Genomic DNA, 144,179 nt, shown 5'->3' with positions numbered 1-144,179 from the left:
CTGAGGACAGTAAACTGGCCCCTATTTAAAAAATTTGAGGAACACTGATCTATACTGACTCCAAATATATCTTTGATGTCTTGCATGTTCATGGGGCTATATGGAAAGAAAAGGGATTTTTTACAGCCAATCATTTCCCCAATAAATATACAATAAATATTAGGAAATTCTACAATACTGCAAAGTGTCTTCCATGAATCTAGAAAGGTTTCTGTTATGTTTTGTTAGGGACACCAAAATGGGGATTCACTTTAGGCCAAGGGAATCAGGTTTGCAGATTCAGCTGCCCATAATGCTGCCTAGATACCCCTGATGGCACATTTGATTCCCCTGACTCTTATACTCCATCATATAGCTCCCAGGGACAGGCCTTTGCTGAAGAAAGAGAATTCATGCTTTCTTCTTATGGGTAGTTTCAAACACCCTCAGGCCACCTTCTAATCCCAGAGGCCAGACAGTCAAAATTTCTTTTTGACTTACACCAAGCTAGTCACTTGGGAAAGAATGCCCTCCATCCCTTTGGAAACCTATTTTTATTGGTAAAAAAAAAAAATTAGACACCTCTTCCATGTTAACTTCTGCTGCTCACCTCAGCAGGGGTCAACTAGCCTTCACCAGGTCTTAGGACATCATGGCTCCAATTAGCTAAATTGGAGATGGACCTCAAGGGCCTCCCACAGAACACCTGACTCACATGAATATGCGACAACAAGTCTTTATTCTATTACTTCACTTAGAGAGTTCCCTCTCTAAGTTCCTCTAGAATCCTAAAGATCCCCTCCCCTTTCTGCAGCCCCTTTTTCTATTGACCCCAGATCACATGTCAGAGAGTGCCAGAACCAGGTGCATAATCAATCAAGAGTGAGGAGGGCTTCCACCTCGTTACCGAGGCTTAATCAATGCCATCAATGCCCTATTTTGGACTCAGGCAGAATAAGCCTCCAAGTGCCTCTTACTCTACTCTTGAGACTTGCCCTTTATTCTAACACTTCCTCAACCTAGCTTTCTTCTTTGTTGATGGTGTTATCCTCCACTTTTTCCAAGATAATTACTTTCTTCCCTATTACTAATGAGTTTTGTATCTTCTAGACTCCAGACCATGAACTTCCCAACTTCCCAATCCTGAATATCATTGGCCACCTCAACACCTTCTGGATGCTGCTACCACCACCTTCAGGTCTCCCCTCCTTATTCTAGACTCAGCAAGGCAGGGCCAATTCTACATACTTTGTCAGCCTGAAGCAGGTTTATAAAATGAAACCTTCTTTGCCCCAACCAAATTTGGGTTTCTATTGCTTGAGGGGAGAATGATGAGTTGTGAGAAATAGCATTTGCCCAGAAACCCTAAGGCAACCCAGCAACAATAATTCTGCCCAGTACTTTTTGTCATGGGGAGAAACTAGAAATTGAGCACCCATCGATTACAGAATGGCTCAATAAGTTATGGCATATGAATGTTATGGAATAGTATTGTTCTATAAGAAACGATAAGAAGGACAATTTCAGAGAGTCCTGGAGAGACTTACATGAAGTGATGCTAAGTCAAATGAGCAGAACCAGGAGATCAATGTACCCAGCAACAGCAAGACTATATGATGATCGATTCTGATAGACGTGACTCTTCTCAACAATGAGTGTGGATCACAACATAGGAGTAGGATAGTTCCTGTCATTGAGTTCTACAACTAATTGAGTAATAGATTGGGCAGCATTGTTTTTTCTTTTTCTTTTAAACTTGATAAAAATATATATAAATCCAATATAGGCATACATATTTATACAATTATCTTGCTGCACAAGAAAAATCAAATCAAAAAGGAAAAAAAATTAGAAAAAAGATAAAATTCAAGCAAACAACAAAAGAAGTAGAAATACTATGTTGTGATCCACACTCATTTCTCATAGTTCTCTCTTTGGGTGTGGATGGCTCTCATCATCACAAGATCTTTGGAACTGGCCTGAATTATCTCATTGTTGAGAAGAGTCACGTCTATCAGAATATCTACCTGATATTTGTTTCTCTTTATAAATAAAATAAATTATATAAAATAATCTCCTTTGCTAAAATTCCCTTGGAAATTAACTCACTGTCAAGCAGCATAATAAATTTTTGTCCCTTAACATGAAAACTGAGTGTTCGAATTCTTTCACCAAATCCTTGACATCAATTGATAGACTCTAATCTTGCTGGGGTGTCTTCTGTCTCAACACCAGGACATAGCAAAGTCTTTAAGATAGAGTCCTGAAACTTAAAAAAATCTTACTATATAAATTTTGTACATTCAAATACTTGCTAAAGAAATTGACATAAACTCCACAAGTGCAGTTATTTTGTTAAAAAAAAAAAATTTAATCCATCAGAGTGAACTTGATCCCTCTGAAATACCCTGGCACAAAGCTTGTAGACATTGAAATGGGCCATTTTGTAACACAGCTGACTTTCTCCTTGTTCTCTGTTCCTCTTCCACTTCAAATACTTCCTTCAAATAATTAAAACTGCAATTGTGTCTCCCCTAAGACTTTCTAAATATCCCCCAGTGCCTTCAATTGATGCTCATTTGGTATGATCTCTTATTCTTGTCAACCTCCTGAAGGAATCCTTTCTAAAACCTTTTGGCCAGAACTGAACTCAATACTTTAGATATGATCTGATATGGCAGAATTACATCAATTTTATCACCTCTTTTCTTATGGAAACTATCTTTGACTTAATGCAGCATAGGGCCTCATTAGCTTTGGTGGTGGTTATATGAACACTACTGAATCACATTGAGCTTTGGTCTTCTGAAACCACTAGACTTTTTTTGTGAATTGTTCTCTGACCATACTAGAGTTTGCAAGCAGGATACAGAAGTCAAGAATGCAATTATTCTAACATTTTGCAGCTATTGTTATCTTTACTTCAGAGGGAGAGAGAGAGAGAGAGAGAGAGAGAGAGAGAGAGAGAGAGAGAGAGAGAGAGAGAGAGAGAGAGAGAGAGGAGTTAAGTTGTTAAGTTGGTATTTATACCTGTGGCTCAGGTTCTGTCAGACAGGGGAAGGAGGACCTTTCTTAGATAGGGACTATCCAAGAACATAACTTAGGTATTTAGGGATGAGGCAATATAACATAATTCTATTCCCAGGGTAGTTTTGGATAAGGATGGAGTCAGAGTGATGAGCACTTAGGTATTGTTTTTCTTTTCTATCTTTCATTGTGTCACAATGGTATGTGGAGGGGAGTCAGAGCCTCCAGATTTTAAATTTTCTTTATAAACTCAATTTTCGCAAGCCTAATTGCACAAAAATAAGGGGGAAGGTGGTATATGGTCTGCTATCCAGGGTTTAATATCAATCCTAATGGCAAGGAAGGGGAGTGGCTATGGATTATTATTCAGAGTTCAATATATTCCCACTTTCTCTAGGGAATATTCAAATCCTTGAATCATCTTGTCCCAGACAACTGGAGTCTCAGCACCATGATCTTGACTAACTCTACCTGGGAGTGGATAAATTGAATAAGATTAGAAAAGATGCAAGTACTTATGGCTAGAGCAAGGAGAAGAGAACCAATAGTCCCATGAGAGACAAGATAAGGGTAGTTACCACGGGAAGGATATAAACAGAAGTTGGTACCAATTTGTCCCCTGACCCTGCTCCAGCCATCTGTACTCAAGATTCTTATGGACAAGAGCCAGACTCTCCCTGATTACTCCAGAGTTGTTAGCATAAAAACAGCATTCTTTATTTAGGATGGCACAATGACCTCCCTGTTGCATGAATAGCAAGTCAAGCCCCCTGTGGTTTTGGAGTACTATCTCAGCTAGAGAATCAACCTAGTTTTCCAGTTTTGAAATGGATGTTTAATGTGAGCTAGATCTGTATTCATTTGTACATTTAACTCAACATAACCAGAACTGCTTGTTAGGAGAGCAGTGGTGCTGATAGCTGTTATGCTGATCAATCCTAACCCTACTATTAGGGGAAAGAGTTGCACTGCACATCACTGTCAGAGAGACTCCAAGGGGGAGAGGTGAGATCTGAAATGGCTCCATCTGTCCCCGCCTGAAGGAATAGACAGGCTAGGGAACACCACTACTGATAAGGTGGAAAAAAGAGATAGTTCAAGATAAAAATAATTAACAGGAAATTCTTGTCTGAGGAGGGGTAAAAGGAGATAATTTGAGATACAAATGATTAAGAAAAATTCTTGTCTTATTTATAAATATCTCCGGAACCTCTTGGATAACATCTCTGTGCAAACATTGTTTTGATGACCCTAGTTATGCATAAAAGGAAGGTCTAAAAAATGGAATCCTCGCACTTGATTCATACCAGCCTTGTGCCCACCAACTGGCATACCCTTGCTAGGCAGTTTGGCCTTCCTGGAGGCCAAAAGTCTGTCTATCCCTTTACTATCAATAAAGACTTTGTTTTGATACAGCATTGAGTAGGGAATTCCTTCACTACCGAACCTGCCCTTAGGTTACTCTGGGGAAGGAGAGAGGCTAATCAGACACAGGAGGAAAAGAGCTTATCCATCTCAGCTTAGAGCCACAATTTACTCCTCATAAACTACTAGGAAAGAAAGGATTTGGGCAGGGTGTGGGAATGTGTACACTTAGTCAGATCATCATGGCAGGCAAACCATGAACCCTCAGGCGCCTAATCCTGAACTGCAATATCCTTTGAAGATGATGAAATGTTAATTAAGGGACTGGGGTTACAGGACTGGAGGAGGATCAGAAAGATTGATGGAGGCAGTCACAGACAGGTACCTATACCTGGAGATTTCCAATGATGATTTTTGATTGTTCTCAAGAACAATTGAGAAGTAAATTGAGAAGTGGTCCCAGGAACTGAGTCTGTGAAGGCAAGTCCAACAAAATAAGAGGGTTCAAAGCCGAGCCAGCAATCACTGCCCAGCTGGGGATTCATGAAATTTAAATATTAATACACTATTGGTAATAAGCCAAGCATAAAGTGGAGACCAAAGAGTTTGTGGGGGGTGCTTTTAACTGGAACTGGTGGGTCAGGAAGGGCAGTAGGGTCTAGGATCGGAACAAGGGCTGGTGGAGGAAGAACCAGTGGCATTGGCTGAATGAGGTCAGCCAGGACTCATGTCCTGGGTTGGGGAGGGACTAGTAGGTCAGCCAGGGGTTCCATGGGACCCTTTAAAGGATGTGAATCTATGCATTGGACTAAAAAGGATTGGCTGAACTTAAAACTGCTACACATCCAGGAGGAAAGGGTTAGTCTTCAGGCTTTTTCCCACTTTTAGTGGGATAGTTGTTGGATAGTTAGGATGATTGGGGTTGGGGGGGGGGGGGAGGTTTGCAGGATGGTTTGGGTCTGCTGATTGAAAGTTTGACAAACAGTTCCAGTTATGTTGAATTAAGTGCACAAGTACTCCAGTCCTCTACAAGGACTGGGTTTAAAATTGGCTCTTTTTATAATAGAAGTCTTGGCTACAAGCCAAGGCCTGCTCCCGATGGGGGCTGGGGTGGAGTTTGAGATGGAATCAGAATAGACAATCTTGGAATTGAATAGGTGTTTCTTCAATTCAATAGGGTTGGAATTCTCCAGCTCCACACTCAACCAGCCCCACCTAGATAACAGAATGTAGCTGTTTGTCTTGTTTTCCTCTGGTGGGGTCTTTACCAAGGCCAGGATTCAAGGAGACTTTCTCCTTCAAGGATCATCTAAGAGCTTTACCTCATAGTTCATCCCCTAAGTCACCCCCTAGAGAGAAAGAGTTTCGGGGCTCCCTTCATCAGTAGTGGAGAATTTCTTTATCAGTACTGCATCACCAAGCTGGAATGGATGAGCAGGTTCATTAACAGGGACAGGAAGAACCACTTGAACAAGGTACAAAATGTCCTTTTGGGTTTTCTGCAGGGCCTATAGGAACTTGGTAAGAGAGGAGTTAGATATTTCAGCAGTTATGTCCTCTCTGACTAAGGGAAAGATAGATGGTGATCTCCCAAACAGAATTTCAAAGGGAGTTAGATACAATCTATTAGGGGTCATCTAAGCAAGGTTAATGGCAGAAGTAAGACCCAGGAGTTTTGGGTTTCCAAGACAAGCTTTGTAAGGAACTCCTTAAGTGTTTTATTCATCCTTTCCACCTGCCCTGTATGAACAATGAAGTTTCCAGTTTATGGCTAGTGCCTTAGTGATACCTTGTGAAATTTTTGCAACAAAGGCAGGACCATTATCAGATTCTATGGCCACTGGAGGACCAAAATGGGGTATTTATTCAATATTTCTTAAAGTACTGAGAGAGCTGTCTCATTTCACGTGGGGAAGGCCTCTGCCCATCCTGAAAAGGTATCAGAAGGTACTTGAACTGTTAATGATGGCTTCATTTCAGTGTAATCTACTTCTCATCTCTCCCCTGGGATGTTTCCTTTAAGCTTGATTCTGTATAGGTTTTTAAAATTCCTTTTGTATTTACTTGGGCTCAGGTGTTACATCTATAAATATTGCTTTTGATCAATTAGCTGACATCTTTTACATAATTTCTGCTCAATTACTGCTCATTTTCTTTTCGCCCAAATGAGTGAAATCATGTAAATCCTTCACAAGCACTCTGCTTAATGCCTGTGGAATAAAAATTTTGTCCTGTGGGTACCACCAGGGGTCCTTCTTCCTCTCTTTGTGTTGGGGAGCAAAGGAATCCTCCAAGAGTCCAGGGGAAAAGTGGGGAATGGCCAAGGGGCAGGAAAAAGAAGGGGAGGTAGCTGCCTGCTGGAAGCCCAATTTCCCGCTGCTTCCAGATTGGTGACCTGGATAATGGACTATAGCAACAGAGAGGGGTAACCAAATAGTCTACAAGGGAAGTATCTCTCCTTATTCTTAATTTCCTTACCAGCAGAGGTCAGCAGACCTCTTTCTTTATAAAGAGAGACATGAATATGGGCTGTTGTGAAAACATAATGGCTGTTAATGAATATGTTAGCTGATTTCCCTTCTGCAGTACAGAGAGTGAGTCAGGGTAATGAGCTCAACCTTCTGAGTAGAAGACCCAGATGGGAGGGGAGGGAGGAAGGGGGAGAGAGAGAAAGAGAAAGGGGGGGAGAGAGAGAGAGAGAGAGAGAGAGAGAGAGAGAGAGAGAGAGAGAGAGAGAGAGAGAGAGAGAGAGAGAGAGAGAGAGAGAGAGAGAGAGAGAGAGAGAGAGAGAGAGAGAGAGAGAGAGAGAGAGAGAGAGAGAGAGAGAGAGAGAGAGAGAGAGAGAGAGAGAGTCCTATCTATAAAATGAATTAAGTCAGAGTTTTCCAGCGGGGTGTCTAAAAGGTCGGATCTTATTGACTGGGTCTCATCAAGAAGCTGTAAGTTATATAAATTGAGATCTTTTGGGGGGAAGGGTTGAACAGGCCCTGATGTGAATTGTGTCTCTTTTCATCTGTGGGGAAAGGTGATTCAAGGTCTCAAACTCTCCTCTAGGAGGGGCATACCCTTCTGTCCATATAATGGAAACTCCCAAAATAAGTAATTTTATTCAATTTTGAATTGAATTGAAAATCAGTCTCTCAGATTCATCCAGATTGATTAGGCCCCTAGTTCAGGGACAAAGATCAAAGCAGCCCCAATACATCTAGTGCTGTTTGCCCAGACATCTTTGCAGAAATCTTAACAGGATTTTGCCCACTAGTGAAGCTATTTTCTTCACAGTGTTAACCCACCTTTGCAATAGTCCTGACAGGACCTTGCCCACTAAGAAAGCTGACTTTCTAGCAAGCTATCTTCTTAGTGAAAATAAAACCCCTTTTGCCACAGACTTCAGATTTGTGAATTCTTTCACAAGGAATCTGTGACATAAACCAGAGGGGATCTCTAATCCTCAATTCTCAATTCTCGAACCTTATCAAAAGCAGTCATGTATGGTGGCAGGGTCGGAACAAAAATCTGGGAGCAGGATGGCAGGATTCATGGCAGATATTTTGGAAAAAGTGAATCAAGAATGATTGAGAAGCAGAGCCTGATAGTGGGTGATTGTGTGGGTCAGAGAGCCACTGTATAGGGGCAGACTTTAGGAGGGCTTTAACTGAGTGAGGGGGGGAGATAGAGAGGTATTGACACAAGGAAAGCTTGTCAGCCTCCTTTACTAGGAAAATAGTTGCTGCTACAGCCCTTAGACACAGAGGCCACCCAGCTGCCATCAAGTCCAAACACTTGGAGTCCAAGTGAGACAATCAAAGGCAGCTTGTTCAGGGAAGGCCCAGACAGAGAAGGCTGGACCTGGTCCAGCTGTGGCAAAATAAAGCAGTTTTGCTATCTCAGTAAAGGAGGAAATCCAAAGGCGACAATAACCAACTATTCCCAAAAATTCATTAACCTGCTTCTTATTGGAAGGGACAGTAATAGATAAGATAGCTTGGCCACTTTCAGAAGACAGGGAGTGGTGCCTGGATTTGTAATGCAGGAGAAACTGAGGCAAGATAAAGATTAGAGAGCTTTTAATATTTTATTTGAGAGGGAGAGATTGCCCCCAGGGCTGGATTGGACTCATGTCTCAAAGCATCCAATCAGGATTGAAGAATTCCAGGGATTCTTTATAGGGCTCCAGCAATCAGGGGAAAGCAGGGTGAGTTAGAGCTCTGGTGAGTGGGAACTTCTGCAATGGACCATAATTCTGTTCTGAAAGGTTGAGGATAAGGATCATAAATCTTGATAACTTGGAAGGCTAGGAGGGTCCCACCATCTGCATTTTATGGCTCTATAGAATGCTAGAAGTCAGGGCTAGTTATTTCTGTCCTAATTTATAACAGTTTTAATGGCCAGGAAGGGGAGTTGCCATTGAGGCAGAACAATTAAAGGAAACTATGGCATAATAGATTTAAGAACATAACCAGGAGCAGTGAGGTGGCACAGTGGATAGAGCACCAGCCCTGAAGTCAGGAGAACCTGAGTTCAAATCTGATCTCAGACACTTAATGTTTCCTAGCTGTGTGACTCTGGGCAAGTCAATTAACCCCAAATGCCTCAGGAAAAAAAGAGAGAGAGCATAACCCAGATAAGAGAACTCAAGGAGGCAGAACTGAGCCTTTTTAGCAGAGACTGGGTAGCCAAGGGATTGTACAAGTTACAAGAGGACACAGGTGACCTTCAAGCAAAGGGACTCATCAGGGGCTGCAAGGAGGTCATCGACATACTGAACAAGAGAGCAGTAAGACTATTCCCTGCAGAAAGGTTGGAGATTCAAATGGTGGGGAAGTTTTTGAAATCCTATGGCAACCTAGTCCAAGTGAACTTCCCTGAGAATCTCCCCTGGGGATCTACCCACTGGAAAGCAAATAGATACACAAGAGGTATTGAAAAGAAAGTATTCTTAAGGACAAAGAAAGTATATATAGTATGACTAGGAGGCAGCAGGTTGAGAAAGGTATATGGATTAGAGACTGTGAGATGGATAATTTCAATCCATTTGTTAACTTCCCTAAAGAGGCTATCAGAGGAGAAGAAGGAGGTGGTGAAGGGAGAGAGAGAGGTGGAAGGAACTTGAGCAGGGTAGAAGTTTGCATACCTAGTCTTTCTAACTGGAAGAAAGGGAGTGTTCCAAGGGGAGTTACAGGCAACTAGGACACCAGCATCTTTCAAGCAGTTAATGTGGACAGATATGCCCCAGGAGGGCTTCCCGTGACATGGGATTACTGCCTGATGGATACAGGGGAAGCAGTTGCCAGAAGTTGCAGTTGCACAATCACTGTTGCATGATGGGCAGCCAGGTTTAGAGGATTGTTTTCTGCCCATACTTGAGGTTAATCTGCTTATAACTGAGAGAGGAAAGGGGAGTGAGCAAGGAGGAGGAGCACAGGAGAGGCCACCAAAAGATGCTCAAACTAAAGGGTAACAAGAAGACATGGTAGACTGGGAAGATTTAGGGTCAGAGTTGCCCAGTCTTCAGAGAAGAAAACAGTTGCCTGAAGTTTTCAAAGCAAATCCCTACCTAGCAGAGGGTATGAACAGTCCAGCATGATAAGAAGAAATAAGTGACCATACCATGCTCTATATGTACTATATGCTCAGTAGTCCAGGGATAAGAAATCATTTTACCAGTAGCACCTTGTATGGAGGTTGACTTTGAAGATACTGAATTAAGGGGCTTTTTCAGAGAAGAATAAGTGGCTCCAGTGTAAACCAGAAAATCAACATGCTGACCCCCAATGCATAAACAAACCCTAGGTTCCAGGGGGGGTCTAGAGTGAGGGAACCAGGGCCCCTTAATGCCACCCCCTCAAAGGAAAGAACATTGTTGGATTGAGCCTTCATTTTTCCAATGGCCAGTTTCCTTACAATAAGCACACTGGTCTGAGCCTAATGATGGTCAGGGTCCACAGGGACTCTGGGGAGGACCCAGGAAGGAGTTGTTTGATTTTCTCAAGGCTGCTACAACTGCCTGGGCATATTGCTTCCCCTGTTTCTTTAGCCATTATTAAAATTTTTTTAGAGCTATCTCAACTAATTGGGATATATTCATGCCCTCAAATCTCTCCTGTTTCTGTAATTTCCTGCAAATATAGGGTTTAGATTGACTAACAAATGAGCTATTCACAGACCTATAATTCTCAGGGGCCTCAGGATCAATAGTAATATAAGTTTGATAAGTCTCATATAAAAATTCTAGAAAAGCACCAGGAAATTCATCTGAACTCTGAACAACCTCAGAGATCTTTGCCGTGTTAGTAGACTTTCAGGCCGGAAAAGGAATCTATGATAAACAGACAATGCTGGCTACTGATGCAGTTTGTATCTCCTCAATTCCTGGTGGTGATAAAGGAAAAATCCCCTTTCAGTCAGCTGCAGGTTTAAAGTGAAAGAATTCATTAATTCACAAATTATTCATTGCAAAATGAAAGTTTATTGTTGGATAGAAACCAGTTTGCTAAGAGACTGACTTCTATAGTGGCAGAGTCCTATTGGGGAAATGGAATCTTACATTTAGAATGCTCAGCGGGCAGGGCCCTAGTAAATTGCTTGGCCCTCTGCAAGGAATTGAGCTGAAGGAAGCTTGTCATGGGTATCTTGGTGGGGGGGTTAGGACAGCCTGAGCTGATCAGACCAGGATTTCTCAATTGAATGAGAATTTAGAATTTCAAAAAGATCAGTGGGAATTGATTTGTCCTTGAATCATGTAGCTCAGGACCTGTCAAACAGGGTAGAAAGACCATTCTTGGATAGATAGAGGTTATAATGAGGACATAACTTAGGTTTTTAGGCAGGAGGCAAAATAACAGAATTTTATTCCCAGGGTAGTTTTGGACAAGGATGGAGTCAGAGTGGTGTACAATTGGATAATCTTTTTCTTTTCTATCCTTCATTGTGTCACAATGATATGTGGGGGGGGGAGCCATAGCCTCAAGGTTTAAAGTTTTCTTTTTAATCTCAAGTTTCCCAAGTCTAATTGCACAAATAAAAAAGGGAAGGGGGATTTGTGGTCTGTTATCCAGGGTTTAACATCAATCCTAAGGCCAAGGAATTGGGGGGGGGGGAGGCTATCAGGGTTCAAACACTGATGTTTCTAGACTTTTCCCTTATACTGCCATGTGTTAGGGTGAGGGTGTGTTAGATACCAAAATTATACTTGATTTCAGCCCAATGTTGAGGTGTCTGAAAAGAATTTTTAGGATTAGACAGGGGAGGCAGTTGCCAGAAGTTGCACAATCACTGTTGCATGATGGGCAGCCAGGTTTAGAGGATTGTTTTCTGCCCATACTTGAGGTTAATCTGCTTGTAACTGAGAGAGGAGAGGGGAGGGAGCAAAGAGGAGGAGCACAGGAGAGGCCACCAAAAGATGCTCAGACTAGAGGGTGACAAGACGTGGTAGACTGGGAAGATTTAGGGTCAGGGTTACCGGGTCTTCAGAGAAGGAAACAGTTGCAAAAGCAAAGTTTTTATTATACTGCTAACAGTGGGCTAAATTCCATATGGGATTTTAATAAATTAACAAAGGAAAGACACATTTCTTAGTGGAATTAACCAAGGGGAAGTTGTCATTAAGGCATGGCAAGTTTCTAATGGATCCTCCAAGCCATAATGTGTAATGCCAGAGAAACTGAGGTATGATAGAGATTAGAAAGTATTTAATAATTTATTTACAAGGGAGAGATTTACTGGGATCAAATGGATCCATGTGTTGGTCCCAGGACTGAATGAGATTATCCTCTCCAAGAATCCAGCAAACAATGTGAGTTCTCAATGTCATATATACACATAGCTCAGACTCAAGGGGTAGACTGAGGCAGGGGTGGAGTCAGGGTGCCGAGAGTGGGAATGAGACTCTGACAGGGTGAGGTGAGCCTCTGGAGAGGGGGATGACATAATAGGAAGAGGCACCCAAGAGATGGGGAGAGGCATCTGATATTCTAAACATAAGATCTTTTATCCTATCAAATATTTTGATAAAGAGGGTGGGGTGGTTTTGCAGGATTGAGCAGACAATTATAAACTGAAGCAGAACAATTAGGGAAACTGAGTCAGGACAGTAAAAGAGAACTGTGGCATATTAAGGGGGGCTAAATTCCTTTAAAAGGTGTTTAACGGTGTACATTCTTGTATATGGGGAAAAATAACCTGCAGTTGGATCACAACTTGGCTTTCTAATTGGTTTTAGTAACTGTGGAGTTACTGTGATTTGACCAATGCAAAATATTCAACTAGAAATTCAATCAGGGGCCTCAACCTGAGGTGGGATTGTAATAAAAGTCCACTTAAAGATAACAGAAAACCAATTAACATCAAAAGGTCAAGACAATCAGTGTTCCTCCCTACTTGCCTCAGGGAATAGTTTAGAGTCTAGACAATGCTACTCCCTTTGATCTGTCCAGCTCAAGGATCTGTAGTTTTTCTTTACCCTCATCAATACCATCACTCAAAAACTTATCTTTTGAGGTTCATGTTAACCAGATATATTACCTTATAAAGATCTTTCTCTCAACCGAAGACTAGGTCTTTCTCTCTTACTCTTCTCCCTTTCTCAAGGAGTTCTGTATCTAGTTCACAGTATTATTCTCCACTCCAATTTTTGCCTTGGGGAACTTCAGTTTACATAATAACAAAAAGATTTACTTGACCACAGCAAACTAAAGATATGCTATGCTTTGAAGACACTTCTTGTGGATTCCCTAATTAACTTACTTTCCCTAAGTAACCCACAATGGTCAATCAACAAAGAATGATGCCTAGAGCTCTATGGGTGGCTGTTTCATATTTAGATGATTAGGAAGTGATTTCACCCGGTGGAGCATTTATCTTTCTTTTCAAAGATGATTTCATTTCCTTTTAAGGGAAAAACCTGCTTGGAGATAGGAATGAAGTTATTACTCCTATCATACCCATTCACAGACTACCTGCAGTCAATACACCCAGCATCCTTATACCTTATTAGTCCCTATGATTAGGCTCCAGTGAACATCAGTTTGCTACCTGGTGTATTCCCCCAAATAAGCCTCTGATAAGAAAGCAGGATGAGGAATACCTATTGCTACTGTCCAAGCTACAGGAACCTAGATGGTGTTGGTTGTTGTATAGATTAAACAGTGAAGATACTCTCATGGAAATATAGTCTTACACTATGTATTAATTGAGAATTTGAATAACAAATAAACCTATAGCTAAAAAAAAGTTGCTCCATATGAGTTTAAGCACAGCCTCACCGGTGTCAAAGCCAAAAGTTGCACCTTGTAATTCTACCCTAACCCCATCTCCTCCTCCTTCTCAGAGTTTCCATTGAAGGAGACTGTTATGGGCCAGAACACTTATACTTGAAACAAGGATTCTTACAAGGTGTTAACTCAGTGGAATTGATAAGACATGGTTATCTAGTTTAGCATGGAGATTAATAGTGCTCTAAGTGTAGCATGATTGATTTAATCTCACAACAAATAATGGTTTCCTAGTGATATAATGATTGGTTTATACTCAGTGTAGAGCATATAAACTGAGACAAACACTGCCAGAGCCAGAGCCAGATTCATTTATCTTCATCTCACACCACGGTGGTGGCTGGCCTCCTGCACTTTCCCCACTGAGACCAAGGCCAGTCTGAAAGCCTCTCCAGAAAGCTAGCCCTGGCTGCAGGCAAGGAAACTAGATTGTGAAGGAGATAATGAAGGATTTGGAATTTAACACCTGGTTATTCTTGTGGTGATTACTGAAAAGAAGGCTGCCCAAGAGACTTCCAGAAAACCAACCAGAACATTCCAGGAGACTTTTCAGAAGTCTCATATGTCTTGTGGTTCCTGAGTTATTGATGGATTACAAGTCAGGATTTTCTCTAGACTGCATGTCTAGTTGATGACTATGAAGAAATAAAAACTTTTATTTGTTGTTCCTTATCTACTTCCATCAAAAGCCCTATCCTGACTTTGTTTGAATAAGTTCTTTTATAACTACAAAAGATGAAAGGAGTATAGCTTCTAGGGGGAAATATAGCTGTAATCCTAAAGTTCCCTGACCTTAGAGTGCGATTGTTCTAACAATCTGTCTGACAATGATCCTAAAGTCTGGCTTTAGGAATATTATAGTATTCCTAAAATGAAAGAGTCAAAGACAAGGGTTTTGTTTCTTTTCATTCTGAACTTAAGAAATAAAACAGTAATTTCCATAACATGGGGGAATACAGAGAGACAGAGAGAATTGCACATGAAACTACAGCTCTATAATGTCCAAATTGCTATGTGTTCTTAACATTTTTTCTATCATGGCCTTTTGATAAGTTTGGTGAAACCTAAGGGCCCTTGTCAGAACAATATTTTTAAATGAATAAAATCAAAGACATCAGATTAAAAAGGAAACCATTTCTACAAAAATGTAGCTATCAAAATGTTTTAAAAATAAATGTGTACAGCTCCTGAAATTTATCCACAAACTTACAAAGGGTGAGGGAAGAATGGAAGCACAAGAGAACAGGTAAGAGAGAAGAATTAATGGGATCAAAAGAGAAGAGCTATAGGAGAAGAAAGAGTGAGGTTAAATCACCACCTCAGAAGATTAGAGCTATCGTTGTGAACAGGACACTGATGGCTACAATCTTCATAAACAGTAGTCTCAGGCTCAGGACAATGAAGAGTAGCTTATTCCTCTGCATGAGTTCTGTTTTAAGAGACAAAGGTAAGAATCAAAGTCAGGAGTAGAGACAGCAGGCCAAAATACCACTATTATGTTGATCACCATTTCTACCCTGAGTCCAAGAGCCAGGGAATAGCAGTGCCAGTCACATTCCATTAATCTTGCTTTTATTCCTGCCCCTAATACCATCATTTAAGGCACCAACAGGTGCCCATCTATGGAGATGGGATCTTTTATCTGACATCTGACAAGATGCCAGCAATAGCAGATAAGCCCAAGAGCTCCAAGAATGGTAGTTCCTCCCAGATCTCTGACCCTGCTTCTAGCCTATCACTGCATCTTGTGGAAAACAGCCTAGGAAAGATATGAAGAAGGAACCAGACATTGTATCTTACAGGGTAGGAAAGTCAGCCTGATGGGGGAACCCTGATACTGTTCTGACTTTGGGGGAACTCTTGAGAAATTTTCCTTGAACTCTTGCCTCTGCAAAAGACCCACCCTAGGGAATCAAGACAAAGTGGTTTCATTCTGTTATCTTGGTGGGACTAGTTGAGTCCAGGACCATTCCTACTTAGCTTGAACTTAAATGGTCTCATTTAACTGGAGATCTAGATTTCTATTGACCTCTATTGAACTGAAAATTGGCTCAGAATCACTCCCAGTAAACTGTCCCATTCTACTGGAAATCTAGACCTGGGGCAGTAATCTCATTCAATTGAAACTTCGATTTGAAGATCTCAGGTCTGATTTCAACTCTAACTGCCCCCAGCCAAGATAAAATAAGTTTCTGTTTGCTCAATTCTTTACACAGGGCCAAAGCAGGAACATGCCATGCCAAGGAACCTCTCTCTCCTTGGCAGAGCTGCCTGTGAGGACCCCCTGCCCGCTGAGAAGACATTCTCTTTTCAGCATTAACCCTTTATTTCTCTCACCTACTTCTCTGTCAAGGCCTGGCAGAAGGTCCAAAATAGCTTGCTCTGCTTCCAGGACCCTGCCCACTGAGAAGGCATTCTCTTCTCAGCGTCAGCTTCCATTTCCCTAACAGGACCTTGAAGTGGGCCAAAAGCAGGAATCATGCCAGGCCAAGGGACCTCTCCTAGGCATAGCTGCCTGAAAAGACCCCCTGCTCACTGTGAAGAGACTTCCTCTTCTCAGTGTTAACACCCCTCCTTATCTGTCTGCAGGATTTCTCTATACCCCTTGTTTGTCTCAATATGCCAAGATTTTTCTGTTAGGAATTTTATCTCTCTCAGTCAGGACCTTGCCACTGAGGAAGTCAGTCTTCCTAGAAAAGGCTGATATCTCAGGGCCAACAATACACTTCTTTTTACCAGTCTAGCTTTTCAGGTTCATGAATTCCTTCACAAAGAACCTCTGTGCCAACCAGAAGGGTTCCCACAACTCTCTGTCCTGTACCAAAACTCATCAAGCCTAACTGAAGCAATGGGGCACTCCAAGAGAGAAACAGGAGACAACATATACCAGGCAATTTGATCCAGTGTCACCATCACAACCATTAACTCCAACTATTGCTAATGACCCCATTGTGCAAGTACTACAGCACTCAGCTCCTCAGCAGCTACAGCTACTGAAGATGCAGAAAAGGAAATTTTTGACACCAGAGTCTTTATTACTATCAAATGGTTCAGCACCAGAAACAGATATAGTTTTTACCAAAGAAATAATCTTAAAGATGAATTGCTATCTGTTTTGCCACTGGTCCCTGAGCACTCTGGTTCCTAGCTATTTGATTTACAGTAAACTTCCCATATGTGTTGTCTCATCCTACAAGATTGTGAGTGTCTTGAGAGCAGGGATTCTGTTCATTTTTTTACTTGTATTCCTGGTACTTTGCCCATAGTAAGACAATTATTTTTGTTTTTGTGAATTCCTTCATTCTCTGAGCCTACAAAATGTAACAGAAACATTATTCCTATCTTCCTCCTTATTAATCAGTTTAGTTAGTGAAGTGTTAGTGATAGGTCCTTATAGACTAAGCAAACTTTCATTGTTGACTCCCAATTAGAGAAACCACTCATTGGGATCTCAAATGTGCCCTATCACGTTACACACTCTGAGTACTATATTCTTATATATCTTGAGTCTTAAAGCTATCAAACACACTGGATCTTGAGTCTTTTTTATCAAATCTGAACTATAAGAAACCATGTCCTGAGTACACCATTTCCTACAATCTTGGAATATCACCCAATCTTACCACCAGGTTATCATGTCTTTTTTGTCCTGGAATATTAGAAACACTAAACCATGTATCCTAAGCTTTCCTCTATCATATAATCTAAAATTATATTTTTTCAATCCTTAAATTATCATAGACCCTCAGGTTTTTCATTCATTTAACTAAAATTTCTTAAACTTTAATCAGTAATTACACTAGGCAGTAGGCAAGATAAAATGTTTAAATAAGATAAAATCCCTCCCTTTAGAGAGTTTATAATCTTGGGGGGAAAGGAGGTTTGAAGACACCAACTCAGATAATCATAGTTTATTTTAACTTGATAAGTACATTAGGGATGAACTATGTGAATTCACAGGGAGATCTTTTACAAACAAGGGGATCAAGTGTTATGCCAAAATGGCTTTTAAATAGGGCTTAAAAAGATAAGAATCCAAAAAGACAATGGAAGATACTGAGGGATCCATGGTCCCAACTTGAGAAAATGCAAAGAAATGGAGAGGCATGTGGAGTGTTTAGTGGATTATGAGTGGACTAGTTTGCTTAGAACATAATGCAAAGATTAAAATGAGATAAAGATGGTATCAGATGGTGAAGGTTCTCAAATGCCAGAAACAAAAACAAAAATGAGAATGAACATTATATTAGAGAAAAAAAAGCCATTGAAAAATTTTGAGTGAAGAATTGACAGACTAGAGGTTGAAAGATTATTTGGATTGTAGAAGTAGAAGAGAATATAAGTAAAAAGATCTATGAAAATATCACAGTGGTCTTGAGGGTGATAATGAGGACCTGTGCTAGCATGATAATAGTGGAAGGGATAAAGACAAATGTTAGAAAGAAGGAGGAAAAGGAAGAACAGAAATATAAAGTGATATCTGAAGGACAGTGGAGGAGAGGGATTCAATTATACATAATAAACTGTGGCAAAAGTTTCAAATAGATCAAGGAGATAGAAGATTGAAAAAACACAGTGGATTTTGTGCATAGGGGAAGTTTTTGAGAGAATTGGGCAATTGGGATGGAAGCCAGATAGTCAGGCTTGAGGAGACAGTGAGAAGTGAGTTAGCAGAGGCTATGGTTACGCATAACTTCTAGTAGAATTTTAGCACTGAAGAAGTGGAGATGAGTTAGTTGTAAGCTGAATGGACAATAAAAGTAAAGAGGATGTGAAAGACAAGCTTGCTTATAGGCAGAAGGAAGGAGCCAATATTGAGACAGACCTTGAAAATACAAGAGAGAAAGGAGAGGATGGCATCTGGAGCTTGGTTCTGAAGGAGGCAGGAAGAAATAATAGCAAAGACACACACAACCCACATTTGCTGATTTTCTTCACTGAAATTTAGCATCCCAGAACTAGGAGTAGAAAAGGGAAAAGGTCGGGATTACCTATGATAAAGACCTTTAGTCCAGAAATGGAGAAGGGGGAGGGAACCAAAGGATTCTAGAGTAGAAGTCAGGAAAACATTAGGGGATCATTTAATTCGGGGTAGGTGTAGAGAGAGAGATAAGTGAAACCAAAGCAGCTGAAAAGGCCAGGGAGAACAAGAATAAGCTTTGAACTGAATGTTTCCTAAATTTTAGATCTTCACATGTCTGAAAGTCTCATCCTCAGGTCCTGAGTCATCACTCACACTGAGCCGTTCTGCACACACTCTAAATCTAGGCTATTTATACAATATTCTATGTCCTGGGCCATGACCATGGACATAAGGAACCCTGGAGTATCACATTATCACAAAGGGAGTCATAGAAACTATCAGGCTGGCTTGATTGGTCTCATTTCTGATCAAATTGCTCAAAATTAATTTCATTATTTCTACCCTTTTGCCTTTAACTCACCTGTGAACTCCTGATCAGGATGGGATGGTTCCAACTTCACAAAGTCTGAGGATGGAATGATATCATCAGGCATAGTCTTGGGATCCACTGAGCCCAGGACTTCCCTTGCTGAGTTAGAATACTCCTCATTTGCCACCCTTACCACACACACCCCCATTATTCTAGGAATCCCATCTCTAATTGAGAGAGTCCCCTCTCTCAGTAAGAAAACATTAGAATATTTTAATAGTCTAGAATGAAACTTCCTACACAAGAACTCCTTAGTCCAACCCACAACCACTAGCTAGGGCGTCCTTCCTCACTCTATAATATTCCTCCCTCTTTCCTGCTTCTGTCCCTCAGTGATCTGTAAAATACTTCCAAAGCACAAGATGCCCCTTCTTGGTACCACCTCCCATCCCCAGGCAGGGACTTCTCATACCTGATTCATAGGACACAAAGATCTCTTTCCCAAGGTGCTGCACTGAGCAGGTTACTGAGGCATTCTCACCAACCCTGCCAATCTGGATGGCACTGTAGGTGCCATGGGCTGTGGGAGTCACAGTGAGGGCCTGGGCTGAGACTGAGGCCTTAGTGGAGGCCAGGGACACATGAAGTTCCTTGGGATAGAAGTCACTGACCAAGCAGGCCACAGCATCCTGACTCCTCACCAGGAACACATTGGGTGACAGAGGGGCTCGAGGTCCTGCAATCAAACCATGGTTTCCTATCATTCAGGTGGTCTCTACAAGGTAATTCTGCCAGCCTGCAACAGACTCAGTTGTGGGCAGGCACACATGTGACCAAATAAATGTGAAAAGCAAACCTCACCCATTTCCTCGCCCCCTCTCTGTCCTGGACCCTTGTATGGGGCAAAAACTCATGAGTCCAAGTAATTGTGAAAAACAGGTGCCAGCTCTTGCCTCAGTCCAACTTTTATGAATCCAGATCGCCTGCCCATATTGCCCCCCAGACTACAGCTCCTTTTTTCTCCCAAGACTGCCTATTCTTGACTATTACTGGAGGTATCAAGCATGTTAAGATTTCACACATGGATATCCCAACTCCATGGACTTGGTTATGATGAGACTCAAATCTTTTCAGTGACCTACCACCATCCATAACCAGAATTACTTCTCAGAGAAGTATACTAGCTATTTGGTCACACAGCTTTGTAGTCAAAAGAGAGGTCTGAAAAATGGGTGACCCTGGTTCTAGTCTGATCACCAGCACTGACTGACTATAGGACCTGCAGTCAAGCCCAGACTTTCATGAACTATTTTCTTAGGGCTGGGACAGTGGAGGTACTCACCAGGCTCCACAGTCACATCTGTCCCAGGACCAAAGACCAGCTTGTCTGTGTCACTTCCATCACCCACTCTCCTTGCACAGTGATAATGGCCGGAGTCCCCAAGGCCCAGGCCTTTAATCTGAAGGAAAATCTGGCTGCTGTTGTCCTCCTTGGAGGAGATTATACGATGTTCATTGGTTTTTGAGGATGTATGGTCAAGGCTGGATAGCCACTTAGGGGCGTGTCCAGGGTCCCAAAGGTACCAGCCTAATACACTTGTCTTGAATTGGAAGCCAGAGGTTAGGCATTTGAGGCGCAAGGTCAGGCTGCGTGGGTAGGGACCTCCTCCTAATTCCTTCAACTGGATCTTATCCCCTGCACAAACAAAAATGATGTTATTAAAGTAGGGACAATACAACCATTCTGCCTCCTGAGAAAAAAAGATCTTGATTCCTTAAATCTTTTAAATTCCATTCTTGCCTGGATACTTCCTCCCCATGCCCACCCCAATTCTAGACACTTAGTTTAGGACTCATTTCTCTTTAATCATTTACATGACTCCCAGCATTTCAAGAAAATCCAAGTAAGATTTAGGAAATCCTGGAAGTCAAAGTTTTTCCTCAGTTTCAGAGGTAAGGATAGTCTCCCAGATTCTCAGAGATCCTTAGGATTGGAAAGTTTTTACCCTCCCAGGGTCAGGAGGGTAAAAAATACCACAACTTCAAGAATTACAAAATTCTTAGAGAAAGGAAGCATTAGGGGAGCAGGCTGAATATGAGAAGTGATTTACTTAATGAGCTATCAGCCCAGTCCCAGGTTCCCCCAGCAACCCTGCCACCAAGAAGCACATCCAGAATCCCAAAGGTACCAACCTAGTATATTTGCCCTCAGAGGGTCCAATTGAATATTCCCTTGCTCAACAATTCTGACTCCTGATAGGAATATAGAAACTTACGTGGAAACACAGACACTTCTGTTCCTGGCCCAAAATCGTCCCACCTATCTCACTGTGATACAAGAAGCAACCTAAACTCTTCATTCTTTGGTGCAGTATGGGGAGGGAACTTGGAGGTGGCAGGAAGTGGAATAAAGGAGGGGCAGATGAAGGATACAGGAAACTAGTGACAAAGACATGCAGGGTCGGCTTATGGGGTACCTAACAAACTCAGGAGGTTCTAGAGAAATGGAGAATTACCTAGTCAATTCCAACCAAAAGCAAGTCTAACTAATTAAGTCTCAAAAGGTCCTATAAGATCACCCTCTTGAAAAGACTCAGGCAAGTCAGTAATTTTGAAAGGGTTGGTCTTTGCTATATAGGCAGAACAGTTATCCACTTGATTCTAGAAATGTCCACTTAAGTTTCTGTTCTTTGCCTCCTACCAGCCAACAGTGAGAGTTAGAATGCTCCATCCCTATCACATGATAAAATAATAACTAATTAACAACAAATTGTTATATAAAAATTTGAAGCTTGAAAAACATTTTACAAATACTATTTCATTTCATTCTCAGGACAATCTTAGGAAGCAACTGTGTTATTATATCCATTTTACAATTAACATAACTGATACAGAAGAGGTTAAATAACATACCCACAGTTACATAGCTAGTAAGTATTTGAGGCAAAATTTGAACTCAGTCTTCCTGACTCCAGACCCTGCACTCTATCCACTGCCCCATCTAACTGTGTTCCTACATGGAATCACGAAAGAAGAATTAACAATGGAAAGGAAAGTACAGAGAGTTATAACTTAGTGTCTGGTTGTAGAACAAATAAGAACCAGGAGCAGAATTTGGAGTCCCTCAAGATCCAGCTGTGGTTCTCCAAAGAGGACCAGGCTGTATCTACTTTGGACCCTACCTTTTTGAGCAACCTTTCTTGGACCTTGAGGGATATTTAAATTGATGATTCTCATGGGTATTATTTGAGGTGACCAATTCTCTCAAGGAGTTTTTGAGCTGATTAATTTTCCTGATATGTTTCATGGGACTTGAGTGATCAATCACTAAAAAGTCGGACCAAAATGGAGGTCCAGCCACTTTGATTTCTTCTTTGACCTTTCTGACAGCATCTGTTTCTCAGAGATTATGTCATGAAGAGACCCCAGTGACAAAATCTCTGTAACATATATGCTAATCCCTACATTGGCCATTTACAGGAGGAAAAGAAAGAGTGCAGACATTCTGAGTCTGTCAACTTTCTGTCCAGAGATAGGTGACATATTTTATCATCCGTTTTCTTTGATTGGAATTCTTAAGTCTTTCAAAGTTGTTTGTCTTTACAGTGTTGTTATTGTCTAAATCATTCTCCCTTTTGGCCCCCTCACCCTGGAAGTCCACTTTATCCAAGGCCGTCTCACTTTCTCATCTCTATCCTTGAAGTCTCTTCCTCCTATCAGGCAATTCCTCCTAAAATCTCCATTTTGAGAAAATATCCAACCAGCCATATCTCTTTTTCTCTCTGGATTCCACTCCTGAGACTCTCAAATATCTCCACTTGTGTGTGGGCGCACAGGCATTCGCACGCGTGCGCGCGTGCACACATACACACACATACACACACACACACACACACACACACACACACACACACACACACACACACACACATAAAGACACACACTTTTCAGTTTTCGTGCTATTATTCTCCTTTGATGTGCTACCAATATTGTCTTCTCCCATTAGAATACAAGCTCCTTGAGGGGAGGGAATGTTTTGTTGTTGTTGTTTGAACTTTTATTCTTAGTACTTTCCATAGTTCGTGGCATGAAGTAAGTGTTTAATAAGTGTTTGTTGACTTGGTTTGTTGACTCTTGATTCTGCTCATTTCACTTTGCATCAGCTCATATGTCTTCCCTGGTTCCTCTGAAACAGTTCCTTTTATTATTTCTTGTAGCACAGCAGTCTTTCACCACATTCAGACATCATCATTTTTTCCAGCCATTCTCCAGTTGATGGCCATTCGATTTCCAATTTCCTACCAAAAAAAAAAAAAAAAAGAGCTACTATAAATATTTTTGTATATATGGATTCTTTTTTTCTTTTATATTTTTCTATTTTTTTATTATTAAAGCTTTTTGTTTACAAAGCATATGCATGGGTAATTTTTCCAACATTGACCCTTGCAAAACCTTTTGTTCCAAATTTTCCACTCCTTCCCCCAACTCCTCCCCTAGCTGGCAAGTAGTCCAATACATGTTAAATATGTTGAAATACATGTTAAATTCAATATATGTATACATATTTATTTATACAGTTATCTTGCTGCACAAGAAAAATCAGATCAAGAAGGAAGAAAAAGAAAAACTGAGAAAGAAAGCAAAATGCAAGCAGATAACAACAGAGTGAGAATGCTATGTTGTGATCCACACTCAATTCCCACAGTCCTCTCTCTGGGTGTAAATGACTCTCTTCATCACTGAACAAGTGGAACTGATTTGAATCATCTCATTGTTGAAGAGAGTCACGTCCATCAAAATTGATGGTTGCATAGTCTTATTGTTGCTGTGTATAATGATCTCCTGGTTCTGCTCATTTCACTTAGCATCAGTTCCTGTAGATTTCTCCAAGCTTCTTTGAAATCATCCTGCTGGTCATTTCTTACAGAACAATAATATTCCACAACATCCATATACCATAATTTATTCAGCCATTCTCCAATTGATAGGCATCCATTCATTTTCCAGTTTCTTGCTACTATAAAGAGGGCTGCCACAAACATTTTTGCACATATGGGTCTTTCTCCTCCTTCAAGATCACTTTGGGATATAATCCCAATTGAAACACTGCTGGATCAAAGAGTATGCACAATTTGATAACTTTTTGAGCATAGCTTAAAACTGCTCTCCAGAATGGTTCAGTCCATTTACAACTCCACCAACAATGTATCAGTGTCCCAGTTTTCTCACATCCCCTCCAACATTCGTCACTATCATTTCCTGTCATCTTAGCCAATCTGACAGGTGTGTAGTGGTATCTCAGAGTTGTCTTAATTTGCATTTCTCTGATCAATAGTGATTTGGAGCACTTTTTCATGTGGCTACAAATAGTTTGTTTCTTCATCTGAAAATTGTCTGTTCATATCCTTTGACCATTTATCAATTGGAGAATGGTTTGAACTATTATAAATTTGAGTCAGTTCTTTATATATTTTATAAATGAGACCTTTATCAGATCCTTTGGATGTAAAAATGTTATCTCAGTTTATTGTTTCCCTTATAATCTTGTCTGCATTAGTTTTGTTTGTACAAAAACTTTTTAACTTAATATCATCAAAATTATCTATTTTGTGATCAATAATGATCTCTAGTTCTTCTTTGGTCACAAATTCCTTCTTCCTCCACAAATCTGAAACATAAACTATCCTATGTTCTTCTACTTTGTTTATAATATCATTTTTTATGCCTATATCATGAACTCATTTTGACCTGATTTTGATATATGGTGTTAGGTGTGGTTCTATGCCTTCTTTCTGTCATACTAGTTTCCAATTTTCCCAGCAGTTTTTGTCAAATAGTGAATTCTTATCCCAAAAGCTGGTGTCTTTGGGTTTGTCAAATACTAGCTTACTATAGTCACTGATTATTTTGTTCTGTGAACCTGAACTCAACTTCTCTATTTCTTATCCAGTAACAATGGTTTTGCTGCTTTATGATATAGTTTTAGATCTGGTACAGCTAGGCCACCTTCATTTACTTTTCTCTTCATTAATTCCTTTGAAATTCTTGAACTTTTGTTCTTCCAGATGAATTTTGTTGTTTTTTTTTTTCTAGGTCAGTAAATTAGTTTCTTAGGAGTTTGATTGGTATAGCAATAAATAAATAGATTATTTAGGGAGTATTGTCATCTTTCTTATATTCACTTGATCTATCTAAGAGTTTTGTAGTTTTGCTCATATAGTTCCTGATTTTCCCTTGGCAGACAGATTCCCAAATATTTTATATTATCAACGGTTATTTTAAATGGAATTTCTCTTTGTATCTCTTGATGTTGGATTTTGTTAGTGATATGTAAAAATACTGATGATTTATATGGATTTATTTTGTATCCTGCAACTTTGTTAATGTTGTGGATTACTTCTAATAGTTTTTTTTTAGTTGATTCTCTGGGTTTCTTTGGTAGTTTTAAGATACAGATATAGAAGTGATATTGTGAGTCAAAGAATATGCACAATTTAGTAACTCTTTGGACATAGTTCTGAACTGTGTTCCATTATCTCTAGACTTATTAATTCATAGCTTCACCAAACTAATCAGCGTGGCTTTTTTCACAGCCCCTCTAATATTTGTCATTTTCAGATTTTTGGTAATCTTTATCAATCTGATATGTGTGTGTTAGAAATTCATAATTGCTTTAATTTATATTTCATCTTTGTGAGGCTTTGCTCCCTGCTGCCAACTTCAGGGCTCAATTCTCTCAAAACATCTTTCAACTCTAGTATGCTAAATGATAGTGACTACAACCTCACCTCTCTGTGTTGTGCTGACAGAGCTTTAATTATAGCCTCTGTTTTCAACTAATGAAATCCAAGCAAATTGCTTTGGGAAAACATCACTATTCATCAAATAATCAATCAGTCAATAAACATTATTAAATACCTACTTCCTGCCAGGCACTGTGCTAAGCACTGGGAATGCCAATATTAAAAAAAAAAAAAAGACAAACCCTATCCTCAAGGAGCTTACAATCTAATAGGGAAAGACAACATACAAAATAAAGCTGAAAAGGAGAGAGAGAGAAAAAGAAGTGGTGATCAGGAAGGTGTCTGACACAGGCACATGGTGGAGAAATGTCTCAGAGAGGTCATAAAAATAGTATAGTCAGTTGAGAAATGAGGAGATATATGAAATGGGTTCTTTTATATTTGGAAGTTTGGATTATATGGCCCCACCTTCTAATCAGAGGGGCAAGAGGTAATGATGAAATCACCAAGGCTGATGAGATCTTTTAGGATGATAAATTTATCACAATAATGAGCTTCCTATGACATGATTGAGAAATCAGTACAACTTCCCAAGTAGAACATCCAGTTGAGAAATTACATCTCTATGAATTTAAATATAAATTTGTAACTGGTTCCCTTTCATCCAAAGCTGGCCTGAAACCAAAGAAGGATGCAAGAAAGAAAGAAAATAGAGGGTGCATTGTCTCAAGCTCCAGGGGTTTTGTGCAATTGTTTTCAGAGATCCTTGAGGAATCTGACCACAAGCCCTCTTTCCTGCCCTGGAGCTTTTAGAATTGCTCTGCCCCACTGTAGCTGTAAGGTCATGTTCTGAATCATCAGAGCTCTGCTTTGCTGATGTTCAGGCCCTGGGATTGGGTCTAGGACTGCACTGGCGTGTCCTGCACTTGGACTGCACACCAGATTCCCATCCTGTTGTCACAGATCCTCTCCAGTGACTTTCAAAGTCCTCCCTAATGTTCCCAGTGCCAAGAGGTCCAGAAGCCTCTAGCACTATTACTGATTTACCTGTGTGTCTTGGTTTTTGTAATATGATATCCCTAGGATGCACCACTGTGTATCCCAGTTACACCATGATTGATGTTTCAACTAAAACCCCACCTTCCTCAACTCTCTCTGTTCTCTGTTCAATCTCCTCACGATGCCAGTAACTAAGCTTTGTGGTCCTTTGATGTGGAATCCTTAGGTAGAGGAGAGGGGATTTTAAAGAGAACACCTGTGTGCTCCACCTTTACACCATATAAACTACTCTCCAAGGATTCAAGCCTCACTTATAGAGAAAGACCCTCCTCTTATTCTTCCACTGAATTGTCTGTCATCAAAAGTAATTTTTTCTTGTTTTGAGCAGCTTTATAATATGAAGGTTCAAAATCCTCTTAAATTTCTGACCTACTTGCTATTCTCCACACACAACATTCCATTAGCCATCTCTATGCTACTAAATAGCTTGTCTACTATGCCTGTAATGCTCCCTCTTTTAATTCTTCTTCACAGAATCCACAGCTTCCTTCAAAGTTCAGTTCAAGAGCCATTTCTTCCACATAGCCTTTCCAGAGTCTTCCCACCCCAACTAGCAGTTTCTATTATTTTCCCTCTAGATATTTGTATCTGCTTTTTATATATTATGTACAACAGAACATTGATGGATGAGAGGACTGAAATATTTTCTTCTAAGATGTTCAATTCTGCATTCATGAAGACTAGATTCAGTCCCAGGGGAACCTAGACCATACAGAGTAAGGATAAGGCCTCTGTTTGTTTAACTGTAAAATTACAAGTTTGGATTAATTGATGTCTGAGCACCTTTTCAGGTCTAAATCTATAATTATGAATTAGGTTTAATATGTGCATAGCATAGCCATTCATACTTTCTTTCTCTGGGCTATTTTATTCATGTCAATATGCCCTCACATTGGCTAATCTGGGTTCCCAGAAAAAATCCTTCATGATGCAGAATGTGCATTATTCACTCCTATAACTCTCAAGCCTTCACCAGTGTGCTTCCAAGTACAAAAAAATCAGCCTAACACAATGACATCATTAGATCTTCATTTACTTAACAATGAGACATATGCAACAAATGCAATAAAAATCAATATACAATAAACAATTCATATTCCTCAGCTAAATTCTCCCACTAATATACTTAATGTCCATAGAGTAGACAGTGGCAGAAACCTAGTAGGAAAGAATAAGAGTAAAGAAAACCCATGTATTGAGGGCACTTTACCACTTGGAAAACTAGAGGCTTTAACATCCTTGGTTCATTTAGGAATAATATTCACCAAAGTCATTCTTCTACTTTCTGGTCTTTCCCTTTCTCTTGTTTGGCAAATCCTCTCCTCTTCTGGTAATCTCCTGAACTGATGAAATGGTGACAGCTGATTTCTGGGTCATACACACAAGATGGAAGATTGTCTTCTCTGATCCTCATAGCCTTTCAAGTCTCTCTGATATAGAAATTACATACAAGAAATAAATGAGCTCAACAATTTCTATGAGGTTTCAAGACCACAAAGACGGTAAAAAGTTGAACAGCTAACAGAAAAAAAGAATCTCATGAGGACTACTATGTGCCTAGTATCATACAAAATCTCATTGGGAAGGTCTACTCTAAGACTAAACAGAGGACGAGATCCTAGAGCTCCATCTCTCAAAATGCTATTACTCTAAGAATGAAGAATGATTACTGGGGACATGAGGACAGAGATTGCACTTACTCAAAAGGAAGTAACTCTGGTGTGTCTGGTATAATCACCAGTTTCATCCCTCCCCCCTCTTTTGTTCCCCAAAAGAATAAGGAGAGGCAACGAGTATAAGAGTGTATGGCCTTGTTCCTTTTATATGTGAGCAGTGTGTTTGCAGAAAAGGACAGAAAATGAATTTCAGCATGAAGAAAAAGAAACAAATCATTTTGTGAAATAATTATGGTGCTGTCCTTTTCATATGAAAACACATTAGTAAGGGAAAAGGGAAAAAGAATCTTCTATGTGCCAAAACCATAAAATTTGCATGTGAATATAATTTTTGGACAAATATGTAAAATTTCATTTTAGACAGGGTCAGAGAAAGAATTTTTGAATAAAGGAAAAGGAGGGTTCAATTACTTAAAGTGATTTAAAGTGATGTCCCTTTCACATGTGAATTTGGTCATATTAAGGGGCATAAAAATAACTTTTGGGCACTAAAAACTATGAAATCCACATGTGAAAAAATAATTTTAAATATAATAGATGCAAACTATTAGGAATACCCAGTAGGGAACTGAGAGGAGTTTTGTCTGTGAAGACAGAGAAAAGAATGCAGCTTCAGAGGCATTGTGTTCCACAATTTATATGTGATTGTTTTTTAAACATGAGAAATTAAAATTTATAAAGCAATAAGTCAAATAACTCAAGAGTGTGAGATGACTAAATAATGACTGTTAGATTCATAACTAACAAAAATGGATATAATACTAATATCTATCTTCTAGGATTTTTATCAAGATCAAATAAGAGAACTGTTGTACTGCACTTTAGAAACCTTAAAGTGCTATTATTACTAGCTATTATAATTATGCAAGCTATTTTACCTCATAAAGGAAAGATGGATAACTATGTACCAAGAAGCTCTAATTTGGACAATTGAGGGAAGTAAAGAATCAATCAGTCAATAAGCATGTATTAAGCACCTTCATTATGTATCAGGAGCTATGTTAAGTGCTGAGAATATAAAGGAAAGGGGAAAAATGTTGTCTCTGATCTCAGGGAACTCACATTCTAATGGAAGAGAAGACAACATGGAAATAGTTATGCATATGCAAGATATATGCAAAGTGATGCAATTTAATTTTAGAGGGAAAACATGAGTAGTGGAGTAAAGAACATGGAGGAAAACAGGAAGGCCTCCTGTAAAAGATGAGTTTTGAGCTGACTTTTGAAAGAAGTCAGGAAAACAAGAATTGGAGGGTAAGGAGAGCATTAATGCAAACACATGGGGTTGGAAGTTGGAATACCATATGCAAGAAACAAGTAGGTCAGTGGTAGCTGGGTCACAGGGTATGTGGAGGTGAGTAAAGATTATAAAGATTATAAGAAGATTGGAAAGAGTAGAAAGGGACTAAGCAGAGGACTTCATATTTGATACTTGCTGCCTTGTAGGTGGGGTAACATAATCAGAACTTTACTTTAGGAAAATCACACTGGTAGGAAGAGAGCCAGGAAAGTGCAGCATCATGAAAACATGAAAGTATAAAACATGCAGGAATAGATAAATATGTCTATCAAAGGCAATGGATAGGGCAAGAAGAATGAATGAATGATGACAATTAAGTGATTGGTAACTTTGAAGAGTCTTTTTGCCGTTGAATGATAGGTTACAAAAAGATTTAGCCAAAAAAAAAAAAAAATATATATATATATATATATATATATATATATATATATATATATATATATATATATATATATATATATATATATATATATATATGTAGCAGTGAGTGAGAGTAAAGGAACTGAAAGAAACCCAAGAGGAGATGGCTTTTTCAAGGAGTTTGATTCAGAAAGGCAATAGGATGGGAGAGATGGGACAATAGCTACCAAGGATGACTAAATCAAGTAACCTTTTTTTAAAGGATAGGGAAGACCTAGGTGTGTTTGGAGGCATCAGGGAAGCAATCAACCAGTAGAAGAAACTGAAGAATAGGGATAAAGTGGGAATAATAGTAGAAGGCAATCTGCTGGAGAATATGAAAAACACTGGGAGCTACAGTACATGTAAAAGAGGCCCCTCCAAAAAAAGAAGGGTTATGTCTTTTTTAGAAATAGAAGGTAAAGGATGGAAAGGAAACATGATCAAATGATTGAGATGAGGAGGAAGAGAGAAGCAGAATCTTTTGGTAAATGATGCAGCAGAACAGCAGCCAAGAAGAAACCAGCATTCAGCTGCCTACAAGGCTTCAACTATTGTACATGAGAAACTGTAAAGTGAAAGAAAAACATATCTTTGTGCATTTTTGGAAGATGAGGTTTAGTAGCCTGCTGATTGGAAGAGAATTTAATTCCCTTCAGCATTATCTATAAGAATGAGATGAAACTTTTTAGAGATGTTTGTTGATCACTGCTTCCCACCCTACTCTGAAAGGGAAAAGCAGAGGAGGAAATAAAGGCTTTGTGGCTACTTTGTTGTATAATATGAGAATAGAATCTGATTGTAATGGGGTGATGAATAAGGAGACCCGAGGTCACAAGTTCTGAAGCAAAAAAAATTACTAACTCCCAGAGGCTATGGCAAGAAGGATTATTAAAGGATGGTGAGAGGAATTCTCTTGTCAATGGAGAGAAAGATCATCAAATAAGCATTTTTCAAAAACCCCTTTTATGTGTCTGATAATTCTCAATTGAATGTGAAATCTTGCCTGGGATTGTGACTTCCTGACAAGATCAATAGGAGCTTGATTTGCTCTTGAATGGCACAGCTTATTGTACTCTGAGAGCATTTGGAGGTATAGATCAAAGGCAACATGATTTCTGTGATTTTACATAATTTTACAAAGCTCACTCAGATCATACAGAGTTCACCCCATCAATTGGACAATGTAACCTCCTGTAGCATGAAGAGTTGGATGGGCCTATCTGTATTATCTAGAGTCTTTGTGGTTTTGGGGGGGTTTTTTGGCTTAGGTGAATTGCTAGTCAGTATAAAATTATAAATAATAATGCAACATTGGTGGAGTTGTGAAATGACCCAACTATTGTGGAGAGCAATTTGCAACTATGACCAAAGGGCTATAAAACTGTGCATACCCTTTGACCACCAGGGCCATTATTGGGTCTATATCCCAAGGAAATAATAAAGAAGGGAAAAGAATCCACATGCACAAAATGCTTGTAGCAGCTGTTTTTGTAGTAGCAAAGAACTGGAAAATGAATAGATGCTCATCAATTGATTAAGTTGTGATTTATGAAGGGAATGGAATGTTATTGTTCTATAAAAATGATGACCAAGTTGATTTTAGAAAGACCTGGAAAGATTTGCATGAACTGATGCTGAGTGAAACAAACAGAACCAGGAATATATTGTACACAGTAACAGGAAGATTGTGTAATGATCAACTATGAAAGACTTGATTCTTCTCAGTGGTTCAGTTATCCAAAATAATCCCAGTAAACTTTGGATAAAAGCACCATTTGCATCCAAAAAGAACTGTGGAAAATGAATGTAAATCAACACGTGCTATGCTCACTTCTTTTTTCTGGGGTTTTTCTCTTGTGGCATTTCCCTTTTGTCAAATTCAGAAATTGCTAAATGAAAAATGAGAACTTCACAGGGTATATCAGCATAATAGTTCATTCATTTCTAAAAAGGCAGCATTTAATTATATCAAAATAAAGTAAAAGTAAAGCTTAGAGAGATGCAGGATTCTTGTTTTACTAAGACCGCAGATAAAATCCAATTTTATGCTGATATTAACAATCTAAGGTGTCTTTTAATGCCCTAAAGCCTATTGGCTGCCCTGAAGGCTACTTAGATTGCAAAGATTTATGGTGCATCTCAAATACTGAGTGCTGATTGCTTAGTGATAATGACATAATTCTAGAGAGATGGGCTGGAGGGAGGATTGGAAAGATAGAAGAGTAGGTTGCTAAATTTCAAGCTTTCCAAATTTCCCCCACAAATAGAACAACAGGGCAAACATAGACGGTGAAAAATCAACAAGACCTGGGACAGGACAGGGGTCCTCCTGGATCCAAGAAGATTTAAAGAAAGCCCCTGGGCCAGGAATCAACCTGTATGAAGTACAAACACTTTTGGATTAAATCGACAGAAACAGAAATTGGAGAGAGATGGGCTGAACACTTCCATAGTGTTCTCAACAGACCAGCATCAATCAATGTTGAAGCCATTGACCATATATCTCAGATTGAAGTCAATCCTCCCCAAGCTGAAGTGCCAACTGAAGAAGAGGTTCTGAATGCCATTAAGTTACTTAAGTTATGTGACAAAGCACCTGGTGCTTATTTTATTCCAACTGAGATTTAAAATGTGGGGGGTCCATTGCTTCTTCAAAAACTGACTGAAATTTTCTGAGTTATATGGCAAGAGGAGGTTATTCCCCCAGGAGTTTGTGTGCCTTCATATTCCATCTCTATAAAAGTAAGAGCAACAGATTGTGCACTATGACAATAACAGTGTGGGGGACAGGAAGATCTCTATTTTAGTCATAGCTGGCAAAATTGTTGCCAGAGTCTTTCTTAATTCTTCACTTGGAAGATAATCATCTACCTAAGTAAGAGCCAATGAGGCTTCAGAAAGGGCAAAGGAAAAACTGATGTGGTGTTTGCTACCCAGCAACTCCAGAAAAAATTCCAGGAGAACAGTATATATACAACATTTGTAGAACTGACCAATGCTTCTGATATTGTCAGCCATAAGGGCTTACGGTAAATTATGTCAAAATCCGGTTGCCCAGAAAAGTTCATCACTATCATACATCAATTACATGATGGCATGGTTGCCTGGGATCTGGGTAATGAATAATGCTCTCATACTTTCCTAATTACTAACAGAGTGAAAAAAGACTCTGTACTTGTTCCATGTTTTCGGTCATGTTGTCAAACACCTTCAATGAGGAAAAACATAGCATCAAGGTCTGCAACCACTCAGGTAAGAGATCCTTCAACTTGAAAAGGTTATAATCCAAAACTAAAGTGAAATGGGGTCTTGGTGCCTGATTTTTTCGTTTGAGGAAGATTATACATTCAATGCAGCTTCTGAAACTGAGATGCAACAAAGTATTGATTGATTCTCTGCTATTTGTTTTTATTTGGCCCTAATGATTAACACCAAGAAACATAGGAGTTCCATCAGCCAGCACCACACCATATATGTGCAACCATCTTTACAACAAATGGGGAAATTTTGAATATCTTAGCAGCACACTTTCCAGGGATGTACACATTGAAAATGAGGTTAATCCGTGCATAACCAAAACTAACTTGGTGTTTTGGGAGGTTCCAAAAGAAAGTGTGAGATAGAAGTATTACACTGACTACCAAACTACTCTACAGAGCCATTTTGCTAACCTCATTGGTGTATGACTGTGAAACACGAGACAGTGTACCAATGCTGTGCCAGGAAACTAAATTGCATCCATTTGAATTGGCTTAGGAAGATTCTGAACATCACCTGGCAGAATAAGATACCAGACACTCAAGTTAAACTGCCAAGCATTCAAACAATTGCAGAGAGCACAATTCTGTTAGTTGGCCACATTGAGGAATATGATATTCCAGAGAATCACCTACCTAGCAAACCTGAACATAATCCTTCAGGGGAAAAAATGGATATTCATGAAACGAGGATTTTCATGCATTTGTATGAAATGAAGCTAAATGGAAAATTTGATTTTCAAATACAGAACTTTGGATAAGCATAAGGAGATAATCAGGAAAATGATAGCAAAAAGGACTTAATAAAGTTTATCTATTTATATTCCTACATAGGAGGATGATACTTTTAATTTATTAGAATTTCCTCATTATTATGGCAGTTAGGAGTATATAGATAAAAGGCACAAGTGTGAGTTGAATATGAAGGGGTTATTTTTTTTTTGAAAAATGATTAAATTAAGGGGTAAAAGAGGAATGTATTGGGAGAAAGGGAAAGGGAGAAGTGGAATATTGCAAATTATCTGCCATTTAAAAAAGAAGCAATTTTTTGTGGTGGCCAGAAACTAGAAATTATGTGGATACCCATCAATTGGAGATTGGCTGAATAAATTGTGCTATATGAATGTTATGGGATATTATTGTTCTGTAAGAAATAACCAACAGGATGATTTCAGAAAGGCCTGGAGAGACTTACATGAACTGATGCTGAGTGAAATGAGCAGGACTAGGAGATCATTATATAATTCAACAACAATACTAAATGATGATCAATTTTGATGAATGTGGCCATTTTCAACAATGAGATGAACCAAATCAGTTTCAATAGAGCAGTAATGAACTGAACCAGCTACACCCAAGCAAAAGAACTCTGGGAGATGATTATGAACCACTGCATAGAATATCCAAATCCCTCTAATTTTTTCCACCTGCATTTTGGTTCACAGGCTAAATGTACACTATTTCAAAGTCCTATTCTTTTTGTATAGCAAAACAACTGTTTGGTCATGTATACATATATTGTATTTAATTTATACTCTATCATATTTAACATGTATTGGTCAACCTGCCATCTAGGGTGGGGGGGGAAGGAGGGGGAAAATTAGAACAAAAGGTTTGACAGTTGTCAATGTTGTAAAATTTACCCATGCATATATCTAATAAATAAAAACTATTAAAATAAAAAAAAATTTAAAGAGGCAAGAAAAAGCTTTTATAGTGGACAAGGAGGACAGGATAAGAGAGGATAAGTATAAGAATTTTATTCTCATCAGAACTGGTTCAAAGAAGAAATAACATGCACATTTAATAGGGGTTTAAAAATCTATCTTATCCTGCAGGAAAATAGGAGAGGAATGGGATATGGGAGGAGATAGGATGATAAAAAAGAAGGTATTTGGGGGAAGGCAGTGGTCAGTACCAAAACACTTCTGAGAGGTGATAAGGTGAAAGGGGAGAGAGAATAAATGGTGTGGGGGTGGGGGGAATATTGATAGCAATAGTAAGTGTAAAAAAAATTTCAAAACAAGTATCTCTGCTAAGGCCTCATTTCTCAAATATAGAGGGAAATGAGTCAAATTTATTAAAAAGTAAAAGTAAAAGCCATGCCCCAATTGATCAATGATCAATGCTCTGTGCTCAAAGAGCTATAAATTCATGTACATCCTTTGACCTAACAATACCACCACTTGGCATGAATATCAAAAGAGATTTAGGGGGAAAAAAGGAAAAAAATGACATATATACAAAAAATATTCATAGCAACTCTCTTTTCAGGACAAAAAAAAAAAGGAAATTTAGGGGATGTCCATCAACTGGGCAATGGCTCAATAAACTGTGATGTATGTTTGTGATATAATATTATTTTTCAGAGAATGATGAGCAAGATGCTCTCAGAAAAAAAAAAATCTGAAAAGTCTTCCATGAAATCAAGCAAAGTAAAATGTATTACTTATAAAGTAATAGCAATGTTCTGGGATGACCAGCTGTAAATGACTTTGCTATTCTCTGTTGTATAATCATAATATAACTATTCTCAAGGAATTATGATGAACAATTCTATACATACCCAGAGAAGGAACTGATTGTGTCTGAATACAGATTGAAGCTTTCTTCTCTTCCTCTCTCTGTCTCTCTCTTTTTAACTTAATTTTTCTTGAGGGTTATTTTCATTAGGGTGGGATATCTATGTTTTCCTTCAAAACTTGACTTTTATGAAACTTTTGTATAACTTCACACATGATTTCTTAATTGTAGATGGAGATAAGGGAGAGAACCTAAAACTCAAAAATTTTAAAAACAAATTTAAATTTTTTTTATTTTGAATGTAACTGGGAAAAATATTAAATAAATAAAATTTAAAAGTTCCAAATGTCTCTTTTTATTTAATGTCAAGCTTTTTTCTTTTCACTTATGGATAAATTTGAATTTGCAAAGTAAATCACCTTGGGTGGTGTTCTCAGTTCCATCACACTTTAGAACACATTATTCCATTCCCTTCTGCAATTTCTAGTGAATGAGGAATAGTCTTTTGTTATTTGAATTTTCTTTCCTTTATATTTGAAGGCTTTTCTTTTGGTCATTGAAAATTTGTTACTTTTCAGTTAAATTATAAAATATCTGTTTTGCAATTTGGACCATATAGTTTTGATGTGATTTTTTTGTTTTAATTTCCTGGAGGCAATATGTGCTTTCTTTCATTTGACACTTTATTTTCTATGGCGGATAGGTGGAGCAATAAAAAGAATAATGAAGACGAGTTCAAATCATAATTTAATACTTATTGTCTGACCCATAGCAAGATACTTAGCTACTTTTGTAGTCCTCAATTTCCTCAATCATAAAATGGAGATAATAATAGCACCTATCTCTCAGCTTTGTTGCAAAGATCAAATAAGATGTTTGTAAGGGCTTAATATAGCACAAATGCATGTTTCCTTTCTTTACAGAGAAGATCTGGGAAGTTTTATTTTTTCTTGCATTTTTGTCATATTCTTTTGGCAGCATTACAATCCTTAATCTTTAATTTATTTCTATACATCTAATCTTTAAGAGTAAAATGTTTTCCTTGTGTGAAAATTAGGCTTTCTTTTCATGTTATTACTTTTTGCTTCTCTTCTTCCAGTTGTCCTTCACTTCTTTGGATTTGTGTTTCCATTCTGTTATTCTCATTTTAGTTTTCTTGACTAGATTTGCCAGTATGGATTTTCTATTCTGCCAACTATTTCTGCTGTGCTATTCATAAATTCTACTTTCACAATTCATATTTCTCTTTTAAACCATTCAGGAACATCCTACCATGGCTCCATGCTTTTCAGGAAATATATAAGGTTCTCTGCCACATCAGATATTGATTCATTCCTTTGTCTTTCATTATTTATTATTTACAGATAACTAAAATCTTCTACTTGATCTGAAGTTCATTTTTTTTAGTATTAATATCTTTTAGTTTATCTGCTTATGCACAAGGTCTTTAACTGCATTTTTTTTATTCTTGAGATCTTTAATATTTCAGTCTTTTTTTCCTTTTATTCCCCTGTTGCTCACTTTCTGACTTCATCCCTTTTGATTGTAGTTTCTCTGGGGATTGGTTCTCAAGATGTCTCAGACCCTTCCTTGTTGGGCACTTAATGGTTCACTAGCCTTGGTCCATGTCCCAAGTAACTTTGGTGAGGAGAGGGGTAACAGAACTGCCTTCAACTGAATATTGAACATTATCCTTAAGGCTTAATAGAATGCTGCACAGCTACACACATATGGCCTACCTTGCTCCTTTTGTTCCTCAATTCTCTGGCCTAGTTCAGTGAAGGCAGCATCAATGTTTCCATATTGCTATTGCAGTCCAAGCAAATTTTTGTGGTTTGGATTTCCATAGCACTGGAAAGAGAACTACTATATACAACTGAGTTCAGTCATGAAAGAGGGGTTTATCTTCTGCAACCCACTTTCCAAGATCGTGATGAGCAAATGGGGAAGGATGATGAATGAGCCCACTATGAAGTAGGTTAGAGAGCTCAGACAAACTTTGGCAAATCACTTTTATAGTTTTGGATCCCATCTCTAATATTTTACTTTTATTTTTTATTTCTTTTATTTGATAAAAGCTTTTTATTTTCAATATACATGCAAAGATAGTTTCATTCACCCCTGCAAAACCTTGTGTTCCAAATTTTTCTCCCTTCCTTATCCCCTAGATAGCAAGTAATCCACCATATGTTAAATATGTTCAATTTTTCTATACATATTTCCACATATATCATGCTACACAAGAAAAAACAGATGAAAAAGGAAAAAATGAGAAAAAAAAAAAAACAAAATGCAAGCAAACAACAACAAAAAAGCGAAAATACTGTTGTGATCCACATTTAGTCCCCATAGTCCTCTCCATCACAAGTCTAATGGAATTGGCCTGAATCACCTCATTGTTAAAAAAAAAAAAAAAAAAAAGCCAAGTCCATGACAATCAATGATCATCACATAATCTTGCTATTGCTATATACAATGTTCTCTTGGCTCTATTCACTTCATTTAGTAACTTCACTTAGCTCTATTCACTTCATATAAGTCTCTCCAGGCCTTTCCAAAATCAGGTTACTGATAATTTCTGACAAAACAATAATACTCCATTACATTCATATATCATTACTTATTCAGCCATTCCCCAACTGATGAGCTCGATTTCCAGTTCCTTGCCACTACAAGAAGAGCTGCTTCAAACATTTTTGTACATGTGGGGTCTTTTCCATTTTTTATGATTTCTTTCAATACAGACCTAGTAGAGATACTGTGGAATCAAAGGGTACACACAGTTTTATAGCCCCTTAGGCATAGTTCCAAATTGTTCTCCAGAATGTATCATTTTCATTAATTCCCTTGAAATTCTTGCCCTTTTGTTCTTCCAGATGAATTTTGTTATTATTTTTTCTAGCTCTGTAATTTCTTAGCTGCTTAATGGACATGGCACTGAATAAATAGATTAATTTAGACAGAATTGTCATTTTTATTATATTGGCTTGGCCTCCCCATGAACACTTATGTTCTTCCAATTGTTCAGATCTAACTTCTTTGTGTGAAAAGTGTTTTGTGTGTTCACATAGTTCCTGGCTTTATCTTGGCAAATAAATTCCCAAATATTTTATATAATCTACAGTTATTTTAAATGGAATTTGTCTTTATAACTCTTGCTGTTGAACTTTGTTGGTAACATAGAAATGCTGATGATTCATGTGAATTTATTTTGTATCCTGAAACTTTGCTATTTTATTCTCATTACATATGATGCTTCCTGATAGTTTTAGATAAATGCTACTGATCACTTTAAGGAAACTCCATTTATTCCTTTGCTCTCTAATGTTTTTAATAGGAATGGGTGTTGGATTTTCTCAAATGGTTTTTCTGCATTTATTGATATATGATTTCTGTTAGTTTATTGATATAGTCAATTGTGCTAATAGTTTTTCTAATTCAATTTTTCTAATTTTTCTATTTTCTTTTCAATTTTTTTCAAAAATCAAAAATTTTCAATTTTTCTGATTCAATAATCAGCCCTGCATTTCTGATACAAATCCTACTTGGTTATGGTGTATTATCCTAATGATAATATTGAACCCTGAATAAAAAAATTAGAGCCAGACCCCCCCTTTGCCATTGAGAGGGATTCCAGAGATTCTTATAGGGCTCCAGTGATCAAGGACACAAAGGCAAGATGGAGGTAAAGCACTGATGAGTGGGAACTTCCAGGAATGGACCATAAATTCAGTTTAGACAGGTTGAGGGTAAGCAAGGATCAGTAACCTCTATCTAAAACTATCAGGAAGCATCATATGTGATGAGAATAAAATAGAAGCATTCCCAATGAGATCAGGTGTGAAACAAGGTTTCCCACTATTACCATTACTATTCAGTATTGTATTAGAAATGTTAACTTTAGCAACAGAGAAGAAAAAGAAATTGAAGGTATTAGAGTAGGTAATAAGGAAACAAAATTATCACTCTTTGCAGATGATGTGATGCTATACTTAGAAAATCCTAGAGAATCAACTAAAAAATGACTAGAAGCAATTCACAACTTTAGCAAAGTTTCAGGATACAAAATAAATCCAGCGAATGTTGCAACTTGTCAAATGCTCTTCCTATTTCTATTAAGATAATCATGTCCTTTGGAAATTTTTATATATTTTATTATTTTCATTGTTTTTTTAATGATGAGCTATCCTTGAAGCCTTGATATAAATCCAACTTGGTTATAATGAAGATACAGGAGAATATTATGTGGGGAAAAGGTGAAGGACTTACAGATTAAGCACATATTGATCAGGAACTGTTATCTAAAGCCTTAAAGGCCTCAGTTTAGGAAGCATATGATTTTAGATAAGATCTGGACTATATTCTATTGTTCAAAGAAGGACACTGGTAAGAAAGCTACACATCTACTACATTCCACTGACCAAATAGGGGAATAAAGACTTATGTGACCAATCACACCATATAGAGGGTAGGATTTTGGGGGTACTTTGTCTGAAATGTATAAATACTATGAACATTTTCAAGGGAGTGGCTCTCTCCTGCTGTGAATTCGGTTCACAGACCAGGATGGGGTCCGCTTCTCAAGAGTCTAATATATAGTTCTGCTTTCTATGAGTGATCTCTGTAAGTAGTCAATTTGGGTAGGTCTCTTTTTGTCCCAAACAATATGATGTACTCTAATCAAATCAATGAAGGGAGAAGCTCCTGTATTATCTCAGAAAGAAAAGAGACTGCTGGAGAAAGGGTGAAGTAACAAATGGAAATATTGAATCAGAATAGGTGAAAAAATATAGAAATCTTGGGTAAAATCAAGAGGTAAAGTCTACAGGGATTTAATACTTTAGGAGTACTACTTCTAAGACAATGTGCCTCTTAGTAAAAGATAATTGATTTCCCACACACACACCAATTGCTAGTCGCCTCCCTAAACTCCCTGGGAAATTACTTTGAATTTACATAGGATGGAAGGAAGAAGACTTCAGAAATGAGTTTTATAATAATCCAGATAGGTGGAAATACCAACGTGTGAGCTCTCTGAGAGCAGGGAGTTTGGGGTTTTTTTGTTTTGGGGGTTTTGTTTTTTTTTTTGGTCTTCCTTTCCCTAGTGTTTAGCATAGTATTTGACACACAGTAAGTTTATAACAAATGCTTCTTGACTCACTTACAAAAAAGCTTAAACTAGTTTTGGTATCCAGGCTGGATTGAATCAATGAGAAAATGCTGGCAGAAAGGTATTAGTATAATTATAGGCAGGTATTAATTGACTGTTATAGTAGGGTGGAAGAAGTAGGAATAAAGAAGACGGAATGAATAATACCCAGGAGGCAGAAACCTGGAAAATATCATTATTATTTAGAAGCTAGAAAATGACCTGTTTAGGACTCTTCTAAATGTTTCCAGCCTTTGCCTTAAGACTTCCAAGGATAAGGTATTCATTCTTCTTCAATATATTCCATTACACTTTGAGACAACTCTAACAGTTTAAAAAGTTCTTTACTACATTTAGCCCAAATCCAACTCCCTGAAATTTCTCATCCTGTCCTAGGTCTGCCTTTACATCAAGCTTTAAAACAAAATCTAATTTCTCTCCCACATACCAGTCCTTCAAATACTTTAATAGGTAGTAGCCAAATCCCAACTTTGTTCAAGCACATAGAAGGGATAGAATTAGAATTCCTCTGGTTTGTCACCTCCTATTGTACCTAAATATGGCCATTTAAGTCCAGTAGGTGAACCAACTTGGACAGCACTTCCTCAAGATCATTTCTAGGTAACATTACGATTTTGGTCAAATGATCTCAGATCAGGAAGATGGGTCAAAAAACTCCCATCCACTTTGTGACCTCTGTCAAAAGGGGAAGAAAGTGTTAGTGTGTGTCTAAGTGGGAGTGTAATACAGGTGTGCTCCCCATACTCTCTCTCCTCACCACCTCCAACAGACTAGCTGGTTTCTGCCACAGGTGTTTCCGAGGTTTCATCACTGTGAGTTCCAACTCAGTCTACACAGTGATACATACCCTACCTTAAACCCCAGGTACAGCAGGGTCTATGGAAGGTGTTCCTAGCTGATTCACAAGACTATGAAATGTATGGAGAAGTGCTTATAGCAAAGTGGTGATTAATGATAGTAAGAGAACAACCTGGAAGTGGCAATAGGAAACAAGAACTATTCTAAGTCTACCATGTCTACTAATAAATCTATGGAATGAGTGAAAGTGCAGTCAGTGTCAGGAACATGGATGCTGTGTCATCAGGAAGGAGCTAGATCTCAATGATTGCAAGGAGATAGAAGGAGTGAAAAAGAAAAAGTTTCAGATAAAGGCAAATTGTTATCTATAGAGCAGGCATTCCAGAGAGCACAGTTGATGGAATGGGGTAGCTTTAGTATAGAATGCTGGGGAGATTTGGTTGAGGGGATAAGAACAAGGAAGAATAAGTAGGGGACAAAGAACAGGTTTGAACAATGTCAACCAGGAGTTTAGAATCACTGGGATAGGGAATGAGATAACATCAGTGAGAGTTTTTTTTTTAATTAATAGTATGAATTCAGGTTAGCTATCATCATCCCCTAGGAGTTCTGCCTCCTATAGGGTTGTCCTAAGGTATCAGACAGCAGTATGTAGCTCAAAAAACCAACAAGTTGAGGATAGTAAGGAATGTGATGGAATGGCTAGACCAGGAAAGGTAGAATTCTTTAAGTTGGAATGAAATGAACCTAGTACAACCAGATGTCAAATTACATGATAACATAGGGTGTGCCACCCTAGCTGGAATATTTCCTAAACTTACATTCTCATTCATGGGTTGAGAGGAAGCTGCTATTTTGAGGTCTGGGAGCCACCCCATAGAATCATACTCCTACTATTATAAGTCATGAGCTCCAAGCTATGGATTCCCTGTTAGTAATCAATCAGTCAACATGTTTCTAATATTTCTGAAGCACTTATGAAGAGCACTGTGTGAAGCACTAGGGCTACAAAGAAAGTCAAAACACTAGTCCCTTCCTTCAAAGAGCTCACATTCTAATAGAGGAAGCAACATACAAATAACTATATACTAACAACTTGTATTCAGAATAAAGGAAAGATAATCTCAGATGGGAATCATAAGCAGTAGGGGGAAAGGGTGAGATGCTCAGCAAAGGTCTGTTATAGAAAGTAAGATTTACATTTGAGCTAAATTTTGAAGATGACCATGAAAGTCAGGAAGAAGATGAAGCATTCTATACATAGACAGTCTGTGAAAAAGTACTGAGTCAGGAGATGGGATGTCATGTTTGAGTAACAGCAAGTAGACTGACATAGGTAAATCACAGAATACTTGAAGGGGAATCCAGTGTAAGAAGATTAAAAATACAGGAAGTTAGACTATGAAGAACTTGAAATGCCAAGAAGATCATTTCATATTTTGATTCTAAAGCTAAGAGAGTTACTAAAACTCACTGAACAAAAGGGTAATTATTGCTAATTTTAGCAAAAACAGTTTCAGTTGAATGATATCAGAAACTAGATTATAGATGATTTTGAAGTATATGAAAGGAGAGAAAATGAAGCTACCCAGTATATGTGGCTTTCTCAAGAAGTTTGAACAAGCAAGAGATTATCCCTGCTCCCTGTATAGACCTAAGGCACACTTTTCCAACAATATACACAGAACTTTGTGCCATTTGCCAGCCAGGTGAAAGATGAACTAGGGTGAGAAGAATCTTGAGAGAGGAAGCCCAACAAGAAGGCTATAACAAAAGGCCATGCTTGGGATGATAAAGGTCTATATCAGGGTAGTGGAAATATGAGGGAGAGAAATAGGCATATTATGAAGGTAGAAACAAGACTTGGAAGAGAATGGACATGGGGATGAATTAAGTGAGAAGTAGAAAACATAGAGATTGTGAAACTTGGTGACTAAGATATTGGTGCTACTTTCAACAGCAATAAAGAAATTAGAAAAGGGAAGGAAAAACCTGAAAAGAGTGAACTGATGTAAAGTGAAATGAGCAGAACCAGAAGAACATTGTACACAGTAACAACAATATTGTATAAGGACCAACTATGAATGGATTTAGCTATTCCCAGTACTTAAATGATACAAGACAATTCTGAAAAACAGCATAAAAAATGTCCTCCTCCAGAGAAAGAATTATTGGAGTCTGAATGTAGTTTAAAACATTTTTAAACTTTATTTTTCTTGGGATTTTTTTATCTCTGTTTTCTTTTACAATGTGACTAAGATAGAAATGTGTTTTGCATAACTGCACATGTATAACCTATATCAAATGTTTCCTTTTCAATGAGGAAGGAAGCAGTAGAAGAAGAGAATTTAGAACTCAATTAAAAAAAAAGAATGCTTAAAATTGTTTTTACATTTAATTAGGGAAAAATAAAACATTAAAGAAAGAAAGAGGAAAAGGTTTGGGGTGGAAAGATAATGAATTCTGTTTTGAATATATTGAATTTGAGATGCCTATGGAACATCCAAAAGGCAATTGGTGATGTAGACTGGAGCCTAAAAGAAAAATGAAAGCTGCATATATAGTTCTGGGAATCTTTTTCACATACATGATAATTAAATCTATAAGAAATGATAAGTTCACCAAATGAGATAATATAAAGGAAGAAAAGAGTTCAGAACAGACCTTTGGAGGATATTTACAATTAGAAAATATAACCTTGATGAAAAGTCAGCAAAGGAGACTGAAAAAAAAAGTGATAAGAAAAGGAGAGGAGTCAGGAGAGAATTAAAACATAGAAAAGAAGGAGTATAAAGAAAAGTATCAAAGACTGCAAAAGGTCAAGAAAGATGAAGACTGAAAAAGGGTGGTTAAATTTGGCAATTCAAGAATTTTTGCTAGCTTTAGAAAGAGTAGTGTCAATTGAATGATATTAGAAACCAAATTACAGAAGATTTGGAAATATATGGAAGGAGAGAGAACCTACTTAGTATATATGACTTTCCCAAAAAGTTTGAGTAAGCAAATAGATTAGTTCTGCTCCCTGAATAAGCCCAAGGCACACTCTCCCAACAATGTACACAGAGGCCATGAGAAGAATGGGTTACATGATGGTAGTGAGACACATAATGCTATCAAACGAAAAGGCAGCTGGTGTTACAGTAGACAAAATGCTGAATGGGGAATAGATGTCTCTTTTGTTACAAGATAAAACATTATCATGTGTGAGTATAACTTCCTTTTTTTCTATTTGAACATATTTTTATTGATTATTTCCAAACTACCAGGTATTCTTCAAATAATAGCACTCAACATTTACTTTATTCTAAAGAACTAAAGTTAGTAACACATATATAATCTTCTTTAGCTAAAATGAAGAAATAATCACTCTGCTCCCTTACAACAAAATCCCAGATTTCCAGTGCTAGAAGCTACTCCAGTGACCATCCAATATATAAATAAAAAATAATGCCTTCTATAATCCACCTGTTATGAGGTCATAAAGACTTGCCTAAAAATCTCCTCATACTTCCCAAGATATTCTATTCCATTTTTGGATGGGACTACGTATTCTTCTGTCTTACAAAGCAGTTCATTCCATTTTTTTGGAATATTAGTGTTGAGGTCCTGAATGGTGGATGTGTTGGGTAGAGAGAAACTGAAGAATTGATCCCTGAGACAGGCAAGGAGAAGGCACTGATAGAAATCAATTTAGATTCATGGTCCCACCCTCTAGTCAGAAATCCAAGTTATGTCAAACCCCTGAGGCCCACCCTTTGCCTCACCTTGTCATGTCCTATCAGAAATTCCCATCATTTCCCTGAGGTTAAATTTTCTCTATAAAATCTCCTTATGGCCCATGCCATATTGACTACCCTCCTTTGGGTCAGTCTGTCATGATGCTCTGTCTCCTGGTGTTTTTTCCTTTGCCCCTCCCCATGCCACATGGTCTCTCCTAATCCCACCATACTCTCTGTCCTAACCTCACTTCTTATAGCTAGCTAACTCTTTTGGTTTGGTAAATCCTTTTCAGGATTAAGCCTGCCAATTAAGGATATGCCCTAATCATAGGGTATTTACTTTCTCCTGGTAAATGGCAAGTTCCACTCGGGAACTTGCCCTTTCCATCATTAATTATTGAAACCTTTTCTATGCTTTCTTAACTCTATTTCATATTTACCATTGCTAGTATCTATTGTATCCCTTCATTTTGCCTGCAACCTATTCCCCTAAATAAATCTACCTTTTGCCAAAGAGAATGGTAATTTTGAATTCACATGACTGAACCCCAACTTTTGCTGCCTACCATCACCTGGTGTCTACATCATCCACGTAATTCAGATGTTCTTTCTCTTTTGGCTACCAGAAAGAGAGCTAGTAGGAATATTTTGTTTTATAAAAGATCTTTCTTTTTGTCTTAAAGCTCTTTGGGGTATATGACTATTATTGAGAAAATTGAGTCAAAACAACAATTCAGTGTCTTTTTTCAATGCTTTCTTATTCCAACAGCATGGCCTTAAAACAAGCTAACAAAGCAATTAAAATCTCCCCTGAATGGGAATTCTCCTACCACACAATTCAAAAAGTATTACTTACAATTTCACCGATATCATTAAAGAGAATTCAAAGATTCCTTCAAAATGATACCAGAGATCCTTGGAGGTTCTACATGGGTACATATCAAAAGTATATAGGCCCTATTGCAAAAATTTCTTAGAAAAGATGCATAATAAGCTCAGGTTCTAACAGAGAGGCATAGGAACTGTACTCTTCAATCCAGTGATACTGGCCTCCTCAGTTCTTCATGGACAAGGCTCTCCATTTCTTGACTCCAAGCATTTTGTCTGACTGTTCCCCATGTCTGGAAGGATGTCCCTCCTCATTTGGACTCACTGATTTCCCTGGCTTTTTAAATCTCAATTAAAATTCTGTCTTTTATTGGAAACCTTTCCCATTCCCTCTTAATGCTAGTGCCTTCCCTCTTTTATTTCCTATTTATTCTGTATATATCATTTGTGTATATTGCTGTCGTCACAATTGGATTGTGAACTCCTTGAAAGTAGGATCTTTGGTCTCTATGTGTCCAGCTCTGCCTGGTGTTGAATAAAATAACTAATTGACTAATAAGCTCTTTCCCTAGAGGCTATTGCGGCCATACTTCTAATAAAGCTTTAGCATGCCATCTCAACTTTTTTTTTAATGTTTTCATATATATGTATAATATACATAAACACACATGTATGCATATATGTATATATATATGTTATATATCTTTATGTTTATATACATCACATGTATACATTTATGTGTGTATCTTTATACACATATATATAATATACATTTATGTATATATACTTATATGTGTATCTTTGTATTTTATATATACATATGTATTATACATATATATGTATGTATGTATATAACTGCACATCCAATATTAGAAAGTTAGAGGGAGAGTTGAAAATCAAAACCACTAGGTATACTCACTCAGATCACAGTAGGTCCAGTCTCTGACTTACTTATTAATACAGGACATGGGGGGGGGGCAGCTAGATGATGCAGTGGATAGAGCACCAGTCCTGAAGTCAGGAGGACCTGAGTTCAAATTTGGTCTCAGACACTTAACACTTCCTAGCTGTGTGACCCTGGGCAAGTCACTTAACCCCAGCCTCAGCAAAAAAAAAAAAATACAGGACATACAGTTTAGAAATTAGTCAGCTACCTAGAAACACACTTGATTTCTAAGTACTACTATTACTAGGATGGCACCTGTAACAAGGATGTGAGACTTTTTATGCTTCCTTTGAAAATGGCTCTCTAATGTCCTCTAACACCCCTATATAACCCTTACAGGGTTAAGGAAGTGCTAAAATCATCCCAGACTAAGTTAAGGCTATCTTTAGTATCTTGAAGTTTTGTATCCAAATTCTCTTTAAAAATTGACACTTGCAAATGATAATGCTCGAATTCATAGCCAGGTCATATCACAAGTCCAAAGAGATGAATACATTGCCAAGTTGCCCTCTTGGCTCCTGGTTCACTGGTTTCCTGATTGTTGCTGCTATTGTTGTTGTTGTTGTGCCATGTCCAACTTTTAGTGACTCAATTTGGAATTTTCTTGGCAATGATTTTAGAGTAATCTTGGGATTTTTTTCTTCAGTTTATTTTACAAATGAGGAACTAAGACAAATGGCGTTGAGTGACTTCCCCAAAGTCAAACAGCCAGTAGGTTTCTGAGGCCAAATTTGGACTCAGGAAGAAGAATCTTCCTGACCTCAGTCCTATATGTTCTATTCACTGTATTACCTTCCTAGATCCTCTTATATTCTAACTACAATAGATTCTTATTTAGCACATCTGTCTCTGTCCCAATATACAAATACACTCATGAAAGACATATACACATGCAGAGGCACAGTAATAGGACTGCTTCTAAGAGGTTTCCCAGACCTGGATTCTTTATATAGCTGTGTTCTCAGTTCTGGTCCTGGTCCTGGATCAGGGAGTATGGGTTTTATGTCAGGGGCTGTACCTAAGCCTCAACACGGTGAGTCTTGCACAGTAGTAAATGCCTGAGTCTTCCTTCTGCAGATGGCGCAGAGTCAGTGAGACTGTGCTAGCCTCGTTGTTCCTGAAAATGAAGGCTCTATCTTGAAGGCTCTTCTTGTATTCTTTTTTGTTACCTAACCCAGCAGTGATACTGGCCACAACCTCCTTGGTGCCTCCAGGTGGGCTCCAGTGCCAGGAAAAGGAAAAGTCCTTAAAGCGGAGCCCTGAGGCTGTACAGGTCAGGGTCAAGTTCTGGCCCTCATGGGTCAGTTTGCCGCCTGTCTCCACCAGCTGCACCTGGGCCCAGGACCCTGCAGAGGACACATGGAAAAAGAAGGTCAACCACACACTGAGTTCTTGGTAAGGAAAACTGGGGGCCAAGATAGAGATACCTGAAAGCTAACGAAAGGCTGGGTCTCATACTCAGGTTCCTCGGGAGAAAAGCCCAAGTAACTGAGAGCCAAAAGAAAGGAACTGCATACCCAGGCAATTGAAGAAGGAAGAATGGGGAACAGAATGGAACAGAAATATCTGGAAGCTAGTAATCCAGGAAGAGAGGAGGAAGGGAATGAGGGTAGAGATACCTGAAAGATTAAAGAAGAGTAGTCCCAAAAGATAGGCCATGGCAAGCATAATAGGGCTCCTAATAAACATTGTACTACAGACTATAAAAAGCATGGAACAAGTTTCAAGGGGTATAGTTAGAGCCAGACAGCTGTGATCTAGGGTTGATTATGTCTGCATGGATATGTGGTCAGGCCAGACAGAGCAATCTTTAAAAAGGAAGCTGAGAGCAGTGGTATCAGCATCCCATCCCCCATCTTGGGGTGGGGAGGACAAGGGTGGAGCAGAAGAGAAAGACAAAAGTGAATCAAAAGAGAAGGGACTTGCCCAGTATAACTGTGACTGTATGGCTGACTCCCAACTCCAGAAGCATTTGAACAACTCCCTTCCCGTATCATGGAGTATCCTTCCTATAGTTTAAGGATGCTCAAGGCACAGGCAAACATTCATAAGTGTGCTAAGCAGGTAAGTATAGTTTATGGCTTTAGTGTCATACTGATTAATCTACAAAAGTGTCATTTTAGAGAACTAGACAAAAAGAAAATGAAATTCCTCTAAAGGAACAAAAAAAAAATCAAGAAACAAGAACAATGCAGTCCTATTAAAACCATTTTTTAAAGTCCACTTACCTATATGTTTGTGTTTTATTTTTTTCAATACAGCCAATTAATTGGCTTTTAAACAGTTTTAGTTTCTTTTTTCCAGGGGCTAAGTAAAAAAAGGGCTGTCAAACACAACATTGAAAAATTGCTACTGTTTCTTAGCTAATAAGTGCAGATTCAAAAGACTTAATATTGTATGATATTTTATGTGCCTTTTCCTTGCTTGGTGTGTATATGTGTCCATCCATCTGTCTCTGTTTGTCTGACTCTGTTTCTGCTTTCTGTCTGTCTTTCTCACCTTTTTTCTCTGTGTTTCTCTATCTGTCTGTATGTATGTGTGTCTCTGTCTCTGTTCCCCTCTTTCTACTTATCTGTGTATGTTCCCCTTTACACATTCAGAAATGATTATTGTGACCTTGAATACTAAATCAAATCAATTTGGCTGCAGTACAATAAAGGAAGAGTGGATTATCCTACTTTGGGGTATACATGACCTTCCTTCTCTTTGCAGATACCTTCAGCTCCATCATCTCTTCTCTCCTATAGAATATCCTATCTCTTTGGATAAGTTCTGTGTTGTCACCCAACTTTCCTGAATGACAGCAGAGAAAAGGTACTGCAAAGTTTGTATTGTTCAACCAGCAAAGATTGCTCTTCATTGCTCATTGATATTTTTCTGCAAGGAGAATTAACAATGTTTGCTTAAGTACTTTTCAGAACAAGGATATGACCTAGACATCAGTAATTGAATCACTGGAGCTCAATTCAGAAAGCAAAACAATGGGATTTTCTCCAGAGCAACCTAAGGGGAAATGAAGTTTGAACAAACAAACCACAGAACACTCTGAATCTTTTGCCTCTGACTTACTCTTTTGTTTCTTCCCCCTAACATGGATGACCAAACAGTGATCATGAGACAGATCACTAGGATGGGAGCACCTGGTCCTTTCTGTCAGTTGGGCTAATTAGAAGCTGCAACAGGCACCTACCAATACATTCTTCTTAAAAATGATCTCTAACAAATGGATCTGCTGGCCTGATTCAAAGATATGAACCTTGCAGGACTTATTTGTACCATAGAGAGTTAAGGTTTAAATTAAATAGTTGTTTGTCTATCCCACAAAATGTTTCATGACTTGTTCTACATATCACTCCTCTAGAAGCATACAGAAATTATGTATCTGCTTCATATTTAAATTTTTGTTAATTCAGGCTCTTCAATATGTGTGTGTCTGCTTAATTGCATAATACCCACAGAAGAACTTTGGAGAGAAAAATTGAGGAACCTAGAACTATTTTGTAAAAAGGGGACCCCTATCAAAGATAGCCTCAGTTCAAGCAAATAAGACTAGTCTCATTCATTAGAGAAAAGCCAGAAACCCTTGTAGCCTATTTTAATTTTCCAGTGAGGTCAATGGTGATTGACAGAAAAGCAGTCTCATAAGCTGTGTGTAATACACAGAGGTATGATGGCCATGCAGCAGCAAACAGAACTGTAGGAAGGGAAGAGAAAAGGTATATTCTAGTATGTTAGATAGCACAATTTTAAAACTAAAAGAAAAAATGTTGGTGATAGCTTTCTGTTCAGAAATATCAAGAATAGCAGGCTATTATAAGAAATCCCCAGAGAAATTATAAAAAAGAAAAAACAACCTTGGAACCTCCAGAAAGCAACTAAGTCAAGTCCAAGTATAGCCCAAACCCAGACATAGAAGAGTTCTGAGCTTGTTCTAAGATGACATAATGAGTATCTAGCACTCTGAACCTCAAAGATTGTGGGGAAGTCATGTCCAGAGGAAATTAACACAGAAAAATTCAACTGACCCAAAATGAGACTAAACAAAACTGACAATTCTACCCAAAGTACAGGAGGGAAGTTGGGGAAAGAGGAGAGGGAGTGAAGATTGACCTTGACCTTAGAGTAAAATTTTACATATTAAACTTAGAGTGATGAGTTAACCAAGGAAAAATACTATCAAAAATTATTGTGAAATTAGACATCTCCCAAAAGAAGAAAAGGGTGGCTAGGTAACAAATGGACTAGAGAATTGAAGAAAAAATGAATTGTTCATAAATACTTTGTGATTGTGGATTATCTAGAAAAAATGTAACAAAATATTAAAATTATATTAAAGTTCTTAAAGGAAGAGTTAAAAGAATAAATAACTTTAAAAATGCAATGATAAAACTTATCAGGAAGTAACAGACTTCCTGAAAACTACTGTAATGGATAACTGGTCCATGAACCCAGGCCTTATAAACCTGTATGCACAGTATTCAGCAAATACAATCTCCATATGGATTTGGGAGCATACACATATATTCTGTAATCAGATCCATTGACCTAAACTTTTATGAAGAGGGTCTCTTTGATCACTTGTACAGCTAGATGAGGTGCATTTAAATATTCTCTTTCACCATAAACTACCACTTCACTTAATTTGACCACTTCTTGCTTGGTGGCCTTTCAGGGAGAGAGGGAAAGGATAGTGTAAAAGTAGAGGCTTCAGGCCTTTCTTATCTGATATCAGCAATTGACTCATGAGTATAGGCCTCAATTCTTCACTTTGACATTTATATTCTTTAATTTTAAGTGAAAGAAATCAGAGATGGAAGTCTAAGAGTAGAGCCCATGCCCAGTTTTGTACCCAATCCAACATCAGAGCTCTAGGGAGTTAGAAGCAGCCTTCGGAACCTAGTACATAAGGTAGGATCTTATCCAACAATGATGCTGCAATTGGATGTGAATTTAGGACTACTGGTATTTTAAGAGCAAAAAATCAGTAGAGAGGAAAGTAGGGTGGGAGAAGGGGAGAGGAAAAGGGATGAAGAGGAAAATCAAGATATCTTCTCAATTCCCTCAGCCTCCTATCCCGTCAGATATTCCCTGGAGGGTGGAACACCAATTTCTTCCCAAAGCCCTCCTTTAGACAGGGCTGGATCTGAACTTCTAAATCATTTTCCAGCTTACATATGCATCTCTGCTTGGTTTGAATCCCAAGGAATATGATGAGCCACATACTCCCTGGTAACTCCCACTACAGTTTTTCAGTTTCCTCTTGTGTGTTGTCTTCCTTCATTCAATTGTAAGCTCTTTGAGGACAGGGACTCTCATTCTTTTTCTTATTTGTACTTCCAGATTTAATGCCCTGAACAGAAGTCACATGTAACAGAAAGAGCATTAGACTTGGAATCAAGAAAACCTGGATTTGGATTCTATTTCTGACCAATCACCCTAGCCACCAATCACACCAATCACCCATGATCTAGTGTTCTTGTTTGTCTTTTGTTCTTTTTTTTTTCTGAGGCAATTGGGGTTAAGTGACTTGCCCAGGATCACACAGGTAGGAAGTATTAAGTGTCTGAGATCAGATTTGAGCTCAGGTCCTCCTGACTGCAGGGCTGGTGCTCTATCCACTGTGCCACCTAGTTGCCCTTGAACCTCTAGTCATTTTAATGTTCACCACAAGAGACATCTCCTTTAAGTGATATTTTTTTGATTATCTCAGATTTTATGCCCCTGATCAATCACTTTTTTCTTTTATTTCTTTTTTTACAGCATCCTATATTTAAACCATGAGCTCATTGTATGTGTCTAATAGAAGGTAATTCTTTCATGGCAGGTATATATTATAAGATAATAATGAGGAATTATCTTATTCTTTATGTTTATTTTTCAGTATATAGAATAGTTCCTAATACAATTTGTTATAGTTGGTGAATTGTTTCAGTCCTGTCTGTCTCTGGGATTCCATTTGGGGTTTTCTTGGCAAAGATAAAGGGAGTAGTTTGCCATTTCTTTCTCCAGTTCATTTTCTAGATGAGAAAACTGAGGCACACAGGATTAAATGACTTACTCAGGCATACATAAGCTAGCAAGCATCTGAAGTTAAATATGAACTCAGGAAGATATCTTCCTTACTCCAAGTTTCATACTCTGTGCTACCTACTTAGTACATAATAGGAGCTTGATCTTGACAATTCTCACTTTATGCAACTGTACACATTGAGCAGACTTTTATGTAAAGTGATTTTTATGTAATATGAAATCAGGAAATATGTACAGAAGAATTGCTTATGTTTAACATATATTTCATCACTTGCTTTGTAGGGGAGGGAGTATGAGGAAGGAAGAGAGAAAAAATATGGAACACAAGGTTTTGCAAAGGTGAATGCTGAAAGCTATGCATTTATTTTGGAAAAAAAGTTTAAAAAACAATCTGGTACTAAATAAGAAATAAAATAGTATATCAATGGGATAGATTAGGTATACAATATACAGAAATAAATGACCACAATAATCTCATTTTTGACAAAGTCAAAGATGTCAGAGGTTGTAGCAAAAACAATCATAAGCACAACCACAACAAAAACTGTTGAGAAAACTAGAAATTAGGAGAAATTAGTCATAGACCAACATCTTACATTATTTAGCAAAATAAATGCAAAATGGATATGTGATTTAGACATAAAGGAAAATGTTATTAGAGGAACATGTAAAAATTATCTGTCAAAATTATCTGAAAGAGCTCATGCCCAAACCAAAGACAGAAAATCACAGGAGCTAAAATTGATAGTTTAATTTAAATTTGAGGTTTTGCACAAACAAAACCAATGCAGTCACAATTAGAAGAAAATCGAGAAACTGAGGCGGGGGTAAGAGGATTTTGCAGAAAGTTTCTTTAAAAGGGCCTAATTTCTCAAATATATAGGAATCTGGGCCAAGTTTAAAGAAAAAATAAGAGCTGGGGCAACTAGTTGGTGCAGTGGATAGCGCGGCCAGCCCTGAAGTAAGGAGTTGCTGAGTTCAAATCTGGCCTGGACTCTTAACACTTCTTCGCTATGTGACCCTGGGCAAGTCATTTAACCTCAATTAAGAAATGAAGGAAGAAAGGAAGGAAGGAAGGAAGGAAGGAAAAAAATAAGAATTGACAAAAATTGATTAATGATCAGAGGATACAAACAACAATTTTTAAACAAAGAAATCAAAGCTATCAATAGTCATATGAAAAAATGCTCTGAATCAATAATAAATTGATAAGTGCCCATTAAATAATACAATTCTGACAGAAAATAATGCTGAAGAGAATGTAGGAAAATGGGCATATTAATGCACTGCTGTTTGAAATTATACTCAAAGTGCTATAAAAACCATGCATAACCTTTAACTCAGCAATACTGTTACTAAGGTATATGTCTCAAAGAATATAAGGGGAAAAAAAAAGACATACATAGAAAAATATAGTAATTCTTATAGCAGTGGCAAAGACTTAGAAAACTAAGTAGATAATCATAAGTGAAACAACTTGTTACTGTTGCAATGTGAGAAATAATGAAAACGATGATTTCAAAAAAACCTGGGTGGATTTATATTAGCTGATACAAAGTGAAGTTAGAAAAACTAGGAAAACATTATACAAAGTAGCAGTAATATTGTAACAATAATCAACTATGAAAGACTTAGCTACTCTGATCAAATACAATAATTCACCACTCTAAATGACCTGATAATGAAATTCCTACCCACTTCTAAAGAGACAACTGATGAACTCAGCACATGTTGAAATATATTTTTTCTCATTTTCTTTATTTTTCTTGCTTTTTTTGCACCATAATGTGGAAATCTTTTCTTTAACTTCCTATATTAAATGGATGTCATATTTTTTAATGAATGAATGGGAACAGGGTGGAGGGAGGGAAAGAATTTGTAACTGGAAATGAAAATTAAAAATAAATATAATACTTTAAAATTATATTTTATTTGTTTCAATCAGCAAAAATTTGCCTTTTCATTCTTCCTTCCAATCCCCTCCCCAAATGAAAACAAAAGAAAGACAAAAACCATTACAAATATATGTAGTTAATCAAAAGAAGTATCTACATTTGTCATGTTCAAAAACATTTGTCTCATTCTGCACTCTGAGACCTTCGCCTCTTTATCAGGATATAGGTAGAATATTTCATTATTAATTCTCTGGAATCATGGTTGGTCATTATGCTAATGATTCATTATTATTTCAGAACTGTTTGTCTTTACCATATATTAATTGTATAAATTGTTCTTACAGGTCTTCCCAGATTTCAACCACTCCATCATCCCTTCCAACACAATAATATCTTATTACATTTATATACTATAACCATTATCCAATTTATGTTTACCCTTTTAGATTGCTACTCTTTGATGTGTCAAAAAAGAGTTACAAGTTTGTGCCTCCTTAGTTAGAGATTGTTTTGCTTAGGACTAATCTTTCATTTAACCTATCTTCCTTCTAATTCCTCATTTTCTCTTTTCCTTTCTCTTTCCTAATTTCTTTTTGTGTAAAATACATTTCTGTACTCATCTATGTGTATATATTCTTCCTTCCTTTGACTAATTCAAATAAGAGTGAGGTTTAAAATGTTCTCTCTACTCCCATTATTTGTATAGATGTCAATTTATAAATACTGATTATATGACCTTATTTTCCCTAATCTTCTGTCCCTACCCTCATAGTGTATTCCTCTTCCCCCTATTCTTCCATTTTCTTCTTAAAACCATCAATACACAACAAAACCATTCCCAGGTCTTCTCAATTAAATTCCTTCCATAACTTTTGATGATGATTGGGTTCAGAGGAGAACAAGTATCAATTCTCCCCACATTACATTGTAAACAGTTTTATGCTTGTTTAGTACTCTATCACTATTTTATTCATGTTTACCTTTATATGTGTCCTATTGATATTTTATGTTTGAAATTCAAGGTTTCTACAGAGCTCTGATGTTTTCATAAGGAATGATGAGATATCATCTATTTCATTAATAGTCTTTTTCTCCCTGCACCATGTTCCTAAATTTTGCTGGTAAAGTCTTTTTATTTATAAGCCACTATATTATTTTCAAGTACTCTACTCCTTTACAGAGTGATTGTTAAATCACATATGAGTCAGACTATGTGGCTCTTTGGAACTTGAATTCTTTATGGATACTTGCAATATTTTTTTTTACTTGGAAGCTTAGTTCTGGTTATTATATTCCCTGGATTTTTTATGGGGGGAGAGATTCTTTCAGGAAGTAAATAGTGATTCTATTTATACTCTACTCTCAGGTTCTAAGAAATTTGGGGTAACTTGTTTTAACATTTCTTGAATCTAGGCTCATTTGGGATCATGGTTAGCTAATCCAATGACTCAAATTTCTAATCAATTTTTTTTCCAGATCAGTCATTTTTACTATGAGATCTCTTACATTTTCTTCTTTTTTGTTTTTTTCAATTTTTTAATATTTCTTGTTGTTTTGTGAAGTCATTGGTTCCAGTTTGATCCATTGATTTTATTGTTTAGGCAAGTTTTTTTTTAATCTCTTGTGCCAAACTCTTAATTTCTTTCCAATTTTTCTTCCCTAACTCTCATTTCTTTTTCATTTTTCCCTCTAGTATCCTCAGTTTATTTAAAATTCTTAAAGTTGTATGTAAATATTTCATTATTAGCTCTAAGTTGGTGGATAACTAGTAACTCTGCAAAGGAAAGAATAGAAAAGTATTCAATGTGCAGTATGAATCAACTATGTTACAGGTATTTCCTTTGAAGACATAAAAGAAATGTTTGATACAAAAAGGTTACACGAACACACATTGAAAAGATTTAAGTAATCCGATACTTATAATTGCATTTATGCTCTCCTGGGAAGTTAAAATTTTAAACATCAGAATATGATACATTTCATAGGACTACTGAATAGGTATATCACCTCAAGGAATCTCCTTCAAGATAGATGACTTACCTTGGCAAGCCAGGCTTAGACTTTTCTCTTTTCTTCAATTGTATTCTCTGATCCCCAAACTCCCTCTTCTGCCAGACTCTAACCAATGACCCAGCATCTTCAATATCTCAAATTTGTGAGCTTGACTTCAAGATTTTGACACATCCATCTCAAGATCATTGTTCAGCATCACCTATGATCAGGGGGAAAAAAACAGCCAACAACAGCCATAAAGCAGAAGAGGTAGTCAAAGGTGTTTAATGAAACTCATCTTGAATCCCCCTTTTCTCACTTTCAGCCTTCTCCTTCAATCCAGGGATAGTGCTGACAGAATCTTTAGACTGTAGACAGGAAGAGGGAATTGAAGATGAGTGACTTCTTTGTAAAGATCTATTGAGGCAACAGTACTTTTGCTGAATGACTAATAAAGGATTGCTTTGTCATACCTAAAACATCCAAGACTCTTGGATTCTAAATCACACATGAAGGGCTTTCATATCTTCAAAGTGTCCATGTGAGCACATGTAACTGGTTAGAAACAGGCAGGACAGCTGTAACCTATCCTGTTGTAACTATATCTGTCAAAGACATAACTGTCCTTCCATTTACCCAAGTTTATAACCTTAGAGACAAATTTTGTTTTTTATAATACTTCATCTCATTCATTGATAACCAATAAGCTACCAAGTCTTGACAGTTCTAACTCTGTCACGTCTCTAGCATCCTTCCATTTCCTCTATTCATGTAGCCTTGATCCTAATTCAGGCCATCATCACCTCTTACCTGAATTATTGCAATAGCCTCCTAAGTAGACTTCCTGCCTCAAGTCTCTAGTCTCTGCAATGCATTTTCCATACCGCTGCCAAAGTGATCTCATGTCAGTCTTCTACTCAATAAACTTCTGTGGTGCCTTATTGTGTGTAAATCAAACTATTCTGTTTAGTGTTCAAAGTCTTCATATCTGACTCCACATGCCTTTCTAGCTTATTATATGCAAAATCCCTTCATCACACATTCCTGTAGTTCAAACAACCTAACCTTTGCACTATTCTGTACCCAAAACAGTCTCATCTTCATTCATTTGTACCCAATGTCTCCCATGGAGTATGTTCCCCAATAGGCTATGACCTTCCTGAAAGCAGGTATTGGTTTGGGGTTTTCTTTTTCTCATAAGTGCTCCTTAGCACTTGGTACCAGAACAGGGTGTTAATAATTGATTAACATGTAAGCAGATACAGCAAGCTTTGAGTGCCACATAGTGGTTTCCAAAGGTATAACAGTCTAAGTAATCATTCAAAATACCAAAACCATCAGCTACATCTTTCCATGAGAGAGCCTATCCTATTTGGTACCTTTAATATTTTTTGTGTATAAGTTGTGCCTCACACTCCAAGTAGAATATAAGCTTCTGAAGAGCAAAGATTATTTTCTTTTATTATTTTTTTTTAGCTTCAGCACCTACAACAGCACCTTATACATAGATGATAAAAGCCCACCTACATTTAAAAAACAGAAAGGGTTCAGTGTATTTTCAGATCATAAGACCATAAAATTTGGCCATATTGTTCAAATGTCAAAGGTATGCTTTCCAAAAAAGGCAACTCTCATAACAAAAAAAGGCAACTTGTGAGCAGTCTCACTTAAGAATTTTAGAATCAATCATATGACATGGGAGACAGTGGCATAGGACCACCCTGCATGGTGTACCTTCATCAGAGAGGTGCTGTGTTCTATGAGCAAAGCAGAATGAATTAATCCAAAGGAAACACAAAATATGCAAAATTAGAGAAGCTACCGAAAATGTTCATATGGATTATTTGTAAATCTTTGGCAGAGCATTCCCACAGTCATAGACACTGTAACTAGACTCCAACATAGTGTTGTCATTTTGGTCCCTTTTAAGGGCAACAACCAACACATTCAACATTATAGCTTTATTTGTGAACTTCCTCTCACTTTACTCACTATTTTCTTTATAGCTATAAAAATATTTCTTTTAATCTTATCCCTGGAAATGAGATAACCCAAAGGATAGAGCATAGGCCCTGAAGTCATTTCCTAGTTGTATGACTCTGGGCAAGTCATTTAACCCCAATTGCCTCACCAAAAAAAATTTAGTTAAAAAATACTAACCCTAATAGCTTATCTTCTCTTCTTGCCCTCTTATTCCTTATCTTATCCTCCCCTCTAAAAGTCCCTCTCTTACCTACATAAGAAAATTATTAAAGATTAATTATAAAGCACTGATTAAGGTCAAATTATTTACTTATAATATATGAAAATCTTATTAATATTAATAATTATTCATTGCTATTACTAATAGAAATAGCATTCTTTAATCTGTTATTAGTAAGGTAGTTTGAAAGAAAGGGGTGAGTTGTATATAAGGAAGTGATTCTAAAAAACAAAATAGAAAAGTTAAAAGGGAGAAAATATCTCATAAAATTGAGCTTGAAAGGAAGAACTAATATAGAGGAAGCAGATGGGAATGCAGAGATGATCATATTGGAACCTTACTTTCATCTGGATTGAAGAAACAATGTAAATATCTGAAGAGATTCAAAAGTATCCTGAACTTTGAGAAAGGTAAGAAACCTGAAGGATAATGTGGAGAAGGAACTTTTAGAAGGGCACATTGAACACAATTGTTTTTAAAATAGTGCTGTCATTGTATATAATATTCTCTTGATTCTACTCATTTTACTCTTCATTATTTTATGCAAGTCTATAAGTGTTTTTTAAGATCATTAAGTTCATCATTTCTTATAGCATAGTAGTATTTTATCACAATCATACACCAGAATTTAAAAAGTCATATCCCAATCCTCAATTTCCAGTTCTTTGTCATCACAAAGAGCTGCTACAAATATTTTAGAACATGTAGGTTCTTTTTCTTTGTCCCAAATCATCTTTGGAAATGGATGTATTAATGGCATTGCCAGGCCAAATGGTATAGGCAGTTCAATGACTCTTTAGATATAAAGATGGCTCTCTAATATGGTTAGATTATTTCACAGTTTCAGCAACATCAAATTAATGTTCCAGTTTTTTTTTTACATCCCCTACAACATTTGTCTATTTTTTTCAATCATTTTAGGTCAATATAATAGATGTAAAATGATATCTCAAGGTTGCTTTAGTTTGAATTTCTTAATAAATAATAATTTAGAGCATTTTTGTATGTCTATAAATTGTTTTGATTTCTCTATTGGAAAACTGCTTGTTCATGTCTTTTGACTATTTATCAATTGAAGAATGATTCATATTCCCAAAGACTAGACAAAGTTCTTTGTATATTTGATATATGAGACCTTTATCTGAGAAACTAGCTGTAAATTTTCTCCAAATTTTCTGATTCTCTTCTGATTTTTGGCAATATTTGCTTTATTTGTACAAAATCTTTAATTTAGTGTAAACAAAATTATTAATTTTATACCTTACTCTACTCTTGATCTTCTGTTTATTCTTAAGTTGTTCACCTATCCTTAAGTCTGAATGGTAATATTTTCCATGTTCTTCTAATTTGCTTGTAACCTCTCTTTATATCCAGATCTATTTTGACCTTATCTTGATAAATGGTGTAAAATATTAATCTATGCTCAATTTTTATTATACTGCTATTAAAAAGCCAAGTTCATTTGGGGTTTTCACCAGTCAAATTTTCATATCATAAATCCTTATGAACTTTTTCCTCATGATTGTGTAGAAATCTTGCAGATTTCCATGCTCCAATCTGAGATAATGATAATACCAATGCTAATATCTCAGGTTTCTACAGGATTTTGAGGTTCCAAACCATTTTTCCAACAATAACCTTTTGATGAGTATAGTACAAACCATATTATCCTCGTTTTGCAGATAAGGAAATATGCTCCTCTAATAAGTAGTGAGTCCCAGATAAACTTGAATTGATCTGGCAACCTCTTCTCTTTCTGCCACCTCTCTTTGGTGATCTCATGAAATCCACTGGGTTCAATTAGTCTCTTTGCAGAGTACTCTCAGATTTATGTAAGTACCTTTGATCTCTTTCTCAAATTCAGGCTCCAAAGATTATCTAAATTTTGGGTATCCAGGATGCATCTCAAACTCAATTTGTCTGAAATGTAGCTCATTACCTTTTCTCCCAAACTGTCCCTATTCTAAACTTCCCTATTTCTTTTGAGACCAGAGCCATTCAAGTTGGGACCTTTCCTCAATACCTCATGCTCTATATAACCCCACTACATCATCTAATCACTTATTGTGTCTTGTTGACACAATATTGATTGTTAGTTTTACTTCCCCAACATCTTTAACATCCATCACCACCCACTCACACCCAAGAAGGCAAATCATTCTACCATTCTAGTATCTTTTTCAACCCTTGGTGAAATCACAAATAATCAGACATGAATGAAATAAGTAAACAATAGCAAGGTCTTGCAATTTTTATGAATGCTATTTTTTCCCACCATCAATAAAATAACTGACAGTCTCTAAGAGCTGTATCTGCTAATAATAATAGTAATTAATAATAATGATGATGATAAAAAAACCTCTTCTCACATAAGTAGTAAGGTGTAGTGGACAAATAAATGAAGGAGAAAATCACTACTGATCAGAGAAATGCAAATTAAGACAACTCTGAGATACCACTACACACCTGTCAGATTGGCTAAGAAGACAGGAACAAATAATGATGAATGTTGGAGGGGATGTGGGGAAACTGGGACACTAATACATTGATGGTGGAGTTGTGAAAGAATCCAACCATTCTGGAGAGCAATTTGGAATTATGCCCAAAAAGTTATCAAACTGTGCATACCCTTTGATCCATCAATGCTACTACTGGGCTTATATGTCAAAGAGATTTTAAAGAAGGGAAAGGGACCTGTATGTGCCAAAATGTTTGTAGCAACTCTTTTCATAGTGGCTAGAAAATGGAAGATGAATGGATGTCTATCAATTGGAGAATGGTTGGATAAATTATGGTATATAAAGGTTATGGAATATTATTGCTCTGTAAGAAATGACCAGCAGGAGGAATTCAGAAAAGCTTGGAGAGACTTACATCAACTGACGCTGAGAGAAGATCATTATACACTTCAACAACAATACTGTATGAAGAGGGATTCTGATGGAAGTGGAAATCTTCAACATAAAGAGGATCCAACTCACTTCCAGTTGATCAATGATGGGCAGAAACAACTACACCCAGAGAAGGAACACTGGGAAGTGAATGTAAATTGTTAGCATTACTGTCTATCTACCCAGGTTACTTATACCTTCAGAATCCAATACTTAACGTGCAACAGGAAAATTGGATTTACACATGTATTATATCTAGGTTATACTGTAACAGATGTAAAATGTATGAGATTGCTTGTCATCGGGGGGAGGGAGTGGAAGGAGGGAGGGGAAAATCTGGAAAAATGAATACAAGGAATAATGTTATAAAAAAATTACTCATGCAAATATACTGTCAAAAATGTATAATTATAAAATTAATAAAATATATATATAAAAAATAAATGAAGGAGAGCCAAAATATCTGGATTTAAGCCCTTGTGTTAGCCTTCACTGACTCTGAGATCCTTCTTTGATCATCAGTTACCTCATATGTAAAATGAATGGATTACACTAAAAGATCTCCAACGTCACATTTAGATCAAAGACCTTGTGATTCTCACTGATTTTCTGAATACTTGCATTTCCAGCAACCAATCAATTGCCAGGTGCTGCCTCAATACCACCACAAGGGGGCAATGCCACCATATTAATTTATGCTATAAAAAACCAAGGCTCTTTGGAGTTTGCACCAGTCACAATCCCACCATTACAAGTGCTTATGGACACAAAGAATTTTTTCTCATAATTTTGCAGAAATATTGCAGATTCCCAAGCTCCAATCTGAGGTAATGATAATATCAATGCTAATACCTTAGATTTCTACAGGGTTTCAAGGTTCCGAGGCATTTTCCCAATACCCTTTTGATGATTATTCTGCTTTTACAGATAAGGAAAGCTCCTCTAATAAGTAATGAGTCCCAGATAAATCTAAAATTTTCCAGAAACTTCTCTTTCTACCATCTCTCTTTGGATGATCTCATCAAATCCACTGGTTTCAATTACCTTTTCTTTGCTTTTTTTTTTTTTTTAAGTTTTATTTTCCCCAGTTACATATAGAAACAACATTTTTTGTTATACTTGTACATTCCTTTTTTTGCATATTTCCTTATAAATCATTTTGGGAGAGAAAACTCAGAACAAAAGAGAAAAACCATGGCAGAAAAAAAAAGAGAAAAAGAAAAAAAGTGAACATAGCATGTGTTGACTTACATTCCATCTCCATAGTTCTCTCTCTGTATTTGGATGGTGTTTTCTATCCAAATTTTATTGGGATTACCTTGGATCACTGAAGAGCTGAGAAGAAGCAAGTCCATCATTTTTTTTTAACACATATTGCTTTATGAATCATGTTAGAAGAAAAAAAATCAGAGCAAAAGGGAAAAACCATGGGAGAGACCAAAAGAAAAAAAAGAGAAAAAAGAAGTGAACATAGCATGTATTGATTTACATGATCTTTTTCTGGATGCAGATAGCATTTTCTAGCCATAGTCTATTGGGATTTCTTTGGATCACTGAACTGCTAAGAAGAACCAAGTCTTTCATAGTTGATCATCGCACATTCTTCTTGTTATTGTGTACAATGTATTCTGGTTCTGCTTGTTTTACTCAGCATCAGTTCATAAAAACCTTTCTAGGCCTTTCAGCTTGTTCCATCATTTTTATAGAACAATAATATTCCATTACCTTCATATACCATATCTTGTTCAGCCATTCCTCAGTTGATGGGCATCCATTCCTTTTCCAATTCTTTGCTACCACAAAAAGAGCTGCTACATACAATTTTGCAAATGTGGGTCTTTTTCCTTTCTATATGTTTTCTTTAGGAAAATCCAATAATGACACTGCTGGGTTAAAGAATATACACAGTTTGATAGCTCTTTGGGCATGGTTCCAGATTGCTCTCCAGAACAGTTGGATTGTTTCACAACTCCACTAACAATAATGTGTCAGTATTCCCACATCCCCTCCGACATTTGTCATCATCTTTTCCTATCATCTTAGTTAGTCTGGGTATGAGATGGTACCTCAGAGTTGTTTTAATTTGCATTTCTTTAATGAATAGTGATTTAGAGTATTTTTTTCATATAACTATAAATGACTTTAATTTTGTCATCTGAAAATTATCTGTTCATATCCTTTGACTATTTTCAATTGGGGAATGACTTGTATTCTTATAAATTTGACACCATTTTTTATATATTTCAGAAATTAGACCTTTAGCAGAAGTACTGTCTGTAAAGATTTTTTCCCAGCTTTTTAATCTTCTTTGTGTTGTTTATGTTTGTGCAAAAAAACAATTTAACTTAATGTAATCAAAGTTGTCCATTTTGTCTTTCATAATGTTTTTTAGTTCTTCTTTGGTCATACATTCATCCCTTCTCTTAAGATCTGATAGGTAAATTATCTCTCGTTCTCCTAATTTATTTGTGCTATCATCCTTTATGCTCAAATCATATATTCATGTTGACCTTATTTTAGTATAATGTGTGAGATGTAGGTCTATGCCAATTTTTTGACATATTGTTTTCTAGTTTTCCCAGCAAATTTTTGTCAAATAGTGAGTTCTTATTCCAGAAGCTGAGTTTGGGGATTTTTTCAGATATTAGATTGCTATAGTCCTAGATTATTGTGTCATGTGTAGCTAATCTATTTCACTAATTCATCACTCTGTTTCTTAGCAAATGCAAAATGGTTTTGATTACTGCTGTTTATAATAGTTTTAGGTTTGGTACTTCTAAGCTTCCATCTTTTATGTTCTTTTTTCATTAATTCCCTTAATATTCTTGACCTTTTGTTCTTTCAGATGAAATTTAATTAATTTTTCTAGTTCTATAAAATAATGGTTCAGCAGTTTAGTTGGTATGGCACTGAACAAGTAGACCAATTTAGACAGAATTGTCGTTTTTATTACTTAGCTCAGCCTTTCCATGAACAATTGATATTTTCCCAATTGTTTAGATCTGATTTTATTTGTGTGAGAAGTGTTTTGTAATTGTGTTCATATAGTTCTTGGGTTTGTCTTTGCAGATAGATCCCCAAGTATTTTTTTTTATCTACAGTAATTTTAAGTATAATTTCTCTTTCTGTCTTGCTGATGGTCTTTGTCAGTAATATATAAAAATGCTGATGATTTGTATGGATTTATTTTATATCATGCAACTTTGCTAAAGCTGTAAATTGTTTCCAGTAGGGTTTTAGATAATTTTCTAGAATTCTATAAGTATATCATCATATCACCTGCAAAGAGTGATAGTTTTATTTTCTCATTGTCTGTTCTAATTTCTTTAATTTCTTTTTCTTTTCTTATTGCTAAAGCCAACATTTCTAGTATAATACTTGTTGAATAATTGTGGTGATGATGGGTATCCTTGTTTCACCTCTAATCTTATCAGCAATGCATCCAGCTTCCCTCCATCACAAATAATGCTTGCTTTGGCTTTAGATACTATACATTATTTTAAGGAAAGCTCCCTTCATCCCTATGCTATCTAGTGTTTTTAATAGGAATGGGTGTTGTATTTTTTCAAGTTTTTTCTGCATTTATTGAGATTATCAGATGATTTCTGTTGATTTTGTTATTGATATGGCCAATTATAGTAATAGTTTTCCTGATATTGAACCAGCCCTGTATTCCTGGTATAAATCTTACTTGGTAATAGGGTATTATCCTACTGATAAATTGCTGTAATATCTTTGCTAACATTTTATTTTAAATTTTTGCAATAAAGTTCAGTAGGGAGATTTATTTGTAATTTTCTTTCTTTGTTTTTACCCTTCCTTGTTGAGGTATCAGTGCCATGTTTGTATCATAGAAGGAATTCTTTACCTATTTTTCCAAATAATTTACATAAAATTGAAATTATTTGTTCTTTAAATGTTTGGTTGAATTCACTTGTGAATCCATCTTGCCCTGGAGATTTTTTTGAGGTTGATCTTCTCCTTTTCTTTTATAGTAATGAAAGATTTTAGAGATTTAACTATTTCCTTAACTACTGCTTTGATTGCATTGCCACAATGCAATATTTTTTTCATTTATTCATTGCTATCCTAAGGAGCTCTGGTTGCCACAGCTTAAGATGAATCAGAAATTAGTCTTTCCAAGAAGCTATTGCATTTTCTATTGATGATTTTATCAGTTTCCAGAAAGTGGCTTCAAAGATCTGGTCCTAAAGACACCAAAAGGGCTCAGGATAGCCCAGTCATGATGCTTGAGGGCCCTCCTGCTGCACAGTATGTCTGATTCTAAAAAACTGCCTTGGTCTATAGAAATCTCTCTGACAGTTCCCCAGATTTCATCCTCGAAAATGTGATGTCAATGTCCCTCTCCCCCAACTAACAAATCCATCAGAGATCAGACTCTATGCCCTCCCATCCCCACTTAAGCAGATACTTTTTTACTGTTTACCTAGGATGGAGTTATTTACCACCTTTCATTGGACACCTTCAGGAACAAGTATCTCTTTCTTTCTCAAGTTAAAATCCCATCTTGAAGGTTTCTTACCTGGATGACCTTGGGAAGTCATTTAAATTCCATTATCTATTAACAGGGAGGTTAAGCATATAAAATTTCACCTCTATATCTCCAATCCGGGGGCATCTAGGTGGCGCAGTGGATAGAGCACCAGCTTTGAATTCAGGAGGATCCGAGTTCAAATCTGATCTCAGACACTTAACACTTCCCAGCTGTGTGACCCTGGGTAAGTCACTTAACCCCAGCCTCAGGGGGGGAAAAAAAAAAGAATTATGTCTCTAATCCTATAATCCATTGTATGATGGCTAGTTATTTAGAATTATTACTTTAATTAAGGAACACACACACACACACACACACACACACACACACACACACACACATACATACACCTTCCTGTATGCTTTGTAGATCCTTTGTCAAACATAAATGGAATAACATGCAAAGTACCACAAAGGCTGGAGAGACCTGAAAGAATTTCAGTCCATTAATACCAAAAAGATCGGTATTAATGAACATTTATATAACACTATTGGTATTGAACATTTATATAACACTATAAGAGTTACAAACCACTTTGCATACAACTCTGAGAAACAAACACTATTATCATTCCCATTTTACAGATGAGGAAACCGGGGCTGAGGAAAATTAAGTGAATTTCCTGAGATCGCATAGCTAATAAGTGTCTGAAGTAGAATTTGGACTCAGGACTTCTTGACTTCAAGTTTGGCATTCTGACTATTAAACAACCCAATGCTGCTTATCATTTGATCTATTCAAGTTTCTACTTTTTAAAAAGAGAAAGAGCAGATGAGATGGGAGTTGTGTAGAGACTCTCTAAAGTCAAAAATTGAGGGAAGGAAAGAGACAGGAGATAATGAAACTGTTTAATTATGTCTAAGCTGTTTTTCTCAAAAACTGTTAGCACTCCAGGCTCTTTGTATGAAGACATGCTGGCTCCCTGACAAATCTAAGTAAATGGCTAGATTTAGGTAAATCATAATTCTTAGTCACTAGATGAATGGCATGATACTGACAATGAGCAGATACCCAGGTGACTATTGTCACTTCTCTTTTTAATGGCATTTCTGATCAGGTCATTGAGATTTTGAAATTTATATAATAGCCACTAAAGACCAGGAATACAGGGATATTATGATCACCTGGAGACATCATTTATTGCCTCATTCATGTCCCACATGTATTAATCCAAATAATGATTGGCTTCTTTTTTTAAAAAAAAGTTTTTTATTAAAGCTTTTTTTTGCAAAACATATGCATGGGTAATTTTTCAACATTGACTTTTACAAAACCTTTTGTTCCAAATTTTTCCCTCCTACACCCTGCCCCCTCCCCCAGATGGTAGGTAGACAAACACATGTTAAATATGTTAAAATATATGTTAAATCCAATATCTGTATACATATTTATACAGTTATCTTTCTGCAAAAGAAAAATCAAATCAAGAAGGAAGGGAAAAAACTGTGAAAGAAAACAAAATGCAAGCAAACAATAACAGAAAGAGTGAAAATATGTTGTGGTTCATACTTAGTTCCCACAATCCACTCTCTGGGTGTAGATGGCTCTCTTCATCACCAAACAAGTAGAACTGGTTTGAATCATCTCATTGTTGAAGAGAGTCTTATCCAGACAATCGATCATTGTATAGTCTTGTTGTTGCCTTGTATAATGATCTCCTGGTTCTGCTCATTTCACTTAGCATCAGTTCATGTAAGTCTCTCTAAACCTCTCTGAAATCATCCTGCTGGTCGTTTCTTACAGAACAATAATATTCCATAACATTCATATACCACAATTTATTCAGCCATTCTCCAACTGATGGGCATACATTCAATTTCCAGTTTCTTGCTACTACAAAAAGGGATGCCACAAACATTTTTGCACATGTGGATCCCTTTTCCTCCTTTAAGATCTCTTTGGGATATAAGCCCAGTAGAAATATTGCTGGGTCAAAGGGCATGCACAGTTTGATAATTTTTTGAGTATGGTTCCAAATTGCTCTCCAGAATGATTGGATCCGTTCACAACTGCACCAACAATGTATCAGTGTCCCAATTTTCCCACAGCCCTTCCAACATTCATCATTATTTGTTCCTGTCATCTTAGTCAATGATTGGCTTCTTTACCTGTAGTATCTCCAAGTTAGAAGGTGTATCAGAAGCCACCTCATTTAATCCACGACCTGACAGTTCTATTTGAAACAACTCCACCATAGCAATTATCTAGCTTCTACTGGAAGAACTTCATTGCAAGGAAACTGTCACATCATGAAGCAGCCCATTCCACTTAAGGGCAGCTGAGAGCTAAGAGTTTTTCTAGTTTTCACACCAAATCAGAACATGCCTCTTTTGCTTCTGACCATTTACTTGTCCAAGTTCTGACTTCTCAGGAAAAGAAACACATCTAATATATATCTAAGATACATGAAGGTTTTTCCTTTTCAGGTGGCTAGAATCAGATGCGTTTTCCAAAGACAAGAAAGAAGGAAAACCAGTACTTCATACTGGATTAGCCTCAGGGTTCATATTTATAGTCTCTCATACAGCTTCCCCTGTTGTCCTGATTTCTCTAGAACCAATAAGGATAATCCTAAAGTCAAGGAGCTCCCTCCTGTGAACTTATGGGACAAAAGGGACAAAATTATGTTTGTGAATGAGTAGAGGCACTTTCCCATGGCACACCCTCTCCAACTTGCTGAGGGTTTTTGCTCCACATGCTCCAGAGGTTGTATTGTTGTGTCTACCAATCTAGTCATACTGCGACACATGGCTCGGCATATACTCTGGGAATAGTTCCTACTGGCAAGTCTACACAGACTTAAAGAAGACACATACAGATCACTGCGTTCCTGCTTTAGGAACCATCTCTACTCTCTTTTTCATGCATCTTCAGTCTCTTTCTGCTGGCTCCTTGTCATCTGTCCATAAACTTGCTTAGGTCTCTTCAGTCCCTTCAGAAGGTTCCCTTGACTCTTCTACTTCATTCTGCTATTGTTCCATCTCTCCTCCTCTCCAAATTTCTTTTTAAAAAAAAACTTTTATCCTTATTTTTTCATATCCATACCACTAATTATATCTGTTGAACTCCTTAAAATTTGGCTTCTCTATTACTCTCCTGAAAGTTCTTTCTTGTCAAGGCCACCAAACCTTCCTAATTGCCAAATTAAATGGCCTTTTCTTCAAGATTCACCATCCCTAACTTTTAGCCACTAATTGCTGACCATTTGAATACTAGTTTTTATTTCTAGATATTCTATTCCCTTAGTTTTATGGACATCTCAAAGTTTACATATATATATATGTAAGTTTACATATATATATATATACACACATATATATATACATATATATATATATATATACATATATATATATCCTTTGCTATTACAATAATATCTCCAGTGGTCTATGGAACTACCATTCATCTAGTCTCACATGCTTATTACTTTGATTATCTAGTCTATTATATGATTTATATCCTATCATTTGCCAAATCCCATGACAACAGCATCTCTCGTGTATGTTCCATTTCTATTTCTACTACCTCAGTAGAATGGAAGCTCCTTAAGTGAAGAATTAGTTTGGGTTTTTTAAATCCTTTTTAAAATCTTTTTTGTCTGTCTATCACAGTGCATTACCATAATAAATACTTGAAAACTTGCAAGTCAGTACCCAAAAAAGTGTTTAATACCTATTTGTTGAAATGAATTGAATTAAACCATCATTTCTACCTTCACAGACTATTGAAATAACACATTTTCCCATCTCCACCATTTCCTCTGTTCCCTCCATGCTACATACAACTGCCTGATATCTTCCTTATGTCAAAAATTGAATGTCTTATCTTTCTTCTTAATCCTTTCCCTTATGGCACCTCCATTCATTGAGTCTCCCAAGTTTGTATCCTTGGAGGTATCACTATCTCTTCTCTCTCCTTCACTCCTTATATCTGAGTAGTTACCAAATCCTGTAAAATCCTTTTGCACAGTATCTCTCATATTCCTTCCTTCTGCTCCATTTACACTGTCAATATCCTAATTTAGGCCCTTATTACCAATGACTAAAACTATTGCAAATAGTCTTTCCACCTTTCCTCCAATCCACACTTCCTATGGGCATAGATCTGCTTTCCATTTATAAATATTCAGTGATTTCCAGTTGCCTGCTGAATACCATTCAAACTCTTCTGCCTAGAATTCAAGCCCCTCCTCAATCTAATGTTATTTTGCCCTTCTCTTTGTCCAACCTTGTCTTATATTACTTCTCTATTTATACACCACCTTCTGGACAAATTGGATAACTCTTTGCCCAGAATATACATTCCATGCCTCTTAAGCTATTTAGTATGCTTGTAAAGCATATAATACAACAGTTACTTACTGTGAAGATCTGACATGTTTCTTCTATGCCATCTGAATTGTTAGGTCCCCAGAGGGATACAGAAGTGAATTTCCCCAAGAAAAACTAACATAGAGCACTTTTTTTGTAGGGTCCTTTATTCTCTCACACTTTGGATAATTGAAGCTGTCAGTGGACATATTGGTGGCCAGAAGGAAGTCAACTAGGCCACATTATCATCATCAAACAGTGACTTCACCTAGCAGGACAGGGAGTTTGAGGATATCACAAGATTAAAAGATAGAGCAGGTTAAAGAAACCACCTATCACTATAGTCTTTTAGTTTGATTATGTCCACTGATAGAGAGAGACAGAAAAAATAAAAGGCAGAGCAGAGAACTGGGGCATGGAATTCAGCTAGGGCTTCCTTTTAGAGACTCTCTTAAACTGTATAGTATCACTTCCTACCTGTTTTAGTAAACATATTTATTAGGATTTTACTAGGTGCTAAGTCAGTTGTCTGATACTTAACAATTCTCTAGTTCACACCTTTAAAAGGAGTTTAGACTTCTGAACGGAGTTTACACCTTTAAGGAATTAGCTCATTGTCCCATTAAGGAGCTCCCACAAACCCTAGGAGTACCCACAAGCCCATTCTCTGGGAGGATTTAAGGAGCCAGGATTCAGGAAGAAGAGGATTTGAGATTCTACTGTGGTGCTGCCTGGGGACACTTGGAAAAGTCTTGGACAAGATTCACAAAAACTAAAGGGAAAGCCTGCTCATGGAGATTCACAACTAGGATTGACTTCCGGGAAACCCACAATCCCGCACTCTTGGAGGCAGAGTCTGATTCATTCCCACGTCTACCTTCTCTCTGGCTGGAGGTCTTTGGATTCAGAGGGAGACTGAAGCTGGCTGGAGACATTCTTACAGGAAAAGAGTCAAGACTTTGAAGGAGACAATATAGGAAAAGGACTTTAACTCTTGGCTGCATTTTGGGGATTACTGGTACTGAAACTAAAGCCAAGGCTATCTCCCCAGAAGCTCCCCAAGAAATCCTGCTCCCAGAGAAATGATCACAAATCTAGAGACAACAGAACATTACATTTTGGCACCCAACATGGGGCAAAGACTTTTGCTTATCCTGACTCTGGCTGATTCTGAGCCCTTCAGGGAGCTAGCCCTGACTTTACACATATTTAACCAAGGTATAGCTTAAATAGTCCTACTGGGTTCATAACAAGAACTGAAACATAGACCATGGACCAAATAAGATGTAGTACAAATAGAAATTCAAGCATACCCATAGGTTAGATACAAATTTGGAGAAGCAATATGAGGAAAAGGTTGGTAGAGACAAAGGGATTGCAAGGGTTGATGGTCCATGTTAATGAAAAAGAGCTGATGCTTTTCAATATTAGAGTGTCACCTGTGGCTTTCAAAGATACAGCAACTCATGTAGCTATTTCAGATCTATTTCTCCCTTGGTGATGGTATGTGCCCAGAAGAGCAAGAACACATTATTTAGATCAATGAACTCATATCATTCTCTAAAATTTTGGGATGATCCATCTCAAGCTAGAGATTGCTCCACAGATCCAGACATTGTGAGCACCATAGCGAGATAATTACATGTTATCTACTTTGCTCAGCAAGGTATTAAAAAAATTGGTACATACAGTATCCCAGCTTGTTTCATCTCATCAATTAATGCAGATTTTTTCCTTTTATCTTCTCAAGATATAGTATTGTTTAGTATTGGCGACTTGGGTAAGAATCAGTAGATCCAGTATCTCTTGCCTAAGTTCTACTTACCAGGACCACCTGGGGTTTGATATCTATCACCTTACCAAGAACAATCACTTGATTATTTAAATTGTCTAGTAACTAAGAGGCACAGGGGATGGAATGCTAGACTTAGAACTAGTAAGACAAATTATAATCTTCTCTTAGACATTTAGTAGATCTGTAACTTTGGCCAAAACACTTAGCTTTTCTTGGCCTATTTCCTCATCTGTAACCTCACAGGGTTGCCACATGGGTTATATTAAATAATATATATGTGTATCATATAAAATAATATAATACTAAAAAAGCTCTTTGCAAGCCTTCAAACACTAGATAATGATTGATGATGATATAATAATCAATTAAGATTGATAGTCTATCCTCACCAGAATGTCCAACCATCACGTGAATGCCAGATATGGCTCCCAAGATGGTGATTCCTCCAAACCATGCTAATTGTATGGGACTCTTGTCCCACTTCACCACCTACTTCCCACATGCCTTGGATTAGATCTCCAATGGGAGAGGCCTTCTCACTCCTGGCTTGACAAAGAGTCCTTTTGCACCATCTAAAGTCATTTTAAGTACCTGATGCCCTAAATCTGCCTGAGCTCAGTTCCTTAGGTTCATGAGCATCAGGTCCTAAATCTTCTTAAGTGTGGTCATGAATAAAAGCAGATGACCCTCCCAGATCATTTCAGCTTTAGATAATTTTAGCTATGCTAGAATGGCTACATGGGGTTGTTGGGATTCTTCCAAAAATTCTTTGAGAGGACAACCCACCTCAGGAGATCAGTTCATTGGACTGCTTTATATTCCTTGGAAAAGGCCCCTTTGGGGACCATTTGTACCTGCAATGACCTATCTACCCATTAGATAGCAGCCCCTTGCTGGGGTTCCACTTAGGTAATTCAGTGGACCTACAAAGGCCTCAAAGGATTAGTGGTCAAGACTCTCAAGTCCTTCAACTCATCATCAGTAGGATTAACATGACAAGCATCATTGTCTAATGGTCATAAATGCCATCTGAGAAGCACTTCTCAAGATCACTAAAGAAATATGGTTTGTAACTCACCCACTTACTTGGAAGAATATTGCATTCTTAGACTGTGCAAACTCAACCATACAGTCTAGATTAGTGATAAGAACTAGGTGTGCTACTTCTCATTTCCTTAAGGAAAAGGGGTTGTGAAAGGTCTGCACCCATACTATAAAGTAGAATATCCAGTCCTTCAACCCAGTGTGCTTGTGGGGAATTTCCATTCAGTTAGTCAAGAAGCATTTATTAAGCATTAGACTATAAGCCTAGAACTATGCTAAGCACCAAAGATCAGGGAAAGGCCAAAACACAGTCCCAGTTCTCAAAGAGCTCACATTTTAATGGAGAAAACAACATGCAAACAACTTTATTATTTTCAATAGAAATGGAAAACAAATTCAGAAAGGTATTGTCTACAAAGGAGTGGGTAGGAAGGACTGGAAAAGGTCTCTTGTAGAAAGAAGATGAGACTCCAGATGAATCTCAAAGAAGGTTAAGGAAGAAAAGAGATGAACTTGAGGAAAGATTATTCCAGATATAGGGGACAAGCAGTGAAAGGACATGAAGTAATGAAGTGGGGTGAAGACTATTGTGTCAGGATCATAGAATACATTTAGGGAAGTAAAGGTAAGAAGACTGGACAGGTAGGAAGTGGTTAGGTCACAAAGGGTTCTAAATGCCAAAAGATGCATTTTGTATTTTTTCCTGATGATTATAAGGAGCCATTGAAGTTTATTGATTAGGGCATTGAGAAGATCAGAGTCAGACATGCATTTCTTGAAAATCACTTTGGCAGCAGAGTGGACAATCCCAAGGGGTACTGATATGTCTGACTTCCCACCCACCACATACTCTCTGTCAGTCTTACCTTCCAAATTCCACGATTCCTCAAACTCAGCTCTAAAAGATCAACTTCCAAGGGGTTGAGGATGGGTCTCTTAGCCTATAGGCAATCTAGAGCATGCTCTTGTCATCCTTTCTTCTTTTGTGTCTTAACAAGGCGGACTATTTTCTCTTTTTTCTTTATTGCATTAAAAGAATAGGCATGAGATTATGAGGTTAGGGTGGGCAGAGAGGAAAGGACAGAGAGGAGACTGGGAAAAAAAGGACAGCCTCCTTTCCTCTGCTTAGTTTCTTTCAGTTCTTTATTTATCCATCTGTAATGAGATGCTGAAGTTATCATTCTCAGCCAGCAGTATCAGTTTGAAGAACTTGACTCCAGGTAGAAAAAAAAATAAGACTTGGGAAAATAAAGAAAGATCTAAGAGAACAGAGGAAATGAAGGCAGAGAGGAGACTATGAAATCCCTAGGGGACACTGTAGGGACAGAAAGAATAATAGGCAAAAGAGGAGACTTGGAAAATAAAAATGGAGCTAAAAGAACAGAGGAAGTGAAGGCAGGGAGGAGACTATGAAATTCCTAGGGGAATAGGCATGAAATTGTGAGGTTAGGATGGGTAGAGAGGAAGGGACAGAGAGGAGACTGAGAAAAAAGGACAAGCTCCTTTCCTCTGCTTAGTTTCTTTTGGTTCCTATCTTTGGTGATCCATCTGTAATGAGATGCTGAGGTTATCATTCTCAGTTAGCAGTATCAGTTTGAAGAACTTGACTCCAGGTAGAAACAAAGAGTACAAGGCTTGGGACAACTAAATAGTACAATGGACAGAGTGCAGGGCCCGGAGTCCAGAATTCTTGAGTTCAAATGTGACCTCAGACCTAGACAAATCATTTAATATCCATTTACCTCAGTTTCCTCATATGTAAAATGAGGGTGACAATAGCATCTACCTCTCAGGTTGTAATATTAGTAAAATGCTTAGCAGAATGCCTGGCACATAAGTGTAATATAAATCTTAATTATTATTCCTTTAAAGATGAAAAATTGAACAAGAGCAGGTAGACTGATTCTTGTACTCTTCGGGAGGGTCCTCTCTATCAGCTTAACCAAAGGCTTGGACCTGGTCAGGATTCCTTCTGGAAGGAAGAGCAAGCTGTTTCCTGCCTTCTGTCTTTCTAACAACTCCCGAGCTGCTACAAGCTCAAATAATCAGGGGAAGTTTAATCTTTGTTTCCCCCAAGCAGGGTTGGATAGGGAAGGTACACAGAAGGCACAGGATTTGATGAAGCAATGGGATGTGGCCTCAGCCTATCTGGGCCAAGAGTCTTAAGAAAAACTTTTGTATGTACTGGCTTATGAATGAATGACATGAGGAGAGGAGCAGGGGAGGGGAACATGGCTCAGAATACAGGCAAGAAACATGAACAAGGAAGTTGCTGACATGTCCATGTGGTCAGCATTTCATTCCCCACCCTCATTGTCACTACCATCATGGCACCCTCACAACAGTAGGCTGATACCTACACTGAAGTTTTGCAGGTTTCTCCCCTGATGAGCCTCAAATGATTGGGGGGTTTTGATGGACCTCAGGGAAGGTAGTGTACCAGTTTTGTGACCCAGACTCCTCTGGCATCATCTCTCAATGAGCTTAATCCCTGAACATTTCTTTGTTCATATATGAGGTTTTGTTGTTGGGAATAAAGGGCCTGTTCTTGGTTTATGGTTTTCCCAAAAGTGTCTCATTCTGGAACTTCCTTTAGCACCTGGAGCCTCCTCACCCTAAAGCATCCTAATGTGCTTACAGTCTCTTCAAACTGAAAATGTCTCTGTGGGGCTCATCCTCCTTTCCCACTGGTAAATTCCTCCTAGAGTCTCCATTTTGAATTCTCCATTAGGAAGAATTTGTTAATTCCTCCTAGAGTATCCCTCTTTGGGAGGGACTCAGACTGGCCTTTTTTCTCCTCTTAACTCTATTCCAGATTCTTATACTTCAAAACTGTGCCCTTGAGAGTCCTCATTCTTTCTCTGTCTCCCCTTTTACTCTCTTCCACATGTTCTTTTCTCCCATTATAATGGAATCTCCTTAAGGAAGGGCCCTGTCTTTTTTCTTTACCTATATTTGTATCTCCAAAGGTTGGTGTTGTTCCCAGCACATAGTAATCACTTATTAACACTGGATCTTTAAGGGTGCATAGAAATCAGATTACGTTTACCTTTATCTCAGAGGAAATCTAGACTCTGAGTTGTCTCCTAAAGTGTCCTTATACTTCTTAACTCAGGAAAAGCCTTGGGAGAGGAAGAAGACATAGATAGCATTTAGGGCTCAAGGAAATCTTTCACCAAGAAGTCTCTCCCTACATTTGACCCATATCCATCCTGATAGAAATTAAGACCCTTCCCCCCTGTGATTCCTTCCCCAACTATAAGAATGAAGGATAGTGATCTCCCCAGGGATACAGTAAGAGAAGGTAGGCACTGGAAGGTGAGACTGGATTTCTTCCTCAACTCAACTTTCGTCCTCAAGTTTCAAAACCTATCTTCTGTCACTGGACATGGCCCTACTGGCTTCAAGCAGCCCACATGGCCATAATCCCATGAACATGAAATGGAAGCTATAATATCACAAATAAGCCTCATATAAGGAAAAGATAGTAGGGAGAAATGTTTCTGCTCCCCAAACTATAGAAACCTGGGGAATTTGAGCTGTGAATATCTGATCACAAACACACTCTGACTCTTATTTCTACTTCCATATCCTGACATCTAAAGAAAGGAAAACCGTAGGATATTTCCAGGGAGAAAAGCTGAAGAAATACTACTCTGAATTTCATACTGGAATCACTAGAATCATTCTGGGGCTCAAATGGTCATGCCAATGCCCAAATAGTGTCTCCCAGAGTTTCCCAGGCTTCTGGGAAAACAAAAGTTAGAAGTCAAGTCAGGAGGCCAGAGATCAAATTTCCCCTTTTCCAACCACAGAAGGGACACTGTAGGGACAGAAAGAATAATAGACAAAAGAGGAGACTTGGAAAATAAAGGATCTAAGAGAACAGGGGAAATAAAGGCCGAGAGGAGACTGAGAAAAAAGAAAATGAGTATGGATGAGAAATTGGAAGACGGATGGTTGAAAATATGAGGGAATACATAACAAACAGGAATTATGGAATAATTTGGGATTCCATCCCATGGAATAGAATGAAGATCAAAAGATCAAGAACATGGTGGTGAAAAGAATGTTGATAGCCAGGGTCTTCATCAATAGCAGTCTCAAGCCCAGCAATCCGAGAAGCACCTGGTTCTTCTGCTTAAGTCCTGGTTCCCCTGATAACAGAAGAAAAGGGTCAGGAAAAAAAGAATCTTTGAACTGCATTCAATTAAGAATCAATGAAGGGATCTAACTGTGTGAGGAAAATAAGCCTCCGTTGTCAATTGCCTCTAGGATAGGGAATATTACACACATAATGGATATTCACAAATACTTTGCCCTAACATGGCATACCATGACATACTTTAAATGTTGTTTTATTATATGCACCTTTAGTTTTTAGCTATCAAACATACTGAATCAAAGAGACATCTCAGAATATGAGCCCAGGGGAAATCATACCCTAAACAATGGCTTCTCCCAGGCACTGAACCACACTCTGATACCACATACTCTGAGCATTGAGTTATCATAAACACTGAGCCTGAAACTATTACCTTGAGGACTTGGTTTTTTCAACCTTTTATCCTGAGTTATCAAAAGCATTGAACATGAGCTACTGCACCTTTTTACCCTGGGTCATCATGCATTAAAATTCTTGGGTTTATTACATACCCTCAGCTTGAAACTATCACTAACTCTAAAATTTGGCCATTCTTCTTCTCGGCCCTTAGAAAGATGTTACAGGTTCTGAACCACGGATTTCTTCTTTATTTCATTCATGTGAGCTTGTTAAACTCACCTTTATTAAAATGAACACCAAATACTATGTTAAGTGGTGAGGGAGATACAATATTTTGATTATATGTAGTACCTGTTTCCACAAAGCTAACAATCTAGTAGGAAAATAAAATACAAACAATGGTGATGATAATATATGATATTATACATTATAGAAATGCAAAACAAGCTGCTCCCTGAAGTCTGAGGGGGAAGTCACTATAGAATAAGGGTTTCAAGGGAAGAATTAAATAATAAGGTAGAGTTTCAGTGTGACCTGGAAAGATGGACAAGTTTCACAAACCAAGAGGGCAACACTGAAATGTTATTAAGACTTAATGGAAAAATATGAGGAAATCCAAGGAAGTGAAAAGAGATATGGTATGTTCAATGGACCATGAGTGGGCAGACTGATGAGAGATTAGAATGTACAGAAGAGAGTAAAATGATATCAGGGTGGCATCAGATGGTAGAGGACTTTGATAGCCAAACAACAGATTTGGGCATTATGTGGGAAACCAAAGAAAACTACTAATGATTTCTTTATTTTTTTTAATTTTTTCTTTTTCTTTTCCTTTTTTAAATTTTTTTATGATTTCTTAACAGAGAAGTGAAATTATTATACACACATTTATATATGCACATATGTATATATACATATATATAAAAGTCTGCATGTGATCTTTCATATATATAGAAAATTAGTTGGTGATTATATTGTGATGTGAAGGAGAGAGCAGAGTTGGGAAAATACATATGGAGAATATCTCAGTAATCCAGGAAAACAACAATTAGAACCTTTACTAGCAAGATGACAGTAAGAATAAAGAGTTGCAGACAGTAATTAAAGATGTTGTAGAAGCAGAATTGGCAAGATTTGGGGGACTAATTAGATTTAAGACTGAAGACACCTGAAGAATCAACAATCACCCCAAAGATACAACATAAGAGAAGGGATGAGCTGAAGGGCAGCAGAACAAGGAGAAATGTCAAAAATAGGGGGAAAGAGAATGAGCTTCATTTTAGATATGTTAAATTTGAGGGACCCATGGTCTATGCAGGAAAGCATGTTCTAAAGGAATTTGGAGATGTGGTTTTGAGGATTCATAAGAGAAATAAAGGTCTGGAGATACAGATTAGTGAGTCACCAGCAGGGACTTAGAAGTTGAAGTCAGGGTAATGAATGAAATTTTAAAAGAGAGAGAGAGAGAGAGAGAGAGAGAGAGAGAGAGAGAGAGAGAGAGAGAGAGAGAGAGAGAGAGAGAGAGAGTCAAGATTGGCCCTTAAGGAATATCCACACTAAAGAGGATTTAGAGAGGAAGATAGAGAAGGAACAGTTAGAAAGGGCAATGAAAAATAAAAATAATGTAGTGTCACTGGAGGACAGTGGAGGAAATGTTCAGTCATAGGTAAGAATCTATTAAAAGTTTCAGAGATGTCAAAAGAGAATGGAGACTCAAATTTTGCTTAGAAAGACACTGAAAAAGCTCCCTGGGCTAAGGAGGGGATTATGAAAAAAAAAAGATATAAAGGACTTGTAGAGAAAATGACTAGAGAGTTGGTGAAAACAACTCCTAAAATTTTAGCAGTGAAGAGAAGAATGTCCATAGAATAAGTGAGCAATTAAGGTCAAGAGGTTTGAGAAGACCCAAGTATATCATCAGAGAAAAGAAGCTAGAAGTAAAGGAGATATTGGGAATACAGCAATGCTCTGGAGGAGGCAGGAGGAGATGGGCTTAATGGCAGAGACAGCACTAGGAGCTCCTCATGGTCAGCATGATGAATTAGAAAGAATGCTAGACTTAGTCAAGAAAGACTATTATTAAATCTTCTGTGCGGGTCTCCCTGCCCCAGGTTTTTCATCACTCAAGCTTATTCTCAACAACCACCAAAATGACTTTCCTGAAATGAGGAGCTGACAGTAGGTTAGAATCTAGCTTCTAACTTTTAGAATTTAGCTTCTAACTGGGTGTTGTTGCTATTGTTCATTCAAGACTAAATCATGACTGATCTTTGATGCCATCCTTTGGAATTTTCTTGGCAAAGATACTAGAATGGTTTGCCATTTCCTTCTCTAGTGGATACATATTGTCAAGCAATCAGAGGTTAAGTGACTTTCCCAGGATCAGACAGATAGAAAGTGTCTGAGGCTAGAACTTCAGGTCTTCCTAATTCCAGGTCCAGTGCTTTATCCATTGAGTCACTGGTTGCCTTCTTACCAATGGTATAATAGCGGACAAATCATTAATCTCTCTGAAATTGTTTCCTCATTTATTATAGGGGGAGGACGCAATAGCTCTAGCATCCTCCCTCATAGAGCACTTATGAGGCTCAAATGAGATGGTGTGTGTAAAATGATTTGAAAACTTTAAAGTGTGGAATAAATATTGGCAAATATTATTCTTTGGTCGGAGTTTGGGAGGAGATAATGATGCTAAAAAGGGATGAACACAAGTTAGAGGACTGTAAGGGAGAATGCTCACATAGGATAGCCTCGGGATACTTAGGGAAATTACAAGCTGTCTTCCAAACCTGTGAGAGTTGTGAGTTGATGAAGGGGTAAAGAAGAGTAAGTTTAAAACTATTACTATAGCAAATAAAGATGGTAATAAGATAGGACTTATTGAGGAAATTATTATAAAGGAAAATCCCGAGTGTAACTCCTACTATGTAACTACCTACTATGTAAATTGTCATGTTAGAGAGTAGCCTAGACTAATAAACTGCCCAAGGACACACAACCAGTATATTAGAGATAAGATTGAAACACAGATTTTCCTAACTTGAAGGTCTACCCTCTATCTACTATATTGACAAATGAAGAATTAAGTAAATATAAATTCAGAGTGCTGGCCCAGCTGAGATGCTGTGATATAAATCTCTAATGAATGAAGTTAATTCAGGTTTGAGATTTCCTACATTCTGACTCATCATTCCAAAAGTAGGAGCAGAGAAAAGAGAAGTGGGAACTACCCAAGGATGAAGAGAAGGCCAGGGAGAATAGAAATAAGCTACTCTCCATCCTGAGCCCTGAACTGTCCATGTTCCTTGGATTTTGGATCTTCACATATTCTGAAGGCCATCTAGGCCATCACTTCCTCCAATCCCTAAGCCATTACTCACACTGGGCCCTTCTGCATACTACACTCTGAGCCCTGAACTAATACATATCTAGGTAGTTTGTATCATGCTCTGTATTGGTCATATTGTCAGAGTGGGAAACGTGAAGACTAGCATACTGGTCAAATTTCCCTTTTGATCATGCTGCTTAAGCTCCATCTCTTTTTCTGTACCCTTTAATCGTTCACCTTTTACCCACCTGTGAGTTCCTGGTATTGGAAGGTTGGTTTTAGTTGAGGGATGATCTCAGTGTCTGAAACTAGAAAGATATAATCAGCCACAGCTTTGGGATCCAGTGAGCCCAGGACTTTTTCCTCCAGCCCAGGATTTCCCTCTATAAGTCAAAATCCCTTCATCAGTCATGCTCCCCCCTTGTCTATCCCATGAATCTCATCCATTATTTATGGATTCTTCACACACACACACACACACACACACACACACACACACACACACACACACACCAGTGAGGAACTCTAGTCAGGAATAGCCCATTTTACCTGAGGATCCCTACCCCCAGTCCAGGTCCCTATTCCCTAACCAGAGACTTCCTCTGCCCTCTATAGAATTTTCCATAGATTCCTAATCCTGCCCCTGTTTTTATCCCTCAGTGATCTGAAAAACAGTTCCAAAACACAAGCACCCACCACCACCACCACCACCACCCCCCGGCAGGGGCTGCTCATACCTGACTCATAGGACACAAAGATCTCTTTCCCAAGGTGCTGCACTGAGCAGGTTACTGAGGCATTCTCACCAACCCTGCCAATCTGGATGGCACTATAGGTGCCATGGGCTGTGGGAGCCCTAGTGAGGGCCTGGGCTGAGACTGAGGCCTTAGGGGAGGCCAGGGACACATGGAGTTCCTTGGGATAGAAGTCACTGACCAAGCAGGCCACAGCATCCTGACTCCTCACCAGGAACACATTGGGTGACAGAGGAGCCCGAGGTCCTGCAATCAAACCATGGCTTTCTGTCACTCATCTGGCCCCTACAAAGCATCCTGCCAGCCCGCAACCCAGATCCAAGTGTGGTAAGGCACATATGTGACCAAAAAACAGTAAAAAGCAAACCTCACCCACTTCCTGGCCCCCTCTCAGCCCTGCTCTTGCCCCTTATGTGGGGGAGCAAACACATGAAACCAAGTTAACTGTGAAAAACAAACCTCACCCTTATTTCCCAGCCTTCTCTTACCTGAACCCCATGCGTGGGAAGTGAATTCATGTGACCAAATAACTGTGAAAAGTAGACCTCAGCCCCAGAGTCAAGGCTGGTTCTCACATCCCTAGCTCATATGCCTGTGCTACCCCAGACCACAGTCCCTTTTCTCTCTCACAACTCCCTCCCCCATCTCAGTCCTAGCTTCCACTGTGGCTAACAGTTCTCTGGGCTTCATATCTGGATGTCCCACGCCCATTAGCCTTATTATGGCAAGAACTCAAAGTACCTCAAACATCTAACACAGTCTACCCCAGGAATTACTACCCAGAGTGGATACACTGTGTGTATGTGCATGTTCACACAGCACTGTTTGATACAGAAATGAAGGATCTCAGGTCTAGCATCAGCAACTATGTGACCTATGACCAATCCTAATCTCACAAGATCTCTTTCTCTATAGCAGAGACAGAGGAGATACTCACCAGGGTCCACAGTCACATTTGTCCCAGAACCAAAGATCAGCTTGTCTGTATCACCTCCATCACCCACCCTCCTTGTGCAATGATAGTAGCCAGAGTCCCCCAGGTTAAGGTTCTTAATCTGGAGAAAAATCTGGTTGCTGCTGTCCTCTCTGCTAGAGGTGATGTGGCTCTCTCTGGCTTCTGAAAATGCATTGTCGAGGTTGGTCAGCCACAGTGGGGTACGTCCAGGGGCCCAAAGGTACCAGCCCAGTCTGCTTATGTTAAACTGAAAGCCAGATACTTGGCACTTGAGGTTCAGTGTCATTCCAGTCAGGTGTGGGCCTCCCCCTGACTCTTTCAGCAGTGTCTCGTCTCCTGTACAGGAAAAGAGTGGAGGCAGAGTAAAGAGGGACCCAATCCTCCTCCTAGGAGTGAAGATCTTGAGTCCTTAAATGCCATTCTGTCCTACACTCTTCTCTTCTCCCCTAGAACCTTCGGTAACAAAGATTTAGATATAGAGAAGAAAATGGAGGACATGAATCCCATAGGCAAAAGAAAAGACAAACATGGTCATTGACAAGATTCAAGGACTATTTATAGGGTTGAATACAATGGAGCTCCCAGAGCCAACAGGTTTGGGGAATTTCTTGGGATTGGAAGGTAAAGTGCCTAGGATCAGGAGAGGGAAAATTCAGTGCCTTTAGATTCTTAGATTTGGGATTCAAAGGTTTGGGGAATGGCCTGTGTTAGGGGTTTTGGGAGGGATGACTTTGGGATATTTTAGCATTAGGAGACAGGACTGGCTGAAGGAACTCAGCTCAGGTAAAGGATGACTAGGATCATCAACCCAATCCAAGATTCCTCCCACAATCCTGTAGTTTTTTGGGGTGCAATGGAATAGAATCCCCTGCCCATCTTACCCCACCCCTGTTAGAAACATGGAAACTTACGTGGAAGTACAGTCACTTTTGTTCCAAGACCAAAATTGTTCCATTGAGCTCACTGTGTCACAGGAGTAAACCTAAACCTCCATCCTTGGGAAGAGCAAGGAGAGTGTGAATTGACAGGAAGTGGGTTGAAAGATAACAGCAGGATCCAGGAAGTGAGTGACAACAGCAGCTGGTGTCAGGGTCATGGAAATCCAACAAGTTCATGAAGCCCCAGTAAAATGGGGGATTTTGAGAGGCAAAATGGCATAACAGCATAGCTTTGGCGTCAGGAGACCTCAGCTGAAGTATGACTCCAGCATTAGCTGAATGTGACCCTGGGCAAGTCATTTAACTCTTCAATGTCTCAGTTAACTCTCTAAAATTGAGTCTTCAAGGATCTTGATCTGCATCAAGAATGGCCTCACTGAGAGTTCCCTATGTCAACAAAATAATAGGACTGGTTTTTAAAACATTGGTGAACCCCAAATTGGGTTCTGGCCAAAGACAGATGTAAGAAGGTTCAGAGATCCCTTCAGGGTCCCTTCCTTAATAGGATCCCAAGAAGACCAGATTCTCAGAGCTTTTAACAGGACTTTTTGATAAAGCATCTCACACTAGTCTTGTGGACTCAGTGCTAGTTGGATGGTTGGACTCATAGGAATCATTAATAGTTCAATGTCAATGGGACAGTAGATCTACAGTGAGAATCCCAGGAATCTGTTTCTCTTTGTACTCTTTAATATTTTCATTATTCATGTAATGGGGAACTGGAATATTGACAAGTGCATGGGTGTGCTCCATTGAGGGAAATTCCCCATGTAGAGAAGGCTTTTTTGGTTCCAATAGGGAATTTTTATGTTTGTTCTTATTGCATCTTTAATTAAATTATCCCTTTATAAAAGCTCATTGATGTTGTGTTAAAATAAAATTGAGATGCTGGTAAGTCGTGCTCAGTTTGGGCACCCCAGCTTAAAATGGACATTGATTAATTGGAGAGGGTCCAGAGAAGGACATCCAGGATGATGAAGAGCCTTGAGCTCCTGCTATATGACGGATGGCTGAAGGAACTAGAAATGCTTAAGCTGGAAGAAGAGAAGACTTGGAGTTGGACATGATAACTTTGCTCAATTACTTGAAAAGCTATCATATAAAGAGAAATAAGATTTGTTTTGTGGGGGTTCAGAAAATAAAAGCAATGGATAGAGATTTCAAAGAGGCAAATTATAGTAATATCAAGAAAAAGTTCATAGTAATAGGTTTATATGGTATTTGAGGCTTAGTGGTGTGTTCTACATACATTATCTCATTTGGTGCTCATGATAAAAGAGGAAGATGATCTTATCCCCATTTTATAGAGGATGAACCTGAAGCTGAGACAGATTAAGTGACTTTTTCAGAGTCATACAACTTAGACATTTCTGGGACAATCTTCCTTACTTCATTCTAACAATTAGAACTACACAGAAGTGGAATAGGCTATTTCAAATATATTCCATCTCATTAGAGGTCTTTGAGCAATCTTTGAATGGTCGGGCCCCTTCTTACCTTTTCAATCTTTTTACACCTTACTCCCCTTCACATACCCTGTGCTCTAGTGACACTGGTGTCCTTGTTCTTCCTCAGACAAAACATTCCAACTGCAGACATTTCCAGGTTGTTCCCAATGCCTGAAATTCTCTCCCTCCTCATCTCTGGCTCTTGACTTCTCTCGAACTCAACTAAAATCTAAGCTTCTACCAGAAACCTTTTCCACTCCTCCCATAAACTTAATGTAATTTCCTTTGTGGTTATCTCTGATGTATTCTATCCAATCTTGTTTATACATATTTGTTTGCTTGTGAACTCCTTGAAGAAAGTAACCAAATTTTGTCTTTCTTTGTATTCCCAGCATATAGCACAGCTCTTGCACATGGTGCTTCATAAATGCTTGTTGAATGACTGATTACTTGCTCAATATGTTATAGGATACCTCTTGGTTATGGGTTAAACCACGTTGTTCCTGAGATCCCTTCCAATTCTCAAAATTCTCAAAATTTTGACTCCTTATATACTATAGATCAAATGTAGAAATAAACTTATATTGAGATTACATACACATGCACAAGCCCTCCATTGACAGGCATTGTGGTACATACATGTGTAAAGTATTTTCCCATTGAAAAGCCTTGAAAAATCATAAATCATTCTGGTCACTGGCTAAAGAGACCTTTCCCTTTCAGCAGTGATTTAGTGTACCTTGCACCCTCAGAGCCTCTGCCTTCTAATCTCCATCATGAGTTTAAATGGCAAATGACTCTTACTTGATTGAACAATTGATTGATTGCTCAATATCCCATATAAAAGAGTTTATATTTTTCTCTAGTCAATGTCCCATTAGTAGCTTGAGCCGAATTACTAGCCTGACTTTACCTATACTTGATAATTACCTAATAGGTCCCTATGAACTTCTCTACTTTATCTAAATGTGCACAATTATCTCATTCATGATACATTCTGGAATTGTCCCAGGGATCAAAGACAAGTTCACTGACCTAGACTTTGATCCTCCAGGACATTTACCCATCTCTCAGGAAAAGTTCAAGGGACTTACTGTCTGGCCCCTATGGCCTTGTCTGTAGTGAAGAATAGAATAAGAATTCCCAGTAAAAAGAATACTCCTTCCTCCTCCTGGAAGTCTCTGCTAATTCTATTTAGCTCCAAGGTTCCATCTCTAAATAGTGGTTTTTGTAATATGAGCTATAAGGAATGCACTACTGTGTAGTCTATACCTTCCACTATGATCAAGAGTCCCACCAAAACTCTGCCCCTCCTAGCTCTTTCTTCTCTCTCCTCACTCTGATCCACAGCCTTGAAGCTTGGGGTTTATGATCTTTTGATGGTAGGGCAAAGAAAGAAACAGAGCAGATTCTTGTGATGCATAGTTAAAATAAGATGCATTGACCTCCAAGGGATCTAAGTATCTCTTTGGGAAAAAATTAACTTTTCTTGGTCTCTGAGTCTCTCCTGATATTTTGCTTGAAACTCTCTGAATCTGTGTCTCTCTGTGTCTCTGTCTCTGTCTGTATCTCTCTCTCTCTCTCTCTCTCTCTCTCTCTCTCTCTCTCTCTCTCTCTCTCTCTCTCACACGCACACACACACACACACACACATACACACACACACACACACACACACGCACGCGCGCGCCTGCGCGCGCTATTCCTGGGCAGCCATGACAGAATCTTAACTGCTGACAGTGGTGGCCCCATGCTTAAACTAAACTGAATTCCACCTGATACACAACAGGATGGCATGGTGAAAGGGTCACTTCATGGGGCTTAGAATCATAGGAGCTGGAGTTGGTGGAGGAGGAGTGGGTGAACTTATTCCTTCCCAAGGGATGCACTACTGTGTAGTCTATATTTTCCATTGTGATCAAGGATCCCACAAAATCCCTGCTCCTCTCAGCTACTTCTACTCTCTCCTCACTCTCCCTGAAGCATGAGGTTTTATGATCCTTTGATCTGTGGTGAACCTTTGAGATTGCCACTACAAAACACAAGCAACTCTTCCAAATAATGGGGAGCCACTTATCTGATTAAAGGTGTTGAAGACAGGGGGTGGAGAAGGGAGGAATTAAAACTCATACTATATAGCACACAGGGCAAGTGACTGGCTGCCAAGGCTTTTCAAAAATGAAGTTATGACCCTACCTCTTAAAAGCAGCAGCAGTTGCTGGTGGGCTTTGGGATGACAAATGTTAAACTTCAGTCAACGCCCTGAAAGCTTTTATGCTGAGTCTTTTGAAATATTATTTCTTAGATTAAATATATTTTAAAGTGTAATGTGAGTTTATTTTCCATTTATCACATGGCAAAATTGGAAGAAAGAAAGAGTCTTAATGGGAAATGAGGCACAAATTATATTTGGAGATTTCCTTGAGTTCAGGGTGGGAGTGCAAAATACAGGTCAAGTTGTGATAGAATCACAAAATATTATAAATTGTTGTTGCTTATCTTTTGTTCTCAAAGAGGACCAATTACATCACAAGGGTCATGTCTTGACTTGTGTATGAATTAGATGTGAGTGGGGCAGAGCTTCACAAAGTCATTGTCAGCCTCACACTCTCCTCCATGATCCAGTGACAAGACAAAGGTCAAAATGACTGGTGACATAGGAAGCAATGAGTGACTAGGCCTTTCTAAATTTTGATAGATAGATAGATAGATAGATAGATAGATAGAGATATAGATATAGATATGTATATGATTATATATATATAAATACATAATATGTATTCTATATTCTATAAAATATTCTGTGTTTTTTAATAATTTTATATTTCAAACCCCATACTGAAATAAGAGGAATCTTAGTCAAGGAATATAAGATAACTTTCTGATCTACAGTATACATAGTTATAACATTAACCCCTTTAAAGAGTAGAGAATATAGCCCTCTTTATGTAGAACCTCTATATGTCTACAAAAAAGCCATCCTTTAACTGCCATGTCAGTCTTTCTCAATCGGGTTTTTTTTAATTTAATTTTATTTCAATGGACAGGAAAGTCTGATCACCTATACAACCATTAGAACTTGCTCCACAAATCTAGATGAGCAAGCCACATTTTTGTATCCTTCCTCTGTTTCCTGCCCTTAATTCTTTTTTTTATTGAATTATTTTAAATTATTGAATCCATTTGTTCTATTTCATATGACATTTGAAAACCTTTTGCCTCCTTCCCAGATGACATGGCTTGAATTCTTAAGCCTATATAAAAGACTGTGTGTCCTAATATTAATTACATAGTGCAATAGCTGCATTTCCCAGCCATGTTTTACTCAACTTGAGCCATCACCCAAATGGTTTTTTCAGTCTCTCTGGAGTAGCTTTCCTAAAGGGCTGCAGCATTTTCATTGACTATATGAAGGTGGCTTCATTTTTTCTTCCAAAAATAAATTTTTATTGTTTTGGTTATAAATATGTAAGTGTATGGATTACAGCTCTTGGAAATGTACTGTTGTGTAGCAAAACTGTGGAGGTAGAGATGTGCAGCAGGGCAGGAATGCCTTCCTCACAAAGACAAAGTGACCTAAAGGTTTATATTTCCTTGGGATACATCATGAAGCAAATTTGTTTACGAAATGAACTCTGAAACAAAAATAAATAAATAGATAGATAGATAGATAGATAACAAAAGAAACTTAGAATAAAAGAAAAACCATTTACACAGCAAACTTAAACCAGAAGCTCACACTGTGATGCTAAAGTAAAAGTAACTGAATTTACTTTTCCTTTTGTTTAAGAAAAATTCAGAAATGTAAAAAAAAATCATCACAGATATGGGCAAAGTTAGACAGGCAGAGCCTGTGGCTCTGGAATTACCCATCTGAGGTCAGGAACCTGACTCTCAGATTCACTCCTACTTTCAAGCCTGCAGCTTCAAGCAGCATCACCAGCTACATTCAAAATTAAACTAGAAACAAATAAATGCTACTCAAAATAATAAAATACGAACTAGATATAGAGGTATCTCATGAGCCTTCTATTTCATCTAACTGGGCTCTCCTCCTTCTATTCATAAGTACCCCTTCACTGTGAATTATGAAGAATTTAAAATGCCCAAAAATCCATAAAACTGTGAATACCCTTTGATACACTAATCCCTACTAGATCTATGGCACCAAGGAGATCAAAGGAAAAATGAAAAGACCTATAGGTTCATGAATATTTATAATAGCTCTTTTTGTGGTAGCAAAGAATTAGAAACTGAGGAGATGCCCATCAATCAAGAAATGATTGAACAAGTTATGGTATATGACTATGATGGAGTAACATTGTACATAAAAATAATGAAGAGGATGGTTTCATAAAAATCTAGGAAAACTTATGTGAGCTGGTCCAAAGTGAATAGAACTAGAAAAAATGCCATTATAGCAATGTAAAAAATAATCAACTATAAAAGATTAGGTAGCTGATTAATATTCACCATAGCTTCAAGCATGAAAAATGCTATTCACCCACACATAGAGAGAACTGACAGATTCAAATTGCAGATTGAAAATATTTTCCTTTATTTTTATTGTTTCCCACCTCTACAGAATATACATAATGAAAAATATGTTTTGCATTACATCATATGTATAATGAATATTATATCTCTTACCTTAATGAGTAAGGGAGAAGGTGGAGGGAGGGAAAAAACTAGGAAATGAAAATAAATTGATTAAATTTTTAAAAATTTTTTAAATTACTCTTTAAAATTTTAAATTACTCTTCCATCAACAGGACTCAGATGCTAAGCATAAAGTATTCATACAATTCATGCACATAGAAAAAATAAAAGGAAATGCCCCACTACTATATAGAACCATTCACCTATAGTAATCTCTGATACATCTCTTACCACTTATTCCCCAGATTTTCTGCAGTACAAAGAGTAATTTCCAAATTACCTATACTTGGTGCTCAGAAAAAAAAGAATGAAAGAAAGAAGGCTGCATTGGTATGTAGCTAGGACCTCACCTCTGATCTGATTGCTTTTGCTGATGGAATATTATAAGAAATTAAGGGCAATTTCTCTGAAGTGCTAGAACAAGAGGATAAAGTAGAAATTGAAAAAATTTACCATTCATCACCTGAAAGTGATGCCAGGAAGAAAAACCTACAGAAATGCCATAGCCCACGTTCAAAACTCCCAGGTTAAGAAAAAAAATTGCAAGATACAAAAAAAAAAAAAAAAAAAAAAAAAAAAAAAATTGAAATGCTGCAGAAACGTAATCAGAATTTTACAATTCTGAAGCAGCTTCTACTCAAAAAATTATAAATTTTGGAACATTATATTTCAAAGAGCAAAAGAACAGGGGTTAGATCCAAAAATAACTTGCCCAGCAAAGTTTAATATAATCCTGAATAGTAAAAAATATTCATTTGGCAAACTGAAAGACTTTCAAGTATTGTTAACAAAATGACAAAAATTCAATGGAAAATTAGGTATAAAAGATCCAGAAGAAATACAAAAACACATTAAAGATTAATTATGAGGCACTCTTTAAGGGTCAAACTTCCATAAACATATACACATAAGTTATCAGTATTCTTAAAACTGTCATCAATACTGAAGTGGTTTGAAAGAAAATGTGGGGTTGAGTTGTTAATGGTGGGAAGATTCTAAAAAGTAAAACTGTGTAAGAAAATGTAAAAGGGAATAATTATGTTATAAAAATTTGGCATGAAAGGGGAAAGTCATATACAGGAAGCAAATGGGAGTGGAGGATAATGTTGGAACCTTATTCTCATCTCGGTTGAAGAGGAAAGAACAAGTACTTTTGGAAGGTGTAGAATTCTTCTAAATATGTAAAGAGGTGAGGAAAGTGAGGGACAGAGTGGGGAAGGAACTTTAGTGAAGTGTGTGGAATGAGATTTAGGTAGCTCCCCAAGGTCAGAAAGTACTCAAATCTGAGTAAGAATGAAGCACAGTGATCTCACACACACACACACCCTCCAACAGGCTGGCTAGTTTGTGCCACAGTTGTTTCTAAGATTGTGTCACTGTGGCTTCCACTTATATCAGCACAGTGACAAATAGCTTACCCTAAACACCAGTTGTGGCAGGCCCTGGGAGAAGTACTTCTGGAAGTTTCATAGGTACTTGCAGAGTCTGCAGAAGTGGTTATTGAAGACATGTAGGTCCCTACAGGAGAGGCAGAGGCTAAACAGAACATATACTAGCATGAAAATATTGTAGTGGTCCTTAGATCTCTAGAGAGGATGCATAAGCCCTTTAGAGAATGTATCTGTCATTCCAGGTGATACATAGTCCTCTTTACATTAAATGCTAGATCCCCACAGAGAATGCTTGAATCCATATAGAGCGTGTAAAGACTAAAGAGGGTCTCTTTTGGGGGAAATCGAGACTCATAATTGAAGATATCTAGGTTCTTTCAAAGGATGTACAGATCCAATAAACAATTTTCCTATTAGCTCTATAGTTAATATTTATATAATAACAATTCTCAAAAGAATTTCAAGATGGGAAACACCATATGAAAGAAAGCTTTAAAGAACTAATAATAGAGAAGTAAAAATCCAACAATCCAGAGGTTTCTTTTCATACTCAGAAAATTAGCAAAGATGACAAAACTTAAAAAGACTTAATGATGGAAGGGCTTCCAAATGACAGGCACACTAAAATACTGTTGGTGGAACTTTGAATTAAGCTATTTTTATGGTGACAAAAAACTAGAAATAGATTGGCGAAAGGCCTAACTTATTATGAATTATATGAAATGAGGGCTATGAAGATGAGAAAATTATTGAATGACATGAATTTATGCAGAATAAAGCCTGTCCATGAGTAGAGCTTCAGTAGACAATTGCTGGCTCTTACCCCTGTCAACTAAGTAGGAGACTGCAAGCTCAGAGAAACAAAACTATAGGCTGACTTCTAATCCTATAGCCCTAGGCATGGTCATTTGCTACTGGACTGAAGCCAAGATATATCTCTGAGGTCAAAATAACAAAGCTATAGACCAAACCCTATTCCATAGTCTTACCCTGGTCACTCATTTGTGAAACAAATTAGCAACCGGTGGACTGAAAAAATGACCTCCCATGATTTTTCCATAGATTGCCTCATCATTATTTGATCAGTACTCTTCTAAGATCCTGAGCTTTATTTCTTTCTCCTATTCTACAATCTTTGACACTTTCTAGTTACTTTTTTCTAGATTCTTTTTTTCACTTTCTTTTAAAATACAAAAGATTCACTGAGTAGGGGGAATAGGAGGAATATATTGAGAAATGTAAATGATACAAAAACAAAATATTTTAAAAATTTAAATTAGAAAATAATAACTGCCCTGTCCTGAAAATAAATACACAGGTTGCTTTTACCTAGGTTATCCTTCCTCCCCCAGTCATAATTAAGATTATAACATAATATTAGTGTACTTGTGCAACTTTGGAGATATATTTCTTCAGCTCTAATGAGTACCTGGAAAATAGTTGCACATGCCTCTAAAATTTGTTGCTCGGTGTCTCAAAGAGTAGTTTTCCCAGTCAGGAAGAAATGGATTTCTACACACAATCTCCACCAATTGGGACTGAAGTGAGTAGAATTAAGCTAGTCAGTCAATAAGTATTTATTAAGTAACTACTATATGTCAAGCACTATACTGAGCACTGCGGATTCAGATGAAGCAAGAGTTGTTGGGGTTTTTTCAAAGGAGGATAAAAATGTCTTTAATGGAATGAGAGTGACAGAGAAAGATTAGAGAAGAATTGAGAACTAGGAGAGAAAGAATAAGAAAGAGAATCACTTGGCACAAGAGGTATAAAATCTTACCCAAGCAACAAACTCCCCCCAAATTAAAATGGACAAAACAGAATCCAACGACTTCATGAAGCACCAAGAAATATTAACACAATGACAAAAAAGCTGAAAAAATTGAAAAAATATAAGTACCTCTTTGCAAAATCAATTGAATTAGAAAAGAGAGAAAGCAAAATTTTAAAAAATATTGAAATATCAGAACACCATGATTAAAAAAGAATCTAGACATCCTATTTCAAGCAGTTTTCACTTATATCTTAAAACCAGAGGAAAAGATGAAAATAGAAAGAATACACTGCCCACTTCCTAAAGGAAACCCCAAAGTAAAAAACAAAACAAAACAAAACCATAGCCAAAATCCACAATTTTCAGGTCAAAGAAAAATATTGCAAGCAACCAGAAAGAAAGAATTCAAGTATTAAGGAGCCATACTCAGGCTGACATATGACTTAGCAGTCACCAGTACAAAGAAGTAGAGAACTTTGAATATAAGATATATAGGCTTTCAGGCAAGAATAACACTAGAAAAACTTAATGCAACATTGCAGGGGAACAATAATGCTATCCCCATTTCCCTCCTCTGGTAGCTCCTCAGTTTATTAATGTCCTTCAAAATATGTAGGGTACAGAACTGAATCAGTACTTTAAGATATGGCCTGAGAACAGAAGAGTAAGGAAGAACTATCTCTTCTTTATCCTAAAGTTACATTAGCCTTTGGGACCCCCAACTCATAGTTTTGACTCATATGGAAGTTCCAGTCCATTAACTGTGCCTCATGTATCTTTTGCTTGTGATTGAACCCAAGTTTAAAACTCTATTCTGTCTTATTAGACAAAGCCCAACGTTCTAGCCTTCCAAGGTCTTTTGGAATCCTGGCTATTATCCAGTTACTTATTCCTCCCAACTTTAGGTAATATGTGAATATGACTAATTTGCTCTCTTTGTCATTACCCAAGTCATTGTTGAAAATGTTGAACAGAAAATGGTCAAACAGATAAGAGATCTCTTGGGCACTCCATTGGAACCTTCTGTCCATGTTAACATCCAAACAAGAAAAAAATTAGTGTCCTATATAAATATTTTTTTATGCTACAAGAAATGGAAAATGTAAGAAATTTACAAAGTGGAAACAAGTAAACAGAATCAGAAGAAAAACATCTATAGTAACTACAATTATATACATGAAAAAAAAAAACAGTAAAGAAACCAATTTGTAAGTAATGGTGATAGAAAAGATAAGATGAAATACACCTTTCTCTTTTGGGTAGAAAGATGAAATATAAATGTGAAATATGCACACATTGTCAGATTTCATTGGTTTATCTTAACCATTTTCTTTAATTAGGGAGAGCTAAACTGCAATCAGAGAGAAGAACAGTGTTTGTGTGGGCGTTCGTGTGTGCGCACATGCATACATACACCAATGTATCTGTCTGTGCATTAGTTTGTTTTGAACCTAGAGGCTATATTTTGTTCACTAAGGTGCATGTAAATTGCTCCTTTGCAGCTTTAGAGAGGGTATTTTATGTAAAAAAAATGAGTTCAATCACTAGTGTTCTGAAATCCCCCAATTAGGAGAAATCCTAACATATAAAGAAGTCAGGCTCTCTACCTACATATCTGCCTAGTTCACCATTTAACTACCTAAAGGCATAGCTCATATGAGTCAGATAACTTTAACTCATCAAGAGCAGCTAGATTCTCTCTCCCAAGTTCGTTACTTATTGTAGGTATTGACCCCCCATTAGTCATTTGTGTTCAATTCTTTTTACTACAAAAATAATTCATATTGACAGAGAAAACTGAATCAAAATAATAATTGAGATTCTGTCTTCTACCTTTCATCAGTTATCATTATTCTATCCATCATCCTGAAAAACCACTATCCTTTCCTTATTTCCCCCTCACAACTCAATATAGTTTCCTAAAAAACAAAAAACAAAAACAAAAAAAAAAAACTTTCCATATCAACCTCACCTCTCTGATATTTACCACAGTTGACATTTTTCTTACAGGAGTATATATATATATATATATATATATATATATATATAAACCTCTTTTTCATCAGCAAATATGTTATTTTGACATCTGTAACCAACCTGAAGTTCTTTAGTATTGTTATATGTGAAATTCTATCTATATAAATGAAGTTAAGAGATGTGTATAGCCATTATTGTTATCATTATTGTGATCTTTATTTATTGCACACAGGATCTGCAAGTACAACTTTTATCTTGGGAAAAAGATATTTTATTTGGGTAGAAAGATGAAACATGAATGTGAAATATGAGCACATTGTCATATTTCATTGGTTTATTTTAACCATTTTCTTTTATTAGGAAGAGCTAAACTGTAATCAGAGAGAACAGTGTTTGTGTGTGTGCATGATTATGAAAAAGAAAATTTTATAAGAAGCATGTTTTATCATTGTTATTCTAGTTTGCATGTTAAGAATTGTTTTCTTTGAAGAAAAATCCACTTGTAGACTTATATGTTTGCTTATCAGAAATGCAACTGGTTTTTTTCTTCTATTTTCTGGCAGAAGTTTTTATCTCCCCTCTCCAAGATAGCATTAGCTGTTTTATATTCTATCTTATTCTGTAAAGGTCATTCCTAGTATATTTATTAGTAATAATATCCAAGCTAAGCAGACAGCCAATTTTGAAATAATTACATATCTCATGATGATATACAAACTATATATCATCATCAGATAAATCATGAGGACTATCTATCAGAAATTTCTCCCAAATTAGCAAGTGGTTAACTCTAAGGATACTGGGACCCTTGGATGTATGCCAAGATCAAGTTGCCTTAATAAGGCAAATGAGACCAATCATTAACCTGGGGGGGAAAAAATCTCCATTTCATAGATATACCCTTGTATATCTAGCCCAAGTTCTTTAAACTTTAGGTCACAGAGGTCTGCATAACTGAATATGGTGGTTGATGAACATTTTGGCAATGGTAAAAGATTTCTGAAAGCAATAACCAGAATCAAACATGTAATGAATTAGAGGTGTTTCTGCCAGCACAATGCCCACGTTGCATTATGAAATTTCACTACAACCTTGGTTTTGAACATACAACTTAAACACTTTGCACTGTACATGCATGAATACTGCCAGAAACACCTCAGCTGAGATTTGAGAAGGGGTCACATAAAAATTTCTCAGACAAAAAGGGGTCATGAGTGGAAAAAATTTAAGAAGCCCTACTCTAATCAATTAGCATTAGTTCCAAGCTTTTTAAACTGTGGATTGAGATCCCATATATAGTGACATAACTGAATGTGGGTTATGAAAAATTTGGCAACACTAAAAGGCACCAAATATTCCACCAAGATTTAATTCTTTATATAATAATAAACAAGAAAATTCATCTCATTAGCATACAAAGATGCTTTTGTCTATAATAAATGGTAAAATATGTGTGAAAGAATTGTTTTAAAACAAATTTTTTTACAATTTATTATCAGTTAGCATTTGATTTGTATGTCTATACACCCAAGGTCACACAAAAATTTCTTGGGCAAAAAGGGATCAAGTGAAAAAGTAAGAAGTCTTACTCTAATAAACGAGCACTCAGAAAAAGATATACTATCTAACCAATCTATGCACTTAAATCTTCAAGTTTTATTACACTATGTCAGCCATATTAATCAATGTTGTTTTAGCCTACTTTTTTTCCCTGAGGCAATTGGGATCAAGTGACTTGCCTAGGTCACACAGCCAGAAAATATTAAGTGTCTAAGAACAGATTTGAACTCAGGTTCTTCTGACTTCAGGGCTGGTGCTCTATCCACTTCACTATCTAGTTGCCCCTAGACTACTTTTAAAAACTAAATGGAACATTGGAATTTCTGTGGTGTAGGAAATAATGACTTGGTGGATTTAGAAAAATATGGAAAGACTTAGAATTATGCAGGATGATGTTATCCATCTTCAGAAAAACAGAAGACAAACAAGCATAGTATGGCCTTAAATAGATTTATAAGATTGTATATGTGTAGATGTGTAATTATAAATATCTACATATGTCTGTATATATCTCCACACTTAATTGTAACCTTCTTTGGGAAGATGGAGGGAGAAAAAGGAAAAAAGTAAAAATATACAACAAAACAAAAGGAAATCTACAAGAAAGAAAAGAAAAAATGGACTACTCTGACTATAATGTATAATATATCTTATACAGGCTTTTTTGAAATGAAAATTTATTGTCTTCTATTTTGAAGCCTCTCTTGTGTTTTGTTTTTTATGTGGCAAAGTCTTTTTTCTGTCTCTTTTTTTCCTTTTTCTATTTTGTATTTGTTTCAAATAAATATTAAAAAAAAAAAAAAACCTTCAAGAAACTATGGCCCAAAGAGCTATCAAACTGTGCATACCCTTTGATCCAGCAGTGTTTTACTGGGTCTCTATCCCAAAGAGATAATAAAAAAGGGAAAAGGACCTACATATGCAAAAATGTTTGCAACAGCCTTATTTGTAGTGGAGTGGAATTGGAAACTGAGTTGGCTTAATATGTTGTGATATATAAGGTAATGGAATATTATTGTTCTATAAGAAATGATAAGCAAGCTGATTTTAGAAAAGCCTGAAAAGACTTACATGAATTGATGCTAAATGAAGTGAATAGAACCAAGAGGACATTGTACACAACAAGATTAAGTGATGATTAACTGTGATGGGCTTGGCTCTTTTCAACAATGATGTGATTCAGGCCAATTCCAATAGACTTGTTCATTTGTTTATTTTTTCTTTATTCATTGTTTTATTTCTCTGGTTATACATGTATATTAACTTTTTAAAAACACATTTCTTTATGAATCATGTTGGAAGAGAAAAATCACAACAAAAGAGAAAAACATGACAGAAAAAAAAATGAACATAGCTTGTGTTGATAAACATTCAATCTCTATAGTTCTCTTTCTGGATCCAGATAGTTTTCTATGCAAAGTTTATTGGGACTATCTTGGATCACTAAACCACTAAGAAGAACAAAATCTTTTATAGTTGATTATTACACAATCTTGCTGCTACTGTATACAATGTATTCCTGGTTCTGCTTGGTTTACTCAGCATCAGTTGATGTAAATCTTTCCAGGTCTTTCTAAAATCACCTTGTTCACCATTTTTTATATAACAATAATATTCTATTACTTTCATGTACCACAATGTACTCAGCCAATCCCTTCTCATTTCCCATTTTTTTCTTTGCCACCACAAAAAGAGCTACTACAAACATTTTTTGCATATTTGGGTCCTTTTCTCTCCTTTATGATTTCCTTGGGATACAGACCCAGTAGTAACACTACTGGATCAAAAGATATGCATCTGTAGATTTTTGATGGAGAGAGCCATCTGCATCTAGAGAGAGGGTTATGGGGACTGAATGTGGATCTCAACATAATATTTTCATTTTTGTTGGTGGTGGTTGCTTGCTTGATTTTTTTCTCTCATTTTCTCCTTTTTGATATGATTTTTCTTGTATAGCATGATGAATGTGGAAATATGGAAATATTGAATTATATGCTGTCTAGAGGAGAGAGTGAGAGGAGAGAGACAGGGAAAAAAATATGGAACACAAGGATTTGCAAGGGTGAATGTTGAAAATTATCTTTGCATATATTTTGAAAAATAAAAAGCTATTATAAAAAAATCTTTAAGAATACTTAAAGAGTAAGGGTCTCACTGATAAGGATTAACATCACAAGCAGAGTCCCTTCTCTATAAAAGCAGCAGCAACCCAATTTCAAATGACACTGTCTAAAAACTATCCTGTTTCCCCTCATGTGGACAGGTGCTTATATTCATGTGGAGAAAATTAACACAGTCATAAGTAATCGTGAAAAGGAGAGATTTTTACAAACTTATGATGACTGAAGCGAGGAGAATGAGAACAGCAACTAATATAATAACTACAATAGTATGAAGGGCAACTAGGTAATGCTGAGCCTAGAATCAGCAAAATCTAAATTCAAATCCAGCCTCAAACACTTACCATATGTGTGACCCTGGGTGAGTTATTTAATTGCTATTTGCTTCAGTTCTTCATCTGTAAAATTGGAGACACACTAGAGAAGCAAATGGGAAACCATTCCAATATCTTTGCCAAGAAAACTCCATGGACAAATCTGTGAAAGACCACAAAGAGTTAAATATAACTGAATGACTCAAGAGTAACAATAATATGAAAAAGGCTGGTGCTTGACCAGAAGAAACCCCACAGGCCTGAAAGAATGATTCCTTCATCTGGAAATATCCCAGGTTGTTCTGAGAAACATTGACACTCTTAATACTCTCTAGCTTCCTGAAATCCAACTGACTATACTTCTCCGCAATAACACTATCTTTCAACAGATCTTACTTCATAGATGAGTTATGTGTATATTGGATTTTTTTCCCATCTTTTAGTGGTAAGGAAGTCATGATTACCATGGAACTATTCACTTAAAAAGTATTAGCTGATAATTGTTGCTGAATGGACAGGAAAGTCTGTTCACCTATCCAACCATTAGAATTTGCTCCACAAATCTAGATGAGCAAGCCACATTTTTGTATCCTTCCTCTGTTTCCTGCCCTTAATTCTAATGTCTATATATCATTCTGTCTATGTTATCTAGAGTTATCTAGAAAAAGGGAAGAAGATATGGATTGAAATTTCTTGGATAAAATCCTAATGTACAAAGCCTAGAAAATTAATACATATTCATGTCTGACATTCAACAAATATTCCAAATAATGCAATAAATTCAAATTAAAACATGCAAAAGTTCACTTTACAAACATCAAATTTGAAAAATATATCTATGTAGTGAAAGATAGAAATAGTTCATATTGGAGAGACTGGAAAAATCAAGCAAGAAAAGTTGCTTTTATCTAATAAATCTACTGCTGAGTCTCTCAGTCAATGATAAAATGATCCCTTCATGGAAACAAAGTATGTGCCTACTGAATGGGAAATTATTGAATAAATGCTAGTATATGAATGCGCTGAAATATTACTTATTATCAGGAATAATAAAAGTGAAAATTTAGCAAACTGTGAGAAAAGTTGCATGAATCGATGTAGAGTGAAGAAAGCAGACAAAAAAGAAAAATATATGCAATAATTACAATGATATAAAGAAGGCCCTGAAAGACAACCAAATGTAGGGGAAACATAATAGCCAGTATTGTATAATGTCTAGGTTAGCTCTCTGGAGGGCCTCAGGATTAGTCAGAGTCAGGATCAATCAAAGTCCTCAGTCTTTAGGGGGAGAAGTGAAGGAGGCAGGCAAGCTGCCACATGGCTTGCCAAAGATGAATCCTGGATGAATCCAGAGCCCGAAGCCTCTCTCCTCTTCCTCCTGTGGCAGAGCACCTCTGACCTCTCTCCCTCCACCCTCCAATCCTTGCCTATGATTACCCCACCACCACACATTCAGCAAGCACCTGGAGGTGGTCATGAGGAGGGTCATCACATCACTTTCTTATCTTAAATATATAGAGAGAGCCATTATCTCACATCAAATAGGTAATTAGCCTTAAATGCTCTGCTGTCTCAGATTCAAGTACACCTTTTCAGAGTTTCAACCCTCTGTAATATTGTTTTGGAATGAAAATAATAATCACACTCTTTTCTTTAAAGAAATGGTCATTTGGGGGCAGCTAGGTGGTATAGTGGTTAGAGCACCAGCCCTGAAGTCAGGAGGACCTGAGTTCAAATCTGGTCTCAGACACTTAATAATTCTCAGCTATGTGGCCCTGGGCATGTCAGTTAACCCCAATTGCCTCCGGGGGAAAAAAAGTCATTTCTCTTGTAATTGTTTTCAAAAGCAGACTGAGAAGCTTCAGCCTTATCCTGTGATAAGCAGCCATTTTGGATTTGTGAACAAAAGTTGAGGATACCTGGGTTTAGTAAAATTAATTCGGGGGTGGGGATGGGGAGAGAGGGGATGTGAGGAGCAGTGGGGGGGGGTAGTTGAGCAGGATGAGCTCATTCCACTGCTGTTTCCTTTACAATTCTCCCTGACCTTGGTACCCTCTTAACTTTGCCCTTTACCCTCCAACAAAGCCCTTCTACAATCCTTTATTAATTCAGCTTTTCCTGAGTGAACTGTTTCATAGGAGATAGCAGAGCTATCTCTTTCCCACATTATAACTACCAAGAAGTAACTTGGGGGAACAGGATCTTCACATAGGGTCTACACAGAGCGTGTAGGGTTAGGTGAACCACTGAGGTGCAGGGAGCAGATTCCCTGGATGGCCTTCCTTGTGGGTCTGAAGGTGAGCTACTTGTTGCCTTATATACTCCCTGGGTGAGTCTTGCACAGCTTGCTGGGCTATGGATATAATGGAGCTGCTCATGGTCCCGAATAGAAAGAACAGTAAAGGGACTTGATGATGTTAGTAACAGGGTTTCTGAAGCTATCTTCTCTCTCAGGCTATGTCAGAATGAAACATCTGGGAACTCTGTAGGTAAGAATTTCCCTGAGGTCTTATAAGCCCACAAATGAGGGGAGGGGGGAAGTTACTGGCCCAGCATGAAGCTATCAGTCAGGATACCTAGCACCATTTTAATGTGCAGTCTGCTGCTTATTGGATCTGTAACTCCAAACATTTCACTTATCCTTACTAGATCTCATCTTTAAATGGGAATTTAAGGAAATTGCCTTAAAATGGGAATACTTAAGATTCGTGCCCTATACCTCACAAAGTTATTTTAAGCAAAGCCTCCTGAGGGCAAGGCCCAATCAGCAAGTCTCCAGACTTTGAGTTCCAGGGGCAGAGCCCAATTCTTTTTTTTTTTTTTTTTTTTTTTTGTACAACTCCAAGAGCAGAATTTGGGCTTGTTGTTCTGCCAATTGAGGGCTAAATGCATAATGGGGTGGAGAAGAAATCTTTCAGTCAAGACAAGATTTGGTTCAGTATTCAACATGACTGTAGACATTATTTACCCTAAGTTAAACTAGTATTTGACCCTCAGATCCTAGCCTCTGAAAATGTGGTCACCTTCCATTCACCTTTAGGAAGGAGATGGTAGATGAGCAGAACATGAAATGAGTATAAGGCAATAGTTAACATCACTAGGATGTGGAAGATAGTTAAAGTTGGAAGAAAAGCTCTTTTCCTCCTTGAAAGACACAAACATAACCTATCTTCCATCTAATCTAAAACTCTCCCTTCCTCCAACTTTACTTCTCCTCCTCCTTCCCTTCTTTCCTCTTTCTCTCCCTTCCTCCTCTCTCTATCTGTCTGTGTGTGTGTCTCTCTGTGTTTCTGTCTCTATCTCTATTTCTCTATATCTGTCTGTCTCACTCTGGGGAGGGGGAAAGCAGATGCACAAACACTTGTAGGACTGGCACAAGATCTCTTTTGTGGGTTAATTGGTTGAGCAAAGAAATAGCAGCTGTGCTCTCAGTTTCAGTTCTGGTCTAGTAGGTTTATGCCAGGGTCTCTGCCTTGGTCCCAACATGGTGAGGCTGGCACAATAGTAGATGCCAGAGTCCTCTTTCTGTATCTGGTGAAAGGTCAATGAGACTGTGCTGTCCTCATTTTGCCTGAAAATGAAAATTCTACCCTTCATGCCCTCCTTGTACTCCTTAGTGTTGCCTCTTCCAGCAGCGATGCTAGCCACAAATTCCTTTGAGCCTCCAGCACCAGAACTCCGGTGCCAGGACATGGCAAAATTCTTAAAGTGGAGCCCTGAAGCTGTACAGGTCAGGGTCACAGATTGGCCCTCGTAGATCAGTCTGCCACCTGTCTCCACCAACTGCACTTGGGCCCAGAATCCTGTTAAAAACATATAGGAATATATATATTTGACTTCTCTGAGTAAACCTGGAAGCAGAGTTGGAAGACCAAGACAGGGATCCCCTAGGAGCAAGATGGCCAGGAGAAGAATCAGATAGCTGAGAATAGGGAAAATCTAAACTAAGCATCCAGACCATCAGGGAAGAAAGAATGGGGGAGAGAGTGGAAAAGAAATACCTGGCAACTAATTAGAAACTTGGTTCAACACAGAAGTCCAGGAAGAAGGAAAGAGAGTAAGGAGAGAAATACCTGGTAGAATGGAAAGGAGTAATTCTAGAAGATAGGTCCTGGCAAGAGTACTGGGAGGTCTAATAAGCATCCTGCCTACTATAGCAGAATAAGGAGCAGGTTTCAGGAGGTGTGATGAGATCCAGCCAGCTGTAACCGAGGTTGCTTGTGTCTAAACGGATGAGTTCTGCCCAGAGGCTTTAAGAAAGCTGAAAGCAGTGGTGTCTGCCCCTTCCCCACAGAGGAGTAGGATGTGGTGGTTAGCATTAGAGGAAGAAAGAAATGAGCCTGAGGAAGCCCCTGCTTAATTTTGACTGCAGGGCTTATTCCCAGCTCCAGAGCCATTTGAACCACCTCTCATGGCTGCCATTGCAAGTCCTGGAACATCCTTCCTAAAGATGCCTGGAGATGCTCAGGAAAGAAGCCAGTATCTAGACCAGGCACAGCTCAGTCCTGTGGAGGAGCTAAGTCTAGAGATACCACCTAAGCTAATTTCCAGCTTTAGAGAACTAGACAAAACTATGAACAAAAGTCATCTGAAGAAAAGGGAAAGAATCTCAAGGGACATGAAATAAAATAGTAATAAAGGGGCCCCAATAAGACCAAATCTTAGCACATACTCAAAGGCAGTATTCATTTTTTTAAAATTTAAAAACCTATTTGATATTAATTAGCAAGTAGAAAAGTCAATCAATGGAACTGACTAGGTAAGTATGGTCCATAATGAAACATATTATCACCTAAGAGAGAGATGATGGACTCAGGCACAGAAAAGGACTTTTTTTTTCCTGGACATGGCCAATGTGGAAATTTGTTTTGCTAAACTATGTATATTGGTTAAAGGTTGTGTTTGTTTGTTTTTTCTCTTTTCCCTACCTCAATGTCTGGGAACAGGGTGGAATGACAGGAGAGGGAGAAAATAAATGTTTGTTCATTGAAAACTCTCTCTCTTTTTTGGCTGTTATTTGTATCCACTGTGGTTAGTGTGGTGTCTTATGTTTGTTCCGTTATAATATAAACCACCAAACTTATTAGTATGCTAATTTTAGTGTAGTACTGTGGAAATAGTGTTGAACTTATCACAAAATCTGAATTCAGATCTTTCCTCTTCTATTCATTTCTAGTGTGTCATAGGATAAGTCACTTACTAACTGGAAACTTCAGTTTCCTTAGCATTAAAATTAATACATGCCCTCTATACCCCTGTCTAGCTCTATATCCATGTTTTAAATTTATGATGTATTTTTGGAGCTAGAATTTTCAAAACAAATTCAAAAGAATTTGCAGACTTGAACTAATCTCCAAGTCAAGGGGCAAAGTTTATTGTAATTGTAATGCCACTTGAAACAGGCTAAGTTCCAAAATGATTTAGCAAAGAACAAGGAGATAGAAGATAAATTTATAGGACAAAGAGAGACCAGACTTTCATTTATTTATTTGTTAATTTTATGGCTTACAGGTGATCTATTCACTATTTTCTGAGGAACTTGGTTATCACTAACCAGCAGATTATCTATATGACAATCAGCAATGTTTGTAGGATTGTCTTAAAGCCAGAAGACTTTAGAATCATTAGCAGAAATATTGTTGAAACAATAGCACTTTAAGGGCAGGGGGCCTTAAGATTACTACTATATTTCCCTTAGAAGCTGTATCTACTTCACTTTGGCATTAAAATTTTATATTTCTCTCATTCTAATCTACTAAGATCTTTTGGATATTCTATCATCCAAGGTACTAATTATACTTCCCAGTTTTGTATGTAATAGGCATATTTCCCAATATTGGCATCTATGTCTTCCAAATTATTCTTACAAATTTTGAATGGTCCAAAGCCAAACACAAATTGATTCCATAATAATCATTCTTTGAACTGGGCAATTCAACTAGGCTGAATTCCAAGTTATTGCACTTCTCTTTCTCTTCAACTCAAGGTTAGTAGGAGATATTTGAATACCTCCCTTTTAATTGTTAGTATGAGTGTTTTATACATAAAAGTGCATATTGTCTTTCTCATTTAATTATAAACACTTTAAAGACTTGGATTTTTTCTTTTTTGTCATTGTATCTTCAGTGCTTAGCCCAATGTCTGGCATATACAAAATGTTAAATAAATGCTCATTGATTGATTGATATGAGACCCTATTTTATTTGTAGTTATTGGTCATCAAATCTCATTTATAGTTCACTTCTCAGCAGCTACTTGAGTTTTTACCATATTCATTCTCATCATTTCTCAGATACTCTCTCAATTCTCAGATTATCTAGGAGCATGTTTGGGTATTTCTTCATTAATCACTAAATCATGGCATATCTCTCAGGATCCTGAAAGGAGAAATAGGGCTAGCTAACTAAACTCCATAAAAAAGGTTTGATCTGGTCTCTGCAGATATGTTTACATTCTTTGGGATTGGGGTACACCCATTCTTGCAAGAATATTAAATCTTTCCAGCATTCATCAATGAGTCAGTGGAGGACTTGGTAAGATATTTTATTTCTTACACAGCCATAAAACAGGAAATCAGTCTCTTCCATTTTTCTCAAGCTATCATTCTTACCAGTATTGCTCTAGACTAACTTCTCATAAAATTTTGGTTTTAATGTTTTTCATATAACAAAATAACTCTTTCTCTCTGTCTTCTGTATAGTTTTCCCCAAATCATCTCCATTAACTCTCTTTTCTCAGTTTTACAAAAACTGCCAGCCCCATGTGCCAAGTCCTAAATATTCCATTTAGCTCTTAAAGTTATAATAACTAACAGTAACTATAACTTCTATGGGAAAGGCTAGATTCCGATTGTTAATAACCACCCTGCAGATGAGATCTAGTTTTAGATTTCTTCAATCTCCTTAGCAAACCTGGAAACCTGTATTTAAACCCCACTCCTCCCACAAAAAAAATACAGCCACTTTCTCTATCCAGTACTAGATGTACCTTCAGCAAAGATACAAGTGGGTGAGGACAAGAGGAAAAAAGGGGGAGAAGGAATGCTTCTTTCTCCTCACTTACACTTGTAGACTCTCCCCTTATACTAACGGGATTCATCATCATGGATTGGAGTGAGAGTGAGTTGGACCCCAAAATTTTATTGAGGTTTTGAGCTGATGCTGTGAGATGTCTCAAAATAATTTTTAGACCTAAATCTAAACCATCTCCATATCAAGAGGCAAAAAACTGATTATGCTGCTAACAGCAGGCAAAATTTCATATGGGATTTTTATCAATTAACAACAAGGGGAAAAATAAGTTCCCTTGTGAAATTAATCAAGGGGAAGACACTATTAAGGAGAAAAATGCCATTGAAGCTTGGCAAGTTCTTAATGAATCCTCCAAGCTATAATAAGGAAGGCTAAATTTTAAAAAAAGAAGAATTTAGCAGGTGAGGATTACAGTTGGAGTGGGTTCTTTTATAGGGAAAAATAATCTTGGAAGTTGGCATCATAACTTGGCTTTTTGTAACCATATTTATGTTGGTGTAATCAATGCAAAGTATTCAGCTAGGAATTCAGCCAGGGACCTCAACCAGGGGTGAAACTGTAATAAAAGTCCACTTAAACATAATTGAAAGCCTACTTAAGATCAAAAAGTCAAGATAATCAGTGTTCCTCCCTGCTTGCCTCAGGAAGTAGTTTGGACTGTAAAATTGAGGCTTTCTCCAGATAATGCTACTTACTTTGATCTTTGAGCTCAAGGATCTGGAGTTTTTCTCCACCTTCCTCAATACTATCACTCAAAAACTTATCCTTTGAGGTTCACCTCGACCAGCTATATTATCCTATAAAGATTCTGGTGGCTATTCTCAACCCAGGACCAGGTCTTTCTCCCTTATTTTTCTCCCTTTCTCAAGGAGTTCAATACATGTTCATAATATTAATCTCCACTTCATTCTTTGCCATTATTCTTGGAGACCTCAGTTTATATAATAACAAAAAGATTTACTTGACCATAGAAAAATAAAGATATTCAATAAGGATATGTGTTGAAAACACTTCTTGCTGATTCTGACAAATTAAGCTCCCCTAACTAAGTAGCCCACTGTAGTCAATCAACAAAGAATCGTGCTTAGAGTTCTTTGTGAATGGCTATTTCATACTTAAATGATCAGGATGTGATTTTACCAAACTAGTCCTTTTCATTTTAAGAATGATTTCAATGCCTTTTAAGGGGAAAAGCTGCATAGAGATAGGAGTAAGGCTATTGTACCTACCATACCCATTCACAGACTGCCTCCTGTCAGCACCTGCTGCTTCCCTTAAACCTTATCAATACCTATGGTCAGGTGCCCATAAACATTAGGTTGCTACAAGTGCCCCAAATAAGTTTCATATAAGAAGGTAGGAGGAGCAATAACTGTTGTACAATTCAAGCTAAATTGGTTGTTAATGCCCAATCCCCTCCCTCCACTTCACTCCCAAACCCATGTAACAGCAAGATTATATGATGATCAATTATGAAAGATTTAGTTCTTCTCAGTGGTTCGATGATTCAAGGCAATCCCAATAAACTTTGGGTAGAAAATACCATCTGAAAAAAGAAAATACCATCTGCATCCAGAGAGAGAACTATGGAGATAGAATATAAATCAGCACATGCTATGTCTAGTTTTTTCTTTTTCTTATGTTTTTTCCTCTTATAGTTTTTCCCTTTTGTGCTGATTTTTCTCTCCCAACATTATTCATAAAGAAATGTGTATTTTTAAAATTTAATGTAATGTATAACCTGAAAAAAAAGAAAGCAATAAAAAGGAGGAAAAACTTTTTCTCCACTTCTTCACTACTTCATTTTTGAGAACTTAACTGGCCAGTGTAATAATAAAATCTTTGCCCCCGAAATAAAAAAGGTCAAAGACTTTTGAGATACCTTGCAACAATGTCCCAAAACTCCAATATATTTTGGGGGTTCAACACACACACACATACATACAGCAACAGGAACAGAGGGAAAACAAAAGGATAAAAAAAATGGAAGAGTAAAATGGAGAATTTGAGATGGCCAGAGGAATGGCAAGTGGAGGTGAGAAAAGACAATTGGAATTGAAGGAATTTTAACAGAACAGAAAAGAAATAGAGTGGACAGAAAAGAAAACAAAGAAAAGAAAAGGCTAAAAGAAATCCCAGGGGATGAAAGACATGTTGTTGGAATGAACAAAGACAAATTGGTGGGGGGTTTTAATTTTTTATTCTGAACTTATGAATAAAATGAGTATTTCAATAAAAAGGTAGAATACAAAAAAAGAGAGAGAGAATTGCACATGAAACTAAAAATCTATTATCTACAACTTGCTTCAAGGGTTCTTAACATTTTTGTGTCATGGCCTCATTTGATACTTTGGTGAAGTCTATGGACCCTTTGTCTAAGCAATATTTTTAAATGCATAAAATAAGATACATAAAATTACAAAGGGAACCATTTATATTGAAATTCAGTTACAAAAATATTTTTCAAATAAGTTTATTTACTTCCTGAGATTTATTCACAGACCAACAAGAGATGAGGGAAGAAGGGAACATGATAGAAAAGGATTAATGGACTCAAAAGAGAATTCCAGTTGTAGGAGAGGAAAAATAGAGATTAAGCAATTTAGAAGATGAAAGCTATGATTGTGAACAGGACATTTATGGCCACAATCTTCATAAACAGCAATCTCAGAATCAACACACTGAGGAATAGCTTATTCTTCTGCTTGAGTTCTGCTTTAAGAAACAAAGGTAAGGTCAGGATCAGGGTCAACAAAAGGGACATCATGCCAAAATGCCACCACCAGAGTGACTTCTACTACCCACCCCAACCTCTCCTGTACCTGAGTTCAAGAGCCTTGGGAATAGTAGTTCCACCCCCAGATCACAAATCTTACTTTTAGCCCTGGCTCTAATATCATCATTTAAGGGATGAACCCTGTGGAGATGGAGCCTACTTTTTTTATGCTATCTACTGACCAAGTGTCAACAATAGTCACCTCCCAGACCATTGACTCTGCTTCTACTCTAGCCACTACAGCCATCACCTGAGTGAATGCCTATGGACAAGGGGCCAACCTAGCTGAAGCCATGGGGCACCCTGAGGGAGAGACAGGAGGCAACATATGTCAGTCAATTTGATCCATTGCCACCTTCATCCACTAACTTCAACTAGTGGCAAACTGCCCCCATTTTGCTGGTACTACAGCCTATGATTCTGAAGACCCAGAAAAGAAAGTTCTTGATACCAGATTCTTTATTACTGTCAAATGGTTCAGTACCAGAAACAGATGCGATTTTTATCAGGGAAAATTTTTATCATTAAAGATGAATTGCCATGTGTTTTGCCACTCCCTGAGCATTCTGGTGCCTAGCTCTCTGATTTGGGTTGTTGTACTTTCTTGGTCCTTAAACTATCATAGATCCCTGGGTTGTTCATTCAGCTAAAATTTCTTAAACTTTAATTCAAGAACTACATTAGCCAGTAGTAGAGATAAAATGTTTGGCTAAAATATAATCCCTTCCTTTAGAGAGCCTATAATCTTAAAGGGAATTTAAGGTACAAATGCAGAAAACTCCAATTTATTTTATAACATTAATACATTAGAGAGGTAATAGGTGGGTTCACAGAGAATATGTCATTACCACAAGCAAGAGTTCTGCCAAGGCGGCATTTGAATAGGTCTTTAAAAGATAAGTAAGAATTCAGCAAGACAAGGGGAAAGCACTAAAGAGTCATTGGTCCCATGGAGAACAATCTGAAAAAAATGCAAAGAAGTGGACAAGCATGTGGTTTGTTTGGTAGATCATGCCTGGACCAGTTTGATTAGAGCATCCTATACATAGAGAAGATTAAAATGAGATAAAGCATCAGATGATAAAGGAACTTGAATAACAGACCAAAAATAAATGAGTTTGAACATTATCCAGGAAAAAAAGCCACTAAAGATTTCTGAGTGAAGAAACTCAAACTTGTGTGACAGTCTAGGAGTAGAAAGACTATTTGGGTCATTGTATTGAAGTAGAAAAAAAAAGAGTCAAGGTAGGAAGACCAATGAGAGTTTCACAGTGGTCTTGGGAGGGTGGTAATGAAGCCCTGTGCTAGCATGATAACTGTGGGAATAAAGGAATAATGATAAATAATGATAAATGCCCAGACTAGAACCACCATCCAGGGAGCCTCTCCTCACTACAATATTCCTCCCTAGTTCCTGCTTCTGTCCCTCAGAGATCCATAAAATACTTCCAAAGCACAAGATGCCCCTTCTTGGCACCACCTCCCGTTCCCTTTCCTGGAAAAAGAAGAGGAACAAAAAATTAATGAGGTGTGCTGAAGGCCAGTGGAAGAGAGGGTGTTCAATTATGCATAATAAACTGGCAAAAGCTTCAAACAGGTCAAGGAGGATGAAGAAGGCCCACTGCTTTTGGGGAATTGGGAAGTTATTGAGAGAAGGCAGGATTGAGGCTGGAATTCCTGATGTCCAGGCTTGAGGACACAGTGAGTAATGAGTTATCAGGTAGTAGCTACAGATAACTTCTGGTAGCATTTTAGCAGTGAAGAGGAGGAGAGAGATGGGATGAAAGCTGGATGGACAATAAAGGCAAAAGAGATATCGAATATTCAAGCTTAATTACAGACAGAAGGAAGAAGTCAATTTTGAAGGAATCCTTGAAGATATGTGAGAGAAAGCATGGTTCTGGAGGAAGCAGGAAGGGCACAGGCAAGTCATATTTGCTGATTTTCCTCACTGAAGTTTAATATCCCAGGACTAGGAGTAGAGAAGGGAAAAGCTGAGGATCACCTATAATGAAAACCTGTAGTCCAGGAGTGGGGGAGGAGGAAGGTACCAATGGATTCTAGGGCAGGAGCCAGGGAAACATCAAGAGATCCTTTCATTGAGGCTAGCTATATAGAGAGATAAGTAAAGTCACAGCAAATGAGATCACTCTCAGCCCTAGGCTGATTTATCACTGAATTTAGAATCTTCACTTAGTCTAAGGTCTCTCCCTCAGGTCCTGAGCCATTGATCATACTGAACCCTTCTATACACTCTTTGAACCTAGGCCGTTTGTACAATGGTTCTGTGCTTTGGACCATGGCCATGGACAAGAGGAACCCTATGGAATCACATTATCATAATGGAAGACATAGAGACTATCAGGCTAGATTGAATGATCTCACTTCTGATCTAATTGTTCAGGATTATTTCATAATTTCTTCCCTTTTGCCTTTTACCTTTAACCCACCTGTGAAATCCTGATCAGGGTAGGATGGTTCCAACTTCACAGACTCCGAAGGCAGGATAATATCATCAGGCACAGTCTTCAGATCCACTGGACACAAGACTTCCTTCTCTATAAATTAGGATACTTTTCATTAGCCAGGCTCCCTCCCCCATTATTTATTCTAGGAACCCCATCTCTAATTTATGGATTCCTCTCAGTAAGGAAACACTGATCAAGAATCTATCCAAGAACTCCTTGGCCCAGACCAGAACCACTATCCAGGGAGCCCTTCCTCATCACAATATTCCTCCCTATTTCCTGCTTCTGTCCCTCAGTGATCTGTAAAATACTTCCAAAGCACAAGATGCCCCTTCTTGGTACCACCTCCCATCCCCAGGCAGGGACTGCTCATACCTGGCTGGAAGGGCACAAGGGTCTCTGTCCCAAGGTGCTGCACTGAGCAGGTTACTGAGGCATTCTCACCAACCCTGCCAATCTGGATGGCACTGTAGGTGCCATGGGTTGTGGGAGTCACAGTGAGGGCCTGGGCTGAGACTGAGGCCTTAGGGGAGGCCAGCGACACATGGAGTTCCTTGGGATAGAAGTCACTGACCAAGCAGGCCACAGTATCCTGACTCCTCACCAGGAACACACTGGGTGACAGAGGGGCCCGAGGTCCTGCAATCAAACCATGGCTTCCTGTCATTCAGGTGGTCTCTACAAGGTAATCCTCCAGCCTGCAACAGACTCGGTTGTGGGCAGACACACATGCAACCAAATAAATGTGAAAAGCAAACCTCACCCACTTCCAGGCCCCCTCTCAGCCCAGGCCTGGCCCCTTCTATGGGGCAAAAATTCATAAGCCCAAGTAATTGTGAAAAACAGATGCCAGTGCTTGCCTCAGCCCAACTTTTATGAACCCAGATCGCCTGCCCGTGCTGCCCCCCAGACCACAGCTCTTTTTTTCTCCCAAGACTCCCTACTCTTGACTGTCACTGGGGCTGTCAGGGATCATAGAATTTCACACATGGATATCCCAACTCCATGGACTTTGAGAGTCAAATCCCTTCAGTGACCTACCATAGTCCATAATCAGAATTACTGCTCAGAGAAAGTATACTAGCTCTGTTTGGTCACACAGCTTTGTAGTCAAAAGAGAGGTCTGAAAAATTGGGGACCCTGGTTCTGGTCTGATCAGCAGCACTGACTGACTTGGACCTAGAGTCAAGACTTTTGTGAACTATTTCCTTAGGGCTGGGACAGAGGAGGCACTCACCAGGCTCCACAGTCACATCTGTCCCAGGACCAAAGACCAGCTTGTCTGTGTCACTTCCATCACCCACCCTTCTTGCACAGTGATAATGGCCGGAGTCCCCAAGGCCCAGGCCTTTAATCTGAAGGAAAATCTGGTTGCTACTGTCTTCCCTGGAGGAAATGATGCGGCCTTCATGGGTTTCTGCAGATGTGAGGTCAAGGCTGGATAGCCACCGAGGGGCATGTCCAGGGTCCCAAAGGTACCAGCTTAAAATACTTGTATTGAATTGGAAGCCAGAGGTTTGACACTTGAGGTTCAGGGTCAGGTTATGTGGGTAGGAGCCTCCTCCTAATTCTGCTAGCAAGATCTTATCCCCTACAGAAGGAAAAAATAATAGGAGTGGAGTAAATAGGGACAATTCAACTTTTCTGCCTCCTAAGAGTGAAGGTCTTGATTCCTTAAATACCTTAAACCCCATTCTTACCTGGATATCGCCTACTCTCCCACCCATACTCCAATGCGAGACACTCAGCTTAGGACCCATTTCTCTTTAGTCATTTACATGGTTCTCAGCACTTCAAGAAAGGTTAAACATGATCAATGGCAAAATTTAGGGAATCCCAGAGGTCAAAATTGTTCCTCAATTTGAGGGAAAGGAATAGAGAAGTTTTCTTTGTCTCCCAGATTCTCAGAGATCCTTAGGATTGGATAGTGAAGTACCCCGGGTCGGGGAGTAAAAAAAATCCAGGATCTTTGTATTCACAGAGTTGGACAATTCTTAGAAATTAGGAGAGAGAACAAAGCATGGGAACTGGTCCACTTAACCAGCTCAGTTCTAGATGACTAGCTCTATCAGCCCCAGGTTCCCCCCACAACCCTGCCATCAAGAGGCACGTCCAGAATCCCAAAGATACAAGCCTCTGAGGGTCCAGTTCAGTGAGATTCCCTTGCTCAGCTCCCCCCACTCCTGTACACATGGCTGGGAATAAGGAAACTTACGTGGAAGCACTATCACTTCTGTTCCTGGCCCAAAGCCTTCCCACTTATCTCACTGTGATACAGAAAGCAACCTAAACTCTTCATTCTAGAGTGCAGAGTCGGAGAGGGAAGCTGAAAGTGGCAGGAAGTGGGATGAGGGAGGGGCAGGAGAAAGACACAGGAAATTAGTGACATGTAGGGTCTAGCTTGAACCCAACATGAGAACATGAGATCCTAGAGAAATGGAGAATTTCCTCTGACCAAAACAGGTCTGATTAAGTCTCAAAAGGTTCTCTTGAAAAGACTCCAGGCAAAAATTAATTTGAAACTATGCCCAAAGGACTATCAAACTGGGCATATCTTTTGATCCAGCTGGGTCTGTATCCCAAAGATTTTACCAAAAAAGAACCCACATGTGCAAAAATGTTTGTGACAGCCCTCTTTGTAGTGGCAAAAAACTGGAAACTGAGAGGATTTTAATCAATTGGAGAATGGTTGAATAAATTATGGTATATGAAGGTTATGGAATATTATTGTTCTGTTAAGAAATGACCAGCAGGATGAATGCAGAGAGGCCTGGAGAGACTTACATGAACTGATGGCTGAGTAAAGTGAGCAGAATCAGGTGATCATTGTACACAGCAACAAAATTATGTAATAAGCAACTGTGATGAACTTGGTTCTTTTTAACAATGAGGTGATTCAAGAAAATTCCAATAGACTTGTTATAGAGAGAGTTATCTGCATTCAGAGAGAGAACTATGGAGACTGAGTGTGGATCAAAGCATAGTATTTTCACTTTTTCTGTTGTTATTGTTTGCTTTTTCTTTCTCCTTTTTTTCCCTTTTGATCTGATTTTTCTTGTATAATATGACAAATATAGAAATATATTTAGAAGAATTGCACATGTTTAACGTAAATTGGATTGTTTGATTGGGGGGAAGGGAGGAAAATTTGGAACACAAGATTTTGCAAAGGCAAATGTCAAAACCTATCTTTGCATGTATTTTGAAAAATTAAAAGTTTTTATTAAAAAAATTTTTTTAAACTATTTTAAAATCTATGAAATTTATTTTTATAACCACAACTAACATAACTATCACTCTGTGACTTGGGAATAAGAATTATTTGTCATATACAGAGTTTGATGTATTCTTTCTTTGTCTCATCTTAGGAATAATTTATGCAACATAGGGGTTCACTGTATTTCAAATATTTCTTAAAATTTACCAATAAATGTTTAATCCTGTAGAAGGGAGAAAAGAAAAAGACTCCAGGCAAGCCAATCTTTGCTATATAGATCAAAACCACTCTCCACTTGATTTCTGAAGTGTCCACTTAAGTTCCTGTTCTTTACTCACTACTAGCCAACAGTGAGAGATAGAATGCTCTATCCTTTTGATATGATAAAGTAATAATAATTAATTAACAACTAATTGTTATAAAAAAATTTTGAAGCTTGCAAAACATTATCTCATTTCATTTGCAAGACAACCTTAAGAGGCAGATTGGTTGTTATCCCATTTTACAGTTGACATAATTGAAACAGAAGAAGTTAGACAATTTATCCACAGTTATACAGCTTGTAAGTGTTTCAGACAAAATTTGAACTTAGGTTTTCTTGATTCCAGGCCCTGCACTCTATCCATTGCACCACCTAACTACCTTCCTACATAGAATCAGTGAAGGATAAACAATGGAAATGGAAATACAAAGAGATGTGTCCTAATGTCTGGTTGTAGATCAAGGAATAGCTAAGCCCCAAATTTGGGGCCCCTCAAAATCCAGATGTAGTTCCCCAAAGAGAATCAGGCTATGTCTAGGATCTACCTTGTTGAGAAATCTTTCTGGAGTCTTTGAGGGGTATTTAAATTGGTGGCTCTCATGGATATTATTTGAGGTGATCAATTCTCTCAGGAAGTTTAAGAACTTTTGAAATGATAAATTCTCCTGATATGACTTGAGTTGATCGATTCTTCTGAGGAGTTTGGACCAGAGTAGAGGACCAGACATTTTTATTTTATCTTTAATATGCCTGATAATGTCTTTATCAAAGCAATTATCTTGTGGTTAGTGATAGTGATATTCCTTATCATAAGCTATATCCTTCGCAAATGTTCTGTGAAACATGATTATGGGGGGAATGGTAAACATTAACAAAAACAAAAGAATTCTTATCATGGAATTTCTCAATCCAGTTCTTTTTTTTGGGGGGGAAGGGGAGTTCAATTAATAAAAATTTATTTTCTTCCTCTCCCACTTCCTTCCTCCCACTGGAAAAAATAATAATAAACAAAACCTCTGTAACAAGTAAAGTCAAGTAAACAAATCCCTACCCAAAGGGAAAAAAATGTCTCATTCTGCCTTCTGAGTTCATCAATTTTCTGTCCAGAGATGGATGGCATACTTTATCATCAATCTTCTTTAATGGGAATCCTTAAGTTTTTCAAAATTGTTTGGTTTTTCTTAAATGAATTTATTTATTTAAAACTTAAAATAAAATAGAATAAGAAAAAATCATGTGTATAGCAGAACATGAGAGGATTCAAAATATAAAACAATAAATTTCTATTTCAAGAAAATGTATATTCACCTTGTATTCAAAACTGTCCACCTTTTTTTTGCTTCCTTGTGGGTTTTCTTTTGTTCTCTGCTTTGTTTCATTGTTCTTTCCTCTTTCCTTATCCCCATCTCTTCCAAGTAGGCTACAATTAAGTGATGATATATATATATATATATATAGCTAAAGATGCATAGATGGACATGTGTATGTTCATGTATATATGTATGCATGTATACATATACATATATTGCCCATATGTATATACAAATCTACATATATGTTTATGCATATATATGCATACTTACAAATAACATATACATAGATATCTGTATTCAGATTCATACTTTCTCCTCTGTTTCTCTGAAGGTGGATAACATCATCCTTCTTAGGTCTAAGTCTTTCCATATTTTTCTAAATCTACCAACTCAACATTTCTACAGCAATATTCCAACTTTTGCAATCTAGTAGTTTTAAATAGTCTAAAACAATATCACTTCATATGGCTAACATACAGTGGTTTCCCTAATTTTTTTCTTTTTTTCTTATAAATTCTATTCCTGATCATTACTATTATGCTTATTGTTTGTGTGTATTTTTTGTTTCCTGTCCCTTCTAACTCTTCTACTTTACTTCTACCTTGCCTTACTATTATTTAACCTAACACACCTCCAAGGATCTTTCCCTTATCCTCACTCCACCTTTTTCCTCCTTCTTAATCCCATTCCCAATAATTACCCCTCCCTTTTATATGCCCCCTATCCGATTCCTTCCCTATCTTATTTCTTAATAAATTTAGAAGATTTTTATATCTTTCTAGATATATATGTATTGTTCCCTCTTTAATCAATTCCTGATGTGAGGATTTCAGAACTACTAGTCCTCCTCATCTAATTTCTCTGTTATTTCTTGCTGTCATTTGTATCACCTAATTATTCTTTTTTCCTTTTTTTAAATGGTTTTGCTTTTAGAATCACATCATATTCAGCTCTACTCAAGTTTTCTTTTGAACTAGTCACTTACTAATGACAGTCTTAGACATGTGGTTTATATTTCTACAAATAAAGCATAGTTTGCCCCTATTGAAATCCTTGAAATTAATCTTTGCTATGATATTTTTCTTGGGTCTTATATGGCAAATTTTCAATTAAGCTCAGATCTAAGATTTCATTAACTTTTTTCATTCCAAATTATGCTTAATTTTGTCGGGTATGATATTTTTGGCCACAACCCTAATTCTTTTGCTGCTCTTTCATATATAGTGTTCCCAGATCAGTAGTCTTTTAATGTAGCCACTCCTAGGTCTTATGTGATTCTATTTGAATTATTTTTCTTTTGTTGCTCATGATATTTTCAACTTGATTTTGTGGTTGGAGAATTTAGCTGTGATATTCATACAGGATATCTATATAGGACCTCTTTCAGCTGGTGATACATAGATTTTTTTTCTATTTCTATTTCCCTCTCTTCTTCTAAAACTTTAGGACAATTTATTTATTGTATTATTATATCAAGATTCTTTTTTGGTTGTAACTTTCAGGTTGTCCAATAACTCTGTTTTCTCTTCTTGATCTACTGTGCAGACTGTTGGATTTTTTTTAAGAGTAATCTCATATCAGGGATAAAAATTCATTATTTGTAAGAAACTGTTGGGAAAACTGGAAATTAGTATGGCAGAAATTAGATATGGATCCACACTTGACACCATATATACCAAGATAAGATCAAAATGGGTCCATGACTTAGGCATAAAGAATGAGATAATAAATAGATTAGAGGAACAGAGAATAGTCTACCTCTCAGACCTGTGGAGGAGGAAGGAATTTATGACTAGAGAAGAACTAGAGATCATTATTGATCACAAAATAGAAGATTTTGATTACATCAAATTAAAAAGCTTCTGTACAAAGAATACTAATGCAAACAAGATTAGAAGGGAAGTAACAAACTGGGAAAATATTTTTAAAGTTAAAGGTTCTGATAAAGGTCTCATTTCCAAAATATATAGAGAACTGACCCTAATTTATAAGAAATCAAACCATTCTCCAATTGATAAATGGTCAAAGGATATGAACAAACAATTCTCAGATGATGAAATTGAAAATATATCCACTCATATGAAAGAGTGTTCCAAATCACTATTGATTAGAGAAATGCAAATTAAGACAACTCTGAGATACCACTATACACCTGTCAGATTGGCTAAGATGACAGGAACAAATAATGATGAATGTTGGAGGGGATGTGGGAAAACTGGGACACTGATACATTGTTGGTGGAGTTGTGAAAGAATCCAGCCATTCTGGAGAGCAATTTGGAACTATGCCAAACAAGTTATCAAACTGTGCATACCCTTTGACCCAGCCGTACTACTACTGGGCTTATATCCCAAAGAAATACTAAAGAAGGGAAAGGGACCTGTATGTGCCAAAATGTTTGTGGCAGCTCTTTTTGTTGTAGCTAGAAACTGGAAGTTGAATGGATGTCCATCAATTGGAGAATGGTTGGGTAAATTATGGTATATGAAGGTTATGGAATATTATTGCTCTGTAAGAAATGACCAGCAGGACGAATACAGAGAGGCTTGGAGAGACTTACATCAACTGATGCTGAGTGAAATGAATAGAACCAGAAGATCACTGTACACTTCAATGTTGTATGAAGATGTATTCTGATGGAAGTGGATATCTTCAACATAAAGAAGATCCAACTCACTTCCAGTTGATCAATGATGGACAGAGGTAGCTACACCCAGAGAAGGAACACTGGGAAATGAATGTAAATTGTTAGCACTACTGTCTATCTACCCAGGTTACTTATACCTTCAGAATCTAATACTTAATGTGCAACAAGAAAATGGGATTTACACACACATATTGTATCTAGGTTATACTGTAACACATGTAAAATGTATGGGATTGCCTGTCATCGGGGGGAGGGAATGGAGGGAGGGGGGGATAATTTGGAAAAATGAATACAAGGGATAATATTATAAAAAAAAATTACTCATGCATATATACTATGAAAAAAAATTCCAAATTAAAAAAAAGAGTAATCTCATATCTATTCTATTTTTTCATTCTTTATTTTTTGTTTTATTATTTCTAAGTCTCTTATAACTTTTTTTAATTATACCTTTTTATTTACAAGATATATGCATGGGTAATTTTTCAACATTGACCACTGCAAAACCTTTTGTTCCAATTTTTCCCCTCCTTCCCCCTATCCCCTCCCCCATATGGCAGGTAGTCTCATAACTTTGTTGGCTCCCTCTAGCCCAATTCTGGTTTTCAAGACGTCCTTTTCTTCCTTAAGATTCTGGATCTCCTTCATTATTGATCACAAAATATAAAATTTTGATTATATCAAATTGAAAAGTTTTTATACAAACAAAACTAATGCAGACAAAGATTAGAAGGGAAGCAATAAACTGAGAAAACATTTTTAGAGTCAAAGGTTCTGATAAAGGCCTCATTTCAAAAATATATAGAGAATTGACTCTAATTTATAAGAAATCAAGCCATTCTCCAATCGATAAATGGTCAAAGGATATGAACAGACAATTCTCAAATGAAGAAATTTAAACTATTTCTAGCCATATGAAAAGATACTCCAAGTCATTATTAATCAGAGAAATGCAAATTAAGATAACTCTGAGATACCACTACACACCTACCAGATTGGCTAGAATGACAGGGAAAAATAATGTGGAATGTTGGAGGGAATGTGGGAAAACTGGGACACTGATACATTGTTGGTGGAGTTGTGAAAGAATCCAGCCATTCTGGAGCACAATTTGGAACTATGCTCAAGAAGTTATCAAACTGTGCATACCCTTTGATCCAGCAGTGCTACTACTGGGCTTATATCCCAAAGAGAATTTAAAGAAGGGAAAGGGACCTGTATGTGCCAAAATGTTTGTGTCAGCCCTCTTTGTAATGGACAGAAACTGGAAACTGAGTAGATGCCCATCAATTGGAGAATGGCTGAATAAGTTTTGGCATTTGAATGTTATGGAATATTATTGTTCTGTAAGAAATGACCAGCAGGATGATTTCAGAAAGGCCTGGAGAGACTTACATGAACTGATGCTGAGTGAAATTAGCAGGACCAGGAGATCATTATATACTTCAACAACAATACTATACAATGATCAATTCTGATGGATGTGGCCCTCTTCAACAATGAAATGAGCCAAATCAGTTCCAATAGAGCAGTAATGAACTGAACCAGTTACACCCAGCAAAAGAACTCTGGGAGATGACTATGAACCACTACATAGAATTCCCAATCCCTCTATTTTTGTCCACCTGCATTTTTTATTTCCTTCACAGGCTAATTGTACACTGTTTCAAAGTCTGATTCTTTTTGTACAGCAAAACAACTGTTTGGACATGTATACATATATTGTATTTAACTTATACTTTAACATATTTAACATGTATTGGTCAACTTGCCATCTGGGGGAAGGGGTGGGGAGAAGGAGGGGAAAAATTGGAACAAAAGGTTTTGCAATTGTCAATGCTGAAAAATTACCCATGCATATATCTTGTAAATAAAAAGCTATAATAAAAATAAAAATTAAAAAAAGATTCTAGATCTCCTTTTCTAATTGGCTAGTTTTCCTAACAAAATCTCTGTTTTTCTTGGATTTTTTTTTAATTTGTCTTTCTTGAATCCAGCCATTCTGGAGAGCAATTTGGAACTATGCCAAACAAGTTATCAAACTGTGCATACCGTTTGACCCAGCATTGCTGTTATTAGGATTATATCCCAAAGAAATACTAAAGAGTGGAAAGGGACCTGTATGTGCCAAAATGTTTATGGCAGCTCTTTTTGTTGTAGCTAGAAACTGGAAGTTGAATGGATGTCCATCAACTGGAGAATGGTTGGGTAAATTGTGGTATATGAAGGTTATGGAATATTATTGTTCTGTAAGAAATGACCAACAGGATGAATACAGAGAGGCTTGGAGAGACTTACATCAACTGTTGCTGAGTGAAATGAGCAGAACCAGAAGATCGCTGTACACTTCAACAACAATACTATATGAGGATGTATTCTGATGGAAGTGGAAATCTTCAACATAGAGAAGACCCAACTCACTTCCAGTTGATCAATGATGGACAGAAACAACTACACCCAGAGAAGGAACACTGGGAAGTGAATGTAAATTGTTAGCACTACTGTCTATCTACCCAGGTTACTTATACCTTCGGAAGCTAATACTTAATGTGCAACAAGAAAATGGTATTTACACACATATATTGTATCTAGGTTATATTGTAACACATGTAAAATATATGGGATTACCTGTCATTGGGGGGGAGGGAGTGAAGGGAGGGGATAATTTGGAAAAATGAATTAAAAAAATTAAAAAAAATAAAGAGAAAGAAATGTAAACAATTAAAAAAATAAATAAATAAATTTGTCTTTCTTGAATCTCTCATTTGATTTTTAAAATCCTTTTTAAGTTCTATGAATTTGGGGGAGCAGGTGACCATTTAACATTACCCTTTGGGGCATCAAAAAGAGGATTGGGACTTCTGCCAAGGTAGCAGAACGAAACCAGGAAGCTGTTTCCCTCAAAAACCACGTGAAACCAATCTCTAAATAGAGTCTAATGTATTGAAACCACTCTTCAGCTCAAGAGATCAAAGAGAAGCGGAAAAAAATTCTCAAACAAAAGAAAGTGAATCTCTTCTCTCTCCCACTCTCATCAACTCCTCAACACTGTCCTGTCCCTTTCACAAATGTGGGGCATTGATATCTATCAATGAGGAGAGAGTCCCATGCCAATGGGCTTTGGGACTCAGATTATACACAAAAATACATATATGTATACATACGTAAAAAATACACCAATCTATGTTTTCTCATAATACACAATTCTAGATCCTATTCTTATGCAGTTTTTAAAATCATTTATTCATTTCCCAAATCCACTTTATCTTCTGAAAATCCTATCTCTCATCAACTGTGATAATGAAAACATCACTCACATTAAAGTAATCATTTTATATTATTTAGCAGGTTAGGTGTTACAGTGGATAGAGCACTGATTCAGGAAGACCTGAGTTCAAATTTTACCTCAGGAATATGGCAGGATCAGAATCTTCAGTCAGAAGACATCAAACTCTATTACTTAAGGATAGCTAGTGTGTCCACCAATTTAGCTTTGTCATAGAGTATGTGACGGGAATATTTTACCATGTCAAACCAATGTTTACCTTGTCAACCATAGAAGAGTCCTTGGAAGGAATTGAGTCTTATGCACACCTAAAAGATAATCTCCTCTACAACCCACCTATTCAGTAGTCATCCAAGCTTTTCTTAACAAATACCCTAACCCTCCCATACCACTTTTGAATAGTTCTAAGTGTTAATGAACTTTTCTTACATCACAGTTACATGTGAACTTCAAAACTTCCATTTTCTCTCCTGAGGTAAAGCAGAAAATGCCTAATCCTTCTTCTATGCAGAAAGCTGTTCCAGGTGGCCCAGTGAATAGAGTGCTAGATGTAAAGTCAAAACAAACTGAGTCTAAATCTGGATTTAGACATTTACAAGCTGTGTGACTCTGTGCAAATCATTTAACCTATTAATGGGATAATAAACACACTTACCATACAGGCTTGTAGTGAAGATTAAATGAGATGGGGGGGCAGGTAGAAGACATAGTGAAGAGTGCTGGTCATGGAGTCAGGAGTTCCTGAGTTCAAATCCAACCTCAAGCATTTAACATTTCCTAGCTGTGGGACCCTATAAAAGTCATTAACTAGAAGTTAGACTAGAAGTCATTAACTAGAAGGACTTGGTGCTATAGAGAATTAAGGTGAGAGAGTTTGGGGGTAGAGCTAAGATGATGGAGTAAAGTTAGGAAGCTGCTTGAGCTCTCCCAATTTCCCTCAAAAATTATATGAAACCAGAGTAGCTAGATGGTGCAGTGAATAGAGCACCAGTCCTGAAGTCAGGAGGACCCGAGTTCAAATCTGACCTCAGACACTTAACACTTCCTAATTGTGTGACCCTGGGCAAGTCACTTAACTCCAATTGCCTCAGGGAAAAAAAAACTATATGAAACCAAACCTCTAAATAGACTCTGATGGAATAAAACCACTCCTCAGCTCAAAGTAGACATGAAAAATACTGTGGGTGTCTTGATTGAGAGCTCAAAGCATATGAGCCTTCTGATTTCAGAGGTGAGATGAATGAGGTGGGAGACTCATAGCATGTGAAAAGAGGTCCAGTTTATTATGTTGTACAGCCTTATTGATATACATTTTTGCAAGCATGATCAGCCCATGGACAGTAGACAATCCCCAATCATCATCCAAAGAAGCAGCTCTTGGGATTGCATATGCATGATATCTGCCAATCCAGCAATTTAGCATCTCACTCACAGATAAGAGGCCCTGTCAAAGCATCCCTGCTTATGAGCAACTAATTGTGACCCTCAGGCTGATCCCTTTCCCATGTTATGCATCACTGCTCCTTGCTCAAGAAGGGCATTTCTGCAATATGGCAGAAAGCTTATTGTGCATCAAAGGTTAAGGTGGCCTTTGTATTCCCTCTCATACCCTAGCAGAAAAACTTCAAGAAATGTTAGTCTCACTGGGGTGAAAAGGGTGTTCAAGCCAACTCAAATAGACTCTGGGAAAGACAGTAAGAGGGTTTAAATTATAGCAAATCAGAAACTGAGACCCTCAGTCCTGGTTTAATAATAGAGCGAATTAGTGAGGCAGCTTTCAGTCCCAGCTCAGAAGGCAAACTCTGAGAAACCAGGTTGTTTCCTGAAAAGAACAGGCAAAGCTACCCTGTGCAAACACAAGGGGCCCCTGTGCTCAAAGCCAATGCTCGGAGCTGCACAGGAAGCTTAGGACAGTGTTCCCTTTACCCCAGGAACAGAGCTCAATCTAAGAATTAAAACAATTTTTAAAAAAGAGGAAATACTAAAAGAAAAGAAAATGAGCAAGTGAAAGAAAAGAACCTTGACTATAGAAAGCTATTATGGTGACAGGACAGACCAAAACACAAATTCAGAAGAGGACCGAATATACACAGAAGAAATCTCAAAATGTGATATGAGTTGGTCTCAAGCCCAAAAAGGCTTCTTGGAAGTGCTAATTAAAGACTTTAAAAGGCAAATAAGAGAGGTAGAAGAAAAAATGAGAAAAAAAAATGAGAGTTATACGTGAGAGAATCAACTGCTCGGAAAAGAAAAGAAAAAGTGTCTGAAGAAAACAATTCCTTAAATAATAGAATTAACTAAATGGAAAAAGAGATACATAGCTATCTGAAGAAATCACCAAAAAAACTAGAACAGGACAAATGTAAGCTAATGACTTTATGAGACAGCAAGAATCAGTCACACAAACTAAAAAGAATGAAAAAAGAAAGAAAATGTGAAATAACCACATTGTAAAAATAGCCAACCTGGAAAATAGATCCAGAAGAGACAACTTAAAAATTATTGGACTACCTGAAGTCCATGACCAAAAAAAAAAAAAAAAAAGAACCTGAAACATTATATGAGAAATCATTAAGGAAAAATCTAGAAACAGAAGGGGAAATATTGATTGAAAGAATCCATCAATCACTTTTAGAAAGAGAATCCACAAGGAAAACCCCAAGGAACATTGTTTTAAAAAACCAAAACTACAATCTCAAGACAAAAAACTACAAACTGCCAGACAAAAACAATTCAAATATCAAGGAGCAAGTCAGGATTACCCATAATCTGGCAGCTTTTACAATAAAGGATCAGAAGGACTGGGAAACTACATTTTGGAAGTCAAAGGACCTAGGGTAACAACCAAGATTCAGCATCATCTTTTAGGGGAGTCGATGGGACTTCAATAAAGTAAAAGACTTCCAACCAGATCTATTGAAAAAAACCAGAACTAAACAGAAAATTTAATATACAAACACAGGACTCAAAAGAAACATAGAAACATACCCCCCCACACCTTTTAAACAGGGGGGAAATGTATCTTATTTATTTTACTATATATGTATAATTATATACAATATAATATAAATAATATATTATTATATATTGCTCAAAGATTCCCATCCTTAGATGGGAAAATTATATATATATATATATATACATACATACATACATACATACATATATATACATACATACATGTATATATGTACATATATACATAAAACTCTTGAGAAATGTTATCTATCATGGGAGAGGGGAGAGATAGATGGGGGACAGACAGAGGGGAGCATCACATGAACTGAGGGTGTGGTTGTTAAGTGGATGGTAAGTTGATAAGATAACATCAAAGAAAAAGATATTGAGGGGTGAAGAAAGGTCTGTACTGAAAAAAAAGGAAAGGGAAGATATAATGGGAAAATTAGTTCACATGAAGAGGTACAAAAGATCTATTACAATCAAGGGAAAGAAAGGAGGGGCATGAACATTGTTTGAAGCTTGATCTCATCAGTTTTGGCTCTAAGAGGGAATAATTACTTAATCATTCAGTTGGGTATCGAAATTTAACTAACCCTATAAAGAAGTAAGAGGAGAAAGAGGAAAAGAAAAGGGAACTACAGGATAGAAAGGAGGGCAGAAACACCTACAGGAAAAGAGAAGGGGGGAAGAATTGATAGAAGATAAGATAGTAGGTGGAGTGGGTTAAAAAAAAAACACTACTAAGAGAAGGGAAGAAAGTGGTAGGAGATAAGGCAGTAGGTGAGGTTGGTAAAAATAAAAACTAAGGACAGGATGGAAAGAGAGAAAAAAAGTATATTCAAGGGAGAATATAGGATAGAAGGAAATACAGAACTAGTAATCATAACTGAATGTAAATGGGATTAACTCTCCCATAAAATGGAAGAAAATAGCAGAATGGATTAAAAAACAGAATCCTACAATATGTTGTTTACAAGAAACACATTTGACACAGAGAGATACGTACAAAATAAAAGTAAAAGTCTAGAACAGAATTTATTATGTTTCAACTGAAGTAGAAAAATAAGCAGGGGTAGCAATTCTAATCTTAGATAAAGCAAAAGTAAAAATAGATCTTATTAAAAGAGATAAGGAAGGAAAATAAATCTTGATAAAGGGTATCATAAATAATGAAGTAGTAATGATACTAAATGTGTATGCACCAAGTGGTAGAGCAGGAAAATTCCTAGAGAAGATTTTAAGCCAGTTACAGGAAGAAAGGAACAGAAAAACTATTCCTCTCTCAGAATTAGACAAATCTAACCACAAAATAAACAAGGAAAAAGCTAGGGAGGTTAATAGGATCCTAGAAAACCTAGATATGATAAACCTCTGGAGAAAATTTAATAGGGATAGAAAGGAATATATCTTTTTCTCAGAAGTACATGGCACCTATATAAAAATTGACCATAGATTAGGGCATAAAAACCTGACAATCAAATGCAGAAAGACATAAATAATAAATGCTTCCTTTTCAGACCACAATACAATAAAAATTATACTTAATAAAGGGCCAGGGAAAGATAGATTAAAAACCCAATTGGAAATTAAATAATCTAAGTCTAAAGAATAAGTGCATCCAACAACAAATCACAGAAATAATCCATAGTGTCATTCAAGAGAATGAAATAATGAGACAACATATCAAAACCTAGGGGATGTAGCCAAAGCATTTCTAAGGGGAAATTTTTTACCTCTAAATAGATACATGAATAAAATAGAAAAGAGAGAAAGAGAGATCAATGAATTAGGCATGCAACTAAAAAAGCTAAGAAAAGAACAAATTAAAAACTCCTAATTAAATACAAATTAGAAATTCTGAAACTCAAAGGAGAGATTAATAAAATAGAAACTAAGAAACTATTGAACTAATAAATAAAACTGAGTTATTTTATGAAAAAACCAACAAAATATATAAACCTTTGGTTAATTTGATCAGAAAAAAGAAAGAAAGAACTCCAGTTGCCTCAACAAGAACCAAAAAAAACAAAGAAAAAAAAAGGAGTAAATGAGATCATATTGCTACGACACTTGCAAATCTCAAAATGCTATACAAATATTAGCTGTCATCATCATTATTATATTAACAGCCTTTAAAATACTCAAACAAGAACTGTCATGTGTAACAAATCCATTCTTTCTCAGGATAAACTCCACAGTTCTTTCAACTTATCCTTCTATAGCATAATCTCAAGGCCCTTCACCATCCTTATTTCTCAACAACATAAGATTTGAAATTACATTATGGGCAGATTATAGTTACTGTCTTTAACATCAAGATGAAAAGTTTAAACTTAGCCTTGAGGACAACATTAAAAATTTATGGTCTAGGGAATGGTGTGATGAGAAAGCTTAATCAGTTGACTCATACCAGGTGAAATGGAGGGGAAAGGCATATAGCACACCCAAGGAAAGGAAGGCCTGTGCTAAGATGGAAGCTGTGCAAATGGACAAGAATTAATAAATGTTTAGAAATCATCAAGGATAAATGAAAAGAATACAGTGTCTGATTGGTATTTACTATTAATCTGATGGATTGCCTACATGATGAAAACCCTAGCTAATAGTACACAATCTTTGAATCCATTGAACTCACCTCTCCTTGGCTTCACCTCTGTGTCATGGTTTTTGTAGCATGATCTCCCTGGTATGTACCATTGTGTATCCCAGTTACACCATGATTGATGTTCTAACTAAAACTCCACCTTACTTATCTCTCTCTGCTTTCTCTTTTCTCTTCTCACATTGTCAATCACAGAGTTTTATGGTCCTTTGATGTGGAATTCTTAGGTAGAGGAGAGGAGACTTCAGAGAGGACACCTGTGTTTGACCTTAGACCATCTCAAAAATTCAAGCCTCACTTGTAAAAAAGGACCCTCCTCCTATTATTCCACTAAAGTGTCTGTCATTAAAAGTTGTTAGTTTTTTTTTTCTTGTTGCTCAATAGCTGTATAATATAAGGGTCCTGAGTATCTTGAAAGTGGAAATGACCACTGGAGACATGATGACAAAGAGTGCACTTACTCAAGAATCCAATACTCAATAAATCTAATACATCTGACTCAATAATCAAATTCATCACACACACACAGAGAGAGAGAGAGAGAGAGAGAGAGAGAGAGAGAGAGAGAGAGAGAGAGAGAGAGAGAGAGAGAGAGAGATCTTCTTGCTCCCCAAAGGAACAAGTAGAAGCAATGCATATATAAGAGTATGAGGCATTGTGGTTAAGTGTTTAACACTTAAGTAAGCAGTGTGGTTGCAGAAAAGGGAAAAAGTTATATTTCAACATAAAGAAAAAGTAATAAATAATTTTGTAAAGTTTGGTGCTGGCCCTTTCATATGCAAACATTTTAGTGAGTGAAAAGGGCAAAAAAAAAAAAGCTCATGTATCAAAACCATGAAATTCATATGTAAAAAAGTCAGTTTTCAGATAAAACATGAAAAGTTTCATTTTAGAAAGGATTAAAGAAAGACTTTTTGCATAAAGGAAAAGGAGGATTAAAGGGAGGATGCAAAATGTTGCCTCTTTTCAAATGTGAATTTGGTGATTTTAAGGACCACAAAAAAAGGACTTTGGGGCATTAAAAACATAAAATCCATGTATGAAGAAATAATTTTAAATAAATGTGGGAGACATTTTAGGAAAACTCAGAGAAATGAAAGAGGAATAAATAAAATTATATTATATTTATATGAGGAATAAATAAAATAAAAAAGGAATGCAATTTAAGGCATCATGATACATCAGATAGTTTAATGTGATTATTTTTAAAACTTGAGAAATTAAAATTCACAAAGTAATAAATTAAATAACTGGAGACTATGGGATGATTAAATAATGACTTGGTTTCAGAACTAATAAAAGATAGATTTGGTGAGATAAATGGAGATAATATTAATATCTACTTCTAAAATTGTTGTGAGAATAAATAAGATAACAGATATACAGTACTTTACAAATCTTAAAACGCTATTATTATTAGTTATTAAAATTGTGCAAATTCTTTCACCTCATAAAGGAAAGATGGGTCACCAGTATGAGAAGACTCTTAATTTGGATGATTGAGGATAGTAAAGAATCAATTAATCAATAAGCATGTATTAAGCTTCACTATGTACCAGGAACGATGCTAAGTACTAAGAATACAAAGGAAGTAAAAAAATATTACTTCTGATCTCAGGGAGCTCACATTTTAATAGAGATTACATGGAAATAGTTATGCATATGCAAGATAAATGCAGAATAGATCGATAATCTTAGAGAGAAAGTAAGAGCAGTGGAGTAAGAGACAGGTAGGAGAATAGCAATGCTTTTTGCATAGTTTTGAGCTGAGTTTTAAAATAAGTCAAGGAAGCAAGGAATTGGAGGTTAAGAGAGTGTTCCAAAAATAGAGGAAAGATCATGCAAAGCATGTACTTAGAAATTGGAATACCATGTTGAAATATCATGTGCAAGAGAGAAGTAGGCTGATGTAACTAGGTCACAGAGTGTGTGGAGGTGAATAAAGATTGTAAAGATTGTAAGAAGATTGGAAAGGTAAGAGACCAGATTGTGAGGACTTTATATGCCAAGAAGAGGACTTCATATTTGATACTTATTGCCATGGGTGGGGGGAAAGGCAGGGAGGCTAACATGGTCAGAACTGTGCTTTAGGAAAATCACTTTAGTAGCTGATTTGAAGATAGACTCAAGTAAGGAGAGAATTGATTAATATTAACTTCTCCCCAAAGGAGGAGTTTTCCACCATTTTTTATCATAAATTATATGATGAGGAAGGGGGAACATATCAAGGAGGTACATGCAATGGGGGTCTGTTAATTTAGTCATCCCCAACCAATTAGGGGAGGAATTTTGTGTTTCAGGATAGAAAATAAAAGGCTCATTCCCATGTCTCTAAGTGCAGTTCTACCCAGAGACTGCCCCTAGGTGAATCACCTATTTCTTGCTTGAACTGTAAATAAACAAATTTACTTCATATACTCCTGAGTATTTTTTATCTTTGTACCATCTTTCTAACAAGGAAACAGTAATAAATTCTCTTATGCTCAGTTTTAGATGTCTAGGAGACATCCAATTTGAGATGTCCTAAAGGAAGTTGGAGAATTGAAGTTCAGGAGAAAGGTTATATAGATCTTGGAGTCATTTACATAGAAATGATAATTGAACCTAGGGGAAACTGATGAAATCACCAAATTATTATGGAAAGAGAAGAAGGCTCAGAACAGAGCCTTGAGAAGCATTCAGTGACCATAATCTGGATGAAAATTCAGCAAAGGAGACTGAGAAAGAGTTAACAGATGGATAGAAGAGCTAGGAAAATACAGTGTCATGAAAACAAAAAGTAGAGAAGATGAGAAGGTGATTGTGCTTATCAAAGGCTATGGAAAGAACAAGAAGAATGAAGAATGATAATTAAATGATTGGTAACTTAAGAGAGCCTATTTTCAATTAAATGATGATGTTGGTATGGATATTGAAGATTTAGAAGTGAATGAGATTCGAAGACAACTAACTTTGATGGCTTTCTCCAAGAGTTTAGTGAAGAAAGGAATGGGGTAGGGGAGAGAAGAGATAGAATAGGTAATAGATAGATTAAATAAAGTGAGCATATTTAAAGGAATAGGGAAGGCATCGGTATATTTAAAGGCATCAAGGAAGTAGCAAGCCAATGGGAGAGATTGAGAGTAGAAATAAAGTGGGGATAATAGAAGGAACAATCCACTTGAGAAGGTAGGAAATAATGTGATCTAGAGTGCAGATAGAAGGGCAAGTCTCAAAAAAAAAAATTTACTTTTTTGTCAGAGACAAGAAATGAATGGGATGATGGAAATATGACTGAATGATTGAGGAAAAGAAAAGCAGAATGTCTTAGCAAATGATGTAGCAAGAAAGAAATTCAGAGGAATCCATCAGGACAGGAGTCAAGAAAAATACCAGCATTCAGCTGCTCAGAAGACTTCAGCTATTGTGTGTGAGAAGCTATAAAGTTCAATTCCCTGAGGTCCTCACTCTTTTACATTGGCCTTTTCCCATTACTGAAACTCTAGTATCCAAGTCCCCTCTGGGGAGAGTTGGCATTCTTGCTTTATTTCTACATTTATTTTTTTTTAAAGTTATCATGTATCTCCATTGTATATGATACTTGATTTTGATTTTAGTACTATATTTTTGTGATATTAGAAAGACCTTTTCATGCCTATATTATGTTAAATAGTGTTGTACTTTGTCAAGTGTTTTTTTCTACTTCTACTGAGCTAGTCATGTGGTTTGAGATTTTTAATGTAATTTTTTGTTTTCATTGTTTTCTTAATGTTGAACAATCCTTGCATCATTGGTATAAACCCAACTTGGTCATTAATGAAGATATAGGAGAATATAATGTACTCTAATCAAATCAGTGCTTAAAATGAAGGAGAAACAACTCCTATCATTCAAAAAAGAAAAGAGGCTACTGAAGAATGAATGAAAAGGGCAATATGGACAGAGGGCTTGAATCAGGGTAGAAGAACGTTTCCATGGGAGAAGATATATATGCTATAACAAGAGATCAAAATCTTTCAAAGGATAAAATCTACACAGATTTGGTACATTAGGAAGCCACTGCCTCTGAGAAAATGTGCCTCTTACCTAAAAATACAATTCCCCTCAGTTGCTAATAGGCTCCCAGCACTCCCTGAGAAATTACTTTAAATTTACCTAAGATGGAAGTGAAGACATGCGTAGTGACTTTTCTAGTAAGCAAAATGGATGGTAATACCAGGGTGTTTGTTCCATCAGAGCAGGAAGGTTTTTGTTGTTTTTTTTTTAAGTTTTCCTTTTCCTAATGTTTTGCATAGTGCCTGGCATACCAAAAGTATTTAATAAATTCTTGTTGACTCACAAGGAAGCTTAATCTAGCACTGATATCAAGGTTGGAGTGGATTGATGAGGAAATTCAAACAGGAACTAGTAGGAAGTTATTAGAATAATTGAGGCAGGTACTAATTGACTGTAATAGTGATAAACTTGATGAACCAAATGATGAGGTATATACCTCAATAGGATTAATTAAGGTCTAGTGGCAGGATTCAGGGTACAGGGAGACACATGGAACTCCCCTGCAACCCATTAGGATTCGGCACAAGGATACAAAGTTAAATCATGTCTAGTGGTGGCGAGAGTCCCCTGTAAATAAACTTACAGGCCGAAAACCTAGATGGGTAAAAAGATGTTTATTGCCAGGTTTGGAAGCAAGGTTAAGGTCTGGTTAGTAAAAGGCATTAGATAGAGGAAGATATACGCCGAAAGCAGTGGGACAAAGAGTTTCTGATGCAAGCATCTTGGCTGGCATCTTTCAACTCTGACCAAAAATGATTCTAGCTTTGCTGTTTTATCTACTTGAAGAAGTAATGGGTGGAGCTCAGATTGATTCCTGGAAGACCAGATTTTTTGGCAGGCTTTTCAGATAAGGAAGAAACTGTTTTGGGGAAACCTGAGCAGATAGTTGGGGGTTGGGTTATCCAAGCCAGCTGAGATCCAGTGGGGGGGCTGGGTACAAGCCCAAACTAGCTCAGATACGGATCTTTTCCCCTAGGAATACAAAAGGATGGTTTTGACCAGATCTTGTCCCAAAGGTAGATCAGACAAGGAATCTTAAAGGGGGCTACGCCCACAACAATAGTAGGGTGGAAGAAATGGGAATAAAGAGGAGGAAAGGAGTTATATCCTAGAGGTAGAGCTGTAGAAAATGTCACTAAATATTACTCTCCTAAACATCTCCATCCTTTGATTTAAGACCTCCAAGAGTAAGAGACTCATTCTCCTTCATAGTATCACATTCAACTTTTGAGACAATTCTAATAGTTTAAAAAGATCTTTCCTGCATGAAGCCCAAACCTGGCTTCTTAAAACTTCCCTTATCACTCCCAGGACTGCTTTCCAGGCCATGCTTTAGAACAAAGTCTAATTTCTCTCCAACATGCCAGTCTTTCAAATACTTACGGATTTTCCTCTCCTTGGATGACCAAATCTTAGCTTTCTTAAACCACAGAGGGAGGGAAAGAGCTAGGATTCTTCTGATTAGTCAGCCCCATTACACCTAATAATAGCCATTTAAGCTCAGTGGGGGAACCATTTTGGACAGAACTTATCTCAAGGTCATTTCATTACTGTTACTGAGATCAAATGATCTCAGGCTGTGGACATGAGTCTGTGGTCAAGAAATCCCCATGAACTCTGTGACTTGGATCAAAAGGGGAAGAAAGTGCCTAGTGTGTATCTAAGTGGGAGTGAAGTATATGTATGCTCCCGAAATATGCTCTTCTCACCACCTCCAACAGACTAGCTGGTTTCTGCCCCAGGTGATCCTGATGTTTTATCACTGTGAGTTCCAGCTCAGTCTACACAGTGATATATGCCCTACCTTAAACCCCAGGTGTGGCAAGGTCTGTGGAAGGTGTTCACAAATGATTCACAGGACACTAAAGTGTATGGAGAATTGCTTATATCAAAGTGAACCTCAAAGAGGAGAGGTCACTGATTGTTGATAGTAGAGGGAAAGCCTGAGAGTAGCAATGGGTAACAAGGACTATTCCAAGTCCCACCTCAACTAGTGAGTCTATAGAATGAGTAAAAGTACAGTCAGTGCAAGGGACAGCTATGTCATCAGGAAGGAATAGATCTCAATCAATGCAAAGAGATAAAAAAAAATGAGAAAGAAAAAAGTTATTATTTATGGAGCAGGCATTCCAGGGAGCACAATGAAGGAATTGGTAGCTTTAGAGTGAAATGTTGGGGAGATTTGATTGAGGAAGTAACAACAAAGCATGTTAGTGGGGGGACAAAGAACAGCTTTGAACAATGGCAATCAGGAGTTCAGAATCTCTGGGACAGAGTATGGGATAATAGCAGTGAGAGTTTTTTAATGAATAGAATGAATTCAGTTTGGGATTATTATCATCCCTAAAGGTTCTGCCTCAGGTTGGATTCTCCCAAGGTATTAGACAATAATTTGTAATTGAAAAACCAAGAAATTGGAAGTGGTGAGGAGTGTGATGGAATGGCTAGATCATCAAGGATAGAATTTTTTTTTAAGTTAGAATGAAATTAATCTAGTACAGCCAAAAATCAAATTATATGATAAAGTAATCCCTAGCTGGGATATTCTCCAAATTTACATTCTCATTCCTGGGTTGAAAGGGAGCTGTTACTTTGAGTTCTAAAGCCACCTTGTAGGGTCATACTATTACTATTATATGAGTTCCAAACCATGTGTATATGGCTAGTATTCAATTAGTAAACATTTTTGTAACAATACTTATCTATGAAATACTTATGAACCAGCACTATCCACAGCACTAGGATTACAAAGAAAGGCAAAAACACTGATTCCTGCCCTCAAAGAGCTCACATTCTAATGGAAGAAACAACATGCAAATAACTATGTACAGACAGTTTATGTTCAAAATAAAGAAAAGATAATCCCAGAGGGAAAGCATAAGCAGTAGGGGAAACGGGTGAGGAGACCAGGAAAAAAATCTGTTACAGGATGTAGGATTTGCATTTGAACTAAATTTTGAAGGCCATGAAATCCAGGAAGAAGGGAACATTTTATATACAGTCTGAAAAGACATGGAGCCAGGAAATGGGGTGTCATGTTTGAGGTACAGAAAATAAACACATAAGCTAGATCAAAGAGCATTGTAAAGGAAGTTAAGTGTAAGAAGACTGAAAAGATAGGAAGAGGTTAAGCTGTGAAGAACTTGAAAGGCCAAGTAGATCATTCTATATTTGATTTTGGAGCTAACAGGTAGTTCCTAGAACTCAGTGAGCAAAAGGATGACATGGGTAGAACTTTGTGCCCTTTGGCAGCCAGGTGAAAGATGAACTGGAATGAGGAGAGACTTGAGGCAGGAAGACCAACCAGAAGGCTATAACAAAAGTCCAGGTTTGAGATGATGAGGATGCATCAGGGTAATAGCAGTATTAAAGAGAGGAGATGAATATGAGACATATTATGAATATAGAAATAAGACTTGGAAAACATGGATATGTAGGTGAGTATGTGTGAGGTGTAGAAGACATTGAGATTGTGACACTGGGTGACTGAGGTATTGGTGATGCTTTCAACAGTATTAGGGAAATCAAAAAGAGAGAAAAAAAAACCTGAAGTGACTTATATGAACTGATGCAAAGTGAAATGAGCAGAACCAGGAGAACATTGTACAGGGAGAATACAGCAATATTGAATGACCAACTTAGCTATGAACTTAGCTATTCTCAGCCATATAATAATACAAGACAATTCTGAAAGACTTATGATGAAAAGTGATATCCATTTCCAACTGATGGAGTCTGAGTATAGATTGAAGCATCTTTTTTTTTAACTTTATTTTCTTGGGAATTTTTGGTCTGTGTGTGTGTGTGTGTTTTTTTAACAACATGACTATATGGAATCAAATTGCTTGCCTTCTCAATGAGGGGGTTAAGGAGGAAGATAAGGAGACAATTTTGAATTCAAATTTTTTTAAAAGAATGTTTAAATTGTTTTTACATTTAATTGGAGAGGAATGAAATATTAAATAAAGAGAGAGGGAAGGGTTTTGAGGGAGAGACAATGAATTCTTTTTTGAATATATTGATTTTGAGATGTTTATAGGACATTCAGTTTGAGACATCCAAAAGGCTATGACGTAGCACTGGAGCCTAAGAGAAAGACAAAAGACTCTATATAGCTCTGGGAATCATTCTCATAGTTATGATAATTGAAACTATGAGATTGATAAGGTCATCAAATGAAATAGTATAAAGAAAGAAGGCTCAGAATAGAATTTTGAAGGATACTTATACTTAAAAGGTAATTTAGATGGAGACTCAGCAACAGAGACTGAAAAAAAGAGTGATAAGTCAATAGAAAGAGAGTCAGAAGAGAGTAAAGACCTAGAAATGAAGGAGAATGAAGAAGAGTATCAAAGATATCAGGAGGTCAAAAAGGATGTAGCTTGAGAAAGGCTTGTTAAATTTGGCAATTCAGAGATCAGTGCTAACTTTAGAAAGAGTAGTTTCTGTTGAATGATGTCAGAAGCCAGATTATGGAGAATTTGGAAATATATATAAAAGGAGAGAATGTGAAGTTACCTAGTATATATAGCTTTCTTAGTTTGGAAAAATAAAGGATTAGCTTTGCTCCCTATATAGGCCCTAAGGCACATTCTCTCAACATGATAAGATACATAGCATAATACCAACTAAAAATGTGCCCCTGGTAGGGCAGTGGACAAAGTACTAGCCTTGGAGCTAGGAAGAATCTACTTTAAATCTAGACTCTTAATGACCCCCATTTGCCATTTTGGCAAAGAAACTCAAGTAATTTGTCATTCCCTTTCCCTCTCATTTTACAGATAAGGAAACTGAGGCAAACAGGGTTGAACGACTTCTCCAAGGTCACACAAATAGTAAGCATCTATGGCTAGATTTGAACTCATGAAGTTGAGTCTTCCTGACTTCAGGACTAACACTCTATCCTTTGTACCACCTTCCCAACTCTTCATACATTCTACCTACAGTAGATTCTTCAGAAACAAGAGCCCTGACCCTGATTTAGCATATTCTGAAATTTATTTGTAGGCCCTTGGAAAAGCCAAAAAGTAACTTCTTTGCCAAAATCAACTTGTTCAAGACTAACCAACCTGGCATCAGCCTGAGATTGGTAGATAAGGGCGGGGGCGGGGGGAGCATCAAATGAGAATAAGGAAATAACTAGAGCCACTAGAAATGTGGAGAGGTACCTAAGACTGGGAGAAAAGTTCTTTTTTCAACTTGAAATATAAATAGACACAGCTTGTTTCTGCCCCAATCTAAACACACACAGATACACATGCAGAGGAACATTAATCGGATTGCTTCTAAGAGGTTTCCCATGCTGTATTCATAGGTTAGGCAGTAGCTGTCTTCTCAGCTCCAGTGCTGATTCTACCTTAGGCAGTATAGGTTTTGTGTCAGGGCCTGTACCTGGGCATAAACATGGTGAGTCTTGCACAGTAGTAAATGCCTGAATCCTCCTTCTGCAGATGGTTCAGAGTCAGTGAGACTGTACTAGCCTCATTGTTCCTGAAAATGAAGGCTCTATCTTGAAGGGCTCTTCTTGTATTCTTTTTTGTTACCTAACCCAGCAGTGATACTGGCCACAAACCTCCTTGGTGCCTCCAGGTGGGCTCCAGTGCCAGGAAAAGGAAAAGTCCTTAAAGCGGAGCCCTGAGGCTGTACAGGTCAGGGTCAAGTTCTGGCCCCTCATGGGTCAGTTTTGCCTTCTGTCTCCACCAGCTGCACCTGGGCCCAGGACCCTGCAGAGGACACATGGAAAAAGAAGGTCAAACCCCCACACTGAGTTCTTGGTAAGGAAAACTGGGGGCCAAGACAGAGATACCTGAAAGCTAATGAAAGGCTGGGTCTCATACTCGGGGTTCCTCGGGAGAAAAGCCCAAGTAACTGAGAGCCAAAAGAAAGGAACTGCATACCCAGACAAATTGAAGAAGGAAGAATGGGGAACAGAATGGAACAGAAATATCTGGAAACTAGTAATCCAGGAAGAGAGGAGGAAGGGAATGAGGGAAGAGATACCTGAAAGATTAAAGAAGAGTAGTCCCAAAAGATAGGCCATGGCAAGCATAGTAGGGCTCCTGATAAACATTGTGCTACAGACTATAAAAAGCATGGAACAAGTTTCAAGGGGTGTAGTTAGAGCCAGACAGCTGTGATCTAGGGTTGATTAAGTGTGCATCTTTATGTGGTCAGGCCAGATAGAGCAATCTTTAAAAAGGCAGCTGAAAGCAGTAATATCAGCAGCCCATCCCCCACACTGGGGTAGAGAAGACAGGGAGGAGGACAGAAGTAATTCTGAGAAGAAGGGACTTGCCCAACATAACAGTGACTGTGTGGCTGACTCCCAGCTCCAGTAGCATTTGAACAACCTCATCCAGCTGCCATTACAGGACCGGCAGCATCCTTCCTATAGTTTAAGGATGTTCAAGGTACAGGCCAACATCCTATGCTAAGCAGCTAAATCTGGCAATTCTACCTAGAACTAATTTACAATTTTACTCATTAAATTAAACTCATTTAGTGTCATCTTAGAGAACTAGACAAAAAGAAAATAAAATTCATTTGGAGGAATAAAAGGGCAGGAATCCCAAGGAGAAATCATGAAACAAAACAGGAACAGAGGGGACCTAGTAGGACCATTTTTAAAAACCCACATATATACATATATACATGTATACATATATATATAATTTTTTTAATATAATCAATTACATTGGTCTTGAAATAGTGTTAATTTCTTTTTACCAGTGACAGAAAAAAGCTATCAAATAGAACCTTGAAAAATTAGTACTATTTCCTAGTTAGCAAGTGCAGAACCAAGAGACTAAATATATTTTGATATTTTTATATGTCCTCTCTTTCTCTGTCTGTCTCTAACTCTTTATCTTTGGTTTTCTCTGTGTCTTTCTGTCTGATTCTCTGCGTCTTTGTGTGTCTCTATCTTTAAGCATCTTTATTTCTCTGTCTTTCTCTATCTGTGTCTCTCGGTTTCTTCTCTGTCTCTGTTCTCTCTCTCTCTCTCTCTCTCTCTCTCTCTCTCTCTCTCTCTCTCTCTCTCTCTCTCTCTCTCTCTCTGTCTCTCTGTCTCTCTGTTTCTGTCTCTGTCTCTGTCTCTCTCTCTCTCTCTCTGTCTCTCTGTCTCTGTGTCTCTGTCTCTCTCTCTCTCTCTGTCTCTCTCTCTCTCTCTCTCTCTCTCTCTCTCTCTCTCTCTCTCTCTCCTCTCTCTCTCTCATTCTCTGTTTCCCCCTTTACATACTCAGAACTGATTGTTGTGACTGGCAATATCCTGGATGCTAAAGGAGATTCAAAAGAAGACCAGACTATCCTACTTTGGGATATGCATGACCCTTCTTCCCTTTGCAGATATGTTAAGTTCCATTATTACCTGTCTCAGCAATTCCATGACATCAAGTTATGTGTGTTATCCAACTCTCCAGCATAACAACAGGAACAAACTGGATTTGTATTCTACAACCAGCAAAGATTACTGCTCATTGCTCACTGACCTTCATTTCATCCATGGCACAATTCTTCTGCAAGGAGAACTAACAATGTTTGCATAAGCACTTTTCAGAGCAAATACATGACTAATCTTAGGCATCAGTAATTGAATCACTGGAGGCCAATTTAGAAAGCAAAGTACTAGAGGTTGCTCCAGAGACTGATCCAAGTGCAAAGACCAAACTAAAGAAAAATGAAGTTTGAATTCCAAATAAGGCAGTCATTATTGAGTAATCCCCTTCCACCTACCCCCAACACCTCAAAACAAACAAACCAAAAAAAAATCCTTTAAAGGAAAAGAGAATTGGTACACTTTAGAAATTAATTATCAATTGTAGAAATATATAGAGAAGAACTGCACATGTTTAACATGTATTGGATTACTTGCCATCTACAGGAGGAAATGGGAGGGGGCGGGATTTGGAACACAAAGTTTTTCAAGAATCAATGTTGAAAAATTATCCATGCATATGTTTTGAAAATAAAAGCTTTAATAAAAAAATCTATTCTAAACAAAAAATTATCTAAACATAAATATATTTTTATATATGTAGAGACAGGTGGTAGATATAAAGATAGGTGATAGATAGATAAAATAGAAAGACAAATATAATGCAGAAAATCCCTTAATAAATGACACAGAACCAGAGGTTTCTATTTAGGATATCTGTGGAACCTTTCCTCCTCTTCACTCTGCCTTCATAACATCTCTTGTATATGCTCTCTTCTGCCCCTCATACTGCCACCTCCTTGATACAGGACCTCATCACCTCATGCCTAAACTATTGCAAAAGGCTGCTGGTGTGTCTCCCTGCCACAAGTCTCTCCCACTCCTGTCCCTCCTCTATTTAGCTGTCAATGTTATTTTTCTAAAATGCAGGTCTGATCATGTCATCCCTCCTACTTAATAGACTCCAATGTCTCTCTGTAACCACCATATTAGCTCCTCTCTTTGGTATTCAAAGCCTTTCATAACCTGAAATAGCTCTTCCTATTTAGTCTTCTTACCTCTTACATCCTCCCATGTATTCTATGATCTAGTGGCACTGGCCTTTCTAGCTCTTCCTTCAATAAGACATTCTCATCTCCATACTCCAGACATATTCTCTGGCTATCCCCCATGCCTGAAATTCACTCCCTCCTCATCTCTCCCTCTTGTACTATCAGTTTGAGTGACTTTGAACACATATGCTGACTAGGTTAGTCTGAGTCTTTTGCCTCTGGCTTATTCTTCTGTTTTGTTTCTTTTTGCTAACATAGATGACCAAATAGTGATTATGAGTTAGATATTTCCAGGTTTAGAAGCAACTTTTTTCATTTCACTCATTTCACTAGGGTGGGAGCACCTAGTCCTCTCCCTCAATTGGAAATGAGTAAAAACTGAAATTGCTTTTTACTTGAAGATAATCTTCAATAGAAGGACATGCCTATCTCCTGGCCTGGCTCCCTAGAAAATATAAACCTTGAAGGACTTATTGGTACCATAGAGAGTTGAGATGAAAGTTAAATGACTTTGCTTACATTTCAAAATGTTTCATGACTTGTTCTATATAGCATTCCTCTAGAAACTTATAGTAGGAATTATAAGCCCCTATTTTATATTTAAGATTTTGTTAATTCAGACTTTTCAGCATGTGTGTGGCTATTTAATTGCAAAATACTCACAGGAGAACTTTAGAGATAAAAACTGTGGAACCCTGAAACTCAGAACTGTTTTATGATTATATGGTAAATGTCCATTTATGTTAGCCTAGCCAAATTCTGTTTAAAAGGTATTTGAATAGAGATAGGCTGTTGAGATACTCTGTATTTACAACATGCTCTCAGTGCTCACGTGAACACACACACACACACACACACACACACACACACACACACCCTCAAATTTATACCAGACCAAATAATGACCAAGAAATTCAATGAAAAACTACAATAAATGACTTCTTCCACCTTAGAAATATACAAAAAGTCAGCCAGAAACTCATGGGCAATTAGAAAGGGGATCCCTATCAAAGCCAGCTCCAGTGTAAGCAAACAATACTGTAATCTCACAATTTCAATTTTTCAGTGAGGTCAGTAGTGATTGACAGAAAAACTGCCCAGAGTATCTGCCTACTCATGTACTACGTGCAGTATACAGAAATACCTGGGCAACACAGCCACAAACAAATCTGTAGGGGAAAGTATAGATCAGATGTCAGATAACACATTTTTAAAGCTGTACGAAAAAATATTGGTGATAGCTTTCTGTCCAGAGGCATCAGAAGGACAGGCTACCATGAAAACTCCCCAGGAAAATTGTAAATCCACAAAAAATTTCCTTGGAAGCCCCCAGAAAGCAGATAAAGCCAGTGCAAGTGTGGTTCAGCCAGTTCCAAACATACCAGAGTTTTGAGCATCTTGTTCTAAGATGACTTAGTAGTCTAGTACTCTGAACCTTAAAGATTCATAATTACCCCTAGGTGAAAGTTAAGACAGAAACCCAGTTGACCCAAGGTGAAACCAAACAGAATTGGCAACACCATCCAAAGTACAGGAGGGAAGTTGGGGGCAAAGGAGATAGGGTGAAGATTGGCCTTAACCCTAGTAAAAATTCAGGTATTAAACTTAGATAGATGAGTTAACCAAAGAAAACAACCACTATTAAAAATTATTGTGAAACTACACATCTCCCAAAAGAAGAGGGTGTCTTAGTAACAACTTCCACAGAGAACTGAAGAAAAAAATGAATTGTTCATAAGTACTATGAAGTATGAAGTACATAAGCTCTCAGTGGAAAAGTTAGGGGAATAAATAGCTTAGAAGAGAAAATAATAAACCTTATTCAGATAACAGACTTTCTGAAAACTAGTGTAATGGATGATTGACCCGTGAACCCAGCTGAATACAGAGAACTCAGCAAATGCAATCCCCATGTGGAATTGGGAGAATACACATACATTCTGTAACTTGTTCTGTTTGGTGAAAAGTAGACTTTTTCATTGCCTACATAGCTACATAGGACACATTTTTAAAATACTGTTTGACCATAAGCTGTCTTTTCCCTTGGTTTGACTTCTTCCTACCTAGTGGCCAAGAAAAGAAGAAAGAAGAGAAATGATAGTATAAAAGTAAAGGCTTCAGGCCCTTCCTATCTGAGATCAGCATATGACCCATGAGTATGCACCTCAGTTCTTTGCCTTGATGCTTATTCTCTCACTGTAAGTGAAAGCAATCAGAGATGGAGGTCAGAGACTAGAGCCCTGCCCCAGTTTTGTTAGCTAGCCCAGCATCAGAGTTCTGAGGAGTAAGAAGCAGCCTTTGGAACCCAGTACCTCAGGGACAGAGGTAGGATCTTGTCTAACAACGTTGCATTTGGATATAAACTTGGGACCACTGATATTTTGAAAGAGTATGAACTCTGAGCCCATTCTCCACAGAGACTAGAAAAGTAGTAAAGAAGAGAGTAGGAAAGGGAGTAAAGTATAGGGGAAAGAAACAAGATACCTTCTCAATTCCTTCAGCCTCCTCTATCTTCAGTTTGGAGTATTGAAGGATAGAGCATTAAATTCCTCTCAAAACTTTTCTTTAAAGAAGGTTGGATCACCATTCTGGGGAGCAATTTGGAACTATGTTCAAAAAGTTGTCAAACTGTACATATCTTTTGACCCTGCAGTGCTTCTTAATCCCAAAGAGATCTTAAAGGAGGGAAAGGGACCTGTATGTGCAAAAATGTTTGTGGCAGCCCTGTTCATAGTGGCAAGAAACTGGAAACTGAGTGGATGCCCATCAATTGGAGAATGGTTGGGTAAATTATGGTATATGAAGGTTATGGAATATTATTGTTCTGAAAGAAATATAATAAGCAGGAGGAATACAGAGAGGCTTGGAGAGACTTACATGAACTGATGCTGAGTGAAATGAGCAGAACCAGGAGATCATTATACACTTCAACAACGATACTGTATGAGGATGTATTCTGATTGAAGTGGATAACTTCAACATAGAGAAGATCCAATTCAGTTCCAATTGATCAATGATGGACAGAATCAGCTACACCCAGAGAAGGAACATTGGAAATTGAGTGTAAAATGCTTGCACTATTGTCTTTCTACCCAGGTTACTTATACCTTCTGAATCCGATTCTTACTGTGCAAAAAGAAATTCAGTTTTACACACATATATTGTATCTAGGATATACTGTAACACATGTAACATGTATGGG

General features: G+C 37.4%; 3 protein-coding genes across 3 annotated transcripts; all 3 read right to left on the bottom strand.

Moving 5' to 3' along the window:
• Positions 1–14,869: 14,869 nt before the first annotated feature.
• On the bottom strand, positions 14,870–49,116 carry LOC141546854 (uncharacterized). Its single transcript, XM_074275027.1, has 8 exons — positions 49,077–49,116; positions 48,490–48,803; positions 46,051–46,063; positions 21,313–21,360; positions 20,379–20,732; positions 19,509–19,772; positions 19,088–19,132; positions 14,870–15,072 (listed from the first exon to the last, which is right to left on the bottom strand). Exons 1-8 carry the CDS (start codon positions 49,114–49,116, stop codon positions 14,963–14,965), a joined length of 1,188 nt encoding a protein of 395 aa, XP_074131128.1. The 3' UTR covers positions 14,870–14,962.
• Positions 49,117–74,403: 25,287 nt separating this feature from the next.
• LOC141539187 (uncharacterized) lies at positions 74,404–104,200 on the bottom strand. Its single transcript, XM_074261559.1, is given in 7 exon segments — positions 74,404–78,329; positions 82,253–82,312; positions 82,742–83,005; positions 83,697–84,050; positions 84,626–84,696; positions 103,368–103,698; positions 103,969–104,200. Coding segments are annotated over 7 exon segments (1,269 nt in total). The 5' UTR covers positions 104,039–104,200; the 3' UTR covers positions 74,404–78,210.
• Positions 104,201–109,383: 5,183 nt separating this feature from the next.
• On the bottom strand, positions 109,384–138,167 carry LOC141546792 (uncharacterized). The gene is given in 9 exon segments (XM_074274909.1): positions 109,384–109,641; positions 112,153–112,260; positions 112,546–112,809; positions 113,408–113,761; positions 114,386–114,433; positions 123,574–123,686; positions 137,885–138,009; positions 138,011–138,061; positions 138,063–138,167. Coding segments are annotated over 9 exon segments (1,281 nt in total). The 3' UTR covers positions 109,384–109,528.
• Between the last annotated feature and the right edge of the window lie 6,012 nt (positions 138,168–144,179).

This window comes from Sminthopsis crassicaudata, chromosome 1, assembly GCF_048593235.1.
Source record: "Sminthopsis crassicaudata isolate SCR6 chromosome 1, ASM4859323v1, whole genome shotgun sequence".
Taxonomy (NCBI): Eukaryota; Metazoa; Chordata; class Mammalia; order Dasyuromorphia; family Dasyuridae; genus Sminthopsis; species Sminthopsis crassicaudata.
The sequence above is the reverse complement of the archived record's forward strand: the minus strand, read 5'-3'. Positions and strand labels throughout refer to the sequence as shown.

Bases quoted from the DNA above. Each gene is read 5' to 3' on its own strand.
- LOC141546854 (XM_074275027.1), bottom strand. From the start codon at position 49,116: ATGGCCTATCTTTTGGGACTACTCTTCTTTAATCTTTCAG. The intron at 19,773-20,378 runs GTGAGTACCTCC...GTTTGATTGCAG, and splicing joins AGATGTGACTGTGGAGCCTG to GACCTCGAGCCCCTCTGTCA. The intron at 19,133-19,508 runs GTATGAGAAGTC...TTCCATCCTCAG, and splicing joins CTTTGTGTCCTATGAATCAG to ACTTTGTGAAGTTGGAACCA.